Below are 144,179 nucleotides of genomic sequence, written 5' to 3' on the forward strand. Positions count from 1 at the left end.
ACCGAATGCGTGTAAAGTCAAATGTCCCAAAACGCCATGTGTGTGTTTTAAAATAAATGTGACTAAGCTGAGGAACCAAAGATAATGACAGAAGGGCAAGACTGGATATGACATAAGAGATCGAGACACGTGTAACCAATTCATCTGGATGTTGAAAAATGTAACCTATGAATAACACCAATCGTTAAATCAAAAGCCACTCAGGACAACATCCTCTCCTTCACATTTCTGATTTTCAGTAAGCTTTCAGTAAGACTGTTTATATCCAGACTTTGCTATTATATTTTCTGTTATATTTTATTCTATTTGGTATTGTTCTACAGTCGTGGCCAAAAGTTTTGAGAATGACACAAGTGTTGATTTTCACAAAGTTTGCTGCTTCAGTGTTTTTAGATCTTTTTCTCAGCTTTTTCTATGGTATACTGAAGTAGAATTACAAGCATCTCATAAGTTTCAAAGGCTTTTATTGAAAATTACATTAACTTTATACAAATAGTCAATATTTGCAATGTCGGCCCTTTGTTCTTTTTCAAGACCTCTGCAATTCGCCGTGGCATGCTGTCAATCCGCTTCTGGGCCAAATCCTGACTGATGGCAGCATATTCTTGCATAATCAATGATTGGAGTTTGTCAGGATTGGTGGGGTTTTGTTTGTCCACCCGCCTCTTGAGGATTGACCACAAGTTCTCAATGGGGATTAAGGTCTGGGGAGTTTCCTGCCTACTGACCCAAAATTTTCAATGTTTGTTCCCCGAGCTGCTTAGTTCTCACTGTTGCCTTATGGCTCAGTGCTCCATCATGCTGGAAAAGGCGTTGTTGGTCACCAAACTGTTCTTGGATGGTTGAGAGAAGTTGCTTTCAGAGGATGTCTAGTTCTCGCAACGTAATCAAAACACACGTATTGTAATAAGGGCATCTAGCAAGAACAAAGCTGCTTTTGTTACCAGTGAACAGTTACATTCCATTAAAGCACAAGTCATCTGTGATTCCAAGATGAGGGAGATTGACAAATGTCATGGCTCAGTGGCCGGCGTCAACCAATGATTCATTTATTTTGAGGCCATATTGTCTGGCCAATGTGTCATGAAGCGCTAATCAGTTGAGTGTTCCACTAATGATCGCCCTTCTGGAAGTTTCTCCCCCATCTATGCAGGTGTCTAGCGCTCAGCCAGAGTGACCATTGGGCTCTTGCTGACCTCTCTTGCCATGGCCTTTCTTCCCACAGTTGCTCAGTTTGGTCAGGTGGCCATCGCTAAGAAGTGTCTTAGTTCTTTCAAATTTCTTTCATGTAAGAACTCTGAAGGAAACTCTGCTCTTGATAAACTTCAATGCTGCATGGATGTTTTTTTTAGCCTTTCTGAAATCTATGCCAAAACACAAAATGCCTATAAGCTTTGTAGGCAAATCATTCAACCTCACTGATCCACATCTGACCCATGGGACCCTCTACAGGAAGGTGTTCACCTTTCCTAGTCATTTCTTGATCTTGAGCAGTTGTTCAGTGATGAAATGCCGATGCCTTTTCACAAACCTGACAGGGGATCATTTGCAGCATCGTACAAAGAGTTTAAATGGTGCTTGTCGCTTTATACCCTAGAAGACGTCACGTCTACCGTAAGAGTTTCAATTAAATACTGAGGAAAAAGTGTGAATGGGATTATATTTTTAATAAATAAACTAAAAGTTCTAAAATCCTGTCATTGCTCTGCCATTCTGAGATACTGAATATTACTTGTTGATGATTTAAAATCATTTTAGCACAATTCTCCGACATGGCAAAATACGAAAAAGTGAAGAGATCTGAATACTTTCAGAATCCACTGTAGTTGATCACGGCAACGCCAACACATGGGGGAATGGGACGAGTGTTCGATTGCATCACAGACGTTAAATACACAGTGCTAAATTTAAAAAAGAGAAGACAAAAAAGGTTAAAAAAATGTCTCAAGTAAGCTGAACTAGTGCTCAGATTCTAATAATATCAGCAGTGAGTGAAATGTCAGTAATTCAAAAGAGCAAAAACCTTTTAAAAGACAAAGGCAAAAACTAGGCATATTTTTTTTGCTTAAATCAGCAGCTACGAATAATGGGAACAGTATCTACTAGTGAGCGGCACGGTGGCGCAGTGGGTAGCGCTGCTGCCTCGCAGTTAGGGTTCGCTTCCCGGGTCCTCCCTGTGTGGAGTTTGCATGTTCTCCCCATGTCTGCGTGGGTTTCCTCCCACAGTCCAAAGACATGCAAGTTGTGCTTGGTGTGTGTGTGTGTGCCCTCCGGTGGGCTGGCGCCCTACCTGGCACCCTACCTGGGATTTGTTCCTGCCTTGCGCCTTGGCTAGGATTGGGTCCAGCAGACCCCCGTGACCCTGTAGTTAGGATAAAGTGGGTTGGATAATGGATAGATGGAGTGTCTAGTAGGTATATATTTTTGCCTAAATCAGCAGCTACTAATAGTGAGAACAGTATGCAATATGTATATTTTTTCTTAAATCAGCAGCTATTCAAAGTTTGATTTCAGACTTGTCGGGTTTGTTTGTCTTTCACTGCATGAAAGGGCATCCGCATTTCATCACCGAACAACTGCTCACCAACGGCCATGTCTGCTCCTACTTATGATGCACGATGAAGTTCTGCACAAAGTGTGCCAAATGTCTGATAAAGCAGCAAAGCTGTCAGCATGAGAAATGCACAGCCAGCATCAATTGTACGTGGGGAAAGGACAGCAGTGTTTTCACAGATCTGACAATGTAGGCAAACACATGAAATAAAATAGATAAATATTTTTCAGTAAGTAAAATGATTTTATTTACTTTAGTTATAAATGTGCTAAAAAGCGAAAAATACAGTTTTCTTTAACTACATTTTTTGTGGTTATATGTGACTAGATAAAATTGTGGGGCGCACATAAATGAATTGATTCAAACAATTTTTGAAACTTGTTTAGCATGGTGGGGCATTACAATGTTGTTGTTTTTTTTAATATTTTTATGATGAAAGTAGTTATTCTATTAATTAATTGAATGAATTGAGTTTTGTGCGGTAAATATTTTCAAGTATGAGTGTTGGTGATGGTGGTTTAGGGAAGTTAGGAGAATTCTTTTAATCTAATAAATATACTAAGTTTTCAATAAAGTGTTGAGGGAATTCCTTATTTAAAACTGAGCTAAACAAAAGGTGCAAACATATTGTCAGTACTAGCGGTGCTCCCCGTCTACGATGGGATGAAATCTTAATCATCAACTTAGACCTCAGTGTTAATGTTAGCAGTGCACCATCTATTACAGGGGTCCTCAATCACAGTCCTGGAGGGCTGCAGTGGCTGCAGGTTTTTGTTTCAACCCGGTTGCTTAATTGGAAAACAATCCTTGGTAATAATTTAATTTCATGGCATGTTAGTTGCTTTAACTCTGCTATGTCAGGCCATTCTCATATGTTAGATATTCTTCCCCTTTCTAAGGATATCATCCAAATGATTTGAAGGCTAAATGCAGGACTGATTCTCAGTCCTTCACTTTTTTCTTTTCACTTTCCTTCCGAGTATTTAATTAAACCAAATAATGCACGATAAATACACAGAGGTGTAACAAGCTAAATAGAGAAATGCTGGTCTCTTTTGTCATTTGTATCTTATTGCCAATAAGGAGCAATTAAAAACCGAAAATACGGCTGTTTAAGTCTAAAATAAGCACTGATGATTCAAAATCTTAATGAGCAAGACAGCTAAAATGAAGCAGAAGTGTTACTTGAGCAATAAGCGCTTCTTATTAAGCAAGTGGATTGGAGTAAAAAACTGCAGCCCCACTGCGACCTTCCAGGAATGACTTTGCCCACCCCTGATCTATTGGAATGTATTTTGCATGAATTAACAAAATGCACTGCACTTGTCATTCCAACAGATGGCGCATCACAAACATTAACACTGCCAGCAAATGGCATATAACAGAGACCTAGCTACAGGACCTGCACAAGCACAGACATTTATCCACTTGTTAAGGTGGTTAAAAATCTCTGAAGGTGGAGATGCCTAGTATCGTCCAAGACCTAAATTTTGTACATTTGACAAAATTTGTCTCATGCTACAATAAGAGCTGTTTTAAAGAATGACCAAAGCAGACATTTCACTGCAGTATAATGACTGCAGTGACTGAATCCTGTTGCCACAAAGGGTTGTCAAATTGTAGACCTAAGAATCACCAAGTTGTGTAGTGTGATGCCAGCTTAAACCGAGAATCACAGTTGGCACAGTTATGTTCAAAAAAGATAACAGCACCAACACTGGGGATCATCATTTGAATTCAGCTTGCAAAAGCACAAACCATTCAATACTCCACTTTGCTTTTGTTTTAAAAAGTGTAAAATTGTTAAGAATGTGTGCATTCAAAAAATGTCTTCTGATAATCTTCGAAAGCTATAGCTTGCCTTAAGGTCTGAAAAAATGAAGCTTCATCACATCCTAAATTTTGTTTGTATTTGTAAATTACTCCATTTTGTGTTGGCAACCAAGCTTTTCTGCCTTATAGTGAATCTGTGGAACGTGACATTTGACTTGTGGTTACCCTCAAGAATTCACCTCGCGGCTGTTTTCTACTGGTCGAGTTGATACAATTAACTAGCAGCCATTTCTCACTGAATTGTTTTTCTATTTTTTCCTCTGAGGTTTATTCTCACATAAAGATAAAATCCCCAGGGCTCTGTATTATTGACAAACATGGTAAAAACGTTTATGATTCATTAGTTACGCACACTCTGAAGGTCTAGCAGTCCAAGATGTGATTATTTTATTACATGCTGTCTCATTACCATCTCATAGATGCCATCATGTCATAGTCCTGGAACTTGTTTAAGCTAATTCAGTTTGACTTGTTTAACTTTTTACATTTTCACAAGACCTTCCCCATTCACTTTCCCAGAAGCAAACCATTACAAAGCTGAACGTTTAACCATTAAATATGTATGAGAATTCATTCTTAACTATGCATTCAAAGATTTCCCAGCATTTAAGATATTATGAAATACAGTTAGATGAAAACCTCCCTCTGAGACCGAGAGAGAGAGAGAGAGAATTAGGGAAAGCTGCTGATGATCAAAGTGTTTGACCCCACCACGTCCCACCCACCCAAAGAGCAACGAAGAGTGAAACTGCAGAGGGAATGACACACACTGAAGACAAGTATTACGAAAGCACACACTGAAAAGGGAGAGAAGACAAATTCAACGTGAGAAAGAATGACCGCATCATTAATTTGCTCATCAGTTGTGGTCAACCAACAATTTTTAGACAAGGAAATGTAAATATGTCGTAAAACTGAAAACCAAGCTGGATAAAGCGGGAGGAACCACCTTATCGTATGATGAAAACTGCATTTATTCTCCTGAAGAATCTCCAATTGAAGAGACAGTGTTCACCCCATACAAGTGACGGTGCCCCAAGGTCTAACCAACCCCATTCTGAAACTATCTTTTGCATTCCAGGAAACCATCCTCCACAAATACCATACCCAAGCCCCCAACAGACCTGAAAACATTCTAGAAGACCACCCCCTTCTCCAGAAATCATCCTACGCAACCGTTCAGCCTTATCACCCAAGACCAAACCAAGTGCAAACCACTCCCTTCCACCCCATGGAAAGTATTTTTCACAACGGACCACTCAAATGTGGTTTGGGGGTATCCACTGACAAGCTTGTTCCTCTCAATTCTAAAACTTTGAAGCCTATCTTTAAAGCCTATAGCCGCTACTTTACAAGAATTCACTCCAACCAGTCATCCATCCATCCATTCATTATCCATCCCGCTAAATCCTAACTACGTCTCTTAAAACTGACTGCGTATTATGAGAACGCTGCCGTATAGGCCTATGCATACGTAATAAATAATGAACTCTATCAAAATTCATAAAAAATGTATTAAAAAGCAATGGTTATATTGTCCACAGTAAATGTAAAGGAACTGTTAATTACTTTATTTCCACCAGTATCTCGCATTTGAATGAGAGCCCTAGCAGCATGGCACCTCTCAGAGTGCAGGCTTACAAGCACATGTGCCATGAATATAACGCGTTTCTTTGTGCTGTTCACATTTGGTGAACATTTGGTAGTTGATGACAGAGAACGGCAGAATGTCCACGAATGAGCCACCACTCAATCAGCTCAACTGTGCCCATCATACAATATCTGAAAGAAAGGTGAAGGTCTCGGTAAGGTTGATCTCTCAGGTCACCAAATCATCTTGACCGTGTTCTTTGAAAAAACAGAAAATCAACAGTTTTGGAAATGTCTGCTGTGGCAGAATGAGAGCAGCAATAAGCCATGGAATTAAATAATGGATTTAATTAACAGCAAGAATTGGCTTCTCATTAAGAAACTGGTTAGAGTGAAAGTGGTTGGAGTTTGAAGCCCCAATTTAGCTGGTCATCTGTTGGCTCGTTTCATGTCTCATTTCTGTTTGGCTGTCATTTAATGAAGAAAAGAATCAATTCAGAGCACTACATCCTTAAAAACAGGACTATTAAAATGAAGGGAAAATAATTTAATTAGTAGTAAAAACTGGTCACTGATTAGGAAAAGGGTTAGAATGAAAACCTGCAGCCACTGCGGCCCTCCAGACCCGGAGTTTGACACCCCTGGTCAAGGGGATTGAATAGGGTGGCTTTGAAACAACAACAGTAAGTCATTGGTGTAGCACAGTGTTTTTGAACATGTGTGCCACGTCAAAGTAGTGCATCGTGAGAGCTGCCTAGGTGTGCCGTGGAAATAACAGTGTAGTGCTGCTGGGCCTGAACCTCAGAGGGACAAACTCCTCAGGTGGTCGAGACTTGTCAGAGGAGGACAGGACTACCTGGAGAAGCGGGCATTAAAGTAGCTCTGCAATCATTATGTTGCAACACTTGGAACACTTCAGACTCATTTTTCGCTGCTAGGGTCCATCTGCCTGGGTGTGTGGTAAACCAATGAGCCTCACAGAGCCAGGAGATAGCAGGTATACAAGTTGCCTCTGAAGCAGACAGGGATAGGCAAAGGGACGAAGCAGCTGAGAAGTGCTCACTAAGTGCTGTGTCTGCGAACGTTGAACTTGGAGCTTCTTCTTCACCGCCTTCTCCACTCCCTCTTCGGACAGTTGAGGACGTGTTGGAGATACAATGTGTTTGTGGTAAGTTAAAGAGTGCTGTGCTGAGGGATGTTATTAGTTACAAAAAGTGTGCCACCACAGAAAAAATGTTGGGAAACACGGGTGCAGCAAGTAATAGCTGATGGAGAGACCAGCAAGAGACAATTATGGAGCAAATATGACTGAATTATTTCATTCAAGAGCTCACTTTTATTATCTTTCATGCAGTTAGTCATGACTACATAGGCCAGGGATTTCAAACTCCGGTCCTAGAGAGTCACAGTGGCTGCAGGTTTTCATTCTAACCTTTTTCTTATCCCTTAAACCGCCACATACTTGGGGGTTAATGCATCCCGGACGCGAAATACGTTTTTACTGCACTTTTTAAGTAAACATCACATTTCATAAAGAAAATGTGAAATTTTAATGGAACACATATTTTTTTTCATGCAAAGAGCATCACTATTACTACAAAACTGATTATTTTACACACTGCCAATGCAAAACTACTGCAACAATCAATTATTATATGTACAAGGTGCAACTGACATCATTGATGAAATTCAGTAAATCACCGAGCCAACTGCGCTTGAACTGACTGCACATGAGCACAAAGAGGTAAGCGCTGATGCTTGCAAGCTCGTCTAGTGCAGCGGCTGAATCCCAGACACAGTGAGGCTGCCGGGGCTGGCAGTGCTCATCAGCTGGCTTCTCAACGAATATATGGCACTGACTGATCAGCTCCGGCATGCTGGAAAATTGCTCTGTGAAGCAACTATAGCTGGTTGCGCCGTTCGGTGAATGTACGTCGCCGAATATAGTTGGCCCCAGAGTGCTGGCAAATTGCACCGAGACACGACTATAGCCGGTTGCAGCATTCAATTAATATACATCACCAAATATACTCGGCTCCGGCGTGCTTCCAAATTGCCCTGGAAATTGACTTTAGCCGTTTCCGGCAGTTTAAGGGTTAATTAGTGTCCTCTTTTTGCTGCTAATTTACTTCTTTTGTATTAATCTTAATTGACTTTTTTTAAAGATTTGTACCACGGAATTTCATCATCGTTCCTTTGAATTGCTTCATTTCTTTTTGTCAACAGAAATGAAACGTGAAGTGAGTGAGCCAACAGAAGACCAACTCAGGGCCTCACACTCCAACCATTTGCTTGCCATCTTGTCGTTAATTAATTTCAATTATTGTGCAACAGCAGACATTTTCAAAATTGTTTTGATTTTCTCCTTTCTAAGAGGACTGTTAAAATGTTTTGGGGACCTGACCAGATCAACATTCCTGAGACCTTTGTCTTTATTTTCAGATACTGTATGATGGACTCAGTTTGCTGGTCCTGTTTTGGTTCATTTTATATCTCATTATAGTTTTTCTGCTAAAGGTAAAAAAACAAACAATTATTAGGTATGAGTCTTCAAGCGCAAGTTAATTAAAATTAATTCAAAAGCAGTTAATTAGGAGCAAAAACAGGTCACTAATTAAGAAAAGGGTTAGAATGAAAACCTGCAGCCACTGCGGCCCTCCAGGACCAGAGTTTGAGAACCCTGACATAGACCTTTTAATTTCATATTATATAAATTCATAAATATACTGTTTAAATTCATAATGCTTGTACTATTGCCTGTATAGCAAACATTGTAAAACTGTATATTAAAACATACTGGGCTGTTGTAATCATATTGGTTCCAAAAACTGACATTCAAAACATTTTCATTTACCCTTTACTGGAGCTGCAATGAATATCCATCCAGAATTGCCTTTATTATCTTTGGAGTTCACCCAAATGGACACAAAATCACCCTGAGATCCAAAGTCAGTCGGTAAGAGGTGTTGTTAACTTCCAAATGGAAATTTCCAAAGCTAATAAATAGCAATAAATGAAGGATGAGACCCCCAGCTTGCCCTGACCAAGATAAGCAGGTAACGGTAAAGGATGAGAGAATGAGCTGTTGTCTTAACTTTAATTAAATGAAAGCCTCCTCTGGACTTCCATACTGCATACAACATCTGATTTTTTTTCTTTTACATTGTAAACAATGGAGTGTTTCATATTTAAAAAATGCTAAAATAATTCACTCTTGGATGATAATCAAAATTTTATAAGCGTTTACAACATTAATAAAATGTCATTACAAATACATTAAATTGTATATTAAGAGTAAACAAATAAAAAACAAATCTATTTTATGCAGTCAGTGTTGCTAATTATCGTCACCACAGATTTCACTTTTTCCAGCTCATTTGCCAGCTTGTGCTGCCATGCTATTAAACCAAAACTAACTTAACTCCTTCATGTTTTAGACCACTTTACAGAGGTCTGTTTTCACTTTGACATTAAAGAGTCCATTTTGTCTTGATCGGTGTAAAGAAAAAGCCAAGTGAAATCCCTTGTGATTCAAAGTTGTATAAATAAATGTGGAAACCTGTGTGAGGGGTGTTGAGACTTTTTACTGGCACTTTTTAAATGTGTAGTCATCTTGACAACAATTTGCTACGGTTTTCTCTATGAGTGTTTCTGTTTTGTGTGATGTTTCCCAAGGCCACAGTTAATGACAGACTTAAAGCCCGTGCTTAAAAAAAAATATGCTCTTTTTTAAGAGAAAAAGATCAGGAGAAGGAAAACCTTCTTACAGAGAAGCGACACTGTGTCAAAATGAACAAATTTCAGAAGCCAGACAGTCAAAATGGATCAAAAACCAGAATGACAAAAAGGAGTCACATGCCAAGATCTGTTTATGATTTATTCATAATCTCGGATGATCAGGAAATATATGTCAGTGTCAATTTATCATCATCAATAACATCAGTAACGCTGTAGCCAAAGTGCTTTACAATAAAATATGCAATAAACATCATGAATAAATATAATAAAACATAATACAAACCAGCAGTAAATTGAAAACAAACTAATGACTAAGAGAAAGGAACCATCAGCCTCAATGCAGGTCATGAAAGCTAGAGAATAGAACTGCGTCTTCAATCTAATTTTAAACAGTTCAGTTGAGGGTGACTCCTTAATGTAATTAAGTAAAGACCTCCACAGGTGAAGTACAGCAGCTGCAAAAGCCCTGTACCCCTTAGTTTTGCAGTTAGTACGACGGACCATAAGAGACAACTGACAATGTGAAGAGAAGAAAATTGGAGAAACAGAATGAAACTTTCTTGCCCCAACCAAAAAAAATGGGCAGCAGTGTTCTGAACCAACTGCAACCTGCGGGTTGGGGATTTGTTGATCCCAGAACACGTGTTGTTGTAATCAAGGCAAAAAAAGATCAAAGCATGATTAACTTTCTTAAAATCCCCAGGAGATATAAAATACTAAAAGATGAAGCTGGGAAAAGCAACTCTAGACCACAACATTTATCTATTTCTCAAAAGAGAGGTTACTATCAAAAATACCCGCAAGATTACGAACTTGAGTTTTGCAAAAATCAGCAAATGAGCCAAGGAGTTCAAAATCAGTTACAGTTTTTGCTGAAGGACCAGCTCTCAGCACTTCTGTTTTCTTTTGATTACGTTCGAAAAAAATTGTCAGCCATTCAGTATCATAGTTCTACAAGACTATTGTGCAGCTGAATCATTGAAGAGTTACACAGAGGGATAGAGACCTGTGTGTCATCAGCATAACAATGAAAATTAACATTAAAATTCCTAAAAATAGCACCTATAGGATGGAGATATACAGAAGATAAAATTGGACCCAGAATGGATAGCTGAGGAACACCACATTTAACAGGAGCAGTAGACAAAAAGAGGAACTGAAAGTCACTGAAATGTGTCCCTCACTTAGATTTGACCTGAACCAGTTAACACTAGAATTACCAAAGCCTAAGAAAAAACTCATAAATCCATCCCACCTTAAATCCCTTTGCACTTCTCTGCCAGCGTCTTTTGTGTGACATTCTTTCTCCGATGTAGAACCCTTGTCATCATCTGAGTTCTCCTCTGCTATAGCGTGCCTTTATGTGAAAACAGCAGTGCCAGATCATGGGGAGTGCGAACGTAACTGGGAGAATAAAACTGAATAAAAAAAAACAATGCTAACCTTTACAAGTACCATACATTTACACCGGCTGTTACAGTCTCAAATCAAATGTATGTTTTTATTCTAAAATAGTAATAATAAAAGCAGTTCACTTCTTAAAACGGAGTCGTGTGGGATCGAACAAATGACTTTTTCATTACTAGTCAGCAGTTCTTACTGTTAAAGACGTATCAATGTCGCACCCTAATGTAAGCTCTTTTTCTGCAGTTATATTTTTGAATAAAAACAGAGTTATTTTGTTATACTTGTACCCTTTGTGAAAGTGTTTATTTGATATTTGGACTTCAGGCTTCACACATTATATGCTCCATGTCTACATTTTGTCAATTATTACTGAAACATGAAAAACGTTTCTGTTTTAACAATGTCTTTAAATAGATTGTTGTAGACACGGAACACAGATGAAATACATGTGTTCCAAATAATGATATAGTATTTACTTTAGTCTAAACAACTCTAAGCAACTGACACACAGGCAAACAGACTTGAGCTGAGAAAACTTTGTGCGGTGGTGGGGGGGATGTGATAGCAGGCTGCTTGCTACTTATCACCACATTAAAAAAAAAAAAATAAATAAATAAAAAGACAAAAGTTACTGAAGGAGAGGTGCGAAGGAATTTAAGGTGGGCCGGATTTATGAGTTTTTTTCGCAGGCTTTGGTAGTTCTGGAGTTAAGAGCAGCCCCTTTAAACCCTACCAGATGGTCAAGCCGCAACAATAAGATCTCATGATGATAAGTGTCAAAAGCAGCAGAAAGGTCTAGAAGGACACAGACTGCTGTCCCACCTGAGTCAGATATGAGAGAGATGTCATTAAATACTTTCAGTGACGGCCATCTCAACACCATGATAACACCTAAAGCTAGATTAGTAGATCTCAAATAAAGTATTGGAGTTTAGGTGATCAACCAATTGAATATAGATAATTCTTTTTAGTATTTTAGGTAAAAATGGCAATTGGGAAATCGGGCAAAAGACACCAAGGTCTAATTCTGCTTTTTTAAGACAGGGTCACCATTGCATTTTTATAAAATGATGGCACAAACCCCTCACTAATAGATCTGTTTGTAATAACTAACAAAGCTGGACCCAAGATATCAAATGCTTCCAGCAAGAGGTGTGATGGAATAACATCAAGAGATCAAAAAGTAGGTCTAAGTGTCTCAATGGTACTTTTTAGCTGTGAAAATGAAACAACATCAAAGGATTCCAAAACAATGTCATGATTAACAACAGGAAGTACTAACTTGTTACCAGAACATATAGTATTGATTTTACTGAAAAAGAATGAAAGAAACTGCTCACATAATTGAACAGTATTATTTAATCCCGTCTTGGAATGGGGGTAAATAGCTACATTAATTGTATTAAATAAGACCATTGGTTTCATAGAATGAGAGGATATTAAATGTGAGAAGTAATCATGTTTATATTTCATAACTGTTTCCTGGAAGCTGAACAAAGAAGTCCTACAAATCTGCTTAGATACAATTAGCCTGTCTTTCTTCCACTGCCGCGCTGTAGGAGCGGAACAGGTGTCATTACGCCATGGAGCAGGTCTTCCCTTTTTACAGCATATTTTGAGGGGAACAATAGGTTCTAAAACCATTTTACATGATGACTTTAAAGTTAAGACAGAATCCATCAATACTATCAAATTGGTCTTGTATGACATCTCATGCTCTGCAACTCTTTCCCATAGGAACCATGCACAACTACACACCCACGAAAATCAAGGTGCCATCAGAACAGATACAACACAAAATCAGCTTAAACAGAACTGAAACTTAGTTCAAAATAAATGCCAGAAATTAATTCAGAAAAACCTATTGTGTTGTGATTGTGAGTCACAGATGTTACAAAAACTGCTGTGAGGACCCTAAAATGCTCCATAAAGGAGGCCAGGACCTTCACCAGCCTGCCCAGATAAAGCTCATCCCAACTACTACCTGTAAGCTTTAGCCATCACAGGTTTAAAAAATGGGGAGGTTGTAAAGACGAACAAAACAGGAACCTTTATAATGTGAAGAATTAACAAAAAATAGACAAGGACCCAGACAGACACAGGACACACAGAAGTCCCAACACACATGCATTTTATTTCTTTACGTGCCCTTTACAGCACCGTGCACAATAACCAACAGCACTATTGCTCAGTCCTTTTCGCTCTTTGTTCTTCTCTTTGTCTTTTCTTCTTCTTCTTCTCTGCCACCCTCACTCATCCACTCACAAGCTCTGTCCTCTGTCTCCCAACTCCAGCTCCCTGAATGGAGCTTCCGGATGTGCACATTGATGACCTTCCTGCAGCACTTCCTGGCGTGGCACCCGGAGGTACTCTGGGTGTGCCTGGATTCTCTTTGACCAGCACTTCCTGGTGTGGCGGAAGTGCTGCCGTCCAATGTGTAGGAACTGTCCAGATGCCCCCTGTCAGTGGCAACAGGGCCCCAACCAGGTTGAGTTTCCCGTGGCCCTGATGCCAACTAAAGCATGTCCTCTTGTGTCCCGGGGAAGATATTCCCAGGGCATCATGGACCTTGGAGTTTGCCAGCTAAGCCCTGTTGGGTTCCATGGGCACCCCAGGGGGTGCTGCAGGGGTTGGGGAGCTCTACTTCACTGAGCTTCCGCCTGACTCGGAAATACTTTCAGACCATGCTTACTGGACACTGGAGGTACTCCCAAGTGTTAAATAAACGGAGACAGTTGCTTCAACTTTGGGAGACAGAAGTGAAGGAGGCAGTGACCAGGATGGAGAAAGAGAGAAGAAGAAGTTAAAGTGTAGCTGTGTTGTGCTTGTACTTAACTGTACTTGTGGCTGTGATGGGAAACACTTGCTTAAGAAGAGTTTCCCACAATAAAAACTATCTTGTTCGTTTTACAAACGAGTCCAAGCCCTTGTGTCAGGTGTTGGGGAGCTGGTAGCCATCTTGTCCAGTTAGGAAGCACAAGTGATTGTGAATCAATTTCACCTTCGTTGATAGTACTAGGCTGTTGTACCGTGTTAGCCATTATGAATGTAGTGAAAGATCTTGTCTGAATAAGGGGCCTGAATTGCCTCGAAAGCTTGCATATTGTAATCTTTTTAGTTAGCCAATAAAAGGTGTAATTTTGATTGACTTTTCACTATCTTCTTTGGTACAAATAAAAGTGACAACAGGTGCACTGGAGAGGCAACAGCAAGACAACCCCCAAAAAGGGACTTTATTTGCTCTCTCCTTATCCTTCCTGACTGATTCTTCTCTAGTTTTGCATTTTGCTAGTATCCTTGTCACTACTGATAGCATAAGGTGATACCTGCAGCTGATTCAGGTTGCACATGTAGTCCAGCTCTTCCAGGATGATACATCCATACGTACCATCACAAGAAAGTTTGCTGTGTCTCCCAGCACAGTGTCAAGACCATGGAGGAGATACTAGGAGATGGGCTGTTATACAAGGAGAGCTGGACATGGCCATAGAAGAGCATCAGCTCAGCTGTAGTATCAGAATCTGCTCCTTTGTACGAGGATAAACAGGATGAGCACTGCCAAAGCCTTATAAAATGACCTCCAGGTGGCTACTGGTGTGAATGTTTCTGACAAAACTGTCTGAAACAGACTTCACGAGGGTGGCATGAAGGCCCATTATACTCTAGTGGAACCTGTGCTCACAGTTCATCACTGTGCAGTTCAATTGGCATTCGTCAAAGAATACCACACTTGGCAGCTCCACCATTGGTGCCGTTTTCTTCACAGATGACAGCAGGTTCACCCTGAGCACATGTGACAGACATAAAAGGTGTCTGGAGATGCCATGGTGAATGTTATGCAGCCTGCTACATCATCCAGCATAACTGGTTTGGCGGTGTGTCAGTGATGGTCTGGGTAGTCATATCCTTGGAAGGGCACAAAGACCTCCATGTGTTAGGCAATGACACCCTGACTGTTGTTAGGTACAAGGATGAAATCCTCAGAGTCATTGTCAGACCTGATGCTGGTGTAAGTGGGACCTGGGTTCCTCCTGGTGCAGGGCACAGTCCGGCCTCATGTGGCCTGAGTGTGTAGGCAGTTCCTAATGATGAAGGCATTGACGTCACTGATTGGCCCGCATGCTCCCCATGTGACAATGGTGGGTTCTGGCTCCACCCTCCCATGGCTGTTTGGGAACCCTTGAACCTAACACCGTCGATAATGAAACCGAGTGAGCTAGTCAGTGAAGGCAATAATTGAGCATCTGAGCAAGGGGATGGTTAAAAGTGAAACAGTGCTTTTATTAAAAGAAACAATCAAAACAAAAACAGTGTTCCATGTAAATAGTGCAGTGCTCCAAATTCTTCATTAAATAAATAATCCATAAAAAGGTAAAACGTGGAGGTTAAAATAATAAGAAAAAGCAATCCTTTAAAACGAGGTAAAATGTTTCTTACAGGAAGCAGTTTTTTTTTAAAACAACAACAACGACAAGCCTGGTGCATCTTTCCTGTTGGCCTTAGCGTCTCAACTGCTTATCCCGTTTGGGCTTAGCAGCAGGTAAGACGCTCTCTGCAGCTGCCCTCCTGAAACACACGCATGAGACTGGAGACCTCCCGAACCCTGGCTTCGGTATGGCACTCATCCCAGTCTCGGAGAACTTGGTTTCCAACCAACGGCCAGGTCGCCCACGTTGGGGATTCCAGAACCAAGTCTCCCGACTTCCGTTGCCTTTCCGCGGCTTCTCTGCGGCCAGTCGCCTTCTCTTGGTCACTCCTGCTACATAATCGCTCAGCTGGAGCGACATCCAAATCAATCGCCTGGGTGTAGGCCCAACACCCCAGCTTCCTTACAGCTGCCCTCGATCGTGCGCTCATCGCACGCACGCACCGCCTGTCCGTCTCTCTTGCACCGCATGCTTCCTCGCTCCCTGTAACCTCTGTCCTCTTTCCTTTTCTTTTTCTCTCCGATCGTTTCTTTTTTTCCCCCTTCAACCACTTGTGCTTCTTTTTTATAACGTGAGGGGCCATCACAGCTGTAGCATTAGCCACGGGAGCAATCACGAATGTGGGCAGTTCCTCACCTGTGCACACAGTGAGAAACGCCCACATCGACGACTGACCCGCGGCTCGCTACAACATCGCCCCCCCTCACGAAGCCGCCTCGGGTGCGGTGATTATTTAAAAATGGCCTTTGCTCAGTGAGCTGTGGACCCGCTATACCACACCCCAGCCCTGAATGCAATTGAGAACCACTAGGATGTTTTGTATTGGTGCTTCCAACGCTGCCAAGTAGAGCCACAGACTGTCCAGGAGCTCACTGATGCCTTCATCCAGGTCTGGGAGGGGATCCCCCAGGGCACTATCTCAACAGGAGCACGTGGGTGCCATACATACTACTGAGTCACATTTTGAGTTGCTATGATGAAATTCATACAAGTTGGATCAGCCTGTGATTTCAGTTTTTGACTCTTATTTTCGGTGTGTGATGTTGAATCAGCTGACGTGTGATTTAAGTGTTCCCTTAATTTTTTGAGCAATGTGAAAAAAAAATTAACAGAATATACGTAGAGAATGAAAAAATAATAATTTAAAATTAACAAAAGCAGCCAGTAAATGACAAATAAGCACAACTTAAGAAAAAAAAAACCTTGGCTGTACCATAACAAAATGATAAAAGAAAACGCATAAAAACATAGTAGAAAAAAAGGCTAAATACAAAAGAAAACAGTTTTTTTAAGGACATGATTTATTTCATTTCGGGAAGTATGGCAAATTATTTTGACTGCACAGTTTAGATTTTTGTCTTGTATTTCTGCACTCGGTATATTGTGATGTACAATGTGGGCTTACCAATAGGGTGCAGCGCCCTGAGGTGGACAAAATTAAATCCAATGATTCTTGCCCTTGAGTCAAAGAGTCTACTGGTAAATACCAGCAGTTATCTTTTGGAAAAGAGGCAAACAAATGGATGCAACAAATTTAAAATTGGTAGAACAAGAGGAATAAGGAGAAACAAGGGATGGAAAATAGACCACCTGCTGCCTTTATAATCAAGTTTCCACACACAATATTCTCAAACCCTCTTCATTCATCCAGATACTCCACAGCATTTAGTTCAAAGGAAGAACCAACAGTAGATGGGGTGTCAGTCACAACGGGCCAATATGGATTTACCAATTAACCTAACCTGACCGGGGAGACAACCAAAGTCTCTGGAGGAAAACCCAGAGAGACAAAGAGCATGTGCAAAATCCACACAAATACTAGCAGATGTGTGATTTGAATCCAGAAAACTGAATTTTTCGTAACCAATATGCCACCCTCAGTTTGATACGTAATAGCTTTATATATAACGACATTTGAATACCTCCACCTGTTGTCACTTAGGGCTGAGATGCGGAAATGGCTCTATAGTAAAAGAATTATGAGGTCTGAGTTAAGGGCACTGGGTTCTAAATCAGAAATAATATTTCAAGTTCCTTTCAGCACTGCATGTCATAAAACTCCCCATCTCTTCAGCCGCAAAGATGAGCTCACCAGACGGTTAAGCAGGACTCCTTGCAAAGGTCCCAAGGTTTGTGACTTTCTCAGGCAATCAAAGGTTTTGTAATCTTGGGAGATTCGTCATGTGATTATTCACCCTGTGTTTTGTGTTAAAACCATGCAGAAATGGGGGCACGTCGACTGACGCGGCACTCTGGGGAACTTGAAAAGGTTTCAGATCGCACGATTAAACGAACTGTGACAAGTGGGAAAATGTGAAAGACGAAACTCCTGAGAGTGGGGAGCGCGACTTCTCTACCATTCCAAGTAAATGACATTATTGATAGGAAGACGTTAAAAAATAGGGAAATTCATAATTCAATGACTTCAGTGATTGTTCACTTTATAAACAGGAGTCACCCAGGAAATATCAAGTTGGAAGTCCATTGTGTGGCTTACTTGAAGTGATGTTATTACCAGAGGACGACGTGCCTTTAACTTTCCACACTGCTACTTTTGTTTGTTTCTTTTAAAAAATAAACTTTTATAAAAAATATGTTTCTTGGATACCAGCTCACTTTACTACCGTAGAGTGTTGCATCTGCACTTTACATTATCTCCTTTGGTTTTCCTCCTGTGACTCCTTAATTATGCTATTAACATGACTGACAACTTTAATGTTCTTATTTTATATATGTGACTCTATCTGTGGCCACCCTATGAGGCTGTGATGTTCTCTCCATATGCTTCTTGCTTGCACCTGTTGCCGAAAAGGTCTTACATTGGAGAATCGAATAATGAAAAGGGTGAATAGTTTAAAATTAAGCTGCCCTGTGTTGGAGTGGGTGAAGCGATGGCATTGCAGTTATTGCTACTTTAGACCGAAAGGAAATTGGCATTTAAAGTATATATATTGAGTACATTTTCATACAAAATAGAGATCTGATCACTTTAAAAATACTAGTAGAAAAGTGCGGCCCCACAAGTAACAGTTTTGGATAAACTCCCTTGATTTGTATGTGATATGTTGTTCTCTTTATCCCATCATTCTGCGCGTCCCAGCAGTTCAGCATCTAAAACAATCATCTCTGAACTCCTCCACACTAAACTCATTGAGATGATCTGGGTTGGCTACAGACTTCTTCTTGGCAACTTGAACTTGGAACTGTCGATAACCATTGATGAGCTGGACAAATGAGGACACACACAGTCCTAAAGAGACTTGTGTAAGTGCTTTGTGTCTTTATTAAAGCCAGCTGCACAGTGCAAATGCAGTTTCTTCAACAAATAAATAATCTATAAAATCAAAATAAATAGATCCAATAAAAACAAGGTTACAATCCCAGGCAGAAAACCATCTTCTAAAAACAAACATTGTGAGCCTTTGATGTTTCCTCTGACAGGCTTCTTCTTCTTCCTCTTCACCTTTTCTCACTTCAGTGTGAGGTCAATGCATTGGATCAACTTTCTCCAAACAGCATAGTCCTGCACCTCCTCAGCAGTCAGACCCTTCTCCTTCAGATCTTCTTTTACTTTATCCATCCACTTCCACTTTGGCCTCCCTCTCTTTCTCTTTCCATCACTCTTGTGCTCACATATTCATTGTCTCTCCTCATCACATCTCCATGCCACTTCAATTTAACTGTCCTATACTTTCTTAGATATCCTTCTCAGATGTGTTAATCTGTCCTTTTTTGTAACTACACACATCAATCTCACCATTCTCATTTCTTCCACATTCAGCTTTTTCTCCTGTGCCCCCTTTACTGCCCATGATTCAGCGTCATACATAGTTGCTGGTCTTACCACTGTCTTATAAATGTAACTTTTGACCTTTGCCTTAATTCTTCGATCACACAATACTCCTGATATCTTCTTCCAATTGTTCCATCCACACTCTACTCTATGAGTTACTTCTACATCTAATTTTCCATCTCGGGCTACCACCGATCCTAGATATTTAAATTTCTCCACTCTTTTCAACAGCTCTCCCTGCAGGCTAACTTCTAAATCCTGACCATCATTAAACCACAGATATTCTGTACAGTATTCTTCTTCTAATTTATCTTCAACCCTCAATCTTCCAAGGCCCTTCTCCTTTCTTTCAACTTCCTCTCTCCAATTCTTCTTTTCTGGTGATACACAACACAGACCCCCGTGACCCTGTAGTTAGGATATAGTGGGTTGGATAATGGATGGATGGATGGATATCACCAGCAAAAAGCCCACAACAGGGTGACTGGCCTATTATCCCATGATTCATCACATTCAGAACCAGATCAAAGAGGTAAGGACTTAAAGAAGATCCCTGGTGTAGACCTCCTCTAACTGGGATCTTGTCTATTACCCCAACACTGCACCATCATACACATCCTGGACAATCCTCACATACTTCTCTGGTACTCCTTTCTTTCTCAAGTATCTCCAGATCTCTTAATTAATGTGGTACTATACCATAAGCCTTCTCCAAAGCGCTCCATGCAAACCTTTTTGTTCATCTCAATGTTTCTCTACTAGTTGTCTCAATGCAAAGGCTGGGCAGTCAACCATTTATAGGCTCGTGCCCTACCACTTCCCTCCGTGTCTGTAGGCAGCTCACAAGCCCTGCTCCACTTCTCCTGGTGCCATCCATAGGGGAGTCTCGGAGCTCCTGGTCTCCCCTGCTGCACTTCATTGCTCAGCAGGGAGCAACCCAAAAACTCAAGCACTGTACGTACACTCCTTTCGACACCATTCCATTCCCAACCATCTGTCTTCCCTCTATGGTACCAGCTCTGCCACGATCCTATCTCTACTTTCACTTTTTTTCACTTTAACCTCCGTTTTATTCCAATCCACCCTGTCTTCCTACCTGCACTCCTTTTATGTACAGGTAGAGATGCAGGTGTGCTGATGACAAACCCAAGAGCGCTAATGAGACAACAGGCTGAACTGTGCATGTCAGCATGTGAATGCATTATCAGCTGATCACTCCAGTTAACACCGCTATCAGACTCACCCACTTTCCTCCAATGCCAGAGTTCCCTTTTAAATTACTTATTTAACTATTTTAGGGGAGATGTCGACATTTGCCCATACATACTGTAGCACTAAGGACGGATGTTGACTAAAGTCAACATTCAGGGGCAGAGGGTGAAAAAAACATTGATTAAACTCACTGTTATGTTATAGGTAGACTGTCTTTGCTAGAAGGGTGTAGCAGTGCTACCATTGGTTAGAACTGCATCTCCCAGCAGTCCTTGCAGGGCTGTTGGGGGCAAAGGTGGCCAGAGGGGTTCAAAAGGAGGGCAGGGGACGAAGAGGGAAAAAGTTTTGTTTTGGTCGTTTGCTGCTTGTATTTATCTGTGGAACTGCCTGTCGTTTTCCTGCTTTACATCTTCGTGTCCTGGATTGTGTTGTTTGTTGGGGTCTGGAATCATTCGTCTACCTGTTTACTGTTACTGAGGACGTTGTCTGGATTATTTGGTTTTCACGGAAGAAGGAGCGCTCCTGAACCATTCATCTGTCAACTTACTTCAGCAACTACCGGTAGGACTGTGTTTTTCCATTTCCCTCGCTTCATTCAAATCACTGGACATAACTTCACCGCTATTATTTCATACATGGACTTTACTGCGTGTTTGTCATGTTTATCTGTTAATTGTAATATCGCCGAAGGGATCAGGGGTGGTATTATTGTTTTCATTTAGTAATTTAATTTCATTATACTTTTTTGTCGTTTAAGTTCCCAGTGCGTTTTCTTTGTCTCTGTAGTGTGTGTGGGTGTGTGTCGTGCCAAGGCTGGGGTTGTCCCTGGTTATCCTCATATAAAATAAATAAATCACTGTCTTTCTCGACGGTGTGAATCTTAGCGGCTTCCGACCGCTACAAGGGGCTGTTAGACACATTGACTTGGCATTGAATCCCTGCGTGTACGTGAGTAGCACAAATAACTTCTAGAATGGCATTGATATTTTGCAATAGAGCAAAGCGAATGTACAAAGCAAAATACTCTGTGCGTATTATTTTTTTATTTTTTGCGTACGGCAACATTCACCCTGAGAGAACTACACAGACATAGATCCGTGGGAGGCAAGCTGGCAACTGGACTTCATCAAACGATGCGGCGTGCTAGTGGACACTACGGATTACTAGCCACTCGACTACTTCAAGTTGTTTTTTTCCAGAAATTCCTTTCTGCTTATGAGTGACTAGCTGTCCCCCGCAGTTCCACCCACATAGTAGTGAAACAGAACAAACTTTAAAAATCAAGTAAAAAAAATGTAATTCTGGCCAAGCGGAAGGTAGATATACTCCAACATCAAACGTTGGCACTGTATCTGATCGTGTTCATCTCTTATTGGAAAGTGTCCCCTGCGTGGGGAGAAAAGTACATGGGCGTGATATCTCTGCAATGAGCAGCTATCCTCTAAAACACACGTAGTTCTGATCTCTGTCTCTCAAAAATGTCAAACGTTACTCCTTAACAATCTCAAGATGATAATATCTGTCGAACGGAGGCTGATGCATGAGTGAGGAGGTCCCCACCCAGCCTCCCCTCGGCCCACTCCATCTCTCTCGGATTCGTGCAAACAAATCGATACCGCAAGTGAACTATGATACTTAGCACAATGAAAGAAGTCGCAAAATCAACTGTAATGTTTAAGCAAATTATAGAAAAAAAAAAACTAAATCCGTTAAATAGTTCTTTTGTGAAAAGCGGAAAGACAAACAAACAAACAGACAGACATTGGATTATATATATACCAGTTACGTATCGTGCAGTGAATACACTTGACTTGAGCATTCCTAGTTTTCATCCTCTTTCTCTGTATGTTTAGCATTCTTTTGCTCAGAGGTTGATGTGCTTGTTGCTTCCTGAGCAGCTCTTCTTTTCTCCACCCTAGCGGCCCACTTCTTCTCTTCTTTCATCTACATCTTTTTGCGTTAAAACTGATTAAGTCAGTGTTTGTGTTGCAATTACTTAGTATGTTTTCTTTAAATTTTCACATAAGTTGGAACATAAGTTTTCAGTCTGCCTCAAGAATGATGTAATATATGAAGAGGTAGGGGAAGTGATGGCAAAGGTGGTAGGGATGAGAATAGCGCCCATATGCATGCGCCGCACGGCCGCTCTGCTGGCTGCTGCCGAGAGTTGATTTTGCAATAAAATAAAATAAAAATAGAAAGAGGAATAACCTTGGAGGTCAATCATCACCACCAAAGTGGATAGTAGACATCACGTAGTATATGTGTACCAAATTTCAGGTCAATAGGTCAAACGGTTTGTGAGCTGCAGGTGATTTAAAATCCTGGACAGACAAACGAACAGCCACAGTAGCGTACCATATATAAAGATATATAGAGATGAGACAAACAGGCATTTAATAAGCGTGTGAATTTACATACTGTAGTGGCTTGTGGGACATAAAACTGAGTGACATCATATTACTTATGTGTGAAACCATTGCTTTGTGTGCTATTCAGAAAAGTTTTTTTGGAAAAATATTCAGCCCTGGGACTAAAGGTAAAAAAATAATTAGCCCTAAAAGAGTTCAAAATTGTGCTTTACCATGGACCTCTCAAATCACATTCACCCAGCTTTCTGTCCCTGCATCCACCTGTCTGTCGATTACCAATTTCCTACTCAACTCAAGCTCTTGCAGAATCAGCACTGGTGCCCCCCAGGGTTTTGTGCTTTGCCCACTGCTCTTCATCCTCTATACTAATTACTGCACCTCTAAGGACCCCTCTGTCAAACTCCTCAAATGTACAGACAACGCAACCATTATTGGACTCATCAGGAATGGTGACAAGTCGGAATACAGAAGGGAGGTTGAACAGCTGTCCCTTTGGTGTGGTCAGAACAATCTGGAACTAAATATGCGGATGTACTTCCTATGGCAGCTAAGGAGTTCAATCTACTACAGGATCTGCTGCTTCAATTCTACACAGCACTCACTGAGTTATGTTCTTAGCTCATCTGTCATGTTGTGGTTTGATCAGTGGCTAAACAAGATGAGAACAGGCTACAATGAATAGTCAGGTCTGCCAAAAAGACCTCTGGAATCAATCTCTCCACCTTACAGAACCAGAGCCATGAAGCGGGCAGAGAAGATCATCAAAGACCCCTAACATCCAAGCCACAGGCTGTTTGAACCTCTCCCTTGTACCAGACGTCATGGACTAAACTACACTGATACAAGCAGATATAAGAACAGTCTCTTTTCAGGGGCCTTCAAGCTCACAAAAAGTTCTTGCTTCCTGGAGGTGGTATTAGGCAGGTGAAGAGCAGTGCCTCGTTTTGTCTTTGCTTGGAGTTTTTGCCAGAAAGTTCAATTTTTGTCTCATCAGACCAGAGAATCTTTCTCCTCATCCTCTCAAGTATCCTTTGAACTGTTATGTGCCTTTCACTCAAGAGTAGCTTCCATCCAGCCACTCTTTCATAAATACCTGATTGATAGAGCACTGCTGAGATGATCATCCTTCCAACCGGTTCCCCATCTCAGCAGAGGACAGACTGTTAGAGTGACTATTGAGTTCTTGGTCTACTCCTTGACCAAGGCTCTTCTTGCCTGGTTACTTAGTTTTGTTAGTTGGTCATCACTAGGAAGAGTCCTGGTAGTTTCATTCATCTTACATTTCTTAATCATTGATGCCACTATGCTCCTGGGAGTACTCAAATATTTACAAATGATTTTACACCCCTTACACTCACCTGTACCTCACCACAATTTGATTGTGGCGGTCTAGAAAAAGTTCCTTCGACTTCATAGCTTGGTTTGTAAATTGAGGGACCTTCTATAAACAGATCTTTGCCTTTCTAAATGATGTCCAGTTAATTCAGTTTTCCTGTCAAATTCTAGAAACATCTCAAGAAGAAAGAAACCAAACAGTGCACCTGACCACAATTTGGAGTGCCAAAGAGAAGGTCAGAACATGTACATGAATAAGAGATACCAAATAAATACATTTAAAGACCTTTTTGAAAGCATATTTTCAATTTGTCATTATGGGTTATCCATGAGAAAGAAGTCTATATATTTATAATTAAATCTTTACAATTGAGTGTACACAAAGTGAAAGGGTCTTAATACAGTGGAACCTCGGTTCACGAACGTTTCGGTACACGTACAACTCCGTTTACGACCAAAAAGTTCACCAAACTTTTGCCTCGGTCTACAACCACACACTCGGTATATGAACAAGCCAGTTTCCCTTTCGGTTTGTGTGCGCCAAAGATTTCCGCACGTGTTGCATTGTTCTCGGTCAGACGTGTGTGCTTTCGCTGTGAACTCTTTGTGCTCTATTTCATTTCCCTTCCAGTTCGTACATGCCAATTACTGTATTCAAGCATGTGTTCAGCCTCTCCCTGTTCATTGTTCTCAGTCAGACGTGCGTGCTTTACCTGTGAACTCTTTGTGCTCTACAGTATTTCGTGTGCTTTTGCAGTTAACCACGGCTTCTAAGCACTCTTACCTCCTCCCCACCCAGTTCCTCCTCACTTCATGCCAGAACTCGACTCATTCAAGGTTAGTTTTCTTGGTGGTTTATGGTTAGTTTTTGTATTACGGATTTTTCAAACGTTCTTTTTTCGGTTCGTAGCGTGAATTGTTGCAATGTTACTTTTCTTGGTTGTTTATTAAGTTATGGATTTTTCAGATGTTCATTTTTTTTCCCTGTGCTTAAAACTCATTTTATAAAAAGTGTTTACAGTGAGCGGGTCGTAAGGCTATAGCGCAAACTATTGCAGTGTTAGTCTTCTCTGTTGTTCAAGGTTTTCCCAGTGTTATTCAATGTTTTTACATTTAGTTTACTATTACGCTGTGCATTCTATGGTTTAATTAGCTATATTTGTGCTTAAAATCTTTAAAAAAATATATATTTACATACAGTTTGTACGGTCTGGAACGGATTAATTGTATTTACATACAATCCTATGGGGGAAATTGCTTCGGTTCACGACCAAATCGGTTTACGACCAGAGTTTTGGAACGAATTATGGTCGTGAACCGAGGTTCCACTTTACTTTTTTCATCCACTGTACCCCGTGTGTCTGTTGTCCTGACTATTCTGAAATGTACTGACATCCAGATTGTCTTGCTTTCACATGTAGATCTTGTGTCCATGTTCTCCTCCCCAGACTGATCATCATTCAAAGGCCTGCTGGTATCTAAGGATGTCTCACTTTTACACAGATGCATTACCATGTACCACTGATCCCATTCCCAGACTTAATAAATGTAACATCTGCTGGGGCCCAGTTTGACTCCTACGTGACGCACATGTCCCAAATTTTGTCATTCTGCATTCCATGCACATTGTGTGTCCCAGCTCTCTTATTGCTTCCCTCCGGTTCATGTTGTGGCATACTGTTTTTTTTTTTGCCTTTTTTAGGTCTGTGCATTATGCTAATTGTTATACTTGAATATTTATCTGAGTTTTTAAGGTTAAAGAGATCATCAGGGTCTTGGAGCTCAAGGCAAAAAAGTGGACAGAGTCATCTACTTGAGATGCTAACTAACAATGGATGCACTCTGTTGTTTCATGTCAAGCAGAGACATATTTACTTCATGTACAATGACACAATGCATTGTAAATGCTCGGCTGCTGACCAAAACAAACTTTTGGTCACAGATTCCCATGACCCATTGCTGGATAACAGAATTCAGATGTGGAGACAAAATGACACAATCTCAAAGCTATGATGCACACATATCCTGTGGCATGGCTTTCTTTTTCTTCAGATGTTCTGTATGTTGAATATTGAAATCAAATGTGAAACTTTTACTTTATTACGGTTCTTCCTTTGACTGTCCAAGGAAAATGCTGTTCTGTTGGTTTAATTTAGAGAGAAAAATAGAAGTTCTGTTTGGGGAAAATGTAGAATTGTTTTACTGGCAGTGTTACAGAATATTATTTGATCCATCCACCCATCATTTCAGTTTTACATTTTCTTTTAAATTGGCATGGATTACAATCAGAAGCACTGGGCACAAACTATGCTGCCTATAAAAAGTATTTAAAAGTTTTCACATTTTATTGTTATACAGAATTAAATCATAGCACGTTTAATTTGGCATTTTTGACTCTGATCAACAGAAAAAAGACTCTTTAATGTTAAAGTGAAAACAGATCTCTGCCAAGCAGTCAAACATAATTACATTCATAAACATAAAATAATGGATTGCATAAGTATTCATGTGAGTATTTAGTAGATGCACCTTTGGCAGCCATCATAGTCTGTGTGCACAGGTCTCTCTAGCTCTATCAGCTTTGCACATCTGCACACTGCAGTCTTTCCTCATTCTACTTTGCACAACTTCTTGAGCTTTGCCAGGTGTCATGGTGGTGATGAGTGAACGACCTTTTCCAAGTCATATTGCCTAAAGAAGGGGTCTGAGTTGCCCCGAAAGCTTGCATATTGTAATCTTTGTAGTTAGCCAATAAAAGGTGTCAGTTTGCTTGACTTTTCATTACATCCGTAATGGCTAACACGATACAACACTCTAGTACTACAAGTCCAGCCACAAATTCTCAGTTGGATTGAGACCTGGACTCTGACTCAGCCACTCCAGGACATTAGCACTGTTGTTTTGAAGCCATTCTTGTGTAGATATGGCTTTATCCCTGAGGTTGTTGTCTCGATGGAGAGCAAATCTTCTCTCAAAGTGCAGGTTTCTTGCTGACTCCTCCAGGATATTACCCTCACAAGACTTTCAGGGTCTGCTGAAAAGAAGCATCCCCATGTTGTGATGCTGCCACCATCATGCTTCATGGCAGTGATGGTGTGTTTTTGATAATGTGAAGCATTCCGTGATCACTTGCTCACCTCCCAATGACCGGAGCAGTCTGGTTTTACACCTAAGAAGTCTACCATCGACTGCATCCTGGCACAGAGGGTTCTCATGGAGCACAAACACGAATATCAGCAGAGTTTCTTTGCAGCCTTTTCAATTTTGTAAAACATTCGACTCAGCTGTTTGAACTACCCTGTGGGACATCCAGAGGTATCCCGAGATCCCCTCAAAGTTGCTGGATATCATGGCTGACCTGTACACTGGTACTATGATTAATGTGCAGAATGGAGGCAGAACCTCTACGTTTTTCCCAGCTGATTCTGGGGTTCATCAGGGGTGTTTTTTTGCTCCTACTCTGTTCAGTGCTGGCATGGACTGGGTGTTGCGCAAGGTCGTGGGGTCCAGCGGCTCTGGGGCATCTGTTGGTGAAGAAAGATTCACATCTTGACGTTGCTGATAATTCTGTAATCTTTGTGGAGTCAATGAAGGCTCTGATCAGGGCACTCGAGAGACTGAGCAAGGAGTCTGAGTGTCTGGGTTTGTGAGTGTTCTGATAAAAACAAAGACCCAGGCTTTTAATGACCCCTTGGGCACAGCCATTAGCAGTGTGTCTGTCTATGGAGAGAGTGTCGACCTCGGTAAGAGGTTCACTTACCTCGGCAGTGACATTCATGTCTTTATAGGCTCTTCCTATGAAGTCAGTAGACGGACTGGGAGAGCATGGTGGGGTCATGAGGTCACTCCCAATATCTACGCAAAATAACGAAGCTTCAAGTCTTAGAGTCCTGGTGCTTCCTGTCTTGCTATATGGTTGTGAGACATTGACGCAATCCAGTGACCTGAGACAAAGACTGGATTCCATTGGTACTGTGTCTCTTCAGAGAATTCTTGCATACCATATGGTTACACACGGAGTCACATTACCTGCATGGTGAGGGAGCATCAGTTACAGCACTACGGCCATATGGTGTGATTCCCTGAGGGTGATCTGGCTCTCAGGGTCATCATTGTTGAGGACTCAAGTGGCTGGACCAGGCCAAGGGGATTCCCACTTGATGCCTGGCTGCGACAGATAGAGGGTTATTTCCGAAGGGTCAGACTTGACTGTGTGTCTGCCTAAGGGGTTGCCAACCAGAATTCTGTGCTGTTTCATTGTGTGGTGGGTGCGGCAATGCACTGTACCAGTGCATGCTCCTCAACCTGACCTGAGTGATCCAGTCTCACAAGGAACAGCTGTCAAATTTGACTCCTCGGCCCCAATTCCTGCTCAAAAGAACACAAAGACTTCTTCATTAAGGGGGTTCAGAGGCTCAGAAGCAGCAGCCAGAGCAGAAGGAGTCTTGGGTAAGAGAGTCTGGAGATTGAGAAACCTCAGGACGGCTGTGGCTCAGTCCTTAAAATGTTCAAAGACCTTGCAGCAGTCTACAGCTGATCCCACAAAGAGGAGCTGAACAGTGTGTTTATTTCCCATTGAAAAATTGTTTAATTGGGGGTTTCTGAAGGGCATCCGTGTGCCCCACTGGTCCAGGCATGCCAAAACAGGATTGAATGAACCAAAGGAGATGCCTGTAACCGTTGGTCCAGGAATTGGAACAGGAATAGTGCAAGTTGATCCCTAAGCCTTTCCCCCTCTCTCTCATTATCTTGCCATGAAAGCAAGATCACCCCTCTCTCTTACCATTCCTGCACCAAGAGAAGACAACTCTGTCTCAGCAGCCATATTGACACAGACAGGATGCCTGTGTTATATTGTATCTCTGCCAGGGTTCCTTTTTTGCTCTTTGTTGTACCATCTATTTATGTTAAGGTTAGCTTTGTTAATTATCTGCTGCATTTTCTTTGGTTGTGTTTATGTTCCATGTGTTTTGTGGGTGGTCCCCCAGGAACTTAGGCCCCATGCCAATCAAACTGCCCTTCTCCCTATAAATTTGGAGTGTCTCCCACAGTTCCTGGCATTGACAATTCCATTTTTCCCTTGTGCTCCACTGAGCTTCAATGTTATTGGAGAACATATTCTGTGAAGAATAAATCTTATCTTATAAAAATTGTGTAAGACTCTTTTTTTTGTCTAGTCGGAGCTTTTGGTGGGATTTCCTGGTCCAGCAGGCATTTTTGGGAGAGCTTCTGAGACTTACATACTTTGTTATTCCTAGTTCATGGCAGTCTGGCCAGATGGCAGATGAAGAGCAGACCAGCAAAAAAAGTTATTGGGCCACCTGGAACTACACATCTGGCACCATCAGGTTGTATGGTTTTGGTTTGCAGAGCCACATTCTATTTGCTTGTGTGGTGTTAACTATTACACTATTTATTATCTATAATACAAAGTTAAAAGTGTAGATCTCTCTCCTGTTTGTTCTATTGCTCCTTCTTGTTGCTGCTGGGCATAGGTTTAAAAGGTTGTAGGACATATGCAGTCTAAAATTATGGGATTTAAGTCAGTTTGCAATGGTCTACACAATAAAGAATATGAAAGAGAACATAGAGTCATCCAGAGCTCTATACGACAAAGCACTACCACATAAAGAAATGCTAACAAATGCTTTTGGTGTACATAAAACCTGAAAACCAAAAATGTAACACAATAAACAAGTGCATCGATTAGTCACTTGTCGATATTTAACAAGACCTTAATTAAAGCTTTGTTTGTGTTTCACATCAGGAAGCAAACATCTGAAACTCCAATTCTAAAGAGGTACAGCCTCTGAAGTCGTGCCATTGTACCCATAACAGTCACCACTTCCCCTCACGTTCCTCTGAACGGGTTAAGCCAATTAACAAATAAATGGATGGTAAATATTTTAAGAAATATATTTTTTGAATCTAGAAAACAGCTAAATGTAGTCATTGGGAAAGTCTGGATGTAGTATTTCAGAGAATCCTTGTGGGAATTGGAATATGTTAATTGATATCAGAGAATATGTGAAGTAATTGGACTGTTTAACAGATTTTAAAAATACGTCTGTACAGCTGGTAGTCTGGTCACACTGGACAGCAAAGAATCCGAAATTGTGTTTGTGTTACAAAGTGGGAATGCTGCAGCTGACCGCCAGACAGCTTTTAAAAACTCTGTGGTTGAGACACAGATGCAACCTATCAAACAAACTGCCTTTTTTGATTTGTGAACATTAGTTTGTCGTTAATTCGTTACTATATATGTCTATCAAACATGATCTCATCCTTGAGAATAATAGAATATACAGTGGATTCAGAAAGTATTCAAACCCCCTCACTTTCTACACTCTTCATTGTTTTGTAGATATATCTTTAAATGCATACATTTGCCATTTTTGCCATTTAGCCTATTGTCAATTACCCATAATGACAATGTGAAAACACGTTTTCAGAAAGGTTTGCACATTTATTAAAAAATCAATAGTTTCAGCAGACCCTCATAAACTTAGGTTAGAAATGACTGATTGAAATCTCTCATTCATATCAGTATTTAGACCTTTAATTCAGCACTTTGGAGAAGCCCCTTTGGAAACAATTCCTGCTTTGACATCTCTTGGGTAAGCTTCTCCAAGCTTTGCACACTTGTATTTGGGCAGTTTATTATTTTCTTCCTGGTAGATCCTCTCAACCTCCATTAGATTAGATGGGAAGCATCTGTAAGCTGCAATGTTCAGGTCCATCCACACATTCTTTGGGGTTTAAGGCTGGACTTTGGCTAGGCCCCTGAAGAACACTCAGAGGCTTGTCCTAAAGACACACTAGCACTTCCTGTATGCTTCAGGTTGTTGTCGTGCTGAAAGATGAGCCATCACCACAGTCTGTGGTTGCACTCTGGAGCAGGTTTTCCTCAAGCACCTCTCTGCATTTTCTTCAAGCATCTATCTGACCAGACTCCCTGATCCTGATGCTGAGAAGCACCCCAATAGCACGATGCGACTACTACCATGCTTCACTGTAAGGATGGTATCAGGTAGGTGATGAGCTTTGCCTGGTCTTCAACAGACATAGTGCTTGGAGTTCTGTCCAAAGATTTCAGTCTTTTTTCCATCAGACCAGAGATTTTATTCCTTCAGGGTCTCAGAATCCTTTAAATGCTGTTTGGGAAACTTCAACCAAGTATTAGATTAGGTTAAATTAAACTTTATTAATCCTTTGGAGAAATTGAGATGCATACAGCAGTGGAAACATGCAAAACATGGATACTGCCTCACAGAACAGATAATACACCCAATCAATCAATAAATAAATAAATATTGTGCAGATATTCCAAAATGAATTTAAAGAGTACTTCAGAAAGAAACATTGAATTACCCATGAGCAGTTGGCAGAAAAGACCCCCAGAAGCACTTCTTATCATGCCATGGTTTAGTAAGTCTGTGACTAAAAATGCTCCATGAGAGCACCTCCTAGAGGGAAGGGTGGAGATTTTTCATGATGGCATCCAATTTTGCTTCCATTCTCTTTTCCACAACATCGTCTAGCGTGATCAGGTTTTGTTCTGTGAGAGTCACTCCACCTTAAACGTCTGATTGATGGAGTGCTGCTGAGATGGCCGTCCTTCTTACAGGTAGTGGCATTTCAGCAAAGGTCTTTAATCTGTTTAAGTGACCATTGGGTTCTCGGTTACCTCCCTGACCTAGTCCCTATTTTACCTGTTTTACTGGATAGCCAACTCTAGGAAGAGTCCTGGCACAGTCGTGGCCAAAAGTTTTGAGAATGACACAAATATTAATTTTCACAAAGGTTGCTGTTTCAGTGTTTTTAGATCAATTTGTCAGATGTTTCTATGGCAAACTGAAGTAGAATTACAAGCATTTCATAAGTTTCAAAGGCTTTTATTGACAATTACATTAAGTTTATGTCCAGAGTCAATATTTGCAGTGTCGGCCCTTATTTTTTTTTCAAGACCTCTGCAATTCTCCCTGGCAGGCTGTCAATCAACTCCTGGGCCAAATCCTTACTGATGGCAGCCCATTCTTGCATAATCAATGCTTGGAGGGGTTTTGTTTGTCCACCCGCCACTTGAGGATTGACCACAAGTTCTCAATAGGTTTAAGGTCTGAGAAGTTTCCTGGCCATTGACACCAATTTTCAATGTTTTGTTCCCCGAGCCACTCACTTATCACTTTTTCCTTATGGCCCGGTGCTCCTGAATGCTGAAAAAGGCATTGTTGGTCACCAAACTCTCCTTGGATGGTTGGAAGAAGTTGTTCTCAGAGGATGTTTTGGTTCTATTCTTTATTCATTGCTGTGTTCCTATGCAAAACTGTGAGTGAGCCCACTCCCTTGGTAGAGAAGCAATCCCACACATGAATGGTCTCAGGATGCTTTACTGTTGGCGTGACACAGGAATGATGGTAGCGCTCACCTTTTCTTTTTCCCGGATGCACCAAACAATCGCAAAGGGCATTCATTAGAGAAAATGGCTTGACCCCTGTAGTTCTCAGCAGTCCAATCCCTGTACCCATTGCAGAATATCAGTCTGTCCCTGATGTTTTTATTGACATCAGACCATCCTCTAAATGTACTCGCCTCACTGTGTGTGCAGATGCACTCACACCTGCCTGATGCCATTCCTGAGCAAGCTCTGCACTGGTGGTGCCCTGATCCCGAGCCATGAATAAAGAATGAAAACCAATGACCAAAACATCCTCAGAGAGCAACTTCTCCCCACAATCCAAGAACAGTTTGGTGCCCAGCAATGTCTTTTCCAGAATGATGGACCACCGGGCCATAAGGAAAAAGTGATAACTAATTGGCTCGGGGATCAAAACATCAAAATGTTGGGTCTATGGCCAGGAAACTCCCCAGACCTTAATCCCATTGAGAATTTGTGGTCAGTTCTCAAGAGGCGGGTGGACAAACAAAATCCCACCAATTCTGACAAACTTCAAGCATTGATTATGCAAGAATGGGCAGCTGCCATCAGCCAGGATATGGCCCAGAAGTTGATTGACAGCCTGCCAGGGAAAATTGCAGAGGTCTTGAAAAAGAAAGAAGGGCCAACACTGCAAATATCGACTCTTTGCATAAACTTAATATAAATGTCAATTAAAGCCTTTGAAACTTATGAAATGCTTGTAATTATACTTCAGTATACCATAGAACATCTGACAAAAAGATTTAAAAACACTGAAGCAGCAAACTTTGTGAAAATTAATATCTGTGTCATTCTCAAAACTTTTGGACATGGCTATAGTTCCAAATATTTTTCATTTCACAATATTTGAGATCTCTGTTCTCCTGAGAACACTCCAAGCTTTAGAAATGACTTTGTCGCCTTGTCCTGATCTATGCCTCACCACAGCTTGATCATGGAGGTCTACAAAGAGTTTCTTGGACTTCATGGTTTGGTTTGTGTCCTGACGTGCAGTGTCACTTGTAGGACCTTCTGTACACCATTGTGTGCCTTTCTAAATGATGTCCAGTCAATTCAGTTTGCCCCAGGAGAATTCCAGTCAAGTTCTCAACTGATCTCAATTGGAATTAAAGCAGTCAGGATGCACCTGACCATAATCTGGAATGCCAGGGCAAAGGATCTGAATACTTATGTGAATGAGAGATTTCAGTTTTAATTTTGAATAAATTCACACCTTTCTAAGACATGCATCTACTTTGTCATTATGGATTATTGAGAGTAGATTGATGGTCAAAATGATACATTTATCCATTTAAAGTTAAAACTACAACATAATAGAGTATGTAGAAAGTGATGGGGTCTCAATACTTACCTTACCACTGCACTTGCTTTTTCTCCATGTTGTTTGTTTGCTTTTATTCAGCTCTTCTTCTTATGCCAGCGTGCTCTGAATTGAGGAGCTGTCAAAATTAAGTGACTGTTCATATTTGGAACCGTGATGAAAAGTCATGAGGGAAATAGTGCAATTAGATGAGCAGCCAGATTGAATGAATTTGACACCATCAAACACAATGAGATTTGGCAACGGCACCCATACATTTGACCTACTCTCTGATTAGACTCCTGTAGGGAAACGCCAGTTTTAAACGGGTTTAAGCAAGAAAAGGATCAACAAGAAAAACAATGCATCAGTTTTCAGTTACATAAATCTTTGAAGTCTTTTTGTCACAGTTTTTGAAGAAAATGCACCCAAGCTGAAAAATAAACACTTCACCGTACTCCCGCCCGAAAGCCTCTGTTCAAAACGAAAATGGTTTATTTACTAGTGAAACATGGCGTATCTATTTATTCTTCACCAAATACATGCTGGATTAGATTTCTAATCAGTCTCAGCCCTCGGGGTAAAGCAGGCCTTTTGAAGGTGTGTACGTTTGCATTCTCTTTCATCAGTCGGTGTTGGCTGTACAAACACAAGGTCTGCCATGGCTCCTGCACTAGACTGAGCCATTGCAGAAACAGACTCTTCTCTTAGGCAACAATGCCTGTTTATCTCCTAGTCAATTTGCCATCGATGTGTTGAGTGATTGAAGTATAAATGTTTTACAGCTAGTATAGGGTGCTGCATGCTTGTGCCACGACTAGTTTTTGTATTGTTAGAACATTAGAACACCCTAGACGAGAACAGGCCATTCAGCCCAACAGAGCTCACCAATCCTATCCACTTATTTCTTCCAACAAACATCAAGTCGAATTTTGAAAGTCCCTACAGTCTTAAAGTCCTAAAGTCTTGTTCCTCCCTTATTTTGTGCATCATGAGCCACCGCAAAGAAACGTGGATATCAATTCAAATAAAAACCAAGTTTTATTGGCAGGACAACACCATCGGATTGTAGGTAATGCAGCTAACTCACAGATCCAGCACTGTCGGTTCAATTTCAGGAATTTCAGGAATCCACAATTGGATAAGCAGGTTTGGAAAATGAATGGATGGATTGATTGATTGATGAATGGATGGGTGCTGGATTGACGGTCAGGCCCATACATTTTGGAGACAGCATTTGGTCTCTGATGAAGAACCAGGGGTTTGCACTTTTGTCTAATGCCTTCTCTTTTCCTCAATCTGCAGAATGTATGATTGACAGCCCTTCCACCACTGATGTCACTTCCGTTGTTGACCATCCAGGTCCCTCCCCTTCCTGTCTGGAACCTATATGACCTCAAACATCATCATTGCGGTCAGTTCTCTGTTTGGACGCACATTTGAAAAGATCTTCCTTTGTCTTTGTGAAAAGACTGTTCAATTTGTTTATTCACTTTGTATTATGTAGGGTCACGGATGTGCCCCAAACCTTTTCCAGTGTCAGTTCTTTTCTTTTACAAGATGAATGTTTCAAGAGCTGTTTATTTTTTTTAATCATTAGAACTTTGATAGGCCAGTTGTACCAATAGTAGTGCTTCCGCCTCGTGGGTAGAACATCCTGGGCTTGAAAACCTGCACCCTGTCATTACGTTTATGGACTTTGTACATTCCTCTTGTTTCTTTGTCATTTTTTTTTTGGGTGCTTTGGTTTTCATCCCACATCCCAACAACGTGCTGTGAAGAAGAACTTTACAGTTTTGTCTGGTTTTGCTTAATTCAATTTGTCACAAATCATTTGCCTTATCAAGTCATTAAAACTAACCCTAACCCTAATCCCAATCCAGCAGCATGTACAAGCAACTTCAAATTTAAAGTTTTTGTAATAAGCCAAAAACATCATCTTCTTCTTTCAGCTGCCCTGGTTAGGGGTTGCCATAGCGGATCATCTTGTTCTATATCCTTCAGTCCTCTGCATCTTGCTCTGTTACACCCGCAGTTCTATTCCTCTCCTCTTTCCTCCGTGCACATCTCTTCTCCTTCTTCGACCAACAGTAGCCTAATTTACGCCAGCACCCTATTGGGTCAGAGTACTAGTGGCAGCTGTTGTTAACCCGGGCCTCAACCGATCCGGTATGGAAATTTGTATTGTTGTCCGCATATTGATCTGGCAAACTTTTACACCGGATGCCCTTCCTGTCGTAACCCTCCCCAATTACCTGGGCTTGAGACTGGCATGAAGAAACACTGGTTTGTGCATCCCTTGTGGCTGGGTTTAAAGATATCATGTGAATTAGTTATTTAAAAGGCTAAATTCACTTGTCTGTGGAGAACTCTGTTTTACTTAAGTAAATTTATTTATTATAAAAAAAAATACTGGGGTGTCATTTGACATCTTTTAAGTCTACTGATTTATACTGCACCAGATGCTATAAGTAATACAGACTTTGTATTAAAAAAACTTAAATATTTTAAAACTCTTGAAGCTGGATAGTGATGACATGTTGCATATTGGTCAGACAAAACATTCTCTGTCCTCTGTATAAATGGCAATCATTATGATATTGGGCTTGAGCAAAACTCAAAAACAGAGTCCAATTCTAAAAGTAGACCTAGCCTGAAACTAAAATTAAGGCTTGCGGCCCACAGGCTTAGAAAACCAAGCTAAAAAATGAGTGAAAGGAAACCTGTAAAACACCCTGACGCCAAAAAGAATTCAGATGTGAGCATCAGTTGGCTTTGCGCCCTAGGAACAAAGTTACCTGAACATTTCAGTAATTATTTACCGTTCTGATACTGATCTTCCTTATCATAAAATAGGTCATTATGATAGCAATTGATTAGAAGTATTCATAATTAATTGTAGAATTACGGTATTTGAGGTTTCCTATAGAGCAGGGGTCTTCAGTCACAGTCCTGGAGGGCTACAGTGGCTGCAGGTTTTTGTTCTAACCCGGTTGCTTAATTAGAAAGCAATTCTTGCCAATAATTTAATTTCATGGCTTGTTAGTACTTTAACTCTGCCATGTCATATCTTACATTTTCTTCCCCTTTCTAATGATATCATCCTAATGATTTGAAGGCTAAAATGGAGGAGTAATTCTCAGTCCTTCACTTTTTTCTCTTCACTTTCCTTACAAGTATTTAAATAAAACCAAAAGCGCATGATAAATACACAAAGGTGTAAATGGTAACAAGGTCAATGGAGAAATGCTGGTCTCTTCTGTCATTGGCATGTTATGCTAATTAGGAACAAATAAAAACCAAGATTACAGCTGTTTAAGACTAAAATAAGTAACGAGGGTTCAAAATCTTAACGGGTGAGGCAACTAAAGTGAAGCAGAAGTGCTTCTTATTAAGCAATTGGGTTGAAGCAAAAACCTGCAGCCACTGCGGCCCTCCAGGACCATGATTAAGGGCCCTTGCTATAGAGTGTCTCTTTCTCTTTCATAATTTGGCTTAAAAACTAATCAGCACATCATCGTCTCATAACAGGTTTAAGTTTCAAGTTTGGTATATTTCTGTCCAGCCATTTTAGTTCTAGACTGTCCTCAAGAAACTGTGACACACAGACAGACACACACCCATCATCAAGATATCAATGTTTTTGGTATTAGGGGACCCTAAAACATCGAGATCCATTGAAAAACGGAAATTGAAATTTTTGACAAAAGCTTTTGATCTTCCCCCAGAGATGATGGGTTATGATGGGGGAAGGTGCAAAGCAAAAAATGTTTTTCATAATAATAAAAATATTCAAAAAACAAAAATCCAGTAATTAAATCAAATGATAGATAGAGCTGCATTTATTTGCCCCCAAGAGGTAAATTGGGTTTTTACAATAGCTCTTTGAATAGATAAATAAATAAACATATAGGCTTTGGTCTGAACACACATTAGAATGGCTATAAAGTAAAACAATCAATTAAATCACAAAAACTAGTACAATTAAATTAAACAGAGTCTAAACTGAAAAGTAAAATTAGAATCCTTATCCAGATCAGAATGTCTAAAAACCAGAACAAGCAGGCAATACTCCATATCACCAAGGAAATCCAAAGATATAAGTAAGCTTTCATCATATAGGAGTTTCTTCCCAGGTAAGCAGGATGAGGCCCCCAAAAGCAAGCTAGGGAGCAGGCCAGTATCTTTACTGGTCTGCTCAGCAGAGCCTCACGTTAGCCCAGCTTGGTCCCTAAACCTACCTGCTGGCTTTGTTTGGATTAGGCCAAAATTTGGGGAGCTGCCACAACAACAAAATAAATCTAAAGCCCCCACAAGGAGTGGGCAATTTGTCTTGTTCCAATTTCAAATAGTATACGTTTGAAATTATTAAATAAAGAAAAATCAAAAAATTAAAAATTCATAAATTTGAATTAATCGTGCACGTAGGGTTGCCCGATTACAAAATTAGAATTATGGGACACTCTTAAAATCTCTCTCTATATTACTATATATATAAATTTATACATGCCCTCTACACACCCAGACCAATATATTATATAAAAGTAGAGGCATAAGTTCAAAACATAAAGCAAGGAATTTAATGGGTTATGAGGAAAACAAAAGTAAAATCGTTTGAAAATTATTTAATACAAGCTAAAACAAAATTCTGTAAATATGAAATAATTTGAAAATAATTATTTAATACAGACAACAGAGAAATATTATTATTTAATACAGGTAGTTAGAAAAAAGTGGGCCGTGTCAAGTAGTAACAACACACTTTTTTGACAGTCACTGTATGTCGCAATGCTGATCCAGAACTGCACAACAGCGCGGCTGGAGAGCAAAACGGTAAGAATGTCGATGTCCTCAGCCAACCATAGCAACTGAACAAGTTGGAAAAAGGCAGCAAACACTAGTTTCCTCGTTACATTTGGGTTATTTTCACCAAGAGAATCAGAGAAAAGAAAGTATAATTACTTATAAAGTTACAACTAAGTACCGTAAGAGGTAGTAAAAATATATTTTTATTACGAAATTTGAAAATGAATTAAATACGGGACAGGGGACAAAATTACCAAATATGGGACATATAGATGTCCCGTATATAGGGGGCGTCTGGCAACCCTACATGCATGTGCCTGGTGGAACGGTGATGAACTGCATCCATCATGAAATAACCCACTACTATCTCCCAGTTTTACCAGGCCCCCTGCAAGCCAGCCTCGCTCTCACTGTTAGTTACACTATAGCATCCATGCTGTAAACATTATCCACGGTATCTTTATAACTTTTATTTTGCTTGATATGGCAAAATAACCTTAAGCGTAACCCTAACCCTAAAGTGAAGTCACCATTCTGATTGCTAAAGCAACACAATACAGTCGCTAAAGCAAATCACGAAACCAATTAACAGAGACAATGAGACTTTAATAAAGAATCCTAATAAGAATCAAAAGTAACAACTAAAGCAAGACAAAGAAATTGAAGAAGGGGAGAGGAAGACGGGATGTTTAACTTGGGTTCAGAGTGAAATCATTTGTTTAGTAAATGAGTGGCATGGAGAAGGCTTAGAGGTGGCCATCTACTTCAAAGCTAAGCATACCTAAGCCTAAAGCACAAACGTACTGAGGCCGGCCAATCTGCTATGACTCAGAAAATACGTGAAGCCTTCATTTGTTTGAGAAAATCAAAATTGTTGATTTTGTACTGAAAGATAAAACGTTGTATGCTAAAGTTGTCGGCATGTACAACGAGAACACATCTTCAGTTGAAGTGATAAAGAAACAAAGACAAAATGTATGCTACTGTTGCTTGGGCTCTTAAAACCATCAAAGTTATGTCCCTAGTGTGTGGTAATTTTGATAAACTTGTGATCCTCTCCATCCCCTTAAGGAGGTGCTCTCTTTCAGCAGTTTTAGCCAAAGGCTCATTCCACCATGGTGTGCTAAGAACTGCCTTTGGGGGTCTTTTCTAACCACTACTACCAGGCAATTCAAAGCTTCCACACAATGTACTTGTTAAGTTTATTTTTTTATTCAGAATCGATCAATTGATTGATTTGCTGTATTATCTGTCCTGTAAGTCTGTATCCTTGTTTTTTATGTTGTTGCTGCTGTATGCATTTGAATTTCCCCACAGGATTAATAAACTTTTATCTAATCTGACCTACAAACAATATACAGGATTTGGTACTATCTGCAGATTTCAATCATCCATCCACAGGAGCCACGGAACATATTCCCCACAGATTACAGGTAGTTTACTGTATTTTTATGTTTTTTCAATAAATACAATAGTTTCAGGTTTAACTTAGTTTTATTGGCATTTTATTTTATGACAGTAGGTCTATGTGTTTCACTAGTTAACACATAACCGGCTGTAGTTGCGTCTTTTCCAGTTTCCCAAAATTGAGCTGTAACCGAGTCAGCAAGGTAGGATCCAGAGAACACTTAAAAGAAATTTCTTAGTCCAATAAAGTTTGTTTTAAAAAAGGTTTAGTGAAAATTCAAAGCAAAACAGTTGACACAAAAATAGAGAAAAAAGTCATTACATATGTAGGATCTTCTTCTTCTTTCGGCCTCTCCCGTTAGAAGTTGCCACAGCAGATCATCTTGTTCCATATCCTCCTGTCCTCTTCATCTTGTCGGTTACACCCATCACCTGCATGTCCTCTCTCACCACATCCATAAACCTTCCTTTAGGCCTTCCTCTTTTCCTCTTACCTGGCAGCTCTATCCTTAGAATCTCTATCTTGCACATGTCAAAACCTATGCAATCTCACCTCTCTGACTTTGTCTCCCAACCTTCCAACTTGAGCTGACCCTCTAATGTCCTCATTTCTAATCCTATCCATCCTCGTCACACCCATTGGAAATCTTAGCATCTCTAACTCTGCCATCTCCAGCTCTGTCTCCTGCTTTCTGGTCAGTGCCAACATCTCCAGTCTATATAGCATAACTGGTCTCAATACCGTCTTGTAGGATAAAAGACAAAAAAGGAAAAAAACTATTTCTTCTATAAACGTAGTGTGGTATAGCGGGTCTGCGGCTTCCAAAAAAATCAGTTTTTTTTTAAATCCGTATAGCCGTGTCGCTCTCCGTGGGCGCGATTGCACGACCGCGGGGAGTTAATGAGGTGATTGGATCGAGTCGCACCTGCACGTGTGGGTGCGGTCATTCTTGTTTGCCTCAATGGCTTCCTGCGGTGTGTAATTAAGATGCTGTACCCACGGAGGCAGAGGTGTATATATAAACGAAGGTACACCAGAGAGGGGAGGATAAATCGTGGAAAAAAGAGAGAAATGGAAGGAGGTTGAAAGATGTATGGAGGAGAAGGAGGTTAAAGGGTAGCAATGGCAGTCTAGGCTGGATGATCTGGTCACCTTAAAAGAGAGAGACAGTACGAGCAGGGGCCCCAGAAAGGAGCGTTAGATGGAGGTGCTCTTGGGGGCTAGTTTGCCCCACTGACAATTTTAAGAGTGGGGTGAGCAGGAGAGGTGCCCTCCCGAAGGATCTGAGGAGCGACTGCGGGTGCACGAAGGATCGAGGGAGGAGAGTTGATCTCGGCGGTCTGGCAGTGACTTCCTGATGGAGTCCAAGACGGAGGTTAACTGAAGGAGCTCGTGACTGTTGGGTCTCCGCGGCTGCGAGTAATGGTGAGCTGGGGAGAGAGTGATGGAGGTGGGCAAGAGAATAACAAGAGTGAGACTGCATTTTTTAACTTCTACATTTAACCTCGGATTTTAAAGGATTTATTTATTGTTGATGGTTTTAACCCCACTGGACACTTGATTTTATGGATTTATTTACTGAACTTTGACACTGCACTTTTTCACTTTTTGATTTGATTATTGTGTTAAATAAAAGCACTTTATGGAATATATTCCCTGGCCTTGAGAGATTTGTCCCTATTTGTCAGCTCATCTCAGTGACATTATCAACGGTGTTGGGTTCAAGGGCTCCTGAACAGCAATGGGAGCATGGAGTCGAACCCGCATCGTCACACGTAGCTTTTTCTTTTTAAACATCGATTACTTTCTATACTTAAAGATTGTGTTATTTCTCTATGGCAAACTTACATAGGCTTTATTTGATACATTCAATACATTCTATACGTATGGCACATTCAATATGGTCAACACATTGTGTTACGGAATACATGGGATACGGTTTGACAACTGTTTGCCCTCCATGCCTAAACAACTGCAGTAATTGGGACTAATCTGTAGTTAGGTGAACAAGAAATAATCAGAATATTCCATTTCAGTTTAGATTTTGGGGGTTATAATAGTCTCCCATAGACTACGCACTAATACATAGGCAAACATTTTAATATAATTAAGAAATGAATTCTATCAATTTACCATAACCTTACTAAATATCAAGTGGCTTTTACTGGCCAAATCCTAACAACAATACTCCTGCTTCTACAGTATTACAACTATCACCACTCTTCTGTTAGAGAATTTTAATATCTATCTATCTATCTATCTATCTATCTATCTATCTATCAATTATATAGGGACCTTCATATCTTATCTATCTATCTATAAAATCCAACATATGTCTGTCCACTTTTGACGAGAGAACTACTTAACGGATTTAGATCGGGTTTTTTTTCTACAATTTTTGGTTGAACATTCCGGTTGATTTTGCGACTTCTTTCATCACGCTAATTATCATAGTTCACTTGCAGTAGCAATATATTTGCGCTAATCTGAGACAGAGGCTGCAGGCCGTCAGAAGTGGGGAGCTGGGCAGGCCCCCCTCGCTCACACGCCAGCCTCCATTCAAGTCAGTCTAACCTCTATATTTTGGAGTGTTCCTTACCTCCGCTTAGCTAGAGATACCTGTGTGTTTTTATTGATTTTTACAGTTTATCTTGTTTCACTAGTACGCGGGACATCAGGAGTGGGGTGCTGGGCAGGGCCATCCTCACTCTTGCACCAGCCTTCATTCGAGTCGCTCTACCTCTGGCCACGTTTTGGAGTCTTCCTTGCCTCCGCTTAGATAGCAATACCTGTTTGTTTATTGTTTTTTTAAAGTTTGTGCTGTTTCACTACAGAGCTCTGGGGGACAGCTAGTTCATAATAAAGGGTCCGGTTAGCCTTAATTCACTAGCCATTAAATTCTGTCCATGGTGACCAGCAGGTGGCATTGCAGCCTCCTCAATCTCGGACACCACCACACAGACACAGTCCCAGATTCAAATAAATGATTTATATTTATCAGCTAATTCTTTCATAATGGGGTTTTATAAGCACAATACCTCTTTTTTGTTTTCTTTCCTCTCCTCATCAAAACCCGGTCAGCTTTGTCTTCCTCCCACCCAACTCCAACTCACCGGAGGAGTCTGGATGGCTCACTTTAATGTCAGACTCCAGAGTACTTCCTGTAGCCTGACGGAAGCATTTCTGGATCAGACATGAGACACCTGAAATAGGAAAGGCAGCCCCCAAGGACCCCCAACAGGATTGTCCTTCAGGACTTCAAGTCCCATATAGACCTGCAGGTATCCCGACTGGTTCAATGCCAGTGGAGCACTGCCATCTATTAGACTTGGAGAGGAACTGCCCTGCTTCACCAACTTCCCCTCATTATTCATAAATTCATTCTTTTGTTTCAGTCTCATGTGATTATGCCTCTTTCCATGATGTCCTTCCATTACGGCATCCTGGCCGGGAAATGTTCCAGCACAGCACTCACACCACATAGAATATCATGCCACCATCAAAAGCAATTATTAATAATTAAAAATAAAGCCCTTCTCTTCCAACAACTTGAACCTGAGTTTTAATTTCTTTGTCACTGTCAAATAGGCATGTGTTACTTTTGTAGTTTGTCACTTATCAAACAAGTCTACAGAAAATGCCAGGTTTTGTTCTGCTTAGTCCTGCCTCCACATTGGACGGCTGCCTTTGACAGAAATTGTCTTCCTTTAAGTAGCTTTCAGCCATAAAGAAAATGATTTAAGTGTAACTTTCCGTCTGTAGAAGTAATCCAGGTAGATCCGCATTCTGGGGCTGAGGCTGCACATTCTTCTTTCATTCACTGCTTTAATTGCCTTAATTGTTTTCGGTTGTGTTTTTCTGGGCTACTTGCCAAATGGATAACTGCAGCAATCCAACATGACCGACATCCTGTAAATGTCTAAAAGGCTTGTTTTTTAAATATTTCAATTTGACGGGGAAAAATCTAGAGGCAATGTTTGTTGTGTAGTTTTAACTGAATTTTACATGAAACACGTTGTTGGCTTGTCAGCACAATGGTTAGTTTGGCTGCCTCACACCTCCAAGACACTGGATTTATATCCTGGCCAGGTTATTTACTGTCAGTGATGTGTTTGCATGTTCTCCCTTTGTTTGGTTGGTATTCTGATTTTCATCCCAAATATGAGCAGGTTATGTTGATTGTAGTTTCTGAAGTTCTGCATGAGTGAGTGTTGGCCTGTGTCTGTGTGAATGTCCAACGATGCATTGTCCTGCCTGCTTTACACAGAATCCTGAACTCTTAGAAGCTACACACAGGACAATATGGAGTCAGTCCTCGAGTTTGTAAGGCCTGTGCTGACCCACTTTGTGGTGTCCTCAATCACCTGTGCAGTCCTGCATTGTTCCCAAGAAGATGGACACCTCTTCACCTAATGACTACAATCCAATGGCACTGTGGTGGATTGCCGGCATTTTACTCCGGCCCTCACCCCCTGGCCACTAGGAGGAGCTCTTCCGAGAGCATATACGGGCCCCGAATTCCAGCAGGGCCTCATGGACTATGTAGTTTTTATACACAGCCCTGCTGGATACCTTGGGGGCCACTGGGAGTCGCTCTCGGGAGGCCAATGGACTCATTTGGGCACCATGACCTGGAAGTTCGTCACAGGAAGAGCGACGGGCTTCCGGGGTGAAGAAAAGTACTGTTTACCCTGACCCGGAAGGAATAAGGACTTGTGGAACTGTTGGGCAGAAAGACTTCCGGGTCAGGAGGAATAAAAGGACTCTGGGAACTCCCAGACAACGGGCTGAGCTGGGTGGTAGGAGGGCAACGTGTCTGGGAGTGGAGGATTGTGATTATTACTGGTTTATTATTGTTATTGTGATTTATGAATATAGTGGAGTGGAGGGTGCTTGGTGCACATTATTATAATAAATATAATTATTGTGGCAATTTTACCAGGTGTTTGGCGTGGTACCTGAGGGTTCAAGGGAGCACTACTGCCCCCTACTGCGACAGCACTTACATCTCCCATCATAAAGACCTTGGAGAGGCTGGACTCTATGAGTCCTCTTGTTATAGACCACCTGGACCCACTGCAGTTTGCCTGTCAGAAAAAGATCGGAGTGGGAGGATGCGATTATCTATCTGCTCCACAAGATTTATTGTCAATTTAACAAAGTTGGCAGCACTGTGAGGACTGTGTTTCATTTCTCCAGTGCTGTCAATACCACCCGGCCATTCCTGTTAAGGGGTAAACTCAAAGAGGTGCAGGTGGATTAGCCTTTGATGTCCCGGGTAATGGAGTATCGGTCAGGCAGACCACAGATTATGAGGGTCGAGGACTGGGTGAGCAACACTGGAGCACCACAAGGAACAGGCCTGTCTCCTTTTCTCTTCACTCTGTACACCTCACACTATGAATATCACACCCGGTCATGTCACTTGCAGAAATTCTCAGATGATTCTGCACTTATCGGGTGTGTTGATAAGAGAAATGACGCAGAGGAGATGAATCAGGTGGAAAACTTTGTGTCTTTGTGCAAAGAGAGTTATCTGCATCTTAATATCAGCAAAACCCTGGGAGCTGCTTATTGACTTTCACAGCACCAAAGAGTCTCTGTGTCCAGTCACTATTCAAGGAGTGGATTTAGAGGTGGTCCACGCCTACAAGTACGTGGGGGTCCACATTAATGACAAGTTGAACTGTTCTTGAAGCTACATAAGAAAGGGCAGAGCAGGCTCTTCTTCCTTAGGAGACTGCGTTCATTTAATGTGAGTAGTGACATCCTTCATATCTTCTGCATCTCTGATGGCCAGTGGGATCTTCTACACTGTGGTGTGCTGGGCTGGTAACATTACTTCAAGAGAGGACCACTGAATCAAAAAGCTAATTAAAAGTGCAGGCTCAGTTACATGATGCTTGGAGGTTGTAGCAATGGAGAGAATTAAAGCAAAACTGAATACCATCATGAACAATGCTGCACATCCTCTCTCTGACACGCCAACGCTGGGGACTTTCAGTCAACAAATTATTCAGCAGAAGTGTGTCAAGAAACACTATGGGGGCTTATTTAGGCCAACAGCAATACGGCTGCATAATGCCTCAATAGGACAGTGAATACCAAGACAGAAGTTTTCCTCCTTTTTAATTCCTTTTTTAATTTTGCTTTTTTATCATTCTGGGGTGTGTTCAGACAATAGTGTGTGTCCCTTTATTTATTTAAGGAAAGTCTGTAAAAAAACAAATGTTCCCCTGGGGACAAATAAAGTTTTATCTAATCTACATCTTCAGGGCTTGTATATTGTTAGAGGTGACTGGGCAGGCAGACAAGTCAGAGAACTCCATCCATCCATCCATTATCAAACCCACTATATCCTAACTACAGGGTCAGGGGGGTCTGCTGGAGCCAATCCCAGCCAACACGGGGCGCAAGGCAGGAAACAAAACCCCGGGCAGGGTGCCAGCCCACCACAGGGCACACACACACTAGGAGCAATTTAGAATCGCCAATGCACCTAACCTTCATGTCTTTGGACTGTGGGAGGAAACTGGAGAACCCGAGGAAATCCACACAGACTTGGGGAGAACATGCAAACTCCACACAGGGAGGACCAAATCAGAGAACTAAAGAATATAATTCATATAAGCACAAAAGAGAGCCCGATAACAGCTCATATTTAAAATAGATTCTCTTAGTGACAAACATAAAAAAGGCCAGCCAGAGCTCTCTCATCTGCAGTCACACATATATATTTTACATTCAAGTAATGTAAGCTCACTGTAGCCGCTAAAGTATAAGGCGAGATCAAGCATGGGTTAAACGTGTGCCGCAAGAAATCTCTCAGTCCAAAAGTTCGTTTTAAAAATATTTAGTGAAAGTTAAAAGCAAATAAGCCCTGCCTCCCTCCCCTTGGTCCACTGCGTGTCTCTTGGATTCGCGCAAATAAATTGGTACCGCAAGCAAACTATGATTCTGAGCGCAATGAGAGAAACTGCAAAATCAGCCGGAATGTTGAAGCAAATTCTAGAAAAAAACCCGATCTAAATCCGTTAAGTAGTTTTCTTGTGAAAAGCGGACAGACAGACGTTGGATTTTATATATACAGTAATCCTTCCTTGATCGCGGGGATTGCATTCCAGACCCCCCCACGATAGGTGAAAATCCGCGAAGTAGAAACCATATGTTTGTGTAGTTATTTTTGTATATTTTAAGCCCTTATAAACTCTCCCACACTGTTAACATTATTAGAGCCCTCTAGACATGAAATAACACCCTTTAGTCAAAAGTTTAAACTGTGCTCCATGACAAGACAGAGATGGCAGTTCTTTCTCACAATTAAAAGAATGCAAACATATCTTCCTCTTCAAAGGAGTGCGTGCATCAGGAGCAGAGAATGTCAGAGAGAGAGAAAAGTAAACAATCAAAAAATCAATACGTGCTGTTGGGCTTTTAAGTATGCCGAAGCACCGCGATAAAGCAGCCGCAAAGAAGGGAGCAATGTGAAGGTAGTCTTTCAGCATTTTTTAGAGTAGCATCCGTATCTTCTAAACAAACAGCCTTTGTGCAAACAGCCCCTCTGCTCACACCCCCTCCATCAGGCAGAGAGAGTGAGAGAGACAGAGAAAAGCAAACAATCAAGCACCGCTTAGGAAGCACATCGTATATCATTGAGGAGTTTTATTTAATACGTAATACATGCTCTGATTGGGTAGCTTCTAAGCCATCTGCCAATAGCATCCCTTGTATGAAATCAACTGGGCAAACAAACTGAGGAAGCATGTACTTTAAATTAAAAGATCCATTGTCCGCAGAAATCCGCGAACCAGCGAAAAATCTGTGATATATATTTAGATATGCTTACATTTAAAATCCATGATGGAGTGAAGCCGAAAGTCGAGCGATATAGCAAGGATCACTGTGTATATATATATATAAATATATATATATATATATATATATATATATATATATATATATATATAAATATATATGTTGTGGACGCGGCCCAGACACAGACAGGCGGACATGTTGTAATCCACCACCACATGTTTATTTTACAACTAATATTTACAATTCAAAGTCAAGTGCACACAAACCCCAAACACAGTCCTGTCCACACAATGCCTTTTTTCTTCGGGCCGCCTCCACACTCTCTCCTTCTTTGTCCTGCTTCCACCCGACTCCAGCCTCGACTGACGGGAGACGGCCCCCTTTATATCATCCTGGATGAGCTCCAGGTGTATCCCGGCATTCCTTCCTGGACACGCCCCAGTGTGGCGGAAATGCCGGCTGTTCTCCCGGAAGCTCTCCGGGTGTCCCTTTTCTTCTTACCCCAAGCACATCCTGGTGTGGCGGAAGTGCTGAGGTCCAGGGTCCCCAAGGCATTGGCGCGCCCCCTGGCGGTGACCATGGGTCCCTACAGGGTTGGGCTTCCAAGCCCTCTACCCGTGGTCTCCAAAGCAACCAGGAAGGCAGCCCCCACGTGATCCAGGGTGGGCATTGACCCTCTTCCGGTCCCTCAAGGCGTCCCGGCTGGGTCGTTGCCCCTGGCATCCCTGACAATGTATATATATATATATATATATATATATATATATATATATATATATATATATATATATATATATATACACAGAATACAAATAAAAGCATAGTTTGAATGTTGCATGGTCTTTATGTCACATGCCTAGAAACAGATATAGCACCTATAAATAATATGCCAATGTCTGTACTGTTTTGATGAGGCAGTAATGTACTTTTAATGAAAGGACCATGAAAAAAGATGTAAACAGAGCTAAAGTTCATTTACCAGGAATCAAAATGTGTCAAGCCAAAGTACTGGTCAAATAGTCAAAGTCAAAAAGCCTGACACTGACACATTTGAGTCTTGTAACCAGAAACACACCAACAAACAGTTTTTATCAAATCTCAATTCAATTCAATTTTATTGTGCCAAAAGAGAAATTCAGTTTTTCAGCAGATTTTACCACATCATAACATTAATAATGCTATCTTGAAGAGCATGACAATCAAACATAAACTTGTTACCAAGGAATAAACTGAGGATAGCAAAAAGAATGTTGGGTCACTAGCCAAGGGCTATTCTGTTTAATCAGCAAACAGAAAAATCTGAAAAAACAGTGCCCTGGGCACAACTAAAGATGGCTTGGCTTAGTCTTGTAGTATTTTAAGTGAGGTACCATCAGTGGGAGCTCTGTCCACATGGATGGCTAGGGTCCAAATGAGCGCCATCTTCTGGTAGCCTCCTGAGGCTGCTCTGGGCACTGTGGGTGGAGCTAGGCACCCTCCTTGGGCGTCTTCTCAGAACTGTAGTGGAAAGAGAAGAAGCAGTTAATGCCAGTGCCCATTCTCATCCTAGAGTGGTATTGCTTCCTTCATTGGAGACAGAAAAGTGGTCCCCAGACACACATGCAGATCAAAATAAATTAAGTATGGCGGTTTCCTCCCACAGTCCAAAGACATTCAGGTTAGGTGCATTGGCGATTCTAAATTGTCCCTAGTGTGTGCTTGGTGTGTGGGTGTGTGTGTGTGTGCCCTGCGGTGGGCTGGCGCCCTGCCCGGGGTTTGTTTCCTGCCTTGTGCCCTGTGTTGGCTGGGATTGGCTCCAGCAGACCCCCGTGACCCTGTAGTTAGGATATAGCGGGTTGAATAATGGATGGATGGATAGCAGTGAGCATAATAAACATTAGATTAAACATTTTAGACATAAAACTTGAAACAACATGTGGACTTGACTTATGAATGATTCACATGACTGTTCATCCTATGATTTAAGCTTGTTTATTAAATTTGAACTTCTATAGAAGGTTAATAGCAGTTGGGATGAAGGAGTATTTGAACCAATTGCTTTTTATCCTTGTCACCTTGAACCTGTGACCTGATGGCAACAACTGGAATTGTGAAAGTAGTGGTTGAGTCCTGTCTGACAGAAGACGTGCTCTGCTTTCTATAATTCTTGCTTGCTAAACAAGTCTGTTATTTAATTGCTCCATTATGCAACTTCATTTATTCTTTTTTTGTTGCTGGTTTTAAGACTTGCAAACCAGACCAAAAGAACATAAGTAAACACAGACTCAATAGAAGCTGTATAAAAGAGTGACGTAATGGTAGGACTCACGCTAAAAGGCCTTGACTTCCTTTGACAGTAGAGGCACTGCTGTTCCTTTAAGTAAAGGGCTTCTGTATTTTCAATAAAAGTCCATTCTGGGTTGACGATTATCCCCAGATATTAATAACTGTCAACAGTCTCTACTGCTTGGTCATTGGTGATTGTTTCCTGCGGTTGAATGGTGTTTTTTCTGAAACTGTAGAAGTGTTTGAGATGATCTTTATATGGTCGTATTGATGATGTCACAGGCTGCACCATCCTGAAAACACTGACATGGCAACCACTACAAGGTAATGACAGAAAATGTTGGTGTCCATGTGGAAAATAAAATGGTGTCACTGGACAATATTAAAAAATTAAAGCTTTTTAAGGAAGCCCCAAATCCAAAAAATAAATATTATTATTGAATTCCTTGGGTTAAGACACCCTAGAAATGATGTATAGATGGTAATGAATGCCTTAAACCTCTTAACGCGCACACGTACCGGTCCCGGGACATAACAGCGTTTTAAAAACGTTACAGTAATGTGTGCATGCCCATCTGCCATGCATCTCGACACCCTACCCATCAAATGAAACTTCAAAGTCTCGTCTTTCCGATGATATAAACCATTTTGACACACAACAACCACAGCACTGACACTAAAGCCTTTTTTACAGAGAAGTACATACTTTTAAGAGTTGACTGTGCCTACCTTTGAAGACCCCTGCAAGTCAAACATCAATATTTCCAAGCAGTATTGATCCCATTGTGTCCGTAAGGCTCCAGCGAATATAATCCAGTAAAACGATTTAGGTCCAAAACACACGATATATTCTCAAAGGGACAAAAACTCCAGAAAACGTTTCATAACTTGAGACCACCTAAGTAATTTTTTTTCACTTATATTGTTCATATTAGACGTAATTTGTTTCTGTCGGCGATAACCATGCTACTGCATGAAACACGGAAGTGTTAGCTTCCGAAAGACACCTAAATTGGCCAATTACGACGGGTCTGGGGTTGACTGGCACCTCGTATAGCCAACCAGTGTCACAGAAAGCTTGCAGGGTGACGTATAGCTCTAAACTCTGGTAGAATCTACCAGTTTGATTGGACACTGTGACTGACACTCAAAACTTACAGCCAATGAGCAGCCGAGCATTTTGATATGTAACTTGCTATACTTACTTGTAAACAAAAAACGATCGGGGCTGCGTGAAGGTGGCATTTGTGCCAGTCTGCAGAGTTGGTGCGTGGGTGTTTATTGTGATTTCGCCAAGTTTTTTCGCAGTTTAAATATGAATAAAAGTAGAAGTTTAAATGTAAATAAACGCTCGATTAAATAATAGAGGCATGTACGCGTTGCAAAAGTATTCAACCGGCATACGGGACGTATAATGGGAGAGAGCGACGTGCCACGCCCTTGTGCTTTCTGCTTGCTAGTGATTGCTGCCATCAAGTGGCACATGGAAAACGCTGAGCTGTGTTGTAACAGTTTGTAAAAGAAATATATATAGTTTGTGTGCATTTTATAAAAAAAAGTAAAAAATAAAAAATATAAATATATTTTTGGCCCATAGCTTGTATTGACTATTTTTACATAGAAATGTGTATTTTTTATTGTTTTTATTATTTCCATAACTAATAGAGTGACACTGTGTGTAGATATAGATTCCTTTAGGTGTAAGCTTTCAGTAGAGCCCTCATTGATATCTGTGGGTTGAAGCATTCAAAAGTTATTACACTTTTTCCATACGTTCCAAAATGTGGATAATGGTCCCTCTAAAAAGCCCCTGGACATGCCCACATAAAAGCTGGTGTAAAAAATGTCATTTTTACAGGTATTCTTTTCAAAATAATGAAATTTGAGTAGTCAACAAGTTATTCTGCTGGTACATAGTGTGTTTCTGTCCCCACCTACCTACTGCAGCTTTATTTTCCTTTATTTTCATAAAAAAACTTAGGCGAGAACAAAAAAATTTGTTTTTTTTGTGAGTTCTAATGTGCATAACTTTTGATCAGTCACACCTACAGTGATTCTGACTACTAAGGGTGAAACTAGAGAATGTTACCTTTACAAAGAGACCAAACGTGTGTTTATACTCCAGATAGTTCAATAACAGCAATGATTCTAATTTGGAGAGGTCGAATTACAAGCGATTTAGCAAAAATGACCCCGCTTGATAAGGGGTGGGAATCACATTTAAAAAAATTAAAGAATAACCCTAATCATGTCCATGCAAAGAAAGTCATAAAATGGTGGCAACCATGCAGAATGGTGTCTCCATATTAAAGATGAAATAAATAAAGTATGTTAAAGAATCTTCAAAAAATGACAAAAATGAAAGTTAGTAAATAACAAATGTGACATTGAGGTTGTCTGGTGCTGCACGTTATGGTAGCTTAGTCTACCTATTAGGGACAGTCCCCAGAAATGTCTACATCAAGTGTGTCGTATCATATCTGCACTTGTAGCAGGTCCATAAATGAAGCTGAAGCCTCATCACTGTAAGTGCTACTCACTTGTTGAGTTTTCTGAAAGCAAAGAAAAACAGAGAAAAGCTATAACATTCATAAAGAGGCAAACTGTGTGAACACAACAAAGAGAATTAAATCGCATTCAGAAATTTATGATGCCATCTGTACATTCAGTCATCCATTTTCGGCTGAACGCAGGGTGGGCACAACTCCTTGATGGAAGTGGCAGTGCATCACGCACACTGTGGTCGAGGGAAGAAGTGTCGTTATGCCAAAAAGCATTTTGGGTGCTTCCCCATTTAGTACCAGTTCTTTTATTAACATAATAAATGTACAATGGTGTGAAAATAATTGAATCACTGCCACATAGCGAAGTGGCCTTGATTGTCAGGATTCTGCAGATGATGTACAATCTGAACAGGGAGGTTCTGTCTTCAGATCGTTTCCCTGGTCAAAAGACACTGGGACTGGATGGGACAGGGTTAATTACCCTCACTGGGCATTTTCTCCAGACTGTGGAGGAAGAACATGACAAGGCTGTTAGTGACAGCAACCCCCCTGGGCCCAAAGTGGTATTACATACCTGGAAAGAACCTGGATGGTGAATTTCAGATCTGCATATGTAAAAACGTACTTTCTCGTGTTGACGAAGTTAAAGTTACCAATTAACGTAGGTGGAGAAAAGTGTTGGCTTTTTTGAAAATGCATTTCAGATTTATTGTCACCTGTAGTGTAAACAGTAAAATGAAGTGCACACTTGATCAAGTGCATGGTGGTGGGCCGAATGTTGTAGTTTAGATTACGCCAAATGTAACGTCGCAATAAGTAGTGACTGGCAACACTGTATAAGGCGGTTATGGACTAATATATTTCTTGGAAAATGCTCCAGATTTTTAGGGAGGTTATCTTTTGTAAATGCGATTTGGTTAAAGAGAAATGACAAAGAGGGAAAAAGACATACTTGTGTACAGCATTTCACTGGGAACATTTATGAATGTGGACATCAGGAAGTACAGAAGCTCAGGCCACACCTTGGAGGGTGCCATCACCTTGTTTGTAAGCAGAAGGCTGTAAGGACTTTGAGAAGAAATATCTGTTGGTACTGGCATGTGTCCCCAAGCCACTGCAGGTGATTCAAAATGGAGCGTTCAATTTGGCGTTCAACCATCTAAGACGGGCATATGTCACTCCTCTTTCAGATCGCTACTTTGGCTCCTTTTAGCAGGATGCATTAAGTCCTTGATGGTTGCCTACAGGGTAGTCAGTGGGTCAGCACCTATACACATGGAGACACTTATGAGGTCCAATGCACCTTTTCATCCACTCAGGTCTGTTGACGCCACCTCCACATGGCATTAAATCACAATCCGGACTCCATGCTGATGGAATGAGCTGCTGATTTCTCCACTATGTTTAAGAAGTGTTTGAAGACTCTCTTGTTGGGTAAATTTCTGTCTAATTTATAAGGGCCTTGATAGGTTCTTGTAACCTACTTGCATTTGGTTTTGAGCTCTTTATCTGTGATGGTAAATGGTAAATGGCCTGTATTTGATATAGCGCCTAACTAGAGTTCAAGAACCCCCCTAGGCGCTTTACAACACAACAGTCATTCACCCATTCACACACACATTCATACGCTGGTGATGATAAGCTACTATGTAGCCACAGCTGCCCTGGGGCACACTGACAGAAGTGAGGCTGCCGAACACTGGCGCCACCAATCCTTCCGACCACCACCAGCAGGCAAGGTAGGTTAAGTGTCTTGCCCAAGGACACAACAGCTGCATTCTCATGCCGGGAGCCAGGATCGAACCTGCGACCCTCCGATTGCTGGACCACCCGCTCTACCGACTGAGCTACTGCTGCCCTTTTGATTGCCAAATTTTGATGGCCAAATTTGTAGTCTTGTCCTGTTAACACTTGTTCCAAAAAAGTCCCCAGACTGATTCCTACTCAATTATGTTGACCTGTTTTGTAAATCGTTTTGGATAACTGGAAATGTTTCTCTACCCCCAATTTTCCCAAAATTCAGCACCCATGAGACACTCCCCAGGCTCAAATAAAGGACAATACTGTGACTTCTGACTACAATGGACTAGAAAAATGGATGAATTGTACGGATATTCATGTATAGTTGTGGTATAATCGGGTCCGCGGCTTCAAAAGAATTGCCAGTTTAAAATAATCCAGAGAGTCGTGTCAGTCTCTGTGGGCGCGATCTTACGACCATGGGGAGTTAATGAGGTAATTGGGGCGAGTCGCACCTGCACATGAGGGTGCAATCTTTCTCAATTGCTTCATCGGCTTCCTGCAGTGTGTGATTAAGATGCTGCGCCCACAGAGCCATATAAGTACGGGCCAGCACAGGGGGAAAGGGAGATCGAGAAAAAAAAAGCAAAAGAAAGAGAATTGTGGTTAAAAGACATGAAGAGCAGTCTCGGGAGGACAATCTGGTCACCTAGAACGGAAAGGCAGCATGAACTGGGGCCCTGCGAAAGTGCGTAGGCTCTAGGGGCTGGTTTGCCACACTGAATAATGGTGTTTAGTGGGGCAAGTATGGAAGAGGACCTTCCTATGTACTGTATAAGAGGTACGACTGCAGGAGTGCGAAGGAAGACGGGAGGAGAGCCGACCTCGGATGGTCTCGCTGCACGGTTAGAAGGCAGTCAAGACGGGGGTCGGGTGGATGAAGTTCATGGCTGCTGAGTCTCCGCCAGCTGCGTGAGTGATGGGTGAACCGGGGAGATGAAGAAGGAGGAGGGCTGAAATTGGAAGGAGTCAGCGACTGCATTTTAGCCTCTGCTTTTATTGGACTTATTTATTATGGTGTTTATCCTCCACTTTTCAGTTGTTTTTTACGGATTATTATTAGAACTCTTCACTGTGGACACCGTTTTTGGTTTGTTTTAATTTTTTTAATAAAAGCACCTTTGCACTTTCCCACCACCCCCTTGCTCATTTGTGAGATTTGTTCCCATTAGTCAGCTCAGCTCGGTCATAACTATCGATGGTGTTGGGTTCGAGAGGCTCCCATATGTGAAGAGGGAGTCTGGAGTGGACCCACATCATCACCCCAGTTTCCATTCACATTTTACATCACAGCTAAATTCATTCTGTCCATAAAGGTGGAACTTCCCATTAAATTATAACTTTAATTATTTTTAAGGAGTACTGCCTCACAAAACAGTTACATTCATTAGTGATACATTTTTTAAAGTAAGATGTCTTCCACTCTTAGGCTAGTCTGTGTGACTTGGTCCAAAGCTGAGAATCAAACTTTTTTGCCTGTAACGCAACATCAAAACAGAACCAAACCAAAGACATCTGGCCTGAATATTTCTGCCAAGAGGAGCCTTTGAAGTTGGAACAAATTTTATTGCCTGAAATAAAAGAAAGTTTTATTCCGTTCATTGCAGTCAGTAAAGGAATGTGGCCCTTCGAACACCACCCCATCAGCCCTACAATACACACCTATTCCATATTAAACGTTCATCTATTTTGACATCTTTTCACGTTATTGAAAGTAAAATCCCAAGATGCCCCCAAAACGGACACCAGATGTAGGAATTGACTTTCAAAGAAGGAGCCTCATTTTGTATTCTTACCTCGTAACTTTAAAAGGGCAGCCTGCGACAGAGCATTTCCAGCATCACAAAAAGCGTTAACGGGACTCTGGAAACGTGTGTGGCGGGGCTGTTGTGCCTCACTCGGTGAGAATATAATGGGGCACTTTCACTTGATAAGAAGGAATGGCAGCTGCAGTGAAGATGATCTAAAGAACGTGAAATGTTTGCTATATAAAAAGAGATAAAAGGCTAACCAAAAGTGGCACAATGAACATCAGACTGAAAATCTGACAGCCTGTTCCCAACTGTACAACAGCAAATAATAATCCGCAATAACAATTGAACTGCGAGCCTTTGATTAGCCATGTTTCCAGATTTAATTAGAGTTTCTCCAGCTAAAATCGGTACAACATGTTACGCCATAATCATAAAAATGGAACACACTGTTTTATAGGAGACATTGCTGAGAAGAAGAGTAATATGGGCATGCGGCCAAATATTTACATTAAAAAAAAAAACCCATTATTGGCTGATTCGTCTTGCCTCCACACAGTTAGGGAAATGGACACTTAATACAGACGGGTCTCCCTACTCTCCTTTCTGTCCAAAACACTTGAATGTGCTACCTCTTTCCAAATTATTTCCTTCTACAGTCTGGTTTCTAAATGAGAATTCTACACAATTTACCAATATAGCCATGTAGAAGACATGGGTTACCAACACATCATCTTTCCTCAAGCTGCTTGATCTGAGCTCTGCCTTGGACACTGTTAATCATCAGATCCTCCTTGCCACCCTTTTTGACCTTGGCATCACTGGGACTGCTCTCAGATGGTCTGAATCCTACATCTCGAGCAGTGTTCTGGACAGAAGAGAAGTGTGATAAAATATCAGGCAGCACATCGAAAAAGGTTTGAGGATGGCTACCCCATATACTGAAAAAGAGCAGTACAGGGGAGTTCACACCTGAATTGACTAACAGATTGAGACTACTCTATAAATATGGTGGATAGGAGGAAGAGGTGGAGTCAGGACAGCTGGAACAGGAACTGATGTGGCAGGAAGGGGTATTCTGGGTAGTGGAAATGATGTCATCAGGGTTGGCCGAAAGTGATGTCAACAGAGGCTGGATTAATGATGATGTCATTAAGAAGCAGGGGGAGAAGGAGAAAGGATCAGGTGAGAGTGCCAACCCCTGGTCTGTGCTTCTCCTTGTACAACAACTCTCTAGACCCTATCACATAGACCCATGGATTCTCATATCAATGCTAAGCTGAAACAATACAATTTATTTTTGTATAGCCCAAAATCACACAAGAAGACAAGGAACAAAAAAAATTCCTTTGCGGGGAAAAAAATGGATGAAACCTTAGGAAAGGCAGTTCAAAGAGAGACCCCTTTCCAGGTAGGCTGAGCGGGCAGTGAATGTCAAAAAAAAGAGGTCAATACAATACAATAGTATTAATAACAGAACACAAGAAATTCTCAATACAATATAATAGTGCAGAATAGCAGAATTTAACAGTAGATGATATCACATAATAGGATTTGGATTTGTTTAGAGTCCTGGAGACCTCAGCCATCAAGCTGCCTCCCCCTATTGACCATTCCACAGTTGAGTCAGTGCTGTGCCAGGCAATCCGATAAAAGGACCCCTCTACCCGACGATTCTTTTGAACCTCCATCAGAGATGACTTTACTTTAGGCAGGCAAAACAACTTGGCAGGTGAGCGGTGGCACCAAGTGCCACATTTGAGTACTGAGAAGACAAACAGAATAGGTGAGGGTTAGTAACAAATTATAACTGTCCTGTTACTTATGTTTTAGTGCTAATGACTAACAACAAAGACGCAGTCTGCACAGTTAATCAGCAGCTCTAGGCAGGGTATACTAAATTGAAGTAGTGAGTTTTCTGCCGGGATTTGAATGCTGAGACTTAAGGGGCATCTCTTATAGTAGCAGGCAGACCATTCCACAGTTTAGGGGCCCTGTAACTAAAAGCTTGACCTCCCACTGTTATTTCATTAATCCTTGGATCAGCTGTATTTGCAATTCCTCCAGAGGACCACATGGTTTCAGGAAGAATTTCAGCATGTCTCATTAATATCTCTGGATGAAGGAACATTATTACCAACTAATCCTGCCAAAGATAGACCCCCTCATTGTCCCTGCCAATCCATTTATTCAGCAAACTATCGTTGTAAAGCTTGGCAGATTATTAATAACACCTACCAAGTCAGTAAGTTACCTTGTGGTGATGACTGATGCCAGCTACTGTATAATTCACCGACCGCATTGTAACTGTCTTTCATGCAAATCTACTCCCTATAACATCGGCAAGATCAGACTGATTCTGATGGATTATACAGCACAACTTCTGATTCTTGCATTAGTCTTGTCATATTTGGAAAACTGCAACTCTTTACTGGCAGGAGTACATGCAAGTTCTACCAAGTCACTTCACTGGGTTCTAAATGCAGCAGCACATCTTGTTTTCAACCAGCCAATACAGTCACATGTCACTCTTCTTTTCAGGTCACTCCATTGACTCCCTGTAACAACATTAAGTTCAAATTCCTGTTGCTCACCTACAGAGCTGTCAGATGGTCAGCACCTATGTACAGTGGAACCTCGGTTCACGACCATAATTCGTTCCAAACCTCTGGTCGTAAACCAATTTGGTCATGAACCAAATCAATTTCCCCCATAGGATTGTATGTAAATACAATTTATTTTATTTATTTATTTTATTTACCTTTATTCAACCAGGCAAAACAGATTAAGAACATGTTTCTTATTTACAACTGTGGCCTGGAAAGGGCAAAGCCTTAAGAGGGAAATGGGGGGTAAGAAAAAAAATAAAAAAATAAAACATATTAAGAAAGATACACATATACAATATAAATGAAATTACGAAAAAAAAAAAAAGTAATGATAAATAAAGAAAGAAATGAAGCAAGAAACAGTAAATAGATTACATGTTTACAAAAAAAAATGTCATAAAAATATTATATAAACAATAAGAACATTGGAGCAACAATGAGTTGAGCAGCAGTGAATTGGAGCAGCTAGCCTAAGTAACAGCGACACACATCTTTATAATAAGCTGAAATCCGTGATTGGAAAACTGACGTAGGAATGAAATTATTCAGTTTTAACATTTTCTGCAGGTCATTCCAGTCTCTAGCAGCAGCGTTTTGAAAAGACGACAGGCCAAGTACAGAAGTAGCCTTAGGAACTGTCAGCAGAATCAGATTAGCAGAACGAGTATTATACACAGAAGAAGAAAAGTGTAACAATTCCTGTAAGTAAGGAGGGGAAAAACCAAGGAGAGTTTTGTAAATAATCATAAGCCAATGGACTTTACGGCGGGTGTACAATGAAGACCATTTGAGAGAAGAATACAGGGTACAATGATGGATTTTGAAAGGAGCATTTGTTATAAACCGGATGGCAGAGTGATTAAGAACGTCGAGCATCTGAAGTTAATTAATCCGTTCCAGACCGTACGAACTGTATGTAAATATATATTTTTTAAAGATTAAGCACGAATATAGTTAATTACATCATAGAATGCACAGTGTAATAGTAAACTAATGTAAAAACATTGAATAACACTGACACAAAACACCTAGGCTCCCTGCTCAGCTGTACGCGCAGGCTCCCTCTCTCTCTCTCTCTCTCTCTCTCTCTCTCTCTCTCTCTCTCTCTCAGCAGCACGCGCTCTCTCTCCCTCTCTGTAACATTGCAGCAGTTCGTGCTATTGCCTTGCAAGCCAATCGCTGTATAAACACCTTATTTTAATGAGTTTTAAGAACAGGTGGGGAGAAGGGGGTGAGGGGGAAGGAACATTTGAACAAATCCAAACTTTATTTAAAAAACAACTACAAGCAACCAAGAAAATAACATTACAGGAGTTCGCGCTATAGCCTTGCAACCGATCGCTGTATAAACACTTTTTAAATGAGTTTTAAGCACAGGGGGAAAAAAATGAACATTTAAAAAAAGTGAAAAGTAACAGTGCAACAATTCACGCTATCAACCGAAAAATGAACATTTGAAAAATACGAAATACAAAAACTAATCATAAACCACCAAGAAAACTAACCTTGCATGAGTCGAGTTCTGGCATGAAGTGAGGAGGAACTGGGTGGAGAGGAGGTTACAGTTTTGAGGGAGAGTCTAGCTTCGCGATGGAGGGATGTTTTCCTTCAGATGTTTTCTATCGTGTGATTTCTTGGGTTTCTGGTGTTTTTAGCTTTTTAGCTGGTGGGAGTGAAAGCCTCATGCAGCCATTTAAAAAACAAAGTGCTTATGACCCAACCTTTCGTGTTTGCCCTCCACATCACTGGGAGTCTGGCTTTGTTTACCTTGTGCGGCTTGAAAGCACGAGGGTTCTCAAATTGGTAAATGGGTAAACTGGTAAACAGTTTTTCCACCTCTTCCAGCACTTGAGGTCTCTGCCTGGTTAATGCTATAACTCCTTTTGCAACATCAGCTGCTTTAATAGATTCTTTCTACTTTAGAAAAGTCGAAATTGTAGGTTTTGACTTCTTGCACTCAGCGGCAAGATCAGTAACACGAATGCCACGCTCAATATTTTTCAATAATTTCTTTCTTTACTTCGATTTCTATTTTCGGCAAAACTTTCTTCTCACCACTCTTCACTTGCTTAGAAGCCATGGCTAACTGCAAAAGCACACGAAATACTGTAGAGCACAAAGAGATCACAGATAAAGCATGCACGTCTGACCGAGAACAATGCAACACGTGCGGAAATCATCAGTACGCACAAACCGAAAGGAAAACTGGCTTGTTCGTATACCGAGTGTGTGGTCGTGAACCGAGGCAAAAGTTTGGCGAACTTTTTGGTCGTAAACAGAGTTGTACGTGTACCGAGACGTTCGTGAACCGAGGTTCCACTGTATATGGAAACACTTGTGAGGTCCAATGCTCCTTCTTCTCCACTCTGCTGATGAGCAAACATCTAGTATTGCCTCCTCTGTGTGGATTCAATTGTCAATTCAGAGCCTTCAAATGTAGCTCCTAGCTGATGGCATGAGCTGCCCACTTCCTTCTGAACACTTTACTTCCTTACATTATTTAGGAAGTGTTTGTAAATGCTCTTGCTCTGTGAGTTTATTTCTAATTGATAATGTCTTTGATGTGATGTTCTTGTCAGGTCAAGTTGGGGAGCATGCACTGGTGCAGTATGTTGTCACTCCAACCACACAGCAAAACAGCTTGGGATTGCAGTTGGCAACTCCCTAGGCAGACACACAGTCCAGTCCCACCCTCTGCCGCTCAAGCCAGATCGCCCTCAGGGAATCGCGCCACATGGCCATAGTGCCGTAACTGACACTCCCTCGTAAACAATGTAGGTAACATGCGTCATCAGGGACTCCTTGAGCAACCGCTCATTCGACACAAAGTAAAACCAGCAATACCCAAGGATTCTCTGGAGAGACAGTACCAAAGGATGTTCTTGTAAGTATGGAAATATTATCTAATCTTGTGTTGTTCTGTTTAGTTCAGAGTTCTGCACTTGTGATGGTCAATTTCACATAGCACTTGCTTCAAGATGGTCCCCATCAAGACAAGTGTTTTTGATAAAAAAACATCTACTATGTGAAAAAATGTACGTTTATGTGCAAATAATCATTCACTGCACTTTGAAAACATTAAAATGAATTCAGGGAGCATTCATTGGAAGGTTCAGAACTAGTGAGGCTTTCAGATGTTGTCAGGACCGAAGCTGTGCCTCACTCCTGTTTATGGCTTTTTTTGTATTTTTTTATTTTATTCTGCTCCCTTACTGATGTTGTTTTCACATATTTTTATTTATTTATTTTTGTAAATTTTACACACTATCGACACATGCTTCCAACTCCCTCTCTTTACCCTAATTTATCTTATTGTCCTGATTTCTGTCCAGCTTTGGTGCTCCAGTTGCATGAGCATGTAATAAGAGACAGGAGAAGCCACTGCCTTGTTGCTGTGGCATTAGTTAGTTTTGGCGGCTGTGTTTGCTAGCCTATTTTTCGTGTTTTGTCAGATATATTGTTTGAGATAGTGTGAGTTATTTCACTCTATCCTTGTCTCTTTCAGACTTTGCCTTGTTTTGTGGGTTTCTTTGGAGACGTTTCTTTTAGGACTTCAAGTTTATGATTTTTGGTTTTCAATTTCTGATTGTTCCTTAGCTTTCTCTATTTTCAGTCAACTGTCATACTTGCATTCTGCAGTTCTTATTTAGTTTATTAGTGTTTATCAATTTGATAAACCTTGGTTAGTTATCTTATTTTTGGTTTCTTTTTCATTACTATTGCATATAGATGTATAGGTAGATGATTTCTTAAGTTTTACATACAAGCATTTTTAAACCAAATTATTTGCAATTGTCGAGAACTTAGGGTCCCCAAACCACATAAGTCCCATAAATACAGTATATACTCGCATTCAAGTTCTGCCGTGGATAAGGCTTGATTTTACCGTATCATTTCTGGTATTTAATAATCTTGGTCGTATAAGTCGAATGCGAAAAACTCACCCTATTGGTCCAAGAGATTATGATATGTTAACGCCCACCTGACAAGAGTAACCATGGAGCACACGGTAATACCCGAACTATTCCGAAGCGACATTTTCACTGTTTTTTGTTTTTTGTATCTCACACCCTCATACACCTTTATTGTAAGAGCAACCCTTATCTACAATGGAGTGTTCGATCAGAAGAAAATGTGAAGTTGGTTTTAAATTAAACATTGTTGAAGTGGCAAAGAAATTGGTAACTCCACTGCTGCAACAAAATTCAATGTGTCTGAGAAACTGGTGTGAGATTGAAGGAGGAAAGAAGATGTAAAAAAAAATAAATGTGTTGTATTTTTGAATGGGCATATGAGTTGGGGTCTGATTTTATGATCGATTTTTCAGGTTTCAAGACCTGACTTATACGGGAGTATATACGGTACTTATTACCATCAAAACCCTAACTAGAAACAATGGAGGCCTTGAAGAATCATTATAAAATTAAAGATTTATTTTTTACAAAAGTGCTCTTTTGCTCAATAGTACAAGAAGCTCCCAGAGGATGAAAGGAATTGCCTGAGAAGGCAATCCCCAGCAATCACAGTCCCTAAACAATATCCCAAGATGAAGTAAAAAACAGAGCACTGGTTCACAAAACACAAGTAAAAACTCCATTCCATAGCACATTTGAAATGAACCGCTGGGAACTATGGAAGGCCCTCCAATTTATAGGGCAGAGAGCATTTCCTTGTGGTGATTGGCAGGTGGCCCTGCCTCAATGAGAACCCCTCCTTAAATACAAGGGACATAACACAGGCGACATATAAACCTAGACAAAGCCAAAAATAAAGAATAAACATTATGGACATAAACTAAAGACTGAAAAATTAACAAAAGTGAATCAGACATGAATTTGAGTCACAGCCAGTGGAGAATATGGGGATATGACAACTATGTTTCAGTCGATTTAATATTGAAACATTTAAATAAAAACATGTAGTTTATTTTTGTGGATTTTCTTATGTTAAGGTGTGTGGGGATTTTTGCTGTTTCAGTATTCCCATTTAGCAAAAGTCATGATGCTTTTTAGCCTTCATTTTTGGTCAGAAATTCACATTTATAGCAGAGATACTCTGAACACGGAAAACAGGAACAAGACATTTCTCCATACCTGGCACTAGTGTTGAGAAAGTCAAGGAAAAAGGGATATCTATCTATCTATCTATCTATCTATCTATCTATCTATCTATCTATCTATCTATCTATCATCATATGGTGCCTTTCAAATCTATCTATGTATTGATCCATCTGTTATATACTGCCTTTTACACCATCTATTTGGTGTGAAAGTCACTATATAATAGATAATACATTATCAATAACATGAGTTTGAAACATACAGTGTTAATTTAGGATTATAGTAGGGAAACCTGCCTTTGACAGATTAATCGTCTTATTAAAGCAAAACCTACCCATTATTTCTGTAATAAATTTGAACAATCTAGACGAGAACAGGCCATTCAGCCCAACAAAGCTCGCCAGTCCTATCCACTTGTTTCCTCCAAGAAAAGTCCCTAACGTCTTACTGTCAACCACACTACTTGGTAGCTTATTCCAAGTGTCTATCGTTCTTCTTGTAAAGAAAAACTTCCTAATGTTTGTGCGAAATTTACCCTTAACAAATTTCCAACTGTGTCCCCGTGTTCTTGATGAACTCATTTTAAAATAACAGTCTCGATCCACTGTACTAATTCCCTTCATAATTTTAAACACTTCAATCATGTCACCTCTAAATCTTCTTTTGCTTAAACTGTAAAGGCTCAGCTCTTTTAATCTTTCCTCATAATTCATCCCCTGTAGACCTGGAATCAGCCTAGTCGCTCTTCTCTGGACCTTTTCTAGCTCTGTTATGTCATTTTTGTAGCCTGGAGACCAAAACTGCACCCAGTACTCCAGATGAGGCCTCACCAGTGTGTTATAAAGGTAGAGCAGATCCTCCTGTGACTTGTACTCCACACATCAAGGCGCTATATAACCTAACATTCTGTTAGCCTTCTTAATGACTTCTGAACACTGTTGGGAAGTTGATAGCTTAGAGTCCACTATGACTCCTAAATCCTTCTCATAAGGTGTCCTCTCGATTTTCCGACCGCCCATTGTGTATTCAGACCTAACATTTTTACTTCCTATGTGTAATACTTTACATTTACTGACATTACATTTCATCTGCCACAAATCTGCCCAAGCCTGTATGCTATCCAAGTCCTTCTGTAATGATATAACGGATTCCAAATTATCTGCTAATCCACCCATCTTGGTATCATCTGCAGACTTAACCAGCTTGTTACTTATATTCCTATTTAAATCATTTATATATGTTAAAAATAGCAATGGCCCTAGCACTGACCCCTGTGGAACACCACTCTTAACATCGGCCAGTTTTGAAGCGGTTACTCGCACCCTCATCACCCTCTGCTTCCTGTGTCTGAGCCAATTCTTCACCCATCTAAAAACATCACCCTGAACTCTCACTTCTTTTAATTTGATGCCCAACCTCTCATGTGGCACCTTATCAAATGCTTTCTGAAAGTCCAGATAAATAATATCATAAGCTCCACTTTGATCGTATGCTTTTGTTGCAACCTCATAGAATTCCAGCATGTTAGTAAAACACGACCTCCCTCTTCTGAACCCATGCTGACTGTTCAGAAAAACTCCTGTCCTTGCCATGTGTTGCTCAATCTTATCCTTAATAATTCCTTCCATTAATTTTTCTGTGATGCATGTTAAGCTTACTGGCCTATAGTTGCTTGATCTGCCCGTCACCCTTTTTATATAATGGGATGATATTTGCCATTTTCCGGTCCTTTGGAATCTCTCCAGTGCACAGTGACTTCCTAAAAATACGTGTCAAGGGTTTATATCTGTACTCACTAGCCTCCTTAAGAACACGAGGATAAATATTATCTGAGCCTGGTGATTTGTTTGATTTCATCTTATTTAATCTGAGCAGCACTTCTCCCACTACAATTTCCAGATCCCTCAGTACCTCCTTAGTAGTCGTTTTTACCTCTGGTTTCTCCACTAATAGATAAATAGATCTACGGTGGGCTGGTGCCCTGCCCGGGATTTGTTCCTGCCTTGCGCCCTGTGTTAGATAGATAGATAGATAGATATTGTGTTTTTCTACTCTAGAGATAGTTACATTATACTTTCAGTCACAGTTTCTTGAAGATGGTCTATAGCTAAAACAGCTCCAAACTCGAAACTTAAGCTTGATTTGTTTTTGAGCCAAGTCGTGCAAGAGTAAGAGGTGCTCTAGAGGAATCCCTCAAATACCGTAATACTGCAATTAATTAGAATTCTTTTTGGCAGTTGCTATCGATATGACCTATTTTATGATCAGAAAGATCAACATCAGAGTGGTAAATAATCACTGAAATGTTATAGAATAGTTCCGGTAACTTGCTTCCTAGGGTGCAAATTTTACTGACGCTCACATCTGAATTTTTTTTAATAAGTCTGAAAACCTTTCTAAAGATGTTTTTACTTTGTTATTATGGGTTATTGAGTGTAGCTTGATGGACTAAAATGAAATATTTATCCATTTAAAAGGAAACTTACCACACAATGAAGCGTGCCAAAAATGACAGGTTCGAATACCTTTCTGAATCCACTCAAGGTTGCTCCATGATGGCTCATGTATGGCTGCAGGTTTCTCTGTTCTATGTAGAGAACAGATACATCACAATTCGAGCAAGAATTTTCACCTCTTCCTTTTCCTTATTAAATGGATTCCTCCCAGTGCTCATAATTGTGGTTGTGCATTTGTGTTTTCCGTATTCATCATGGTTATACGTGGTTACTATTGACATACTCAAATATCGCTGCCTCCTATTAATTTTATGAAAATAGCAGACTTTGTACTAAATGCCCTTTTGCTGTGGTTAATTTATTACACATTCCTTCTACTTTCAATGACTAATTCTAGCCATTCTCCATCCCGTCCCATGCCCTTCAAAAATACCCCTTGAGGTAACTGGTCAGTTAGTAAGAAATATTTATTCTAAAACTCATCATTCCACATTTATTTTTTATTAATAAAGTTGTAGAGTCTACATTTCCCACGGCTGCTTGACTTTTAAATAGTACATCTCATACACATGTCACAGATTTTTCCTTTCTATTCCGGAGTCTTATCCTAATAAATTCTAAGACCACTGATCAGGATTATTCAGCCATTTAATTTAATTTAAAAACCTAACTTTTCTTTTGAAAGTTTAAAAGACATATGGAAAAAAATTGTGTCGGATCCATGAAAGTGTTGTTAAAAATGAAATCAGCTGGGTGATCAGTTAACCTAACCTAACCTAACCTAACCGAATGGCGATCATCTCCTCCCACGCCAACTGGTTTTATCTTTTGTTATTTAGAATTTTTTGCTTATCTGTTTATATATTTGCCTAATTTGACATAACCTCACACTCTCAAACTTGCTTAAAACAATTCATGTCAGAAGGAACTGGAGCAGAAGCCTCAGGAACAAGGCAGGGAGCAACACCAGCTAGGGAGCAGTTCCACTGTAGAGCCCACTCAGACGCACACTTTGCACTCATACAGTACCAAGTCAGAATTATTTATTAATGCAGCACTCATTTAAATTGGAGAATATCATGCCAACTCCACCTAGACAATGAATGGGCATATCCTTCTTGTGAAGTAGCAGTGCTAAGAGGGCTGGCCCATTCATACAGGTTAGCGTCACTTTAAACTGTTACAAGGTCTATTAGGAACTTGATGGTTTCCCTGACTCTGTGCACTGGCATCAATTCTGATTGTCTAAGTAAGAGATGATAAATCAACAGAGAAGTACAGCATGTTAAAATGGCCAAGACTGTGTGACTGCAAAAAACAAATTCCACAATGGCTTGCTCTGGAAGCACAGAGAGAATATGAGTGAGAATATGTCAACTATGCCGTATGGGCAGCAACAGGGCACAGTATTCAAACATATGATGGTGGATCCATGCAGTTCTAACCACCATGCTACCCACATGATACTTATAATAATCATTTATAGCTTATGAGACTTTAGTCAAACATACATAACTGCGATGTGTTTAATTTAATAGTAGCCAAAGATTTGCTGGTAACACTTTAGGTACTATTGGTGGCGCACAAAAAACAACCATCTCCGACTCCAACATTGACGTACGTTTCTTAGCCTGTACATGAAACAAAAGATATGCAATACAAAAATCCAATTGCGATTGTTTGAAGGAGCCACGTGCAATAAAATACTATTTTTCCTTGTCGCCGTCCTTCAGTTCTTGGACACAAGTCATTCTGTACAGCTTCATTTGTAGTGAGTGCAACACACGTTGATAAGACCTGCACGAAACATTCGCTTGTTGTGCCAATTTACGTGTCAATTTTCTAGAGCTTCTGGCCATCCGTTCCTGAATATCTGCTTCGACCACATGTGTATGAACAGACGGGGCCCAATTCTTTTTGCAGTTTGCAAATGACCCAGTCTTACGCCACTTCTTCACCAACTCATGAATACTGCTTTTTGCTGGTAGGTTTACGCCAGGAAACTTCTGTGTGAAAATGTCCTGCGTTTCCTTAAAAGAACCGGTAGACACATACGCCTCCACTATGCCAATCGTCTGTTGCAGAGAATACATCTACCAGATCTCTTTCATGCACGTCTGTACCCACTGGCTCACAGCTTCCTTACTAATGCACAGTTTGGGCTGCTGACCCCATCATGACAACGAAGCTCCGCGATTGCAACGGCACCCGCCTGTATAATAGCTCGAGCCGGCCAGTAGTTCAGCTTTTCGTGTGCCACCCTGTACAAAAATGCATCTCTTACTCATTAACTCTTATGTAACAAGAACTTAACAAAGGCTTCTTTTGGTCTTCATAATCCTTGTAAAATATCAGTAGCTCAGCTATTTGTGTCTGTGCTGTGTGGAGTCTTGACATTGTGCTAAAATTACCTGTTAATAGGAAGGATTCACAGGTCTTATACTAAACTAGGCTGACCCGCCTTTTAAGGCGACCGACTTTTAAGTTGACCACTTCTTAAGGCAATTCAATATCTAGATCAATTTGATATTTTATACAAACTCATTAATTTGGTTATATTGCATTTGAGCGGTATTACTTTAATACTCGTATTTTCTGTTATTTTTGTGACTTTTTTTCTATATTGAGGTCGCCCTTTTGAACCCCCCTGATATTTACTATGCGGTAAATCGTTTGTACTCCATCAACATTAATTATTTCCAGAGACATAATTTTGTCTATTTTTCCAGCGCATCGCGCACAAAAGCAAGGGAACGATGGGAGCACCAGAACTCCTCTCACATCATGTCGCATCGTACCGCAAGCTGCAAGTAGTAAGTCTGTGATAAGCGGAATACCGCTACACTTTCCACTCACGGGACGGAAGGACAATCCCGACCGCTTTTATATAGTAAGAAAGAAGAAGAAGATATCGCACAGTCTGGAGTAGAAAATCATCTTTACCTGGAAAACGAAACTACAAATCCCATCGTGCATTGCAAAATGGACGGGGCGTGTGTGAAACTCCACGCCTGCGTAGCACTCATGGGACGGAAGGACAATCCCAACCGCTTTTATATAGACGGATTTGTAACATCAAGAGAAATGGGTCTCCATTAAGCCCCCTCAGACCGCTCCAAAGTGATCCTTTGTTAATAGATCACTTTGCAGAGACGGATAAACATTTTACTGATGCATTACAAAGACCCAAAGATTTATTTCTTAAGGTCCTGTTACATGATTGTAAACATGTAATAGATGCATTTTTGCGGTACCTAAACTAAAGAATTACAGTTTTGTTTTTTCCTGTTTTTTCCTCCTCTTGGTGTGCATGGTGCCAATTGTTCAACCTTGTACTTTTCATTACCCTGCTTTCACACATCATCTATCTAAATCAAATTGTCATTGTCTGTCTACAGAAAATTTTTTGGAATGTGGTTAACAGTGGCCTTTTGGGATTTAGTTTAAAGTTACCCCGTGTATATGTATTGTCATGTGAGAAAGTAAGTACACCCCATAGGAAATTGTTGACTTTTGTTAATATATTCGCACAGCCAAACATGCAAAAGATACTAATGATATACACAACAAATGAACAAATGATAAAATCAAACAGACATGAAGATATTATTTATGGTTCTGCATACTGTAGATATCAGGAGCGCCACACAGCCCTTTCCAGTGACCTCATGACCCCCCCCCATACTCTCCCAGTCCATCTACTGACTTCATAGGAAGAGTCACCAGAGACATGAATGCCACTGCCGAGGTAAGTAAACCTCTAGTCAAGGTCGACACTCTCTTTGTAGACAGACACATTCATTAGGTCATTAAAGGCCTGCATCATCCCAGACACTCAGACTCCATGCTCAGTCTTTCTAGAGCCCTGATCAGAATCCAAAATTAGGGAAAACCTATTAAAAAAATCAGCTTAGGACATTAGCTTTGCCCACATTTCCCTTCTTACCGACCTAAAGCCTTAGATCGCTCGAGTCCAGTACTCCTGCCCAGTCCATTCCAAATACCCTACATTTCTATTTTAGCTTTATAAACTTCCTTTGCGTCATTCCGCTTTTCCCTTTAGCACTTGCAGGGTGTCCTTCAGAAAGCCTCTTTGTCACCAGATTTGAATTCTCTCCTCTTCTCATTCAGATGACTTTCTAGCTCATTAGTAATCCAGGGCTTTGTTGTTTGAAAAGCTGCACATTGTTTTTGAGGGTACAATAGTGTTGACTCAGAACTTAACATAATCTGTGCTTCAGTGACTCCCTCGATACCATCCCCATGTGACTCACATGTCATTTCTCTACAATTCATTTTTATTTATTTATTTTTTCATTTTCCTCACATTCTTGATGACGTCTTAAATTAGCATTGTGCATCTTTCCATGAGTGAATTCTGGCCGCACTGGCATCAATCTGTGACAAAGCTGTTTCTGTCCTTTTCAAAGATGTGGGTGATCCTGTCATGTTTCACCCAGGGTGTGTTGCCTGTTTTTTGTTTATTTTCCTTTTGGGCTTTCTTTGTTCATTTTTAGTGGATCGAAATTGTTATTTTAAAATGAGTTCATCAACAACATGGGGACACAGTTGGAAACTTGTTAAGTGTAAATTTCACACAAACGTTAGGAAGTTTTTCTTTACACAGAGAACCACAGACACATGGAATAAGTGACCAAGTAGTTCGGTAGACAGTAAGACTTGACGATGCTATTATGGAAGAATTAAATGGATAGGACTGGTGAGCTTTGTTAGGCTGAATGGCCTGTTCTCGTCTCGTCTTTCTGTTCTGTTTTAAACGTTTTATTTGCACATGTTAAATGTATGTATGTTCTGTAACCATTGTTCTTTTTATTTATTGCTTACTATCTATGTATTTATATGTCTCATCTGTATTTGTTTGTTTTGTGTTTGGAAACTTATGAAGTAGGACCACCCTCAGCCTAATATATTGTGAAGCTGTTAGTAAATCCTTCAGTGGTCCATTGACTAGTTTTTGGGGGAGTCTCATGTTTAAGTTCTGGGTTCTTACTTGGCTTATGTTTATATTTCATTTCTTATGTTCATTTGTCATTTGGAATAATTTAAGACTATTACTGTTAATATTGTTTTATTCTGTCATTGTGATAAATGTATTATTATTTTTGTTATGTATAAAATTATTTATGTAATGTGTGAGGTAAAAGCAAAAAGGTATAAAAGAATACTCAAAACAGCATGAAAGGTTTATGGATCCACCCCGTATACTTGAAATAAGGTTGATGTACAGTAGAGTAGGTCTATACAGACAGGAAGTCTAAACAGAACTGAAGAGAAAACAAAAATGGCTACCATATATATTCGGTAGACGGGAAGTGATGTAATGGTAGAATGATACTCTGGGGACCAGAAATGATATCAGAAGGAGGAGGGATCTTTAGAATCAGAACAAGAAGTGATGTCGGCTGTCTTCTGATGACCAGAATTGGTTTTAGGCTGAGGCAGGTTTGTCGTCTGGTCTGCAGGGAAGAGGAGAAAGAGTTAGAGGGCACTGCCAGCTCCTTGTCTGGCAGGAACATATACTGTACATATTCAAGCCCATATGCTATCTCCCAAGTGCACGTGTGTGACAAACGTTAAAAGTAATAAGGGTTGGACTATCAGCTGGTCACCCTGTTTAATTGTTGCTGGGAAAAAGCAGAAACGAAGAGGGGGCAAAAATGGAGTTATACCAAAAATGAAAGATCGAGTATACTCTGCCTTCCTCAATGTTGGTTCCAGAGTGAATGCCGACTTTCTGTGTCTTCTGCTTTTAAATGTCCCGGAAGAGAAAGGTCTTTTTGAAGAAAGTGGAACTGGGTCATGAGTCCTCAGAATGGCAGCTAAAAAGGAAGATGTGATTAGAGAGCTTGCACTCCTCTCTGCTCTTGGTGGTGTCGTTACCTTTTGGAGAGTGCTGACATCTGTTTCAGTAAATGTCATTATGTTCCTTTTTGTAATGACTGTGAAAAGGGAAGTCATTCCAAATAATTAAATAGGAAGGTTCACTAAAAAGATTGGAGTCAAAGGGAAAAGCAAGTGTCAGAAAGGAAAGTCGAAAAGAAAGAAATGGCAAAGCCAAATTGCAAACCAAAAATCGAAATCAAAAGACCAAGCTTTGTTTTAAAATACCAGTAATAAAAATTCTAAGTCATTAGTAGACTAAATTCAGATCAATCTTGGATACTTGTAGCTATTTTAGGATGATTTTTATATTGGTGTGTTGATGACATCCCAAGCGGCATGTGTCCAGGTACCTAATGGGAAATGCTCATGGAAATAAACAACAAAAATCCAACAAATTGCAGCGCCATCCCAAAACAAAAAAAACTTTGGAAGAGACATCAAAAAATCATTAAACTTCTAAACCAAAGCTCTTAACTAAATTCTGTTTGCAGAATTGGATTCCTTGGGTGTTAGAACACCCAAAATGAGACACACAAGTTTAGTATTCTAGCTTCAGTAAAACACATCCATCCATCCATTTTCCAACCTGCTGAATCTAAACACAGGGTCATGGGGGTCTGCTGGAGCCAATCCCAGCCAACACAGGGCAGGAACCAATCCCGGGCAGGGTGCCAACCCACCGCAGGACGCACACAAACACACCCACACACCAAGCACACACTAGGGCCAATTTAGAATCGCCAATCCACCTAACCTGCATGTCTTTGGACTGTGGGAGGAAACCCACACAGACAAGGGGAGAACATGCAAACTCCACGCAGGGAGGACATGGGACACAAACCCAGGTCTCCTAACTGCGAGGCAGCAGCGCTACCACTGCTCCACCATACTGCCCTCAGTAAAACACAAGAAAAATGAAAAAGAAGTTCAAATCAAAACAGCCAATCATAAGACAAGTTTTGTGGGAGAAACCCCAAGAGGTAGGACCACCCCTGTATCACTGCTAAGAGACGGCCTCCAACTTTTAACAGTCAAGCTGGGACTGTGAGCTCCTCTGTGGTTTATTTGAATTTGCTTCAGTATCAGCTTTATTTTTGTTGGATTCTCTGGTTGTTTAATTGCTTTCTGCTCTTGTTCATGGATTTTGCTTTCGACTTCTGTTTTTGCACCTTGTTCACTTAGTATTGCCTTCTATGTAACTTCCTTATTTGCTCTTTTGAGCATTTTGCAGTATTTTTCGACTCTGTTAACTAAATCTTTTATTAATAAATATTCCTTGTTTGCCCTTTTATGCACAGGCTGGAGGTTTACGGTCCTCTTCCTCTTTGTGGGTCTCTTTGCTATATTTTTATACATTTCTTATGATGTTTGAATTCTAATAGCCTATTTCTTGCTTTGAGGCCTAGCCTAGTCTCACTCGTTTTGCTGTTGTGTGGTACTAAAATCACAACAGAAAGTAACTCATTGTGGGTATCGTGTTTTTATTTTTTTTTTTTGGAGGGGATTCCGGATATTTTTGTTTCAGTTTTGTGGCTTCAATCTAGGATTTTTATATTGGGCCTTGATCAGCTTGGATTGCTTTTTAGACAAATCCTTATTGTCTAAATTTGTTGTTTTGACATTTTGTTATCCTCTTAACGATTTTAATGACTTTGACAGCTAAGTCAAAACTTTTCTTTCTTTTGAATTTTCTTCCTTTATAGTCATTCCAGTGTGTGTTCAGATAAAAGTGTGTATGTTTATTTTTATTCATTTTCTTTCTTAGTTATCTATCTATTTATGTATTCATTTATATAAAGAGCTTCTGTAAAAAATCTAATTTCCCCCATTAACAAATACAGTTCTATTTAACTAATAGAAGAAAAGCAATACCAGCCTTTATAAAGATTTTGTACTGGACTTGTCTGCACACCAGATATTTTCATGGTTCCTCTCATTTGCATGGAATTGTTATACTTGCTTTGGTATTTTTTTTTTTTTGGAATATTTACAATATTTTAAACTTTTATAACCAGATCTCCTTCTCAGGTCTGTCTAGGTTGAAGCCTGTCAGTTGAGTTTGGGGTTAGGCTGCCTAGAGTGCGGCCTGTTCGTGGAAGGGTAGGGAAGGCCCGGGAATGGTTTTGTGGGTGCTTTGGAGACCTCACACCCCTTTTTTAATATTTTGTGCACACAGTGGATGTTTCCATCTGATCTTTGAATCATAATAAAGTTAAAGGCAAGATTGTATAATATGAAGAATATGAGAACCAGGTTTACACTTCTTCACTTTAATGACTATCTTACATGTTTTTTTTTTCATTCAGACTTTACCTCTTCCTCTTCTTCATTCTGGCTGAGGGACACTCACATATCCCTTTTTTATGGAAAGGTGTACATATTGGTCAGAAATTGAATTTATGCTAATTAGACAATAGGTGCTAACTACTCTCCAATTGTAAGATTTTGTTCTATGGCTTGGATCTCACGTGCAAGTTGTATCCCCTGCATGAGATCAAGAAACCAGCAAGCTGACGTAGACTGTCCTCTACACCTGAAGGACCAGCTGAATAATCTCAGCATATTTTCCAAGATCTTCCTCCTCCTTCCTTATCTGTTGTACCTGTTCCTTGCTTGAAAACCCTTTCACCCTTAGATCTCCCTTCATCCTTTTTCTCTTTGGTTGTCCTCTTCATGTCGGAAAAAAAGCTAAACATTGCTGGCATTCCAAATTCCCTCTGAATTCTTGCCACCTGATTGTCCTTGTAATAAGTAAACATCATGATATATTTTTTTGCACAAAATCCAGCATAATTAGTACATTTTTAAATCCTCAGATCCTCTACTGAGAATTGCTTTGGCACTATTGTATACAAGGCTTCTATAAATTCTCAATTAGCTTGACTGGTAAGCCCCACAACCCTGAACTGGGTAAATGGGTTTGTAAATGAGTGATTGCTTGGATGGCCTGAAAAGCTCAAGCTGCTCCTTCAGAAAACTCAACTCTCAGCTTTCTCGTCAGCGTTTCATTTTGTGCACATTCCACGCTGTCTAAGTGAACACTGGGAGGTTCAGGGTGGGGTGGGATGTTATTGGATGAAAGCCTGTAATCAGAGCTCAGGCTTTTACTCTCCCACCCACCTGAAGGAAAGAAACAACATGTTGTCTCATTCAGCGCTGTGCTCTTCGTTCCATTGCTCGCGGACCTTAGCAAGACTTGACTGACAGGGTGTTGTCAGGTGCTTACAGGGTGTGCAGTTAAGAATTAAATCTGATACATTGCAGACCTGCCCCCCCGAGGCAACTCGCCACGTTTCTCTGATCTTTCCGCGGAGCCTCCAGGCGTGCACACTTTCTTTAAAACCTTGCTTAAAATGTTGCCTATAATGGCAGGGCGGGAAGGATCCACAGGGAGTGAAGGACATTCGCTTAGCAGAGGCCTCATGTGATTTATTTTGCTCCTACATGTCTGTATTTAAGTGATGAGATAACATTCACTTGGCTGAGGGTCTGACGATTTTCATTCTAAATGATCACTTAATGTACCCATTGATTTTTAAATCTCCTTAATGCAGTTCAATTAGATGGAGGGTCAGAGTTTATCAGGTGCAGTATCCTGGATTGGGGTGTTAATGCATTGCAGGGCATAGTGAGATAGACCTGCTGTCTCTCTCTCACCCTTCCACCACCTAAGAGGTAATGTGTGGTGAGCATATTGACGTAAAAATGGCTGAGGTTGCATCATTTAGGTGGATGCTACACAATAGTGGTGGTTAAAGTGCCTATGCAGCTGTGTTTGGTGGACTTCCAGATAGGCTTAAGGTGGAGAAGGACAAACAAACTGTAATTGCCTTTACTACCCAATTGGAATGTAGACTCTGTTAAGTCAGTGGGTAACTGATGTTATATACAATTTGAAACTGCAAAAAATCAAATTCACACTTAGAAGATCTGTACAAAACTTTCTCAAAACCTGACGGGATCTGAAAAATAACATTTTAGAAATAAGCATTTAAACTGAGGAAGTGGATTCTCTCTCCTCTTTTTCAATCAATCTATCTATCAATCTGTCGCCTTTCCTATCTATAGTTCCACTGCTGTACACTTCCAGAATTCCAGGTTTCAAATAGTGTGTGTAAGTTTCTACCACACTCCATCTATCCATCCACTTCTGTTCCTCCATCCTTCCATTTTCTGCTACATATCTGGGTCTGGGTCACTGTGACAGCAGGCTAAGCAAAGATGCCCAGCTGCCTCCTTTGTAAGTAAATGTAACTGTCTCTTTTTCCAACTACCTCCTCCAACTTCTCCCCGGGGGATACTGAGGTGTTCCCAGGCCTGTTAAGACACAGAATCTATCCACTGTGTCCTGGGTTTACTCCGAGTTCTCCTCCTGGTTGGACATTCTTGAAACACCTCCCCAGGGAAGCTTCCAGGAGTCATCCTAATCAGATATTCTGATGAAGATGGTCAGGGATAGACTAGTGTTTGGCACAAACTCAGTGAAAGTGCGAGGGAAACTTTTAAGTGCCGGGTCTTAGCTAACATTAAATAAATCAACCAGATATTGTTACATCAAAATGTAAACACTACAGTGCAAAACAAACCTAAACTAATATATTAAGATAAATATATACAGTATATATCTACACTTTACTTAGGCATATGTACATGTCATCCCATTGAGCAGAAACAGTTTGAGGTTATTAAAATTAATGAAATGATACAAAAGCAAGTAAAACAGTCCTTAGTGGTTTCAGTTGATTTAATGACTGTTACACTCCAAGCCAGAGGGTGGCGCTGTTGTCTAATGCCTTTTTTCTTCCGCTCTCTGCAGAACGGACGACTAACAACTCTTCCATCACTGACGTCACGTCCAGTTTCTGCCCTCCTGAAGCCGCCCCTTCCAGCTTGCAAACTTTATATCCACTAATGCCATTTTGGAGCAGTCTGAAGAAGGCTCTCCTCTCAACAAGACTGTTTTAATGTTTTTCTGTTTTTCTTTAGGCCGTAGTAATATATACGGGGATCACTATGGTGCACTTTTTTTGAAGTGTTCTTGAGTCTTCTTACCCTATTTATCTATCTATCTTATTCTGCTTCTCACAGCTATCTATTATAGGGGGCGAGTGATAAGGCAGAGCACTGTTTAATTCCAAAGAAAAGCGAAAATGAACTTAGCAGTCACAAGATAGCACCATGAACACAACCCAGGGAACGTCCTCTTTTTGTTCTCTAGTACTACAGGTCTGGAGACGTTCCTGACGTTTGGGCTCTCAGGTCTAAATGAGACACCACCTTCCAGGGATGTCTCCCTTTTTATATCTGCTGGACTGGAATGGGCCGGGGCTTCTCTGTCTCAAGTGGTGGTTTCTTGGACTGTGAAGGAAAAAAGGAGATAAGGCTGTTATTGACAGCACCCCCTCTCATCCCAGTGTGGTACCACATACATTAGGTTAGCCTGGAATGTGACCCTCTGGCATGCATGCGTGACACTATCTATTTTGTCTGTATTTGAATTTCTCACTTCAAACCCTTCGGTCGTGTTGATTTAGTAAAAAAGAGCATTGTGAGTCAGAATGATAAGCATTCTTTCATACAGTCAGTGGAAGTATTCAGGTGTGTACTTACATTTTGCTTATTTTAATTTTATCAGTTTCACTTTAGCTACTGTAAAAATGCATCTATTACTCATTTACAATTATGTAAGAAGACCTTAGCTAACACTTTTTTGAGTCTTCATTACAATTCCGTCACATCAGTAAAGTGTTTATTCACCTATGTAATGTATTTGTGAATTTCCCCTTGGGATTAATAAAGTATCTATCTATCTATCTATCTATCTATCTATCTATCTATCTATCTATCTATCTATCTATCTATCTATCCATGTAATGTGACCTGCTAACAAAACGTCACTTTGAAGGTCTGATGTGGCTTCACTCAGATGCATTTCTCTTGATATTACATATTTAATATAAAACTTGTGGAAGTCATTTTACCGGCGTATCAATACACCACACTGCACAGAAATGAATAACTGATTTACTGCTGTCTTGTCAATGTTATGAAGACCAAGAGAAGCTTTTGTTAAGGTCTTGTTATATAAGAGGAAATGAGTAATGGATGCATTTTAGAAGTACGTAAACTAAAGTGTTACCTCTTTATTATACAAATTAATTTTAGCTATTCGTTTAGGAAGCAGACAGTGTCTAACCAAAAAATAGACTGTAATGCCTGACTGGAACATCAGGCAGTTCTTTGTGCATTCTTTACTTTTTTATTAATCATTTGTCAGACCCTTCCTTTAAACCTGACAAAGAGTCTGAACAGAGATCTACGAGATACCATTCAGGAGCTGAAACAAGACACGCCATCCCTGCAGTTCAAAAGAGGATTCACAACAATACGTGGGAAATTTGATTAAAGACTCACAGGTTTTTCTATATGGAGTTGAAACATTGTTGAATCAGTGTGTCCATGTATCTTCACCAGTGTCTGCAAGCAAATACATTTGTGGCTGTAAATGGGGATGAGTGAGAGTGAATGTGCTTATAGATGTGCCCTATGATGCAGGTGGAGTGGTGGCTCTGAGGCTTGGGATCTGCGCCAGCAGTCAGATGGTTGCCGGTTCAAATCCCATAAATGCCAGAAAAGACCCCGGGCCCTTCAGCAAGGCACTTCATCTTGTGTTTGACGTCAATCTGCATCCAGCCCTGCAAGCAGGTTTTCCAAATTACAGGGAACAGGATTGGCACTTCAGCCATCCTAAAAAAAACTCACAATGTTCCAGTGAGGTGCTGAGGTGTCACCCACTGCACTCGGGCTCCAAACAAGGTGGTTTGGTGTCTATTAGCTCATACTCCCGACCTCCTCCGTGTGATGCACTAACATCCTCCTACCCAGTGATGGTTCCTGTTTTATGCCTGATGCTCTGGTGATTAATAAATGCCTTAAAACGAGTGCTTGATTAGAAGGAAAGAGAAATCAGTTACTGCCCAACAACATTGACTCTCCCTGTCACTAATGAAGATATGTGTTTGGTTTTTTTTTTCAGATTGGCCCGTGTTATAGTGTATGAAAGCCGACATATTGACTTTCCTAAACTGGAACTCTTGTAACAAAAACCATCTTTGCAGAACACTTTGTTTCTTACAAAGGAAATGAAGAGATCGCAAAGATATAGTCACACATCAGCAATGTCTTACTGATAAAGTAAAAGCATGGCACACGAAATGTTAATAAAATAAATTAAATACAAATGTCCATTTAGATCTCTTTTTATGACTCACAATTAAGTATTAGTAGAGAAATCATTGTATTGATGGTTCATGATTCATTTTTATTATATATATCTTACTGAGTGCTTCTTCATGGTGATAAGGTGAAAATATCCCCTTATTTCGGATTTCACATTGTATTTTTAATATCTATCTATCTATTCTATCTATCTATCTATCTATCTATCTATCTATCTATCTATCTATCTATTATATAGTGCCTTTCATATCTATCTATCTATCTATCTATCTATCTATCTGTCCACGGGGGATTGCCGGGAAACAGCTGGAGCCCATCTCCAGCTCGTATATAAGAGGCCGCCTCTCTTCATTCAGGAGCAAGAGTCGGGTGGAAGAGGATGGAGCTGACAGAGAGGGGAGTGGAGGCGGCCAGGACAAAGGCACGAGAGACTGTGAGGCCTGGACTTTGGGGGATCGGTGCTGGAGGCACTGGGTCGTGCACTGAACTTTACGTCTGTAAATATTCTGTAAATAAACGTGTGTTGGATGAGAAAACGATGTCCACCTGTCTGTGTCTGGGTCCCGTTCCACACTATCTATCTATCTATCTATCTATCTATCTATCTATCTATCTATCTATCTATCTATCTATCTATCTATTATATAGTGCCTTTCCTATCTATAGTTCCACTGCTGTACACTTCCAGAATTCTAGGTTTCAAATTTTATGTATGAGGTTTACATGTTCTTCCATTGTGTACTTGCTTTTCCTTCCACGCTCCATCTATCCATCCACTTCTGTTCCTTCATCCTTCCATTTTCTGCTACATATCTGGGTCTGGGTCACTGTGGCAGCAGTCTAAGCAAATATGCCCAGCTGCCTCCTTTGCAAGTAAATGTAACTGTCTCTTTTTCCAACTACCTCCTCCAATTTCTCCCCGGGGGATACTGAGGCGTTCCCAGGCCTGTCAAGACACAGAATCTATCCACCATGTCCTGTGTTTACTCCGAGTTCTCCTCCTGGTTGGACATTCTTGAAACATCTCCCCAGGGAAGCTTCCAGGAGTCATCCTAATCAGATATTCTTTCAATGTAGTGGAGCAGTGGATCTATGCTGAGTTTCTCCCATATGCCTGCGTTCCTCATCCTGTTTGTAAGGTTTTGTCCAGACACTCTATAAGTCTTCTTCCCATCACTTGTATCCGTAATTCTTTTGATCACTACCCATAGCCCGTGGTAATAAGTTTGGGCAAAACCATAGATCAACCATTAAATGTGGAGTTTTGCCTTTTGGCACATCTCTCTTTTCACTAAAACTGACCAGCACAACGTCGACATAACTGCTGACAACACTCCAATCCATCTGTCGATTCTCTGTCCCTGTGTCCTGGAGAACTGACTCTAATTTTTTTAGGCTGAGAACCATGACCATTGACTTGGACGTGTTCATCCTTATTTCTACCACTTCTAACCCTAATCCTAAGCCTAATGCCTAACCCTAAGCCTGTCCCTAACACTTGGCTGCACACCATCCGATTGCTCAACTGAGGTCACCACCCAATTAAATCAACAGGATCACAGCATTTGCAAAAACAAGAGGTGCAATTTTTGAGGTGTATAAACTGGACCCTCTCCACCCATTGGCCATGTCTTCCACATCTCAGAGTTGTTTATTTTGGCCTAAACCATAACTCAGCTGGCCCAGAATGAGCGAGCATTGGTGTGAGTCCTGCTAGCCTGTCACCCAGGACTGGTTTCTGGTGTTCTCCCAGTCCTAATAAGATGGGTTCTCTGCCCGCCACCCTGAATCGGATAAATGGCTTAGAAAATGGATGAATGTTAGATACTTCCTTTCATCTTTGTTGTTCACTCGGGCTCTCTTTGCTTACGTTTGTACTCATGTGTAATGTTTTTCATGCAGATTAATGACTGAGTTTCCCTATTGTAATGGATTTACTCCAAATATTCCTCAATATGTTCTTTGCTGCATACCCGTGCATGTTCATCAGGTTCAACATACACAATTAAGTTTCCGGCTTGTCTTCATTTTTTTGCAAATTACAGTCACAAATGAGGCTGATTACAAGGGTTTGATTCCTGATAAATTGTTAAGGCTGTCATCCCTGCTGTAGGTGTTACCCGGTTAATTGCTGTTTTTAACCACAAGATGATTTTTATTTTGCAGGCGTTGCATAATTTTTTTCGAATGTGAAAATGAAATGAGAAGACAGACTAATAAATAGGAGCTGGCAAATGCAATTGGGTGGATGACAGGAAGGCCAGATCTTTGGTAATTTGTTGGTCTGAACTCTGTATGGACAAACTCCGACTCCATTGCCATGTTTTTACATTCGGTTTGTATTGATTATGGAGTTTTACTTGTCCACCTATCCTTCTCAGACTGGTGTGACTGGATTCTCCCATATCCCCTACAGGGTGGGGTGGGCTGGGCTGAATGAACCATCCAATTCTTGGTGAACAGTGCTTTGCAACTGTAGGAAGATGTGATGGACCTGTGAGGCTGTGCAAAGTACTTTTGGAACTTTCCTGATACCTCCTGCATAAAACCCAACAAGAGCTCCATCAATTTATGTCTCCCTCCCTATGATCATGTGATGTCTGCATAATAAATGTTTCATAGCAACAGATAGTAATAGGAGGAGCCAGGGGCAAATGGCGTGTGAAAGAAAGCACTACGGGAAGTCATCCAGATAATGCCAGACAAGAAGTACCAGGGGCGGGGCACATCTCTCATCAAACTATAAAATCCATCAGGACTGATGATGATAGCAGTAAAGTGTGACATAGTTTGATTGCATCTCTGCATTTTAAGGTCATGGTCCATACTCAGGAAATGAATGGAAAAGGAAGGAATAGCTGGCCCAAAACAAGATGATTGGGTACCTCACGGTCTTCATCATCAATACACTGACCAAAGTCTTTGTGCAATACACACATGGTGTAATGAACTGCATGGTGAGGTGAAGAATAGAATTGTATGAGTTGTAGGAGGAGAACAGGTGTCCAAGCCAAGGAGGACAGTTTCTTACCTAGACGAAGTTGGCCAAGCTGGACTAATATGTTGTTGGGATCAGTGGAAACATGAAGTTGGGAGCAGTTCCATCCCCCATTGGGCAGATGGCAGTGATCCAAATGTGGCAGCCCAGTCAGGACACCTGTAGGAGTGCTTGGGAGTTGGAGTCCAGAAATGCAACCCTGTTTTCTGAGTGCCAATAGAGTGCACTGTCAGGTGGAATACATCCCTGCTTTCTATATGGCCCAGAAGTGCTTCCTAGAAGACATAGTGTGGCACCAGAGGTGTTCCCATATCCGGCTTGAAAAGAAGCCTACCGTCTCACAAAGGAGGAGTCAGAGTCGAGAATCAGTGAACAACACTGAACTGATGGCAGAAGGAGAGAAGAAAGCTTAATTTGTATGGTTTTGGAGCTGTATTTCATTATTTTGTTACTTGTTGGATTGAAGAATCCATTATTTGAACCCTTGAGTCTGTGGGGTTTTATTGGGTCTGGGGTTTGGGGCTCAGTGGTGTCCCCTACTGGTTACAGAATACTCTTTTAAGTTTTAATTTACTGGTACGTCTACAGTGAATTCAGAAAATATTCAGACCACTTCACTTTATACATACTACATTAAGTTGTAGATTTCTATTTAAATTGATAAATGATATTGATGATATTTGTCCATCAATCTACAGTCAGTATCCCATAATGACAAAGGGAAAGCATGTAAAAACAAAGGTTTAAAAATTATTAAAAAACAAAAACTAAAATCCATCATTTTTATTTTTATTTATTTTCCTTTATCTAAGGGACGTGATCCAGCCATTCCCAGACAAGAAGGACTAGGGGTGTAGCACAGCTCTCACCAGATTATGAAATCCATCGGGGCTGGTGTTGATAACAGTAAAGTGTGACGTGGGGTGATTCCATCTCCACAAGCTGTCCAATGAATTCAGTTTCCTGCAGGTGGACTCTAATCAAGTCCTGGAAACATCTCAAGAACAATTAAGGCAAACAGGATACACCCGAGCACTTGGAGTGCCACAGCAAAGGTTCTGAATACTCATATGAATGAAAGATCTCAGTTGTGCATTTTTAATAAATTTGGAAATCTTATTGAAAACATATTTTTACTTTGTCATTATGGGCACAATTATCCATTTAAAATTAAATCTACAACACAATAATGTGTGCAGAAAGTGAAGGGGTCTTTCTGAATCGATTGTACATGCATTATCACCAAGTGTGTTTGTTTGACTTTAGTTTATTTTTTTTAGTCTCGTATTATCCGTGTATAGACCTCCTAAATATAACGCGTCTTTCCTTGAGGAATTCTCTGACTTAATGTCAATTTTAGTTACAAACTATGACGCACTCTTAATAGTCGGCGACTTTAACTTTCATGTCGACAATCAGTGTGACCAAAAGGTAAAGAATTCATGAACCTCCTGGACTCTTTTGATTTGAGACAGCTCGTAAATCAGCCTACACATAAAGCAGGTCATACGTTAGACTTAGTGATTACTAAAGGACTTAAAGTTGATATAAAGCAGGTCACTGATATCGGTCTATCAGACCATTTCCTTCTACTATTTAATATAGAAATAAAGATAGAAAACGCTCATGAGAAGCATTTTGTTAAAAAACGCTTCTTTGACTCATCAGCAGCTTTAAAGCTTACAACTATTCTAAGCAATCAGTCCGTTTATAATGCCAACTATAATAGCGAGGATAATGTAAATAGTAAAGTGGAAAACTTTAATTCTAAAGTAAGAACTGCTGTTGACATAGTTGCACCTGAAAAGACAGTTAAAAAATCCTCTAGTACTGTTATTCCATGGAAGACCCAAAGAGTGTCTGATTTAAAAAGAACATGTCGTAGAGCTGAGCGTAAATGGAGGAAAACTAAACTAACTATCCACTATGAAATATTAAAAGTTAAAATAACAGAATACAACAACACTGTCCGTCTTGAGAGGCTGCTATTTCTCTAATATTATAAATAACAATGCTAGTAATCCCAGAGTCTTATTTTCAACAATTGATCGTCTGTTAAACCCAGGTAACACAAAGGAATGCCCCCAGAATACTTCCAGTGAAACCTGTGAGAACATTGCTGTATTTTTCAATCAAAAAATTAATGATATTAGAGATAACATAGTATATCTCCCCAACACTGCAGAACCTCCAAAGCCCCGGTACTCCGTTATAAACAAATTAAATGCTTTCACCAGGATAGATTTACCTGAATTACATAGTATAATCTCTCAACTGAAACCTCCACCTGCGTCCTTGACCCAATACCAACCAGGTTTTTCAAAGAAATATCAGGCGTTCTAATTGACAATATTCTGGACATAGTAAATTGTCATTAGATACGGGGTCTTTCCAGACTGTCTTAAGACTGCTGTAGTTAAACCCCTTCTTAAGAAACATAATCTTGACCCCTCTGCCTTTGAAAATTTTAGACCCATTTCTAACCTGCCCTTCTTAAGTAAAATTCTAGAGAAGGCAGTCATTATGCAGTTAAATGACCACCTAAATAAACATGCTATTCTTGATACTTTTCAGTCAGGCTTCAGAACAAATCACAGTACAGAAACTGCACTTGTTAAAGTAGTAAATGACTTTGGGTAAATGCAGACAGAGGCCATTTATCTGTTCTCATCCTCTTAGATCTGAGTGCTGCATTTGACACCATTGATCATAATATTCTTAGAAATCGCCTTAGTCAATGGGTGGGCCTCTCTGGCAGTGTCTTAAATTGGTTTGAATCCTACCTGGCAGGGAGAAAATTCTTTGTGAGTTGTGGTAATCAAATCTCAAAGACACATGATATCCGATATGGTGTTCCACAAGGCTCTATCCTGGGTCCGCTGTTATTCTCAATCTACATGCTTCCGTTAGGTCAGATTATCTCAGGTTACAACGTGAGCTACCACAGCTATGCTGATGACACACAGCTGTACTTATCAATAGCACCTGATGACTCCGACTCTTCGATACACTAACACAATGTCTTACTGGTATTTCTGAATGGATGAATAGTAATTTTCTCAAACTAAATAAAGAGAAAACTGAAATTTTGGTAATTGGCAATAATGGATTCAGCGAGGTTATCAGAAATAAACTTAATGCACTAGGATTAAAAGTTAAGACGGAAGTAAAAATTTAGGGGTAACCGTTGACTGTAATCTGAATTTTAAATTGCATATTCATCAGACCACTAGGACAGCATTTTTTCACTTAAGAAACATAGCTAAAGTTAGACCTCTTATATCATTGAAAGATGCTGAGAAATTAATTCACGCTTTTGTTTTCAGTAGACTAGATTACTGTAACGCACTCTTCTCAGGACTACCCAAAAAAGACATAAATCGTTTGCAACGAGTGCAGAATGCAGCTGCTAGAATCCTAACTGGGAAAAGAAAATCCGAACACATTTCTCCAGTTTTGATGTCACTACACTGGTTGCCTGTGTCATTCAGGATTGACTTTAAAATACTGCTTATGGTTTATAAAGCCTTAAATAATCTGCTCCATCTTATATATCGGAATGCCTGACACGTTATATTCCAAATCGTAACCTTAGATCTTCAAATGAGTGTCTCCTTATAATTCCAAAAGCTAAACTTAAAAGAAGTGGTGAGGCGGCCTTCTGCTGTTATGCACCTAAAATCTGGAATAGCCTGCCAATAGGAATTCGCCAGGCTGATACAGTAGAGCACTTTAAAACACTGCTGAAAACACATTACTTTAACATGGCCTTCTCATAACTTCACTTTAACTTAATCCTGATACTCTGTATGTTCAATTCTTCATAATAACTATTCATGGTGGCTCTAAAATCCGTACTGACCCCAACTCTCTCTTCTGTTTCTTTTTCCGGTTTTGTGGTGGTGGCCTGCGCCACCACCACCTACTCAAAGCATCCTGATGCACCAACATTGATGGACTGAAAGCCAGAAGTCTACGTGACCATCATCATCAGGTCCTTCCATGAAAACGCTAAATACAAAGAGGACTGTTTGATTGTCTCGTGGTCTGGAACCCCTACAGATTTTATTTTTTTCTCCAGCCTTTGGAGTTTTTTTTTGTTTTTTCTGTCCACCCTGGCCATCGGACCTTACTCTTATTCTATGTTAATTAATGTTGACTTATGTTTATCTTTTATTGTGTCTTCTATTTCTCTATTCATTTTGTAAAGCACTTTGAGCTACATTTTTTTTGTATGAATATGTGCTATATAAATAAATGTTGATTGATTGATTTATGAAGAACTAGCTGTCCCCCGCGTAGTAGTGAAACAGGACAAACTAAACTAAAAAACAATTAAAAAAATATAAAAAAGTGTAAAAACTGGTATTGAGAAGAATTTATATTGATATCTTTCGTATCCGATGGCCTTTTGATTTACAAGATTTTGCTATCGGGGCGAGAATGTAGCTGTGATCTCTTTGCCAAAAATGTAAAAAGTTGGCAAGGTACTGTATCTCTGGCAAAGCGAAAGGTAGTTATGCTCCAACATCAGACGTTGCCACTGTATCTGATCGTGTTAAACTTTGATGGGAGAGCATCCTCCTTGTGGGGAGAAGAGCACGTGGCCGTGATATCTCTACCAATGAGCAGCTACCCTCTAAAACACACATAGCTCTGATCTCTGTCTCTCCTTAACAATCTGTCTACTCCTTAATAATCTCTAGATGATAATGTCTGCTGAACAAACAGGTATAGTATCGCTAGCTAAGTGGAAGAAAGGTTTGCTCCAACATGTGGCGAGAGATAGAGTGACTTGAACGGAGGCTGGTGCGTGAATGAGGAGGGCCCCACCCAGCTCCCCACTTCTGAGGTCCTGCCTCCCCACCCGCCCCGCTCTCAGCCTGTCTCTTGGATTTGCGTAAATAAACAGTGAACTATGATACTTAGTGTGATGAGAGAAGTCACAAAATCAACCGGAATGTTCAAGCAAATTATAGAAAAAAAACGATCTCAATTCTCTCATGGAAAGTGGACAGACAGACAGACGGATGTTGGATTTTATATACTGTATATATACAGTAGATATATGCATTTCAGCATTCAGTCTTTGCCTTTCACTACAGTGTGTTTTGTTTTTGTCCTGAAGGCCACATCATGCTAAAGCAGTTACTGTTCTTCTTGTAATACAAGAGGGACATCATTGATCAAGACATGGCAAATAACTGGACATAATTTTTAAAGTCCTTAAAGTATTAATGCATAGATAATTCTAATTTTATAAAGCACTGAAACCTGTAGATATGCTAATGTCCTGTCCTAACAATTCTCTTCTTAAAAGCATAAGTCTCCCCCTGAGGGTCTTCAGTTTGGGGATCTGTGACTGACTGATGGCTCTGAAAACGTAACTAAGAGGTGCAAATAACTCTGTGGAATTTAGGAAGCAAAGCAACCCACCAGAGAACAAAAGGACAGAGCAAGAAAGAGACGCAAAGGTGAAGAGGGTCGTTGTTCAGTTAGCTCAGTGGAAGCCAAAAAATGCAAGAAAGTACCAACCTGAGGCAATGTCTTATCAGAGGAGCTAAACGCCACTTCAGCCATGGCAACATTGAGGCTTACTGGGGGGGTGGGGGTGGTGGGTTCAGGGATTGGTGATTAATCAATTTAAAAGCTGAAAAGTAAGAAGACTGATGTTTGTATCCTCTAGGGTGAAACAACTCATAGAAACGTAAGCTTTCTGGCTAACGTTTTAATCGGTTAAATGCTAACTTAGCAATCTATGTCCTGTAATTTAAATCTGATCCTATTGTACTGTGAACTCATATCACCACAATCCTCCCATCGGCTCCATCATGTAGATTCTGCAAAGTTTGTTTTGAATATTTATAATTTATTTGTCTGATATCAAATTCTGTAACTTATTTACTTTATTTGCCACGTTATTCTGAAAATATGTTCTTAGAAAGTTGCAAGATGAGCTAAATACTGATGAACTGCTGACCTGGTGACACAACTCAAGACAAATTATGGCTGGATCGAGCTCCTAGGAATGCAATCAACCATTTCTCTATACATTTTCTGAATCCAAAAGGTCACAGGATCCTGGTGTCCATCCCAGTAGTATATGGGTCTGGGAAAGATCTTCTCTAGATGGGATGCTAGTCCACAAACTGAGCATACTCAAAGAGATGTCCCATTATGTGACTTTTCCAGTAACTTGCAGTCGTAGATTTTATTTATATAGTCTTAGTGAGCTGTGGCCCATCACAGCACTCTCCCATGACTGACTGTTGTATTTTAGAGGTGCCGCCACAGTCTCAGATTTTATATCCAGACTAAAGACTCACTTCAATTAGCATACCCTGACTAGAGCTCCTGATAAGCTATGCAGGCTGCATCTTTGTTCTTAGTTATTAGTACTAAAATAAAAGTAATACAATATTTATAAACAGTTGCTAACCCTTGCCTATTCTTTTTCTCTTCTCTGTATCTTCATGTAGCACTTGGTGCCACTGCTCTACTGCCACATTGTTTGCCTGCTCATGGAGAAATCCTTTCATCAGATTGGCTGTCCTAGAACTGACTAAGCTGTGGAATGGGCAATAGGAGCGAGGTGGCCTGTTGGCCAAGGTTTCCAGGACTCTGGCTATGTTTGGCTTGTCTCTGAAGAACAGGATGAGCACTGCCAGAGCCTACAAAATAACCTCGAGCAGGCAGGCCACTGGTGTGAATGTCTCTGACCAAACAATCAGGAACAGACTTCATGAGGATGGCCTGAGTGTCCAACCTTCTCTAGTGGGCCCTGTACTCACTGCCCGGTACCGTGGAGCTCGACTGGCATTTGCCATAGAATACCAGAATTGCCAGGTCCACCACTGGTGCCCTGTGCTTTTCACAGATGAAAGCAGGTTCACACTGAGCACATGTGACAGACGTGGGAGGGTCTGGAGAAGCTGTGGAGAATGTTATGCTGCCTGTAACATCGTTCTGCATGACCGGTTTGGTGGTGGATCAGTGATGGTCTGGGGAGGAATATCCATGGAGGGATGCTCAGACCTCTACAGGCTAGACAACAGAACCTTCACTACCATTAGGTATCAGGATGAAATCCTTAGACCCATTGTCAGACCCTATGCTGGTGCAGTGGGTCCTGGGTTCCTCCTGGTGCATGACAATGCCCGGCCTCACGTGGCAAGAGTATGCAGGCAGTTCCTGGAGGAGGAAAGAATTGATATCACTGACTGGCCCCCACGCTTCCCTGACCTCAATCTAATAGAACACCTCTGGGTGGGATATTATGTTTCGGTCCAACCAACTCCGCCAGGTTGCACCTCCGACTGTCCAGGAGCTCAGTGATGCCCTGGTCCAGATCTAGGAGGAGATCCCCCAGGACACCATCCGTCATCTCATTAAGAGCATGCCCCCCAAAAAAAACGTTGTCAGGCATGCATAGAAGCACATGGGGGAGACCATACAAACGGCAAAATGGACTAGCCTGCCTACCACATCATTTTTTCAGTTTGATTTCCGGGATGTCTTTGAATTCAGTCCTCTGTAGGTTGATAATTTTTATTTCCATCAAATGATGTGGCTTCCTTTCGATCCTAATACATTAGCCAGTCCATATCAGTAGAGATATCCAGCAGGATTTTTTTCCCATTGAGATCTGATGTATTTTCAAACTGTTCCTTGTATTTTTTGAGCAGTTTATATTGAAAGATTTATATATACACACATTGTGGATCACCAGGGGGTGCACCAGCCACCCTAACCCCAACACAGACAGACGTGGGACTCAAGTGCAAGCACACACTTTTATTTATTTATTTTTTTTCTGTTTTTCCCATGGGAAATGGGGGAAGGCACAGCACAGTTCGGCACTACACATAAGCACAAACACACACTTCTCTACTTTTTTTTTTTCTCTGTGGCATGCTGGGGTTAATATGGAAGTGACAGACATTAAGAGGCTAAACAAACTAATTCAGAAGTCTGGCTCTGTGGTAGGAGGGAAACTGGACATCTTGGAAACTGTAACAGATTGGAGATTGTTGTCTAGACATCAGTCTATTATTGAAAATAATACACTTCCTGAGGCAGCTGAAGTGAGCAAGTCTTCCCCCTTCCATCCTCACCATGTTCTACAGAGGCACCATTGAGAGTGTTCTGACCAGCTGCATCACTGTCTGGTATGACAACTGCAACATAGCCGACCGCAAGTGCCTGCAAAGGATAGTGAAAGATGACAGCAGAGAACATTATTGGGGTGCCTCTCCCTTCACTACAGGACATATTTTACACACGCAGTGCAGCATTGTGCAGGACCCCTTACACCCCTCACATGGACTTTTCACACTTCTGCCATCCAAGAGAAGATACTGCAGCATCAGAGCCAGATCTGCCAGGCGGCAGGATAGTTTTTACCTCCAAGCTGTCAGACTCCTTAACACCAAGCTGCCCCCTGGGATCTTCCACACTGGGATCTTCCACACGGCTTCAACCACCTCTAAAAACAGAACTTTTATACATGCAAGCCACTTTTCTGCAAAGATGAGTGTGCAGGTAGAAAAGAACTGAAAATCTCATACTGAACTTTAAGTATTTTGCACACTGTACTTTGACATTTGTTGATATACTTCTGCTGTGAAACATTATGACCTGTCATGGTTTACACATGTCTTTAACAACTATGATCATACACTGCTAATTTCTATATTATCTATATCTATTATTTATTTATTATGTTACATATTTATTGACTATATTTATGTATCTAGATTGCATAATACCATACATTGCATCAATGTTCATATTGCTTACTACATGTCAATATTTCTGCTACTTCTTTGTCTTGACTTTGCACAATGTCAAGTCTTGTTTGTGTTTTAATTTAAAATTCATCCATCCATCCATCCATTTTCCAACCCGCTGAATCCGAACACAGGGTCACGGGGGTCTGCTGGAGCCAATTTTAATTTAAAATCTTAATTTTAATTCTAATTTTAATTTTTTATTTGTACTTCATATTGTTACACTGTGGACCATGAGCTTCGCAATTTCGTCTATCTGTATACAGTAATCCTTCCTCGATCATGGGGGTTGCGTTCCAGAACCCCCCGCAATAGGTGAAAATCCACAAAACAGAAACCATATGTTTGTATGATTATTTTTATATATTTTAAGCCCTTATAAACTCTCCCACACTGTTAACATTATTAGAGCCCTCTAGACATGAAATAACACCCTTTAGTCAAAAGTTTAAACGGTGCTCCATGACAAGACAGAGATGGCAGTTCTGTCTCACAATTAAAAGAATGCAAACATATCTTCCTCTTCAAGGAATGCGTGTCAGGAGCAGAGAACGTCAGAGAGAGAGAGCGCGAGAGAAAAGCAAACAATCAAAAAATCAATAAGTGCTTTTGGACTTTTAAGTATGCTGAAGCACCGCAATAAAGTGGCATTTTTTAAAGGAGCATCCGTATCCTCTGTGCAAACAGCCCCTCTGCTCACACCCCTCCATCAGGCAGAGAGAGTGAGAGAGACAGAGAAAAGCAAATAATCAAGCACCATGTGGGAGGCACATCGTATATCATTGAGGAGTTTTAGTTAATATGTAATACATGCTCTGATTGGGTAGCTTCTAAGCCATCCGCCAATAGCGTCCCTTGTATGAAATCAACTGGCCAAACCAACTGAGGAAGCATGTACAGGAAGTAAAAAGACACATTGTCTGCAGAAATCTGTGAACCAGCGAAAAATCTGTGATATACACTATATTTAGATATGCTTACATTTAAAATTGGCGATGGAGTGAAGCCGCGAAAGTCGAAGTGCGATATAGTGAGGGATCACTGTACTTGTATATAGTTGAGATGACAATAAAGTTCACTTTGACTTTGACTCTGAAAATGCTAACCCGCCTCTCCACTGTGTGGTGGCTGGGCAGAGGAATGTTTCCAGTAGTAGACTGACTAGCATACAGTGCTCCACTGAACATCACAGGAAATCCTTCCTCCGCATGGCCGTCAGACTCTATAACTCATCCACACTCTAAGCCACAGGTGTCGAACTCTGGTCCTGGAAGGCCGCAGTGGCTGCAGGTTTTCATTCTAACCATCTTCTTCATTAGTGACCAGTTTGTGCTGCTAATTAACTTCTTTTGCCTTAGTTTGAATTAACTTGACTCAGGCCCCCTTAGTTGTTCTTTTTTCTTAATTAGCAGCCAAACAATAATGAGAAACAAAACGAGTTGCCACATGACCAGCTCACCTGCGCCCATCACACAATATCTGAAAATAAAGAAAGGTAAAGGTGGTCTCAGTAAGGCTGATCTCTCAGGTCACCAAAACATCTCGACGGTGTTCTTAGGAAAAACAGAAAACCAACAGTTTTGGAAATGTCTGCTGTGACAGAATGAGAGGAGCAACAAGCCGTGGAATTAAATAATGAGTTTAATTAACAGCAAGAATCAGCTTCTCATTAAGGAATTGGTTGGAGTTTGCAGCCCCGATTTAGCTGGTCATCTGTTGGCTTGTTTCACGTCTCATGTCTGTTTGGCTTTCATTTAATGAAGAAAAGAATCAATTGAGAGAACTGAATCCTTAAAAACAGGGCTATCAAAATGAAGGGAAAAAGAATTTAATTAGCAGTGAAAACTGGTCACTGATTAGAAAAAGGGTCAGAATGAAAACCTGCAGCCACTGTGGCCCTCCAGGCCCAGAGTTCAACACCCCTGCTCTAAGCTGTTTCCTTTTTCTCTAATGGATATCCCGGTACATTTTCAGCTACTTAGATGTGCAATAACTTGTCTGTGCTTCTCACGTGAATAACGTTTTGTTCTCAGAATGTGCAACAGTTTCACTTAATGTGCGATATTATTATGAGAAGTACTTCAAGCTCAGTATGCTACCACTGTCTGCTATACTAGGGATTTTTCTATGATACTCACATGCATAGTATTTATTGTATTTCATTAGCATGTCCTTTGTCACACACGTGCGCTAGGGAGGAAGGCTAAGGGCTTAACCGAGGGCAGAAAAGAAGGGAAGTTTTTTTTTTCAAAGTGCACTAACCTTTCCTCTTCTTCTCCTACAGATCCCCTGAAAGGAAGCCAACAGAGAATACTTCCTGTTTCCCTTGGCTAGCCACGCCTCCTACCAAGGTCACATCCGGCCTCAATTGTTGGACCCCACCACTTCCTTCCTGGCTATTATAAAAGCCCAGCTCCTTTTGTGTTTAGTTGTCCCTGTTTTGAAAGCTGAACCAGACGTTGCTCTGGAGCCATTTGTTAAAGTTTTGACTTATTTTGTTTTGTACGCTGTAAAATATAGGGGGTGGATCCTGAAACCCTTTTTCTGCCTTTTTGTGTAACTTTACACCTTGTAGAGCTTAGTGAATGATGATTTTTTGTACTTTATTTTGATATTTATTATTATATTAATTTTATTGAATTGTTTAAAATCAAATAACACTCCATACACATAACTCAAGTTTTACAAAAAGAAAAAAGAAAAAGGTTCGAAACAAATCAACCTCCACCCCTGAGAAAGAGAGCTAGGCCAGCAGTGTAAAACGTTATGCTAGTAAAAACAAATGAATAGATAAAATAATAAATGAATAGAGATAAATGGAGTAAAACATGGGAGATAACCTGCTGATATTTATATTCTATTTATATTGTTTAATTTTACATGCTTATTTTTTATACTTGCTCTTAGTGTAACTTGTGCCTCTGTCTATTTGGACAGTTGTAACGTAAACAGTTTCCCTTGGGATTAATCAAAGTTTCTGATTCTGATTCCGAGACAACACTGGATGGACATAAGTCCATTGTGTGGCACACACACACACACGTTAAGAACTTCCAGTCTGCATTAAATGCAAGTCTCTGTGAATATGCGAAATTGGAATTTGACATATGCAGACAATAGGAGAATAGGGCAAATTCCACACATCAACAATTTGACATGGGATTTAAATCTTGGACTTGGGGTCCCCACTCTGCCATTTTATTGTCAAAACCTGCCTAAGCGTCCAGACTGATTTTTGAACACATGAGTCTTGACCAGTAAGTCTGCTTCTGGTGTCCTTATGAGTTAAATGTTTCAATACCTCAGTTAATATTCCACCGTAATGGAGCTCTGGATAGGAATACTCACTTGTGATTGACAAATCTGTTTGACCAAGTTGGCAAGCACAAAGGTTGGAAAACAGAAGGGCTTGGCACAGAGTTCAGAGCAGAACACTGTACATGAAATCCTTGAAATGACTAACACCAGATTGCATAACAATACAGTTATTTGAATTCCTCCTTTTCTTAGTTCCTTCCCGTCCACATGATAACAACAAAGTGGGGATGCCTCCTTTTCCTCTTACAAACGTCTGCACATAATTTCCTTTATCAAATGTTATTGTTCTGCTTCATTTCCGGGTGTCAGTGCCCAAAGATGAGTTTGGCTGATGAGAACCTCTCCAACATGTGCATTCTTCTAAGATCAGACAACAGACTTTGAAAACAAGCCACAAGTGATTCAGCCTTGCTTGTAGGACTTAGTTTGCTAGACTCCATTATAGGGGTCCAAGCTCCTATATTTCTGCTTTAGAAGGATACCCATCCCATTCCCCTACCTCAAACCATCTCTGCATGTAACGGTGGCTGTCTTCACAAATGGTTTAATTGAGGATTGACCACAAGTTCTCAATGGGGAGTTTCCTGGCCATGGACCCAAAATGTCGATGTTTTTTTCAACTGAGCCACTTAGTTCTCACTTTTGTCTTATGGCCCGGTGCCACCTCACGCAGGAAAAGGCATCGTTGGTCACCAAACTGTTCTTGGATGGTTGGGAGAAGTTGCTCTCAGTGAATGTTTTGGTCCCATTCTTTATTCATGGCTGTGTTCTTGAGGAAAATGGAGAGTGAGCCCACTGCCTTGGCTGAGAAGCAACCCCACACATCAATGGTCTCAGGATGCTTTACTGTTGGCATGACACAGGACTGATGGTAACGTCGCTCACCTTTTCTTTTTTTCAGATGCCCCAAACAATCGGAAAGAGGATTCATCAGAGAAAATGACTTGACTCCAGCAGTCCTCAGGAGTCCAATCCCTGTACCTTTTGCAGAATATGAGTCTGTCCCTGATGTTTTTCTTGGCTTTTTTTCTGCCCTTTTTGACACCCACTAGGCCATCCTACAAAAGTCTTCACCTCAGATACATTCAGCTGAATCAGCTTTACGAGACGGTCCTGACACTTGATGGACTTTCTTGGGCGCCCTGAAGCTTTCTTCACAACAGCAGTGGAAATGTTTTTGGAATTAAGTTCATTTTCATGGCAAAGAGGGACTTTACAATTAATTTCAATTCATCTGCTCAAACATTCTGGAATAGAAACATCATAAAAACTGAGGCAAGTGAAAATTAAGATTTGTGTCATTCTCAAAACTTTTGTCCAAAACTGTACTATACAGCATATACTGTAAAGAGACATTGATTTACACCAGCAGAATCCAGTCGCACCTTGGAGAGAAACAACATCTCAGGTGTGGCTCAGTGGTTCCCAAGATGCTCCTAAGGAGTAAAGAAAGCACTGATTCTAAGAGCTGCAGTGATTTAAAGTCAAATAAACTTTATAAAGGTTGGCTGATTTCAGCATTAAGTACAAAACGGATACAGACTGTAAACTGAAATTTAGATTAATAAACACAAAAATGTCTGTGTTTGTAAAAAAAACGGGGAGAAGCATCCCCTGTACAAACCATTTGGCCCATCACCAAAATATCTCATTGCAGCATCAACCAACATTGCGTGCGAGACAGCGGAGTCAAAATACTTACAGGCTCTATGAAGAAGAGGTCACAAAGAAAATAGCTTTCGTCTTATGAGGACTTACTGCTTTGACTGCATGCCAGGCTGAAATTAAACGAGTCTCTTTGATATTGCTTCCAGTTTGAGCAATCTATGGCTCTCACAACTTGCTCAATTTGAAGGGAAAAGACATGCTTTACTAATCGTGAAGAATAACAGCCCCTAGAAATGCACATATTCTCACTTACATACGTCTCCAGCAGCCACAAGTGAATAGATACCGCTGTCATCCTCTGGATACAGATGAGGCCGTTTGTATGGGACTGACGCTAACATCATCAATGGCTCCTTCATTGAATGCATTCTTCATCTATGAAAAGCAAAAAAGTGCGATCATGTGACTCCAAACGGAAAACCTGTGGTTTGCCTTGGGTTCTCAGCAAATGAACTATTTATTTCATGCTGCAGATTCTGTGTCCTATCTATCTATCTATCTATCTATCTATCTATCTATCTATCTATCTATCTATCTATCTATCTATCTATCTATCTATCTATTAAAAAATCTACCATTGTCTCTGAATTAAAACATATCTGCACAGAAGAGAGATAACTCAGTAATGGCCAATATGATTGTCTACTCTGTGGTGTGCTGTCCTGGTAACATCACTTCAAGAGATTCCCACCAAAACAACAACCTAATTAAAGGGGCAGGCTCAGTTATCGGACACACTCTGGATCCCTGGAGGTAGGAACAAAGGAGAGAGTTAAAACAAAACTGAGTGCTATTATGAACAAAGCTGCACATTGTCTCTCTTTGACAAATCATTCAGCAAAAGTGTGTGAAATACTACAGGGGCTCCTTTATATGTACCAATAATGATACATCAGCATAATGTGTAATCTATCTATCTATCTATCTATCTATCTATCTATCTATCTATCTATCTATCTATCTATCTATCTATCTATCTATCTATCTATCTATCGTCACACATGTGCAACCAAGCATCCTCTTCCAGGTTCATCCGAGGTAACTGATGACACGAGAGGTGACACTGTTGCTAACACTATCTTCTCTTTCCCTCACAGTTCTGAGAGGATGGCCAATGAGGGCACATAACCTTGACCTATGACACTCTTAGCAGGCCCCACCCTTTCTGGTTGGGATGCCATATAAAAGAATGGTGCTGGGAGGCGGCGTTTCATTTACATCCAGGACTCAAAATTGAACAAGCTCCCCAACGAGGACCTTAGGAATACAATACAAGCAGTATTTTTTGCTGCGCCACTGCCCATCCTCTTTTGCTTTTCTTTTTTTTTTTACAATTAAACTGGGATTAATGGGTTTCTCCTTGTTCTGATCTAGTTTCACACTATATATATGTATGTATTGACAGACACAAGTGCCTAATGAACATTGTATGGCTCTTAAACATTAGCAAATATGAGGAAAGAGAATGTTGTGACATCAGAACTAACAGCCTTTCCAGTTCTGCCCTTAGAATGGAGAACAAGATTGCCGACATCGCTGAGAGTCTCTGTCCCTTCTGCTCCAACTGCTATTTAAACCCAATGGAGGCATTCATTTGCAAGCCAGCAGCCAAGTGTGTCACTTCAGAGCCTTTGGTAGTATTTTCTTCCAACAGAGAAATCCAATGCGAAGACCGCAGGGTCTTATTTTTCAGATGTACTGTATTTTGCCCTTCTTGAGTTTTGTTGCTGGCATTAAATAGTGCTCTGCCAATATTTTGTATATTTCTCTGGTTTGTCAGTCATTTTCTAACCTGTTTACTCCTGAACAGGGTCCATGGGGTCTGCTGGAGTCTATTCCAGATAGCATAGGGTGCAAGGCATGGCACAAACCCTGCACAGGGCACCAGTCCATCACAAGGCAAATGCACACACACACACAACCACCAACTAGGGCCTATTCAGTGTCACCAGTCCACCTAGCCTGCATGTCTTGGACAGTGGGAGGATACTGGAGCACCCAGAGGAAATGATGCTGGTGCTGCCACTCATCTACCAGGGAGACAAGAGGAGAAGCATCTGGCAACAGCGTCAACCTTTGACTCGGGGTGGAATTACCATTAGATGAGCCCTCAATTTGTCTGTCAAGCATATGTGTGTGACAATATACTGTAAATATATTGTATTTTGCCGTAATGAACACCCAGAGAGGGCAGATGCTTCGGAGCAGTTAGAATCAAAGGGTGATCTGATAGAATTGACATCTAACGAACAAGCAGTGGATTAAATATCATGAAGAGCTAACCATACCAAATTTCAACTCCAGAATGCAAAACTGAAGTCACATTGAAAGAGAAAAGCGCCTCTTGTTTTTCCTGTCCCTAATGAATATGTATTAAGTCATTTATTTAGATTTCTTTCTCATACAATTCATGGTTGATGTCTGCCTTTTGGTTAATACAGGTAAGACAGCGTCTCTGTCCTTATTACCTTGAATTGGACGTGACAAAAAGTGGGCACCATTGAGCCCCAAATACCCCGACACAATCAGACCTGACACAGTTTCATGTTTAAATAAAAGTTCCTTACCTAATAATGTACTACCTTGTCAAATAGGCACAGTCACAACACGCAACTATAAGCAATACTTAGTTCTTTTCCCTCCTTTAGCTCCTTCAGGTGAGTTTCATCCACCTCCTCCTGACACGGACTGTCACCAAAGTGAAGCGACTTCTTTTACGTCCGATCTGGGAATACTTCTGGTGCCATAGCATTACACTGTAGAAGCACTTCTGGCTCCTCGGGAAGCTCTCCAAAACAGCAGCACCTTCCATTGGCACCCAGGGAGCCCAAGTGGGCTGCTCTTCAGAACTAAAGTGCCCATGCAAAGCTGCTGATGTCTATTCTGGGATCATGCCAAAGAAGCACTGCCACCTATTGTAGTGGGGGATGAATTTTTTTTTTTTGTAGACGAACTCCCCCAGCCCATCCATTAGTCTTTGTCCCCGCCTGGGCCCATAATTAAACATTATCCCAGCTGAGATCTGCCGCCATCCATGCTGTCCTTCATTTATGTCCTTCAGGTCTGGTAAGTTATTGTTCTTCATCCTAGTTGAGACGTCTGTCCATCTGTTATGTGATCTACATGCTTTAAGCAGGCTTGATAATTGAAGGGTAAGTAAAAAAAATAACCCCATAATGCCATGCAAGAATTTTGGAAAAAAAAAAAAATCATGACTTTTTGAATACTGGAAAGTGTTTATTATAATAAAAATATTTAATATAAATGTTAAATGAATCTAAGGAAACAGAGTGCAGTTAGAATAGGAATGTGCTGTGCAAGTGCGAATTTCTTTCTTTTTTTCCTCAAAATGCCCCGCAGTTCTAAACCTTGAACATATATTGACAGCGTTTCTCCCTTAAGAATTCAAATACTTACATGTTTTCAATCCCACAGTTCAAAAATGGAAACAAGAAATGTTCCACTCTTGTCAATCATTTCAAATCTGACTCTGAACTTATGACTTGCCCTTCAGCTTACTGCAAAAGGTCCAGATTGCCAGGCATCACATAACAGCGCCAAACTGAAACCACACTAAGCGACGCACTATAAGGACAAAAAGCATGAAGCTAAGCATGTTCAGGCCCAGCCAGTACTTGGATGGGAGATCATCTAGAAAACGCTTGGGTTGCTGCTGGAAGAGGTGTTGGTGAGGACAGCAGGGGGTGTTTACTCGGAGTCTTAATGAGAATCCCAGTGCCCCAGTGCAGTAACGGGGACACTGTGCCGTTAAAATGGCGCGGTTATTCATTTGAGACATAAAACCAAGGTCCTGGCTCTCTGTGCTCATAAAAATCACTGGGCATCCTTTGTAAAGAGTAGGGTGTATACCAATGTTCTGGCTAAATTGCTCACCATGGCCAAGTCATTCTGGTCCTCTAATTGTTGCCTGCCTCTCTGGCCATTATAATTTTGTGAGTGTTCACATTAGGGATAGAGAAAGCTCTATTATCCGCATTAGGTGCATAGATTTTAATCAAAATCATTTTAGTATGAGATAAATTGCCCAGCAGTATGACATATCACCCATCAGAATCAGATATTGCATCGCAGACTAGAAATGGGATAATTGTGTGTATTAAGATTCCCACACCCCTGGTTTTCATGTATAGCTAAAGTGAAAAATTTGGCTAAACCACTCTCTTTGTCCTTGCTTAATAAGTGAGTCTGCTGTAAAAGTACTCAGTCAGTCATTTATTCTCCAACCCGCTATATACTAACACAGGGTGACGGGGGTCTGCTGGAGCCAATCCCAGCCAGCACAGGGCAAAAAGCAGGAACAAACTCAGGGGAGGGTGCCAGCCCACCACAGGGCACACACACACACACCAAGCACACACTAAGGACAATTTAGGATCGCCAGTGCTCCTAACCTGCATGTCTTTGTACTGTGGGAGGAAACTGGAGCACCCGGAGGAAGCCCACTCAGACATGGGGAGAACATGCAAACTCCTGTAAAAGTACTATCTTGGCATATAAACTTGTTAAGTGCGAGATAACTTTGTTTTTTATTAGTTCATGACTGAGACCCTTCACATTCCAGCTCACAAAGTTCACTATTTGGTCATGGAAACTTTTTGACACAGAGTTCATTGTCTTCTTCTTCTCTTCTTTTGGCCACTCCCATTAGAGGTCGCCACAATGGATCATTTTCTTCCATATCTTTCTATTCTCTGCACATTTTTCTGTTACATTCATCACCTTCATGTCCTCTCTCACCACATCCATAAACCTTCTCTTAGGTCTTCCTCTTTTTCTCTTTCCTGGCAGCTCTATCCTTAATATCCTTCTCCAAATATACTCAGCATCTCTCCTCTGCAAATGTCCAAACCAACACAATGTCACCTCTCTGACTTTGTCTCCCAACCGTCCAACTTGAGCTGACCCTCTAATGTCCTTATTTCTAATCCTGTCCATCCTTGTCATACCCAATGCAAATCTTAGCATCTTTAACTCTGCTACCTCCAGCTCTGTCTCCTGCTTTCTGGTCAGTGTCACCATCTCCACTGGTGACACTGAGCTGGTCTCACTATCATCCTGTAGACCTTCCCTTTCACTCTTGCTGATATTCGTTTGTCACAAATCACTCCTGACACTCTTCTCCACCCTTTCCACTCTGCCTGTACTCTCTTTTTCACTTCTCTTCCACAATCCCCATTAATCATATTATTGCTAAACTAAAGGTTATTGGAATATAAGGGATACAATAGAAATAGCATTGCTTTCTTTCTCTGGGAATATTGGGGCTCATGCATATGTTTAAAGTTGTGCATATTGAGTGCAATAAAAAGTTGCCCAGACTTCCTGTGCAAAGCGGCTACCTTAATTCAATAAACTCCAAATTCATCATTAAGAGTCTGCATCTGATGTGTCTGCTATAAAGGTTACATTTGACGGCCAAAGGTTTAAGTCTGGTGTACCAATAAATTCACCAATAACAGCATAGCACATGCTAGAGCCTGCCCTATCAGCTTTGACGAGTGAACGCGACAGTTTTAAATTCCAAGAATGACGGTACAGTGTGTTTTTTGACTGTGCGAAGTGTGTTTTGTTTTCATTGTCCCATTTGCTATACTATATGTGTATATCAGTAAATGTTGTCCCCATAAGTTAAAAGGGGAAGGATGATGAAGAGAGTAACTTTATAGTAAATAACTGTTTTTTTTCTTTACAACACATTCCAATAGAAGTGAATATTTAACCATAACCTGAAATTCATGCACCGTAATAAATATGCTTATCAATTGATACTGTCAGGATGAAACCCCAGTACACTGTTTGCAATAGTAAAGTAACAACAACCAAAATCAAACACGTATCATTTAATTGTATTCAATGAAAATAATTCAATATTTAAAGAACTTATGGCACATTGTCTGGTGGAGTAAAGTAAGTAAAGTTTGCTTTTGTGGTGTATGTTGTCCTACAGGTGTGCCGACCTATAGAATACAACCCACCATAAATCAGCTTCCATAACCTTAAAAAGTCTTCTACATGCAGGGAAAAATATGTCTGCTGACTTTAAGTTTTCTATACTGCACAAAAGTAGGCGGTTCACCAGGAACAATACAATAAAGGGGGTGTGTCTTTATGCAAATATTGTAACTCTGGTGGTACTGACACAGCGCTTTACCATTTTCAAATTTTCCAGTTGTTTAACTTCGCTATTTAACAGTTTTACACTGTAAAATTAACATTGCTTTTTTTTTCAGTGTACCCATAATGTCAAAAAGCAAATGGTATGTAGCATGATGTAGTGACGGATGGCACTGACTTCCCAGGAGGCTTTGCAGCGCTACAGCTAAAATTAGACAGTTAATAATAATTTAATTTATGCTGTATTTTTAAATAGTTCTTGTATTTCATGTTGGGATATAGGTTTTGGTAATGAGAGTGTTTTGTGAAAGTTTAAAGGGGAGGTTGGAGTTTGCCTACCACTACTAACTGATGCTGCCTAGTGTATGAGTCCGGGTATCGGGAATAAAGAAGGGAGCTGAAGTTGAGTATTGCTGCTTTGTAAGGATTGCGTTATTCGAATGTACAACTCTACCAGTATTAAAAGAAAATGTGTTTTTGTATACATTGAGTGTGTCTATTTGTCACAATATTTTGAAGTTAGATTTTACAGAACTTGGCTGTAAAAAATAATGAAATGTGTTGTTTAAATTCAGGGCTGATGTTGGCTTTTTTTAAAAGGAGGAGTTGACGATGGTAATCAACTGTAAACTGTGACAAAACCAACCGTTATGTTTTAGTTGGACTAGAAGGAAAGTTAGCTTCATTGGTTTGGCCAAGATTTCCTGTGCTCTTGTGAGTAGCACGGCGCAAACAATGGCAAAAAATGGCAGTGTCATCTGGCAAGAGACCAAAGCGAATGCATAAAGCAAAATACTCAGTGGAGGATGTTTTGCATGTTATCTCTGAACTGGACTATGACTCTGATTTTCATACAAGTGATTGAAAGCGAATGTGAGGTTCCAGCTTCAGCTGACTGGTCCCTGGCTAATCGTAGTACTGACAGTGTTTGCCAGGGAAGAGTGCCACTTGACAATGATAAGAGGTAGAAACCAGATTGCAGTGCACTGCGAGCACAACTGCTGCTTCTGTCCCAGACACACAAAGACAGCCTGGCAGCAAGCCTGCCGCACATTCTTGGCAAACTGGCAACCATAGTATGCAGCAACAGACGTTTTATGTTGATTTCTGTGTGAAACCATTGTTTTTCAGAAACTAGGTTTTTTGGAAAAAAATATTCAGCCCTCAAAGAGTTACGATATACAGGTAGTTTTCAGTAAAAGTTAAGGTAACTTTCCTTTCTTTCAGAAAAGGTATTTTACTTTCACCATTTACAGTATTTTTCCCGTTAAATTTATTAGCATTTTTTACATTCATCAGAATGGAGAATCTTACTTCTCACAGTCTTTAAGGTGTCTTTTTGCAAAATCCAACTGGGCTTCTATATTTTTTTTTTTTACTGGCCTGCCACTCTGTCATAAACTCCAGCCGGCTCCACCTTTTCCCTTTCCTCATCCCATAATATCCATCATTGAGCACACAGCTTTATCCCAAGCTTTCACACTCTTTCCTTTTGCATTTCTTTCTCTCTCTTCTGAATGCAGATAATTGGCCATCTATGCCTCATGGCAAGCAGATAGCATAAAATGTTAAATGTGGAGGGATACTGAAAAGGACTTGTTTTAATGCGCACGGTAGAGAATGCCTGCAGATGCTAGCCAAGACACGCAACAGTGGAAAACGGCAAGCAGCAGACATCTGAAGGGTGAAGAAGCGAGTGCCGGAAATGCTCGAGGCCAACTCAATGCAATTTAAAATTCAAAAAAAAAAAAGCAGGGGAGTACATAGCTGAAAATGCAATGGAAAATGAACAGAGCAGAAGGAATGTCAACAATAAAAGGCCTTCGGGGATCTAGTGGACTTCAGAGTATGAAGTAAGTGAGCAGTGTGAAGAGGCAATTAAGTGACACAAAGAATACTGAGCTGAATGAAATGGAATGCACTTCTGGATACAGTGAGCTACGCCATTTAGACACCATTAGGATTGCTTCATTCAGATCTGGTTGTGTCACTACAAGCAGACTATCCCAAATAACGTGCGCACAGATAACAGAATAAGATGCTCTAAACGATGAGGTTTCACAAAGGTCCCGGAGTTTGACCTGCTTAGTGGAGTCAGTCTTATCTGGTGATGACAACAATGCTAAAATGTTCCGCAAGCCCTGGGGGATTATTAGACAATGGGACATTAAGGTGTACGTGGCCATCTTATCTGTGACATGGCCCACCGCAATGCAAGGTATGCAATGCCTCAGTTATAGATGACATGCCTGTCTGTCTTACAAAAATAAGGAGGACTATACCACACATGTAAGGAAATAAACAAAAAGTAGGTATAGACGTACAATAGATTTACATTTATTGGTCTTGTAGATGCTTTATAACCAGCAGCCATAACACATGAACTTCAGAACAGGTTATCCACCTGAAGCTAAGCCTGTTCGGGCTTGGCCAGTACTTGGATGGGAGACCATCCAAGAGAAAGCTTGAGATGGTGCTGGAAGAGGTGCTAGTGAGGCCACCAGGGATCTCATTGTAGTAATGGGGACACTTCTTCTTCTTTCAGCTGCTCCCATTAGGGGTTGCCACAGCAGATCATCTTCTTCCATATCTTCCTGTCCTCTTCATCTTGCTCTGTTACACCCATCACCTTCATGTCATCTCTCACCACATCCATAAACCTTCTCTTACGCCTCCCTCTTTTCCTCTTCCCTGGCAGTTCTATCCTTAACATCCTTCTCCCAGTATACTTAGCATCTCTCCACTGCACATGTCCAAACCAACACCATCTCACCTCTCTCACTTTGTCTCCCAACCGTCCAACCTGAGCTGACCCTCTAATGTCCTCATTTCTAATCCTATCCATCCTCGTCACACCCAATGCAAATCGTACCATCTTTATCTCTGCCACCTCCAGCTATGTCTCCTGCTTTCTGGTCAGTGCCACCGTCTCCAAATCATATAACATAGCTGGTCTCACTACCATCCTGTAGACCTTCCCTTTCAATCTTGCTGATACCCGTCTGTCACAAATCACTCCTGACACTCTTCTCCACTCACTCCACCCTGCCTGCACTCTCTTTTTCAACTCTCTCTAATGGGGACACTGTAATGTTAAAAGCCTCGTCCATTGAATGAGACATAAAACTGAGGTCCGGTCTCTCTGTGGTCATTAAAGACTCCTGGGCATCCTTCGTAAAGAGTAGGGTGTATCCCAATGTCCTAGCTAAATTGTCCACCCTGAAACATCCTGGCCCCCTAATCATCCCCTGTCTCTGATTGGCCAATTATCTCTAACCCCTTCACCCCCTAACAGTTAATATGTGGTAAGTGTACTGGCGCTTAATGGCTGCCATTGCGTCATCCAGGTAGATGCTGCACATTAGTGGTTCCCCACTGACTGTTAAACTAGAAAAGTGCTATATTAATGTAATGAATAAATTATTGATGAATTATTTTATATGAAGCAACTTACAAAAGAGGTCAACATAATCGAGTAACATCAGTCTGGGGACTGTTTGGGGACAAGAGTAATAGGACCAAAGGTATAAAATTGAGCATCACAAGCAAACAACTCAGACCAAAATACAATTGAGTTACAAGTCCCAGATTTACAAATCCTAACAGCCAGACAGAAATTCACCAATCAAGAGGTTCTTCAAACACTTCTTAAACACATTGATGGAGTCGTAAGTTCAAATAGAGGTGGGCAGCTCGTTCCACCAGCCAGGAGCTACAAATGAAAAGAGTCAGGATTGAGATTTGATACCACACAGAGGCGTCATCACCAGACACCGTTCAACAGCAGATTTGAGTGGTCGAGAAGGAGAGTAGGACGGTGAGGTCAAAACATTTTAATCGGAAACTGTTAAAAAAAATGGTTAAACACAACCCACGATGAGACAACCTCCCTTGATTTTTACTCCACACATTCTATTAGCTTTCTTATTAGCTTACATAGACTGCCTAGATGTCGATAATGATGAGTCTACAGGTCAGGTTGGGAAGCATGTACAGGTACAGTGAATTGCTACATCCATCACACAATGAAATAGCTTTGGATCTCAGTTGGTACTGAAAGCTACTGACAGCTTCTGCTGCTGTTTTCCCCAAAAGGAAACAGAACTTGATGCAAACAAAATCCACAAAGACTGTAACGGGCTCAAGAAAAAAAATGACACCAACCTTACAGACTTTTCCCCAAGGAAGCCGCTTGGCCAAATGATGCAGAGGGCAGTCAGGTACATGCACCTTGCAGCAGACGTCAGAACTAATTATTTTTGGGTCCCTCTTCATAAGTAATCTACTTGATTCATGGTAATAGTGACACTACTCCAAAATAGTGAGATGTGCAAGTTCACATAAACTTTAGATTAATCAGTGGGTCACTTAAAGGGCTCTTAAAAGCAGAAATGAAATCTTCAGGTTGCACATGCACAGAGCTGAGCCAAACTGAAGAATGTCAATGCTGGAGCTAAGGGTCTGCCTGAGCAGCCGGACAACGAGCTAATGGCACCAGACATGGCGAGAATATCACACACCAAAGAAAAATATTTTTCGAGATAAGAAACTTCATTAAGCATATTGTGGAAAATGTGATTATGATGACTAAGATAAGCTTGATCTAAAAATTTGATAGAAGATAGATAGATAGATAGATAGATAGATAGATAGATAGATATGCACACACAGTATGGTCTGAACAAAGAAGAAAATGAAAATGAAAGAAAACTTCTGACTTGGCCTAACAGTGACATTATGCAGATGTATCACCATTAGTACGTATAAATGAGCCTCCTCAGTGGTTCTTGATGCACCTTTGCTGAATGATTTGTTAGATGAAAGTCCTCAGTGTTGGTGTGTCAGAGAGAGGATGTGCAGCATTGTTCATGATTGCACTCAGTTTTGTTTTAACTCTCTTCTTTGTTCCTACCTCCAGGGGATCCAGAGTGCATCCAATAACAGAGTCTACCCTTTTAATTCTTCCTTTTTATTTGGTCCTATCTTGAAGTGATGTTACCGACTCAGCTCACCACTGAGTAGACAATCACATTGGCCATCACAGAGTTCTAGAAGATGTATGAGATGTCAATACTCACATTAAAGGAACGGTCTCCTAAGGTATAGAGCTTGCACTGCCCCTTCTATATTAGTTCCTCAGTGTTCCAAGACCAGTCCAGACTGCCATTGATGTAACCAGTGATGTGACCACCGCTCCATCCACTCCCTGAATAGTGACCAGACACACTGAGGCTCTTTGGTGTGGTGAAAGTCAATAAGCAGCTCTCTGGTTTTTCTGATGTTAAGTAGCCGACAATTCTCTTTGCATCAAGAAACAAACTTGTCCCCCTGACTCTTTTCCTCTGTTGCATCCCCTTTATCAATACACCCCATAAGTGCAGGATCATCTGCTGGTGACATGACCTGCTGTTATGTTTATCGTCTGAGGTGTACAGAGTGAAGAGTAAAGCAGACAGGACTGTTCATGTGGTGCTCCAGTGTTGCTCTCCCAGTCCTTGAGCCTCACAATCTGGGGTCTGACAGACAGGTAGTTCATTATCCAGGACACCACAGGCTCATCCACCTGCATACCTCTGAGTGTACCCCTTAACTGGGATGGCTGGGTGGTACTGAAGGTGCTGGAGAAATCAAAATAACATAATCCTCACAGTGCTGCCATCTTTGTCCAAGTGAGAATAAGCCTTGAGGAGCAGAGAGATAATTGCATCCTCCCCTCCAATTTTTTGCCTGATAGGCAAACTGGAGTTGATCTGGGTGGTCAACAACAAGAGAACTCATATAGTCCAGGACCAGCCTCTCAGTGGTCTTCATAATGTGTGACATAAGTGCCACTGGTCTGTACTCATTAGGTGAAGAGGCGCCTGCCTTCTTTGGAAAGGGAAAAATGCAGGATTATAATACAATAAATTACAGGGATGACTTTAATGCATATTTAATTTTTGCTGAACAGCGCCATCTACTGAGGGATAGGGGGGCAGTACCCCTTCTTCTTTAGCCTCGTTAGCACTGTTAACCACCAGAAAAATCAATTACTACTTTCCCTGACCTTCACCAAGATACCTCTATTTACGACCTTCTCCTAGGAAGCTATTGCTCTGTCATTCCTTTTCTCTTTCACGTGAACTTGTTCTCCATTCAGTTGGTTCCTCCCAGCACTCACCTCTTCTCTGTATAAGCTGTCAGCTCCTGGCTGTTGCCTAAACATCCCGCTGTATTCACAATCACACGCTCTCACATGAACATCACTAACAAGGACCAGCGCCTGGTCAGTGCAAAAAAGTTAATAATCAACAAGTTAAAAATTTTAAAAAGCACATTGTGTCGCATCCTGTCACAGACTCCTGTTTCCCTCCGACCCTGTTCAGGATAAGCGTGTTTGTAATCGGATGAATAGATTGATGGAAAGATAGATGTCTTTGTTTGTAAAGATTCTGTTTAAGACTTGTCACACAAGTCAGAAGTTGTGATGGCTCCCCATCCTTGAAGGGCATTTTTTATATATTTGGGTTGTCCTGGCTCGTCAGGAATGAGATAACTAATAGATACGGGCAAAAGGCAAAACAAAAATAAAACAAAATAAAGTCACCGAAGCCCAGACGTGAGGCAAAAATTCAGGCAAGTAGTCAACAACCAGGTAAGACACAAAAATTAAACACAAAAAGAGTAACTTATAAGGGTTTTAAAGGATTTATCCGCAGATCCAATAAAAATTGAATGCAACTGCTGACCTTTTATCCTGAAAATGAAGGAATGAATGAATTAAATGATTTTCACAAAAAGTTCTTGTAATAAAATGCATTGCTATAAATGTTTATGAAACGCCATCTGTTGGAATGACAAATACAATGCATTTTACTGCTACAGATGTTTGTTGGAATTACATAGCAACGGGGTGGACATACAGATACACAGACAAACAGACACTTATCCTTTGATTATGGTTGATTTTAAATGGATGCATTTGCCCATCAATTAACATTCAATAACCCATAATGACAAAGTGGAAACATGTCTTCAGAATGGTTTTCAGATGTTTTTTAAAAACCAAAAATGGAAATCAAATGTTTAATAGGTATTCAGTCCCTTTTCTGTGGCACTCCACATTGTGGTGAGAGATTCATCCCGTTTACTTTAATTCTCAGATGATTCTAGAACTTGATTGGAGTCCACATGTGGCACATTGAATAGACTGGTCATCATTTAGAAAGACACACACCTGTGTATGGAAGGCCCCACAATTTATAGTGCATGTCAGGACAAAAACAAACCATGAAGTCCAAGGAATTCTCAGTAATCAAGTTCTGTTGAGCATAAATCAGGGCAAAGGGGTTAAACTAGTGTTCCCAGGAGCACAGTGGCCTCAAAACGTATGAAATTGAAAATACTTGGAACCACTGGGATTCTTCCGACAATTGGCTGTGACCAAGAACACACTATAACAGAACTTCAGAAGTCATCTGCTGTGATGGGAGAACCTGACAGAAGGATGACCATCTCAGCAGCACTCTTCAATCAGGTGTTTTCCAAATGGAATGTAATCGACTCAAAGTGCATGAGTTACAAGATCTTCTGGTCTGATGAGACACAAATGTAATTATTTGTGAAGAACTCCAAATACTATGTCTGGTGAAGACCATGCACTTCTCATCACTTGCTTAATGCCATCTCTTCAGTGAAGCATGGTGGCGGCAGCATCATGCTGTGAGGGTGTTTCCCATTAACAGAGACAGGGAGACTGGTCAGAACTGAAGGGAGGATAACTGCAGCCAAATACAGACAGGTCCTTGAAGGAAACCGTCATCAGAGTGCACACAACCTCAGGCTGGGGAGATGGTTCACTTTGCAGCATGACGATAACCTGGAACACACAGCAAGGACAGTATTGGAGTGGCTTCAGGTCAAGACTCTGAGTGTCCCAGGAAAAGCCCAGACACAAACCCAACAGAGCATGTGTGGAGAGACCCAAAGATGGTAGGTTCACAGACACTCCCCATCCAATCAAATGGAGTTTGAGAGGATCTGTCAGGAAAAATGGAATAAACTCAGGTGTGTAAAGCTTGTAGAGACTTGGCCAAGAAGACTCAAAACTGGGATTTCTGCTAAAGAAGCTTATAGAAAGCATTGAATTAAGGGTCTGAATGCTTATATAAATTAGATGTTTCAGTTTTTGACTAATACATTACTCAGCCTTTCTGAAATTATGTTTTCACTTTGTCGTGATGGGTTGTTGAGGGTAGCTTTATGGGCAAAGATAGCCAATGTATCCAGTCAGTCAGTCATCAGTCAGTGTCTAGCCTGCTTATTCCTGAACAGGGTCCTGTGGGGTGATGCTGGAGTATATCCCAGCTAGAATTGGGCACAGGGTAGGAACAGACCCTGGACAGGACACCAGTCCATCGCAGGGCAGATACACACACACACACTAGATTGATACCTTTTATTGGCTAACTAAATAGATTACAATTGCAAGCTTACAAAGCAGCTAAGGCCCCTTCATCGGGCAAGGTGTAACAAAGAAACTGAAAAATACTCTCGCTTATATTGGGACAGCAAAGTGATTTTTTTCTTTCATCTTAACCACCTTTTTTGTTCAAATGTTAGCAAAATGAATACACCTGAGATGAATTAACCCTGAAAGAAGAGAACAACGAACTAATAAAATGTAAAGATAAGATAGCCATCACTAGAGAAAGTCCTTTTTGAAGTGCATTGTCTGTAAGATAGGCCTCAGATGTAGTCAGCTGGTCAGTCTGTTAGCCCACATATCTGGTCATGAAACTCTGGTCTCTATTCAGACCATTTTGTAGAGTATTGAATTTAAGCATAAGTTTGTATTCCCATTCTCTCTGCTCCTGTTGGGTCTTGAAATTACCCGTAAGCACAGTGACCCTCAGATCCTTTATGCTGTAATGGCCACAAGACCCAACAGGAGCGGAGAGAATTTGAATACAAACTTAAGGCCTGATGAAGGGGCCTCAGCTGCCTCAAAAGCTTGCATTTGTAATCTATTTAGTTAGCCAATAAAAGGTGTCATTTCACCCTAATTTCTCCTGTATCAATCTATGGCTAACACGGTACAACACTCTACTGCTACAAGATAGATAGTGTAACAGAAAAATAGGGCAATGATAAAGGGTTAGCACAGTTAGATCTAGCAAAATGCAAAAAATTGCAATGCAATTATTATAGGGATGCAAGTTCTAAACAAAACTGTTCCAAGATGGTAGAGCTTTTAGTTTTAAGCCCTATTGACAGGAAAAGGTGAGGTTAGGAGGATGGACATCAAAAGTGATGTCAGAGATATTCAATAATCAACTAGTCTGCAGAGGGAGGCATTAGGACACAGCGCCAACCCCTGGAGTGGCAGTAGATCTGCAGTCACAAGAGGCCTTCTGTTGTCCCCTAGATAGACAGGGCCAATTTAGTACCATTAATCCACCCAACTTGCATGTCTTTGCACTGTGGCAGTAAACTGCAGCATCCAGAGGAAACCCACGCAGACAAGGGGAGAACATTCAAACTCTACACAGGGAGGACCCAGGACATGAACCCTGGTCTCCTTACCACTGTGCCACTGTGCCGTCCCAAATTCATCCAAACAAATTAGAAAGCTAAAGAGTCTGAATACTTTCTGAATCCACTGAATGAATGCAAGTTATAACACATAAAGTGAAGGTGTTACAGATTTTAATCTGACGCTGGGGAAGATAAAATGGGAAATCAAAAGCAAATGCAATGATGGCGTGGACAGGATGTAGGTAAACAATTTCCTATTGTGATGCGTGTGCTGAAATACAAGCAGCTGTGCTCCACATTTAGCATCTGTTCATTTTGCTCTTCTTTGCTGTTGTTGCTGGTTTTGAAATGAATGAATGAATGAATGAATGAATAGACTGAGTATGGCTCCATAGTGTGTTAATGCTGCAGGGAACCATCAAACAAATATTTTGGCAATGAAAAATTTAATTAAGAAGTTTGAATTGTGTTAAGTGCAATTTTTATCTGTCATTTGCACTTGGCTGACACCTATCCAGTAATAAAGTTCTTTTTTACGGGGACCAATTTTACCAATTTTGGGATAAAGCCATCACACATACCAGTTAGAACTGCTCTATTGGACCTTGGAGGGCATCTGGTTTAATTTTATTGCTTCCTTTCATTGACCAATGCAGACTTTTTTTTTTATCTTTCTTTCTTTTCTGCAAAAAAGAAAATGTGTGGCTTACCTCAGCTCAAATTTAATAAACTGTCACATCAGGCTAACAGCTCAGGCCACGAGGGTCTGCACAAAAGATTGGCCACATGTAACAAGGCGTTCCAAATGGCGGTCTGGTTTTGATTTGGTTTGTTACCATGGACTAACAAAGTTATGTTTTTGGTGGTTTGCGAGACCCCATGACTGACAGTCAAACAGTCTTCATTATTCAGCTCTGTTTTTGCAATCTGAACCTTTTGAAGTTTTTTTTTTTTTTAACCATTGGATAATATGCAGTGTGGAATTCATAAATATTTCAAACAGATTTAAACAATTTAAAAGTTTAAAATGATTTAACAAGTGTAAATGCCAAGCAGGATTATCTGGCATTCCAGCCAGGATGAGTATGGGACCCTTACCTGGATGGGAGGACAAGATAAGATGACACTGAGGGGAAAGCTCCTAATTGTGAATTGTATGTTATCCCCCATCCACTAGATGGCAGCGTGGTGGTAACCACCTGAAACCCTGCAGGACATGATGGGAGTTGTAGTGCCGCGAGTGAGCTCAGCTGCGTGCCATGGGAGCTGCTAGGGGGTGCAGCAGGGATTTACGATCCCTACTTTTTGAGACTTCTGCCTGACCCGAAATTGCTTCCTTCAGGCTATGCCCTGGCACTAGAAGTACTCCTGGGTCCGAAATAAAAGGAAAACATCTGGCACTCCAACCCTTCTTTGAGGCTCAGTAAAATCTGTCTCATAGAATACTATATGCAATAAATATTGCAGGATATAGATATATATATGATGGAGAGGTGGCTCTGAGGCTAAAGATCTGCACTGTTGTGTGGAAGGTTGTTGATTCAAATCCTGTTAGTGCCAGACAAATCACCCTTGGGGATTAATAAAGTGTACCAAAAAAAAAAAAATATATATATATATATATATATATATATATATATATATATATATATATATATATATATATATGGTGCAGGGAGTCAAGCTAAAGTTAGAAAATAGGATTTATCAGAAAATGGAACGAACCTTAACAAAACTGATCATGTCATATTTCAGTGTCGTCTCCACTCTTCTCAATGCCATTGGCCCCACCTGCCTGGCAATGCCAGGATTCCAGCAGAATAAAAGGTTTTGTCTTGTCCTCACAACCAATCGTGCCACCCAAATTATTGTCGAACACTACATGCCGAGGGGTACTACTGTCACCAGTGCAAGTTGTGGGGACTTGCTGGAGACCAATGTGAAGCCTGCTATTTGATCCAAACGGTGGGGACTGCTGTCTCAAGGGGTCTTTTTGCTGCAAGACAATGACACATGCACTGCTAAGAACACTAAGGCTTATCTGGAGAAACTGAAGTTTGAGGTATTACTGCATCCTTTTAATTTGCCAGATTTGGCACTGTGTGATTTCCACCTTTTTGGACCGCTAAAACACCATCTGGGTGGTCGTCGATTTAAGACAGATGACGACGGGAAGAAAGTGGTGCACAAGTGCCGGTGAGGACGAGACAAAATCTTTTATTCTGCTGGAATCCAGGCACTTCCAGACAGGTGGTGCAAGTGCATTGAGCAGGGTGGAGATGAGTTTTGTGAAGGTTCATGCCAATTGTTTGATGTCTGTTGATTTGTACCCTTGTGGTGCCTTGTCATTGTTACTTATTTTCCATCATTAAATGGGGTTTACCACGGTGGTAGCCCAAATCTTCATGCTGCACAAGTCTAATTTTTGTTACTATATATAGTATGTATGTTTGTATAGATAGATCAATAGAAAATGCATTAGATAGACAGATAGTTTGGTCTGAACAAAGAAGAAAATAAAAAAAAACTTCTGACTTGGCTGTCAGTCATGTTATGCTGATGTATTGCCATTGGTACATTTAAAGGCGCCCCCGTAGCGTTTCTTGACACATTTCTGCTGAATGATTCATTAGCTGAAAGTCCTCAGTCCTGGTGTGTCAGAGAGAGGATGTGCAGCATTGTTCATGTTGGTACTCAGTTTTATTTTAATGCTGTCCTTTGTTCCTACCTCCAGGAGGTCCAGAGTACAACCGATAATAGAGTCTGCCATTTTAATTAGTCTATTGATTTGGTGGGTCTCTCTTGAAGTGATGTTACCGGCTCAGCACACTACAGAGTAGACAATCCCACAGGCCATCACAGAGTTAAAGAAGATGTATGGGATGTCACTACACTACACATTAGATAAATACAGTAGATATCTTATCTCATTTACTTAACCGCTGCATTTTGTAAGGGTCATGGTGAGAACACTTGGTGGCAGCGCCCCTGGGTTGCATCAGGGTCAGTATCATGGAACACCGGAGCTCATCCTGGTTTGGCTCCATGGCCATCACCAGGAGGAGCTGCAGGGCTTCCTGAGCCCATGTGGGCAGCAACACAGCCACACTTGAAAGCGCAGTCTAATCGAGGTTAATTATCATCTGAAGCACTTCAGGGTGGGCTATAAAGGGAGCCTGCAGCCACTACTGAGGGCATAGGGGTTGGGAGGAGGAGGACAAAGTTGCCCTGGGAGGAGTGGAGGAAAAGAACAGTGTGTATTGGGTGCCTTATTTGTGTTTTGGGGACGGCATGGGGAAGATGTGTCCTATGGCTGAAGAAAATAAATTCTTTTGTATATTTTACCTCTGCCTGTGGTGTCAGTCTGTGTTGAATCGGCGCCAATAAAGGGCCTTTTATCACAATATATATATGTATATATATATATATTTCCAAGGATGCCAGGGGCAACAACCCGGCCGGGACGCCGTGAGGGACCGGAAGAGGGTCAAAGCCCACCCTGGATCACGTGAGGCCACCTTCCTGGTTGTTCTGGGGCCCACGGGTTGAGGGCATGGAAGCCCTACCCTGTAGGGGCCAGTGGTCACCGCCAGGAGGCGCCCCAATGCCTTGGGGACATGTTGCCCCAGCACTTCCACCACTCCAGGAAGTGCTGGGGGGAAGACTTTGGGAGACACCTGGAGAGCTGCTGGGAGGACAGCCGGCACTTCCGCCACGCTGGGGCGTGGCCAAGGGAGGAATGCCGGGAACACCTGGTGCTCATCCACGAACTGTATAAAAGGGGCCGTCTCCTTTCATTCAGCGCTGGAGTCGGGAGGAGGCAGGACGAAGCACAGAGGAGGTGTGGAGGCGGCCCAAAGAGAGGCATTTGTGGCCAGGACTGAGTATTTGGGGGGTGTTTGTGCACGTGACTGGGTCTAAGTGACCATTATTTGGGTCTGTGTGATAGTGAAAATAAAACGTGTGATGGTGATTACAACATGTCCGCCTGTCTGTGTCCGGGTCGTTTCCACTATATATATATATATATATATATATATATATATATATATATATATATATATATATATATAAAATATAAACTAAAATATGATGAAAAAGAATAATGCTAAAGGGTTGGTGTCTGCCCAGGCACTCAAAAAAAAGAAAATCAAAGGTAAAGTCCAAAAGAAACAGGCAGAAGTCTGTCATTCTCTGCTGTCTAAACTCACCCAAACTGTAGTTTTTTACTGAATATCTCCTCTGAGAGTTCCATCATTATTATCAATTGGTTTGTTTGTGAACATCAGCTCCTGGCACTGCTGTTCTTTAAATAAGTCCCGGGAAGAAAGCAATCGGACCTTGTGATGAAAGCTGGGACTGACATCAAAGCAGCTGCTGGACTTGTCCCCCCAGTCTGAAGGCATCAGCAGTGGCACATCTTTAAACAGCTGTAAAGAGAAGCTACTTTACCAGAGTTAGGCAGATGCTCCCAATGTGCACATAGATGACAATTATATATATATATATATATATATATATATATATATACACTCACCTAAAGGATTATTAGGAACCCCATACTAATACAGTGTTTGACCCCCTTTCGCCTTCAGAACTGCCTTAATTCTACGTGGCATTGATTCAACAAGGGGCTGAAAGCATTCTTTAGAAATGTTGGCCCATATTGATAGGATAGCATCTTGCAGTTGATGGTGATTTGTGGGATGCACATCCAGGGCATGAAGCTCCCGTTCCACCACATCCCAAAGATGCTCTATTGGGTTGAGATCTGGTGACTGTGGGGGCCATTTTAGTACAGTGAACTCATTGTCATGTTCAAGAAACCAATTTGAAATGATTCGAGCTTGATGACATGGTGCATTATCCTGCTGGAAGTAGCCATCAGAGGATGGGTACATGGTGGTCATGAAGGGATGGACATGGTCAGAAGCAATGCTCAGGTAGCCTGTGGCATTTAAACGATGCCCAATTGGCACTAAGGGGCCTAAAGTGTGCCAAGAAAACATCCCCCACACCATTACACCACCACCACCAGCCTGCACAGTGGTAACAAGGCTTGATGGATCCATGTTCTCATTCTGTTTACGCCAAATTCTGACTCTACCATTTGAATGTCTCAACAGAAATTGAGACTCATCAGACCAGGCAACATTTTTCCAGTCTTCAACTGTCCAATTTTGGTGAGATCGTGCAAATTGTAGCCTCTTTTTTCTATTTGTAGTGGAGATGAGTGGTACCCGGTGGGGTCTTCTGCTGTTGTAGCCCATCCGCCTCAAGGTTGTGCGTGTTGTGGCTTCACAAATGCTTTGCTGCATACCTCGGTTGTAACGAGTGGTTATTTCAGTCAAAGTTGCTCTTCTATCAGCTTGAATCAGTCGGCCCATTCTCCTCTGACCTCTAGCATCAACAAGGCATTTTCGTTCACAGGACTGCCGCATACTGGATGTTTTTCCCTTTTCACACCATTCTTTGTAAACCCTAGAAATGGTTGTGCGTGAAAATCCCAGTAACTGAGCAGATTGTGAAATACTCAGACCGGCCCGTCTGGCACCAACAACCATACCACGCTCAAAATTGCTTAACTCACCTTTGTTTCCCATTCTGACATTCAGTTTGGAGTTCAGGAGATTGTCTTGACCAGGACCACACCCCTAAATGAATTGAAGCAACTGCCATGTGATTGGTTGATTAGATAATTGCATTAATGAGAAATTGAACAGGTGTTCCTAATAATCCTTTAGGTGAGTGTATATAATGCTTAAACTTACAAGAATCAAAGGCAATAAATAGCAAAAATTACATGGAGGGGACGGGGAGGTGGCAAAGTCAGTGTAATCAGGAAGGGGGGGGGTTATTGGGTGTAAAGTTTTGTTTATTACGAATTAGTTCTTCTTAATTGCATATGCTGGATTTATGTCCAAGTGTCTGTTGATGGCGATCTCATCTGATAGCCAAGATTCGGTCAGCTCTCTGGCACTTTTAGTACTGGCTTTAAATTTTCCTTGTACATTGTCCCAGTTAAATGTATGTCCTGTTGATTTAGTGTGCGTATAGATCAATGATCACGAGTCCTTTCTTCTGATGGCATTGCGATGTTCCTGTATACGTGTTGCAATTCTTTTTGATGTTTGTCCCGTGTATACCACTGAGCAAGAACTCCATGGAATGCTATAAACTGCATTTCGTGTTTCTGCTGTCAATTTCTTGTTTTTAGCATTGAAGAGGACCGTGCATATTTTGTTCGTGGGTTTGTGTGCTATTCTGACTCCTGACCTGGCCAGGATTCATGCTGCACCTTCAGACACCTTGTGGTAATAAGGGAGTAAGTGCACGGTGGGCACCTCCCTGCACCCCACCATGTAATTTTTGCTATATATTGCCTTTGATTCTTGTACGTCTAAGCATTATCCTGTGATAAAGACCCCTGGCAGGGGTTGAAAGCTCAGGAATAAAAACTACTTTATGATATGTGATTAATTTTTCTCACTTTGTGGATCTATATATATATATATATATATATATATATATATATATATATATATATATATATATATATATATATATATACTAGCAGAATACCAGCCAGCGGAGAAGTAGTGTTTTAAAGAAGGTACGAAAAAGAAAAGGAAAAATTTTAAAAATAACGGAACATGATTGTTAATGTAATTGTTTTGTCATTGATATGAGTGTTGTTCTCATATCTATCTATCTATCTATCTATCTATGTTGTTCTCATATCTATCTATCTATCTATCTATCTATCTATCTATCTATATATATCTCTATCTATCTATCTATCTATCTATATATATCTCTATCTATCTATATATATATACCCGCGCTTGGCAGCGGAGAAGTAGTGTGTTAAAGAAGGAAAGAGAAAGAAAAGGAAACATTTTGAAAATAACGTAACATGATTGTCAATGTAATTGTTTTGTCACTGTTATGAGTGTCGCTGTGATATATATATATATATATAGCAAAATACCAGCTTCAGCGATGTCATGTGTTAAAGAAGTTATGAAAAAGAAAAGGAAACATTTTAAAAATAATGTAACATGATTGTCAAAGTAATTGTTTTGTGTATTTGGTTGCAGCGTCACGAAGTTGTTTTCGTAGCTGCATCAGAAAATGTACCATGACGTCTGACACGCCTCCTTTTTACTGTTTTCTCACAGCTTGGATTGCTGCTGTCATATATATATACACACACACATACACACACACACATACACACATACATACATATATATATAATATACATATATATACACATACATATCTTCATATCTACATATCTATATACATATCTACACACACAAATTATATATATGTGTGTATGTATGTATGTATGTGTGTGTGTGTATATGTGTATATATATATATATATATATATATATCTATATATATATATATATATATATAATCTAGATAGGGGTGTGTGTGTGTATATATATATATATATATACACATACATATACTTGTGTGTATGTTTGTATGTGTCTATATGTGTGTGTATAGCTTTGGTCACTGAGTGCAAGGGAAAAATAATGAAATATAGTCTATAAGTTATTAAACAGTAAAACATTAACGTTTTAAGAAGTACAGGTACATTGAGCACTACTGGAGTGGTTGGGTAAACTACATTTTAAAGACTGTGTAACACAACAGGTAAGTAGAACTAACAGCAGCTAAAATGTATATGGATCATCTCTCGGTAGTAGATCCCTTTTGAAAGGCGCTACACGACGGCTGTGGTATAGAAATTACATTTTCTATGTGAACGTTCAAATTTGTGCCCCTGGTAATGTGCCTTACCGGCAATTAAATAAAATTATTTTTGTGTCCTCTGCCGTGTTAAGAGAGAAAGGCTTTGGTTTGGGATAAAAGGAAAAAAGGTGTAAAGAAAGGAAAGTTGCCTTTTTCTTTTATATAGTATAGAGATTTGTTCGCTGACGTTATGATCGCCTGTTGGGGACAGTCGCTGGGTCTTGTGTAGACTGGTGAGACGTCCCGCCATTAATCGGCTGTGATGGCACTGTGAGTCCTCCACTCGTATGCGTGTCTTCATAATCCGAGCTGAGGACCTGATAATCGTATACGTGCAAAAGAAAGTGTGAATCGCCTTAATATTATTTTGCCGTGGTGTAGAAAAGGGGTCCCGTGTTTGCACTTGTCTGGGCTATAGCTCAGGGGGAGGAAGAAAAAAATTAAAAGTGCTCACTTTGACTTAAGGCAGAAGCGCAGTCAGCGTCTCAAAGGCCGGCACAGCTATGCGCGCGCTGGCTGCTCGACTTTTGCTGGGCAGGAGACCCCTTTTGTACACACGTTCATGATATCAAAAGTCTCAGCGCTCTTTGGAGGTAATTCATATATTATATATATAGCAAAATACCCGCGCCAGAGCGAGAAGTAGTGTGTTAAAGAAGTAATGAAAAAGAAAAGGAAACATTTTAATAATAACGTAACATGATTGACATTGTCATGAGTGTTGCTGTCATATATATGCCTGCCTTAATAAGTCACCCTCGCTTTGCTCTTACTTTATTTACCGTTCATTTAATCATGGCTATTGGCGGAAAAATTATAAAACCAAAACAATTATTGATGGCGAATCGATTATTCATAAAGCTTGAATTGGTGATGTTTTTCTGTGTTAACCTCATATTTTTCAGACTTCTTCTCAAACTAAGGTGGTGCGAGGGTAAAATGAATCGGGATGCGCTGATCAATGTAATCGGTGTACAGTACCAGGAAATCATGCATTGACAAAAGCTCCCCTTGCTTGTAATGCAAAGTGTAATTAAATGCATTATTTTTTACGCGTTATGGAGCACATGCATCGAAGCTTCTCAGCTGTGCTGTTGCTGCCATCAAGGATTTGATTATCATTATTTCTTTCAATCAGGTTCGTATTTGTAGGATGTGTTGTGTTCAAGTTACATTCCGTGTTTGTCAATCGTTGTAAAGATGACAGGTTTCATTCATCGATTCGTTTCTTACTGCATCAATAAACAGCTCGTCTTCTTCTTTATCTGAGACCTGACACACTGCATGCACGGTTTTTTTTTACACTGTCTTCCTTTAGCGGGACATTGACTTTTTCCACCGTGTGCTTTGTTTCCACAGTAGCTGCATTTATGAATATGCTTATCAGACGCTTCATATTTTTTGCTGCCTTTTCAATTGTGTAATTGGTTTTGTTCAGCGCTCTTTGGAACTGTTGCTTTTATCTGTGCACTGCGCCAGTTCCGTGAGCCACTCGGTGTACTTGCATCGAAGGTTCCCAGCTGTGCTGGTGCCATCTCGTGCTATGTCCATAGCTTTATTTAATGTTACCTTAGTCCTGGCACTTAAAACTTTCTCGCAGTTTAAGCTGAGTTTGTGTCAAACACCACCCTGACCATCTCATCTTCCTCTCCATAAGCACAGTCCTTCACCCGTGAATATTTACCCGTGGCAGTTTGCTATTGGATTGCTGCTGACGGACGGCCTTATATGGGCAGGCACTAAATTACAAACGCCAGCGGCAGCCTGTCTATGAACTTAATTTAAAGTGTAGGTTTACATCGTGCTTTGTTTCCGAAGTAGCAGAACTCATCAATATGGTTGTATATGTCACTCGCCGCTTCTTATTGTTTCGCTGCCTTCTCAATTATATAATGCATGTTTTCTTCAGCGCTTTTTTGAAGTCTTCCTGGTTTTCTATGTACTGCGTGATTACGTGGGAGGCGTGATGATGTCACACGAAACTCCGCCCTCACGGCGTTGAAGCTCATCTCCATTACAGTAAATGGAGAAAACTGCTTCCAGTTATGACCATTACGCGTAGAATTTCGATATAAAACCTGCCCAACTTTTGTAAGGAAGCTGTAAGGAATGAACCTGCCAAATTTCAGCCTTCCACCCACACGGGAAGTTGGAGAATTAGTGATGAGTCAGTGAGTGAGTGAGGGCTTTGCCTTTTATTAGTATATATATATATATATATATACATACATATACATATATATATATACATATATATATATATATATATATACTTGCTGCATAAGCCAGTGCTGTAAAAAGCCCAGGGTCCTAAAAAACTATTGGAATCATCAGAAGACAAACTGAAATGTATAGCTGTCAGGTAATTGAAAGGAACTACTCTGGGCATCTCTCTCCTAGGAGGAACCATATTGCCGATGTGCTCGCCTTGCTTGTGTATCAGCGATGGGAAGAAAATGTAAAGGGATACTGTTTTGCTAATGTTAGCGGTGAAGCGACTTTGTCTTTCTTCTGAGGTTTTGTTTTGCTGACGTGCTGGCCTCTCTTGTGTTATTAGCGGCTAAGTGAGTTTTCTGTTTCCTCGGAGGTGGAGCCCTTACCCCAACTCCACCTCTCACTTCTGGGCCGGACAGACACACACACACACTTATACTGTAGATGTTTATATATAAGTTATATATTACAGTATATTATACTGAACTCAAGCTGTCACGTAACAATATTTTCTTCAAATTGATCATAAAATATAAGCTCTTATACTGTTCCTCCACCTTCATACACACTTTTTCCTACTCTGCTAATTGTAATCTTTGGGTCCCCAAGTACACAAATGCAAACAAAACTTTTGTTTGTTTTGAAATTTTGTAACTGCACTGATTTGGGTATTCTGTATGGAATGGTAGTGGGACAGGGTGCGGGGTCCAGAATGTCAATGTGGAAAACACAAAAACACACAAAGCTACACACAGAATTAATGCTAATTTAGAAGAAAGTGCAGTAAAACAATCAGTCTGCTGACTTTACCACCTCCACGCAGGTTCCAGAGTGTTTCATTTCAGTATTTTGTGCTTTTAGAGAAAAGTTGTAACGGCCGCCCCTTACCCGGCCGGCAGCTACACCTCCAAGACCTGTGGCCTGGATTAATTGCTGAGGTTAAATCTAATCAAGCCGTACCTTTAACAAATTAAACCTTTCCCCCACAATCGACGGTGTAAAAACACACAAAATAAAAGCAGATATGTAAACTTAAACTGATAAATTGTATTAAATGAAACAGACAAGCTAAACAAATTATAAATATCCCTCCACCAAAGCAACACCGTGGCAAATCCTTAGATGAATATAACTACCCCTCCCTTGCCCTTGTAACATATAACAAACAACACAAATACCAAAAAAAGAATGAATGAAATACGGAAATGAACGGTCGTGAACTTGAGTCCGAATAACAATTGTCCTGAATGCAGATGACTGGTTAACCAATATATGAAGTGTTTGTAATTCCCGGAAAAAATGGAACAGCCTCACCGTGTATCCTCGGTGGTGGTGGAAAATGATCCGACCCCGGGGTTTCTCGATGATGAGGGTGTTGGCGTGAGTCCGGCGGAATGAAAAACAAACTGGATGGAAATGTGCGATGTGAAATACAGCAGGTACAGGTGGTTCGTGGTCGTATATCGAAAAATCTCCTTCTCTTCCTCTTCTCTTGATTGTTTTTATAGTCCTGTGACGAATGTAATTGATTAATTGAAAACCGGTGTTTTCCAGGTTTGGGGCTGTGATCTCCTTCCATCATCCGTCCCCCTTTACGGGAACGGCATTCACTGACATACACAAACAGTAAACGGGACGATGGAAACAAGACGCACGTGGTACGAACACAAACACTGTTACTACTATGTAGCCCCGCTACAAAGTTAGCTCAATACAGATCTCTCAAATATTGCTCAAATTCTGTCCTGCTCCCTGCCTACAATGACAACGACTTTCTTCCCAGGGTGATGTTTTTAACCAATCTTAATGCACGTAAAAAATCTAGGCAGTGCAGCATAAACACCAATAATTTAATTGCAATTACTACTTTAGATGAACAATATATTAAAACTATTAAAACAGATTATAGATTACAGAAAAAATACACACAGAGCAGCACTAACAAAAATAACCTAGTTTCTGTTCCAAATATCAATAACGCACATAGAATTCAGCTCTGCTCCTCCGAAATATTAAATATGGCACTATTAAATGTTAGAGCTTTAACTAACAAGACGTTTTTTATCAACAATCTTATTAGTGATAGAAAAATTAATTTTATTGCACTAAGTGATACGTGGCTTAGCTCAGACAGCACAGCTGTTTTAATTGAATCTACGCCTCTGGATTACAGTTTTACTAATGCAGATCGCCAAGGACAGAAGGGTGGCGGCTTGGCAAACATCTACTCGTGCCAGTTAAAGTGTAAAAATGTCAGTTTTGGTATATTCAAGTCCTTTGAGTGTCTTACCTTTGTTATTCATGGAGATTCTCATGTTCTAGTATTATCCATGTATAGACCTCCTAAAGTTAACATGTCTTTCTCTGAGGAATTCTCTGACTTAATGTCAATTTTAATTACGAACTATGACGCACTCTTAATAGTCGGCAACTTTAACTTTCATATCGACAATCAGTGTGACCTAAAAGTAAAGGAATTCATGAACCTCCAGGACTTTTTTGATTTGAGACAGCTCATAAATCAGCCTACACATAAAGCAGGTCATACGTTAGACTTAGTGATTACTAAAGGACTAAAGTTGATATAAAGCAAATCATTGATATTGGTCTATCAGACCATGTTCTTCCACTATTTAATATAGAAATAATGATAGAAAACATTCATGAAAAGCATATTGTTAAAAAACGCTTCTTTGACTCATCAGCAGCTTTAAAGCTTACAAACATTCTAAGCAATCAGTCCGTTTATAGTGCCAACTATAATAGCGAGGATAATGTAAATAGTAAAGTGGAAAACTTTAATTCTAAAGTGAGAGCTGCTGTTGACATAGTTGCACCTAAAAAGACAGTTAAAAAATCTTCTAGCATTGTTATACCATGGAAGACCCAAAGAGTGTCTGATTTAAAGAGAACATGCCGTAGAGCTGAGTGTAAATGGAGGAAAACTAAACTAACTATCCACTATGAAATATTGAAGGTTAAAATAACAGAATACAATAACACTGTCTGTCTTGAGAGGCGCTGCTATTTCTCTAAGATTATAAATAACAATGCTAGTAATCCCAGAGTCTTATTCTCTACAACTGATCATCTGCTAAACCCAGGTAACACAAAGGAATGCCTCCAAATACTTCCAGTGAAACCTGTGAGGCTATTGCTGTATTTTTCAATCAAAAATTAATGATATTAGAAATAACATAGTATATCTCCCCAACACTGGATCCTCCTAAGCCCCAGTACTCCTGTTATAAACAAATTAAATCTTTCACTAGGATAGATTTACCTGATTTACAAGAATAATTCTCAACTGAAACCCTCCACCTGCGTCCTTGACCCAATACCAACAAGGTTTTTCAAAGAAGTATCAGGCTGCTAATTGATAATATTCTTGACATAGTAAATTGTCATTAGATACGGGGTCTTCCCAGACTGTCTTAAGACTGCTGTAGTTAAACCCCTACTCAACAAAAATAATCTTGACCCCTCTGCTTTTGAAAATTTTAGACCCATCTCTAACCTGCCTTCTTAAGTAAAATTCTAGAGAAGGCAGTCATTATGCAGTTAAATGACCACCTCAATAAACCTGCTATTCTTGATAAATTTCAGTCAGGTTTTAGAACAAATCACAGCACAGAAACTGCACTCGTTAAAGTAGTAAATGACTTGTGGGTAAATGCAGACAGAGGCCATTTATCTGTTCTCATCCTCTTAGATCTGAGTGCTGCATTTGACACCATTGATCACAATATTCTTAGAAATCGCCTTAGTCAATGGGTGGGCCTCTCTGGCAGTGTCTTAAATTGGTTTGAATCCTACCTGGCAGGGAGAAAATTCTTTGTTAGTTGTGGTAATTACAACTCAAAGACACATAATATCCATATGGTGTTCCACAAGGCTCTATCCTGGGTCCGCTGCTCTTCTCAATCTACATGCTTCCGTTAGGTCAGATTATCTCAGGTTACAACGTGAGCTACCACAGCTATGCTGATGACACACAGCTGTACTTATCAATAGCACCTGATGACCCCGACTCTCTCGATTCACTAACACAATGTCTTACTTGTATTTCTGAATGGATGAATAGTAATTTTCTCAAGCTAAATAAAGAAAAAACTGAAATTTTAGTGATTGGCAATAATGGATTCAATGAGGTTATTAGAAATAAACTTGATGCATTAGGATTAAAAGTCAAGGCAGAAGTAAAAACCTTAGGGGTAACCGTTGACTGTAATCTAAATTTTAAATCGCATATTCATCAGACCACTAGGACAGCATTTTTCACTTAAGAAACATAGCAAAAGTTAGACCTCTTATATCATTGAAAGATGCTGAGAAATTAGTTCACGCTTTTGTTTTCAGTCGACTAGATTACTGTAACACACTCCTCTCAGGACTACCCAAAAAAGACATAAATCACTTGCAACGAGTGCAGAATGCAGCTGCTAGAATCCTAACTGGGAAAAGAAAATCTGAACACATTTCTCCAGTTTTGATGTCACTACACTGGTTACCTGTGTCATTCAGGATTGACTTTAAAATTCTGCTTATGGTTTATAAAGCCTTAAATAATCTCGCCCCATCTTATATATCGGAATGTCTGACACCTTATATTCCAAATCGTAACCTCAGATCCTCAAATGAGTATCTCCTTACAATTCCAAAAGCAAAACGTAAAAGAAGGCGGCACGGTGGAGCAGTGGGTAGTGCTGCTGCCTCGCAGTTAGGAGACCTGGGTTCACTTCCCATGTTCTCCCCGTGTCTGTGTGGGTTTCCTCCGGGCACTCTGGTTTCCTTCCACAGTCCAAAGACATGCAGGTTAGGTGGAATGGCGATTCTAAATTGTCCCTAGTGTGTGCTTGGTGTGTTTGTGTGTGTCCTGCGGTGGGTTGAAACCCTGCCCAGGATGGTTCCTGCCTTGTGCCCTGGAATTGGCTCCCATGACCCTGTGTTCGGATTCAGCGGGTTGCATAATGGATGGACGGATGGAAACTTAAAAGAAGTGGTGAAGCAGGTGGCCTTCTGCTGTTATGCATCTAAAATCTGGAATAGCCCGCCAATAGGAATTCGCCAGGCTAATACAGTAGAGCAGTTTAAAACACTGCTGAGAACACATTACTTTAACATGGCCTTTTTATAACTTCACTTTAATTTAATCCTGATATTCTGTATGTTCAATTCATCATAATAACTATTCATGGTGGCTCTAAAACCCGTACTGACCCCAACTCTCTCTTCTGTTTCTTTTTCCGGTTTCTTTGTGGTGGCGGCCTGCACCACCACCACCTACTCAAAGCATCATGATGCACCAACATTAATGGACTAAAAGCCAGAAGTCTACATGACCATCTTCATCAAGCCCTTCCGTGAGAACCCTAAATCCAAAGAGGACTGTTAGGTAGAATGCCCAGAGGGGACTGGGCGGTCTCATGGTCTGGAATCCCTACAGATTTTATTTTTTTTCTCCAAGCCGTCTGGAGTTTTTTTTTTGTTTGTTTTTTCTGTCCTCCCTGGCCATCGGACCTTACTTAAGTTAATTAATGTTGACTTATTTTAATTTCTTACTGTGTCTTTTATTTTTCTATTCTTCATTATGTAAAGCACTTTGAGCTACAGTTTTTTGTATGAAAATGTGCTATAGAAATAAATGTTGTTGTTGTTGTTTCTTCACAGGTTGTCTTACTTTTCTTATACTTGCTTTAAAATAAGAGCACTTTTGTCTAAATTTCCGCCGTGTGTCTTGGTATACAACACTGTAGCTTTTCAATCCAGTGTTTGCTGCTGCCCTGAATGAAGATATTAGCCTAATATAAACTAATGTTTATTACCACTATATACACACTGTGGCAGGCAACCAGGTCCCATGCCCGGCCGGGACGCCCCTGCTGCATATTATCCGTGGGAGCAACCATGGGCAACTCAGTACCTGCCCCGGGACCCTTGGTGGCAGCCTCCCTGGCTGACGATGATGCCTCAACCTCCTGCAGGGCTCCATGGGAGATGGAGTCCTCAACAGCCCGGTTGGGAGGTGGTGCTGCATGGATTCCACAGCCCAGATGGACAACTCGCCAGCCCCACCCAGAAGTACAATTGGAACCAAGTGGTCAAGCACCTGGAACGCTTCCGGGTGGGCTATAAAAGGGGCCAGCCACCACCAGTCAGGGGCCAGAGTCGGGAAGAAAGGACGAATCTTCAAGGGAGGAGTGGTGGTGCCAGAAGGGTGTGTGTTGGTTTGATCAGTCTGTGCTTACTTGGAGTGTGTTGTGGTTGGGGGGGTTCACGGGGAAGATGTGCCCCCCAGCTGAAGAAAATAAAGTCTTTTTGTGTTTTTTGCACATGCCTCAGTGTGAGTCTGTGTCGGGTCAGACACTATATGGCATCCGTATCACAACAAATATATAGATATATATATATATGGCCGGCTTACCCAGGGTGGCCTAGTAAGTCACCACTGACACTGAACTATCACCCTAGTTGTGTAAAGTTGATTGTCTTAGTCTTTACACCACCCTGCCTTCTTATGTTGTCTTTCATTCAGTCCCATACAGTTTCAGTTTATCATAGGAGGTTTGCAGAAATTTGAACTTCCTGGAAATTCATCTGGAAAATCTTAACAAACTGTTTGGAGAAAACCCAGGGAGCTTCATATAGAATCATCTGTTAAAAAAAAACACAAAAACCTATGGGATTTACAATCAAACACAGACAAAATATTTAGAATAACAGAATACACAGGACAGCAGAAGCCATAAGTCTGAAAAACAGAAACAGTGAGGACACGCACACTTTGTGAAATCTCCTCTTTTTACAAAGTGGAATAAAACATTTTAACATAACAATCTTAAACCTGATTAATCCATTTCATGCCTACTGAGAGTGAGAGTCTCCTCTTGACATTACTGGGCACAAGGCAATAAGCAGACAACAGCAAGATGCCACCCCATTGCATTTTTCTACATGTGTTCAGCTGTTTTTGTTGTGTATGAAATGATAGTTAACTGATAGTAAGGGCCTGTTGCAAGGGCAGCTGATATTACATACGTTGATTGTGTTAAACAGAAGCACAACTGGAGAAAGAAAAGTTGAGATGCCAGCCGGGCCACCCTGTTTAATGCAATCGTTCAAAAAACTGAATACAGAAATCAGGCTTTGTAAATGCCATCTTAGCCAACCAGGCTCGGTAGTAAAAGGGACTCGTCTGAGCGGGTCAGTCGCATGATGTGGTAGAAATTTAACATCTTATTAAAGAAAGAAACCTCCACTAACAGGACAAATCAGTAATCAAGGCAGGAGAAAAGCTCTTCATGGTATCTTTTAATTACTCCTTGGCAAAATGCCTTAGAGGGAGCATCCTTCAAATGCAGTCTGTTACAGCCTGGTCAGAATGATCAGAGAAACAAAGAATAGAAGTTCATTTTATAAACTATTACATTTACCTACAATGTCAATCATTGCATACATTTTACTCTGATTGGTTCGTTGGTTTACACCCCAAATGACTTAAATAAAATAAAAGTCTATTATATGATATTCTGGTTCTTCTTTGAGTTAAGCCACCACCCTTGAAATTTCTATCCATTCTGGTTCTTTACAGGACATCTGCTGACTTCTTAGCCATCTTTCATTACATTTTATTGTTCACTTGTCCTTTATATGGTTTCCTGATATGCATGCAAAGACTTCTGACATTTATGAACCATATTTCTTTAAGGTGAATGCCATGTTAGCCTAAAATTATTCTTCCTCAGTGATCCTGAGGCTTCTCCCTGAACTGAAGTGAGACACCCTTCCCTTGGTTTTATAGCATCCCATTCCACATGGGCGGGGCCTCTGGGACATTGGGGCGGGGTTTAGTTGCCCTCAATGGGTGTTTTTTTAGTGCTGCAGAAGAAAAAAGAGATGACATGGTGAGCGATGTTGCCCCCTCTCATCCTGGGGTGGTATTACACACCTTAATAGAGTCTGGATGGTGATCCTCAGATGCCCATGCATAATAAAATACCTAAAGCTGCTTAATTAAGGTCTGGAAGCCAATCCTGAATGTGGGGGTCCACATTAATGACAGATTGACCTGGTCTCAGAACACAGAGGAAATATAGAAGAAAGAGCAGAGCAGGCTCTTCCTCCTCATTTAATTTGAGAAGGGACATCCTTCACATCTTCTACCACTCTGTGATCACCAGTGCAATTTTCTGTGCTGTGGCACACTGGACTGGTAACATCACTTCAAGAAAAGCCCACCGAATCACACAAAAAAAATTCAAAGGGCTGGCTCAGTTATGGGACACACTTTCAAGGTAGTGCAGGGGGAGAGAACTGAATGCCATTACGAACAGTGCTGCACATCCTCTCTGTGAGACACTGACACCGAGGACTTTCAGCCGACGAATCATTCAGCACAAGTGTGTTAATATCTACTCTAAGATCTGCTGTTTATATCTGCAGTTTTAAAGTTCTCTGTGAGCCCCTATGGGTTATCATCTGTGTACTCCATTTTTCCTGTCACATCCAAAACCTATGTTGGTTAGACTGAATGGCAACTCTGAATTAGCCTGAATATGTGAATATGACCAGGGCATGAGGGTGTGTGCCCAGCAAGGGACTGCCATCCCACCTGGGCCTGATTTCTGCCCTGTGTCTAAGGCAGTCAAGGATAATTTAGGCTCCTGGTAACCCCTCTGCTCGAGTGAAGTATTGCAAGTTCCACAGATGAATGTTAGGGGGTCAACCCTGTCATCCCCATTTACTTCAGTCCACAAAATAATAAATAGGGCCGCTGTGTATGCCAATACAATGTTCAAAAAGTATAATCAAAATAAAAATAAGAAAAGCCGTCTGGCCAAGTAAATTGTTAGGTTCTAGTCAGGGTGGAAGAGCTCCATCCTGAGGTGCAGTCTGTTCCAAATTGAAAGTCTCATATAGCCTTATAGGTGGGGAACTGGAAGGGGTGGAGTTAGTTGCCACTGGGTGTCTGTTCTGCACTGCAGAGGGAACAAAAGAGGAGAAGCGCCTCCTCTCGACCCGAGGTGGTATTACCAACCTCAGATGAACTCAGATGGTCATCCACACAGGTTAGTGTGAGTGCCCCCTCTCGATAGGGGGTGGTATTACCAACATCAGATGAGTCCAGATGGTCATTCACACAGGTTAGTGTGAGTGCCCCCTCTCAACCCTGGGTGGTATTACCAACCTCAGATGAGCTTAGAGGGTCATCCACACAGGTTAGTGTGAGTGCCCCCTCTCGACAGGGGATGGTATTACCAACATCAGATGAGCTCAGAGGGTCATCCACACAGGTTAGTGTGAACGCCCCCTCTTGACACAGGGTGGTATTACCAACCTCACATGCACATAGAGGATCATCCACATAGGTTAGTGTGAAACCCCCAGCTGGGGAGGTATTACCAACCTCAGATGCACCCAGATGGTTGACACGGAGTGGTATTACTAACCTCAGATGCACCAAAGGGTCATCCACACAGGTTAGTGTGAGCACCACTCCCTCCACCCTGGGTGGTATTATCAACCTCACATGAGCCCAGAGGGTCATCCACAGACACTCAAACGAACACCAAATTCCAAAATGTTTTAAATAACCATGCTGTTTGGACTATTTTTCAGCATGACTCTTCAAATATCATGCTCTGCAGAACAACGAAGCGTTAAACATGAATCTAATGTTTTAACTCATTTTTTTCCATTTGAATTCTCTGTCTTTCAATGTCGGTGACTGCACTGTTATTTTTACAATCCACCCAAGGAATTTTTTCAGGAAGTTCTGTCTTCTCTGTAAAAATAAAAGATGACATTTTTGAAAATTTACAATCCATCTGAGGGTAGCTATAACACGGTTGGCTTGTGCACACACGGCAGGATGCCTATGATAATTTTGAAAAAACAAAATAATATTTTCATGCTACCTTTTTATTGCTTTGGTTTTCAGGACTTTTCGAGCTTTCATCACCTTCAAGCAGTCACATAATTTATACTTTGCACATCATTATACACTGGATTTTATGCCGTCTTCTCTATTTATTGACTGTTAACCTATCGAAATGAAAAACATCGATGTCATGCATCGGTTTCTGAGTGTGTGCATTAGATTAAGAAAAATGAGAGTGAGTCTGCCATTAGTGCTCACGACCCGAATCCAAAACACTTGAGCGTGCTGTCTCTAACCAAGTCTCTCATTTCCTTCTACAGAACAGACTACTTGATCCTAATCAGTCAGGCTTTAAGAGGCATCATTCTACCGAGACCACTCTACTTATTGCTAGGGCTACCACAAGGTCATCTGTCCTCATCCTTCTAGATCTTTCCTCTGCTTTCAACACAGTCCACCATCAGCTTCTCCTTGCTGCCCTCTCTGACCCCGCCATCACAGAGCCTGTCTTCAGCTGGTTTGAGCAGATCCCACTGTGTGTCCTGGTGAGGAGATGGTTATCATCTGGGTACTCCATTTTTCCTGTCACATCCAAAATATATGCTAGTTAGACTAAATGGTAAATCTAAATGAGTACGAATGTGACCAGGGTATGAGGGTATGTGCCCTACAAGGGACTGCCATCCCACCTAGGTTTGATTTCTGCCCTGTGTCTAAGGCAGTCAAGGATAATTTAGGATCCTGGTGACCCCTACGGTCAGTGAAGTATTGCAAATTCCACAGATGAATGTTAGGGGGCCAACCCGGTCATCCCCATTTGCTTCAGTGCACAAAATAACAAAAAGGGCCACTACGGTATGTATGCCAATACAATGTTCAAAAAGAATCATCAAGTCAAGTCAAGTTGGGGAGCATGCACTGGTACAATGCGTTGCTGCACCTAGTGCACAACGAAACAACTCGGGATTCCAGTTGGCATCCCCCCAGGCAGACACATGGTCCAGTCCCACCCTCTGGAAATGACCCTCTATCTGCTGCAGGCAGGTGTTAAGTGGGCGACCCCTTGGCCTGGTCCAGCCACTCGGGTCCCCAACAATGAGGATCATATGACCTGATCTCCGTCGGGGAAACGCGCCACATGGCCGTAGTGCCGTAACTGATGCTCCCTCACAATGCAGGTAATGTGCCTCATTCGGGACTCCATGCGCAACCGCTCATTCAACACAAAGTCAACCAGCAGTACCCAAGGAGTTTACGGAGATACACAGCACCAAAGGAGTCCTGTTTTCGGTCTCGCAACCATATTGCAAGACAGGAAGCGCCAGGACTGTAAAGAGTTGGACCTTTGTCCTTTTTCCTTTTGCATAGATATCAGAAGTGCCACACACCCTTTTCCAGCAACCTCATGACCCCCATGCTCTCCCAATCCGTCTACTGACTTCATAGGAAGAGTCACCAGAGACATGAATGTCACTGCCAAGATAAGTAAACCTCTCAACAATGTCGACACTCTCTCCGCAGACAGACACACTGCTGATGGCCGTGCATAAGAGGTCATTAAAGGACTGGATGTTGGTTTTTATCAGGACACTCGCAAGCCCAGACACTCAGACTCCTTGCTCAGTCTCTTGGGCTCCCTGATCAGAGCCTCCATTGACTCTGGGAAGATCACAGCATCGTCAGCAAAGTCAAGATCAGTGAATTTTCTTCACCAACAGATGCCCCACAGCCGCTGGACCCCATGACCTTGCCCAACACCCAGTCCATACAAGCACTGAACAGAGTAGGAGAAAGAATACACCCCTGATGAACCCCAGAATCAATTGGGAAAAATGCAGAGGTCCTGCCTCCACTCTGCACTGCACTCACAGTACCAGTGTACAAGCCGGCCATAATACCCAGCAACCTCGATGGGATCCCGTAGGCTCCCAGGATGTCCCACAGGGCAGCTTGATCAACTGAGTCAAATGCTTTGTGAAAATCGACAAAGGCTGCAAAGAAACTCTGCTGATATTCGCGTTTGCGCTCCATGAGAACCCTCAGTGCCAGGTAGACTTCTTAGGCGTAAAACCAGACTGCTCTGGTCGCTGGTAGGTGAGCAAGTGATCACGGATCCTATTGAGGACGACCCTATCAAGGACCTTACCCGGCACCGAGAGCAGTGTTATCCCCCTGTAGTTGCTGCAATCCAAACGGTCACAGTTCCCTTTCCAGATTGGGACGACAAGTTCCTTTTTCAAGTCAGTTGGGATGTTCCCAGTCTCCCAAATGGAAACAAAGATTGCTTGCAATGCCAGGAGGACAGTCTTACCACCAGCCTGGAGAAGTTCACCCCGGATACCACAGATCCCTGCAGCCTTTCCCCCCTCAGCTGGTTCACCACCTGTGCAATCTCAGTGAGATTGGGTGGTTCACAGGTAATCGGAGGATCAGCCTCAAGAACCATGGACCCAGAGATATCCAATGTCCTAGCCGGCCCAGTGGGTCACAACTGCAGTGTTATCCGAAAGGACCGTTCCATCAGCCACCCTGACTGCGACTCTCCGAGGAACAGATTCAGATGTGCGTAATGCTTTGATTCCTCTGTAAGCAGGACGTGGGTCGCTAGACCTCAGATGGTGTGTCACTTGCTCACAGATTCCTCTAACAAATGCTTCTTTATCGCCCTCACAGCCATCCTTCTCAGTTCCCGGTACAGACCAGAGTTGCCACTGAGCCGTGCACTGTGACTACTCCTGATGATATCCAGTGTGCCCTGCAAGATGAAACACCTTGTCATGGAAGGTCTTCCACATCACATTAGGATCAGCAGTCATACCCAAATCTGAAAGTTCCTCACGCAAACTGCGTGCAAACTCATTACAAACAGCCTGGCCTTGGAGTCTGGCCAAGTCCAGGCTCATTTTTCTAGTAGGTGGTAACCTACTGGACATAAGCTGGATCCTAAGAGTAGCAATAACAAGTCTATGGTCAGAATTCACAAACTGGATACTTCTATAGACCCTGCAGTTTTGCAAGAGCCTCCAGTATTTACCCACAAGTATGTGATCAATCTCCTTCACTGCACCACCAGTATTGGAATACCAAGTCCAACGATGTGGTTCAGGGTGCTGGAACCAGGATCCAGCGATTCGCAGCCCCTGACCTTTTACAAAGTCAAGGAACATGAAGAATCATCAAAATAAGAAAAGCCGTCTAGCTAAGTAAATTGTTGGGTTCTGGTCAGGGTGGAAGGAGATCCGTCCTGAGGTGCAGTCTGTTCCAAATTGAACTCCTGCCGGCAACTGCGGGCTTTATAGGTGGGGTACTGGAAGGGGTGGAGTTGCCCTCGCTGAACTGTATAGGGAACAAAAGAGGATACCCAGGGTGGTATTACCAACCTCAGGTGAGGAGAGTGTGAACTAGGCAAGCACGGGGGTGTTGCAGAGGTTGTTACTGGGACGTCTCATTCTCACTAGTCCCTATTATCCAGTCCTGTGATTTCTCATGTTATTGCTATGCTGATGATACAAAGCTGTGCCTGTCATTCCCTCCAAAGGGCCACATAGTACCCCTCCATGTCTAACTAGTATCCAATCCCAGCCAGCACAGTGTGCATGGCAGGAACAAATCTCGGGCAGGGCGCCAGCCCACCGCAGCTAAGTAGTATTGCAATCTGAATAAAGGAGCACAATCTCCAGCTCAACCTGGCAAAGATGGACCTTCTTGTTATCCCAGCTCATCTCTCTAATCAGTACCCATCTCTGCTTAGCTTGGCTTATTATCAGGGCCATCTTAACAGCAATATAGGCACCCGGGCAAAACAGTGAACTGGGGGCCCTACCTACATAACCTTTTAGCAAGACACAACATACATAGATTAGCATTGGGCCCCTATGCTCATGGAGCCCCTGGGCAACTGGCCAGAATGCCCATGATTTAAGATGGCCCTGCTTATTACCATTAACACAAACCAAGTCAGCTTGCAACCTTGGGGTGGTGACCAGTGATAAACTGTCCATGCTCTAACTGTCTCCTGGAGATTCACTCGATTCAACATCTGTGAGGATAAATGGTATCTGATGGAGTCTGCATCACAACATATGATCCAGGCTTTGGTCTTACCACATCTGGGCTACTGCAACTCTTTTCTGGCAGGGGCATGTGCTAAGAAGCTATTGGAGATGATTCAAAATGCAGGGTCACGTCTGGGCACATGTCACTTGAAGATTCACTCTGGTCAGCATCTGCAAGGTTGGACTGCATCTGATGGAGCCTGTAACGCAAAACCTGGTCCAGGCTTTGGTCTTTTCGTGTCTGAACTACTGCAACTAACTCTCTTCTGGCAGGAACACTGCCATGTGCTACCAGGCTGCTGGAGATGATTCAGAAAGCTGTCGCATATCTGGTGTTAAACCAGTTGAGATGGGCATGTGTCACTTCAAGATTCACTCTGGTCAACATCTGAAAGGTTGGACTGCATCTGATGGAGCCTATAGTGAAACACCTGGTCCAAACTTCGGTCTTTGTACGTCTCGACTACTGCAACTAATCTTCTGCTGCCAGGTGCACCGCAATGTGCTAAGAAACCATTGCAGATGATTCAAAATGTGGCATCACGTCTGGTGTTCAATCAGTTGAGAAGGGCATGTATCACTTTAAGATTCACTCTGGTCAGCATTTGCAAGGTTGGACTGTATCTGATGGAGCCTGTAGCACAACACCTAGTCCAAGCTTCGGTCTTTGTACGTCTGGACTACTGCAACTAACTCTCTGATGGCAGGCGTATCGCCATGTGCTAAGAAGCCATTACAGATGTTTCAAAATGTGGCGTCACATCTGTTGTTCAACTAGTTGAGATAGGCTTGGATCTCTTAAAGATTCACTCTGGTCAGCATCTGAAAGGTTGGACTTTATCTGATGAAGCCTGTAGTGTAACACTGGGTCCAAGCTTTGGTCTTTTCATGTCTGGACTACTACGACTAACTCTCTGCTGGCAGGAGCACTGCCATGTGCTACCAAGCTGTTGGAGATGATTCAGAAGGCTGAGGCAAATCTGGTGTTCAACCAGTTGAGATGGGCATGTGTCACACCTCCTTTCAGATCCCTACATTGACTCCCTGTAAATCCATCCATTCATTATCCAACCCGCTATATCCCAACTACAGGGTCACAGGGATCTGCTGGAGCCAATCCCATCCAACACAGGGCAAAAGGCAGGAAACAAACCCCAGGCAGGGTGCCAGCCCATCGCAGGGTGCTCCCTGAAGATGCACATATTAAATTTCAAATCCTTAGTAGTTGTCTACAGAGCAATCAATGGGTCAGCACCTATAAATGTACATAGATAGATAGATAGATAGATAGATAGATAGATACTTTATTAATCCCAAGGGGAAATTCACATACTCCAGCAGCAGCATACTGATAAAGAACAATATTAAATTAAAGAGTGATAACAATGAAAGTATAACAGACAGACAATAATTTTGTAAATATTAACGTTTACCCCCACGGGTGGAATTGAAGAGTCGCATAGTGTGGTTGAGGAATGATCTCCTCAGTCTGTCAGTGGAGCAGGATGGTGACAGCAGTCTGTCGCTGAAGCTGCTCCTCTGTCTGGAGATGATCCTGTTCAGTGGATGCAGTGGATTCTCCATGATTGACAGGAGTCTGTTCAGCGCCCGTCGCTCTGCCGTGGATGTCAAACTGTCCAGCTCCGTGCCTACAATAGAGCCTGCCTTCCTCACCAGTTTGTCCAGGCGTGAGGCGTCCCTCTTCTTTATGCTGCCTCCCCAGCACACCACCCTTCAGTAGAGGGCACTCGCCACAACTGCCTGGAAGAACATTTGCAGCATCTTATTGCAGATGTTGAAGGACGCCAGCCTTCTAAGGAAGTATAGTCGGCTCTGTCCTCTCTTGCACAGAGCATCAGTTTTGGCAGTCCAGTCCAGTTTATCATCCACTCCCAGGTATTTATAGGTCTGCACCCTCTGCGCACAGTCACCTCTGATGATCACGGGGTCCATGAGGGTCCATGTGGAGACATATATGAGATCCTATGCCCTGTAAATAAAAAGAGAAAAACACAGAAAAAAGTTTGTGTTAGCCACCCCGTATACTTGGAGATTCGGATGGAAAAAACAAGCAAACAAATCATCAATATGTCCTGTAGCACTTTATCCCAAACAGTCCCCCAATCTGAGTAACCCAAGAAAACTTGAAGCTCTTATTGCCACCAAAGGGGCTTCTACAAAGTGCTTGTTTAAGGGTCTAGATAATTATATGAAAGAGAAATTTCAGTTTTTGACTTTTAATACATATGCAAACCTTTTTTGTAAAAAAAAACAAACATGTTTTCACGTTGTCATTAAACTGCACAAATCAAGGTGTGCAAAGCTAATAGAGACTTTCCCAAGAAGACTCAAAGCTGTTAATGCCACCGAAGGGGCTTCTACAACGTACTTAATTAAGGGTCTAGATAGTTAAATGAATGAGAGATTTCAGTTTTTGCTTTTTAATAAATATAAAACCTTTCTGAAAACATGCTTTGACATTGTCATCAAGGGCTATTAAGTGTAGATTGACAGGCAAAATATAAAATATTTCCATTTAAAATAAAATCTACAACACAATAAATTGTACAGAAAGTAAAAGGGTTTGAATAAGTACTTTTTGAATCCACCGTAAAGACCTGAAGAGTAGACAAATGCCACGAAGACAGCGGCCAGGCCGGAATGTAGTCGCTGAAAGACAGCAGTACAAAGCCACGCTTCCCACCAAAATAAATGTGAAAAAAGATTATGAAGGAACATGAAAGCCTCCTCAGGCACCCAGACTTTTACAAGCATACAGTGCTTCCCACGCTTTGCGTTTTTTGCAAGACAAATGTTTCTGGCGTCTCTGCTAAATTAGCCTCACTAGTGTCATAGAACTCTGTATGTTGAGCTTATTTATGTTATACTGTATGAGCAAGAAATTGTGTTGATAGCTGCGCTTTTTTGTGTATGAATTACTCTTAAGAAGAACCCAAGACAGCTTGGCACTCAACAGCTGCATCCAACGTTTAATAATTTATGGTTGCTTGAAATAGCTGCGAGCAATCCCTAACCTTGGAACGGATGAAAAATGTTCAACTTTGTAGATTGCCATCATGATCAAAGTGTAATGGCTTTAACAGGTGGTCAGGCTGTTCAGTTACCCCCTTGTGAATCAAATATGGTGGCTCGGGCTGAACGTGAGTGTAGCAGAGGTGCATAGATAGAGGATGCTCTCTGCTCTTGAATTCCATCCATTCATTCATTTCAATCTCCCGTCACCCAATTCAGGATGCCCAAATCTCACCCAACTTTGGATGAAAGCAGAAAACAAGACAGAGTCATGTGCCAGCCTGCCCACCAGATATCTTAAGGACCTGCTATTGAAACATTCAATTACTTGAATGTACCCTCCATAATTAATAATTCAGCCCACCAGGATGGAACTTCATTCAAAGGCAAAAGTGATGAAATACAAATATAAGGGCAGGCTGAAGACTCAAGGAAGATGGAATTACAGATGTGAGCATCTGGGGAAACCTGCTGCCGAGTCCACAGTTCTTATACGCAGCAAGTGACCATCAGACCACCTAACTCATCTCCAGGTTGTCTAAGCGGTACAAACTGAGATGGGAGTAGATTCATACCTGGTGGCATGGATCGTGGACTATCTTACAGACAGACCTCAGTATGTGCGTCTTGGGAACTGCAGGTCTGACATTGTGGTCAGCAGCACAGGAGCGCTGCAGGGGACTGTACTTTCTCCGGTCCTGTTCAGCCAACATACATCAGACTTCCAATACAACTCTGAGTCCTGCCACGTGCAAAAGTTCGCTGACGACACTGCTATTGTTGGCTGCATCAGGAGTGGGCAAGGAGGAGGAGTATAGGAACCTAATCAAGGACTTTGTTAAATGGTGCGGCTCAAACCACTTACACCTGAAACACCAGCAAAACCAAAGAGCTGGTGGTGGATTTTAGGAGGCCCAGGCCCCTCATGGACCCTGTGATCATCAGAGGTGACTGTGTGCAGAGGGTGCAGACCTATAAATACCTGGGAGTGCAGCTGGATGATAAATTGGACTGGACTGCCAATACTGATACTCTGTGCAAGAAAGGTCAGAGCCGACTATACTTTCTTAGAAGGTTGGCGTCCTTTAATATCTGCAATACGATGCTGCAGATGTTCTACCAGACAGTTGTGGCGAGTGCCCTCTTCTACGTGGTGATGTGCAGGGGAGGCAGCATAAAGAAGAGGGACACCTCACGCCTGGACAAACTGGTGAGGAAGGCAGGCTCTATTGTAGGAATAAAGCTGGACAGTTTGACATCCGTGGCAGAGCGACGGGCACTAAGCAAACTCCTGTCAATCATGAAGAATGCACTGCATCCACTGAACAGTGTCATCTGCAGGCAGAGGAGCAGCTTCAGTGACAGACTGAGGAGGTCATTCCTCCGCCACATGCGACTCTTCAATTCCACCCGGGAGAGTAAATGCTAACATTATTCAAAGTTATTGTCTGTTTTTACATGCATTTTTATTACTCTTTAATTTAATAGATTTTTTTTTTGTATCAGTATGCTGCTGCTGAATAATTAGAATTTCCCCTTGGGATTAATAAAGTATCTATCTATCTATCTATCTATCTATCTATCTATCTATCTATCTATCTATCTATCTATCTATCTATCTATCTATCATATAGTGCCTTTCTCATCTATCTATCTATCTATCTATCTATCTATCTATCTATCTATCTATCTATCTATCTATCTATCTATCTATCTATCTATCTATCTATCTATCAAACAGTTACTGACCAGTCAAGCATTCAGAACGGTAGAGATTGTAGCAATTCACACTGTTTTAGGTTAGTGACACTGCACTTCATAGCCTATGACTGAACTGTGCCAGATATTCAGCACCTGACCAGCACCAAACAGAAGCCAACTGAGACAAGTCTTCCTCCAGGTAGCTGGGCTAGTCGTCTATGGTAGGATGAAATCTGCGTAATCAACGTAGACCTCATGTTTTTTATTTGATACCTGGGTTACCCCTTTGGTCTGATAATACGCCCCCGATCTCTTACCCTTTGAGGCAGAGGCCTTCTCTGGTTTTCACCGTTTCATAGTTTAACTGTTCACTCTTATTGTCAAAGTGTTTTGCTGGAAAATTACAGTGGTAGTCGCTACCACATCGGCCTGCTTTAGTGACTCTAGTCTAGTTGTGATGAGGCTTTGGTTTCTTGATGTGCACTTTGATTTCTTATTATTTTCACTCATCCATTGCTATAAACCCCATTCACGTGGGCTGAGCAGGTGTAAAAAGTTGCTGCCTCATTGCTAATGCAGGCATATAATGTCAGACAGCAAAATAGGCCAATAGGGCCAATTTGTAATTATTTTCGGACTCTTATTTGTCATTTTTATGATAATTATTGATTTTATACAAATCATTCTGTTGCACGGCTTGTGTATTTTAAAGTGTTTCGTCCTAACCCTAACAACCAGAGAGAGATGCAGATACACAGACGCACACACTGACACTTGTGCTTTTATTAGGGTAGATTAGCTGATTTCTGTCTATCTGGCGGTTACTCTCTGTAGGACATATTCAACGCTAACATTTGCACTGCACCATTTATTGGGCATCACAAATATTAGCCCTGCTTTTATGATTCCCATACCAAATGGCTTATAACAGAGACATAGGAACCAGACGAACACATAGATACACACACACACACACTGACACTTGTCCTTTTATTAAGATGGATGTGCTAATTTCTGTCTAATGGTAGTTAGTCTCTGTTGGACATATTTAACATTAATGTTTGCAGTGCACCATTTATTTGGAGTTTATTTTATAATACATGTAAGTAATAAAATGTTTATTGCACATTTCATTCCAACAAATAGCGCATCATAAATATTACCACTGTTTTTATGAATCCCATACCAGATGGCATATTACAGAGATATAGGAATTGGGCAAATACATAGATACACACACACATATACACCCACACTTGTCATTTTATTAAGGTCAGTCAGTCATTGTCCAATCGCAGACAACACAGAGCGCAAGGCAGGAACAAATCCCGGGCAGGGTGCAAGTCCACCGCAGGACACATACATACACCAAGCACACACTGGGGACAATTTAGGGTCACCAATGCACCTAACCTGCATGTCTTTAGACTGTGTGAGGAAACCGGAGCACCCGGAGGAAACCCATGCAGACACAGGGAGAACATACAAACCAAACTCCATGCAGGGAAGCGAACCCAGGTCTCATTTATTGCAAGGCAGCAGCGCTACCACTGCGCCACCGTGCCACCCCTTTTATTAAGGTGTATGCACTAATTTAGTTACTCTCTGTTGGATGTATTCAATATTAACATTTGCCCTGCACCATTTATTGGCATTTATTTTGTAATGCATGTAGTAATAAAATGTATTGCATTTTTCATTCCAACAAATGGCACATCACAAATATTAGCACTGCTTTCATGAATCCCATACCAAATGGCATATTACAGAGACATAGGAACCAGATAAACACATAGATACACACTCACACACTCACATATTTGTCCTTTTGTTAAGGTGGATGAGCTGATTTCTGTCTGATGGTGGTTACTTTCTATTGGACGTATTCAACATTAATGTTTGCAGTGCACCATTTATTGGAATTGTATTTTATAATTCATGTAGTAATATTCCCTGTGGTGGGCTGGCACCCTGCCCGGGGTTTGTTTCATGCCTTGTGCCCTGTGTTGGCTGGGATTGGCTCCAGCAGACCCCCGTGACCCTGTAGTTAGGATATAGCGGGTTGGCTAATTGATGCTGCGGTGGGTTGATGCCCTGCCCAGGATTGGTTCCTGCCTTGCACCCTGTGTTGGCTGGGATTGGCTCCAGCAGACCCCCGTGACCCTGTGTTCGGATTCAACAGGTTGGAAAATAAATGGATGGCCATAGTAATAAAATGCATTGCATGTTTCATTCCAATAGATGGTGCAGCACAAACATTAGCACTGCTTTTATGAATCCCATACTAAACGGCATATAACAGAGACATACTAACTGGACAAACAGGCACATACATACACAGACACCTGTCATTTTATTAATGTGAGTAATACATATAATTGAGTGGAAAGTGGTGATCAAGGAAATTTGGAAGTCACCCAGAATTTACACACTTAGAACGAGAACCAGGAATACCTGAGAGCAGAATCCATCATGGGAGGTCAAAGGTGAACAAAGTAGCACTTTTTTTTTAGGTCATGTTCTACTTTGAGCTAATAAAAAAGGAGGAGACAGATGTAGATAGATAGTGACCCGTGTTCGTCCACATATTAATGGAGGGTGAATTCTACCATATATTAGTTTAAACTGTTCTTTCTTTTACTAACCTTCATAACCTGTGATGCCTAAGTGGTTTCAGTTATTTTTGGCCTTTTTTTTGTTGTTGCAATTGTTTTTGCTCTGTTGTCAATTTATAAGATTCATACTTATATATATAGTGAGGTGCAAAAGTGGAGGAGGAGAGCCAAAGAAAAGTTTGAGGTGTCAACTGGGCTACTCCATTATAGACTATTAAAGCCTTAATTCATTCATTTAATTATTTAGGATGATTTAATATACACCTAACAAGTTACTGTGTTTGTGATCAGTGAAGGTAAGTGTGATCCCTGCTCTTTTTATTCTCATTTCTAGGGGTCAGTTGTGTGAATGCTTTCAACCTGCTCTCCTCCATGATTTGTGCTGAGCTCATGTCTGTGTGCTGACACTTGGGAACCCATTTGCTTCGCTTTTAGCTTCCTTGCGGTCAAACAGTGGGAGATCGCAATTGTTGTTCAATGTTGATGACCCCAATTGTTCCCACGGTGTGTGGGTGGTACATTCTCGTGTGACATAGGCACAATGATAATAAACAGAAGTAATAAAATGCTGCTTTAGAAATCTGACAATGTGAATAAAATCCCACCTTGGCAGGAAATGTGGGATACAATCAATATTTCAATCCTCAGGAATGTCCCAGAAGAATGTAAGAGCAAAGAAAACATTTTCTTTTTTTTGCAATTCATCTGCCAAAGATTTAAAGATCGAGTTATATAACTTCACCAGTCACTTGACCTTGTGAGGCTAGCGTATGAGAGCTCGTGATCGTCTGAGTCTCAGTTTAATTCTGAGTGTGTTACACAACACACAAAATGCCTCATTGTTCAATGACACCCATCATAAAATGA

This window comes from Polypterus senegalus, chromosome 3, assembly GCF_016835505.1.
Source record: "Polypterus senegalus isolate Bchr_013 chromosome 3, ASM1683550v1, whole genome shotgun sequence".
NCBI classification, from domain to species: Eukaryota; Metazoa; Chordata; class Cladistia; order Polypteriformes; family Polypteridae; genus Polypterus; species Polypterus senegalus.